At 55.7% G+C, this 134,804-nt stretch overlaps 11 protein-coding genes across 18 annotated transcripts in view; 5 read left to right on the top strand and 6 right to left on the bottom strand.

The window, feature by feature from the left end:
- Positions 1-3,208, bottom strand: part of STK35 (serine/threonine kinase 35) — a 15,486-nt gene extending 12,278 nt beyond the window's left edge. Inside the window, exon 1 of the mRNA XM_071572677.1 lies at positions 2,530-3,208. Within this exon, the coding sequence (XP_071428778.1) occupies positions 2,530-2,953 (424 nt within the window). The 5' untranslated portion in view covers positions 2,954-3,208. The remainder of the gene's footprint in view (positions 1-2,529) is intronic.
- A 4,303-nt stretch (positions 3,209-7,511) lies between these two features.
- Positions 7,512-11,826, top strand: PDYN (prodynorphin). Its single transcript, XM_071573017.1, is given in 4 exon segments — positions 7,512-7,764; positions 7,767-7,905; positions 10,813-10,960; positions 11,232-11,826. Coding segments are annotated over 4 exon segments (1,107 nt in total). The 3' UTR covers positions 11,799-11,826.
- Positions 11,827-13,294: 1,468 nt separating this feature from the next.
- Positions 13,295-36,531, bottom strand: LOC139680429 (tyrosine-protein phosphatase non-receptor type substrate 1-like). 4 transcript variants are annotated; one of them, XM_071573016.1, is made up of 9 exons: positions 36,484-36,531; positions 24,534-24,660; positions 17,662-18,015; positions 17,140-17,451; positions 16,613-16,966; positions 16,256-16,354; positions 15,874-15,895; positions 15,450-15,489; positions 13,295-14,767 (listed from the first exon to the last, which is right to left on the bottom strand). In XM_071573016.1, the coding sequence occupies exons 2-9, from the start codon at positions 24,604-24,606 to the stop codon at positions 14,513-14,515; spliced, it is 1,509 nt and encodes a 502-aa protein (XP_071429117.1). In that variant the 5' UTR covers positions 24,607-24,660; positions 36,484-36,531; the 3' UTR covers positions 13,295-14,512. The 4 variants fall into 4 exon arrangements, with proteins under 4 accessions (XP_071429117.1, XP_071429115.1, XP_071429114.1 ...); XM_071573014.1 differs by lacking the exon at positions 36,484-36,531 and adding an exon at positions 24,971-25,050; XM_071573013.1 differs by lacking the exon at positions 36,484-36,531 and adding an exon at positions 24,812-24,943.
- A 1,615-nt stretch (positions 36,532-38,146) lies between these two features.
- On the bottom strand, positions 38,147-41,070 carry LOC139680431 (signal-regulatory protein beta-1-like). The gene is made up of 5 exons (XM_071573018.1): positions 40,978-41,070; positions 39,680-40,033; positions 39,395-39,554; positions 39,014-39,053; positions 38,147-38,675 (listed from the first exon to the last, which is right to left on the bottom strand). The coding sequence occupies exons 1-5, from the start codon at positions 41,039-41,041 to the stop codon at positions 38,547-38,549; spliced, it is 747 nt and encodes a 248-aa protein (XP_071429119.1). The 5' UTR covers positions 41,042-41,070; the 3' UTR covers positions 38,147-38,546.
- A 9,251-nt stretch (positions 41,071-50,321) lies between these two features.
- On the top strand, positions 50,322-51,624 carry LOC139680539 (signal-regulatory protein beta-1-like). Its single transcript, XM_071573232.1, has 3 exons — positions 50,322-50,493; positions 50,806-51,159; positions 51,425-51,624. Exons 1-3 carry the CDS (start codon positions 50,427-50,429, stop codon positions 51,622-51,624), a joined length of 621 nt encoding a protein of 206 aa, XP_071429333.1. The 5' UTR covers positions 50,322-50,426.
- A 1,324-nt stretch (positions 51,625-52,948) lies between these two features.
- On the top strand, positions 52,949-59,526 carry NSFL1C (NSFL1 cofactor). Its single transcript, XM_071573169.1, has 9 exons — positions 52,949-53,076; positions 53,789-53,886; positions 54,469-54,543; positions 55,686-55,851; positions 56,182-56,274; positions 56,907-57,016; positions 57,440-57,577; positions 58,078-58,242; positions 59,182-59,526. Exons 1-9 carry the CDS (start codon positions 52,975-52,977, stop codon positions 59,342-59,344), a joined length of 1,110 nt encoding a protein of 369 aa, XP_071429270.1. The 5' UTR covers positions 52,949-52,974; the 3' UTR covers positions 59,345-59,526.
- Positions 59,527-73,726: 14,200 nt separating this feature from the next.
- FKBP1A (FKBP prolyl isomerase 1A) lies at positions 73,727-82,885 on the top strand. The gene is made up of 5 exons (XM_071572522.1): positions 73,727-73,858; positions 73,969-74,016; positions 79,918-80,030; positions 80,752-80,904; positions 81,876-82,885. The coding sequence occupies exons 1-4, from the start codon at positions 73,822-73,824 to the stop codon at positions 80,878-80,880; spliced, it is 327 nt and encodes a 108-aa protein (XP_071428623.1). The 5' UTR covers positions 73,727-73,821; the 3' UTR covers positions 80,881-80,904; positions 81,876-82,885.
- Positions 82,886-82,974: 89 nt separating this feature from the next.
- On the top strand, positions 82,975-88,378 carry SDCBP2 (syndecan binding protein 2). Its single transcript, XM_071572521.1, has 9 exons — positions 82,975-85,187; positions 86,058-86,123; positions 86,225-86,300; positions 86,505-86,605; positions 86,755-86,916; positions 87,180-87,355; positions 87,432-87,603; positions 87,726-87,817; positions 87,901-88,378. Exons 2-9 carry the CDS (start codon positions 86,070-86,072, stop codon positions 87,953-87,955), a joined length of 888 nt encoding a protein of 295 aa, XP_071428622.1. The 5' UTR covers positions 82,975-85,187; positions 86,058-86,069; the 3' UTR covers positions 87,956-88,378.
- On the bottom strand, positions 88,211-101,683 carry SNPH (syntaphilin). 4 transcript variants are annotated; one of them, XM_071572518.1, is made up of 6 exons: positions 101,478-101,683; positions 101,300-101,357; positions 94,160-94,499; positions 93,482-93,682; positions 91,662-91,811; positions 88,211-90,774 (listed from the first exon to the last, which is right to left on the bottom strand). In XM_071572518.1, the coding sequence occupies exons 3-6, from the start codon at positions 94,414-94,416 to the stop codon at positions 89,637-89,639; spliced, it is 1,746 nt and encodes a 581-aa protein (XP_071428619.1). In that variant the 5' UTR covers positions 94,417-94,499; positions 101,300-101,357; positions 101,478-101,683; the 3' UTR covers positions 88,211-89,636. The 4 variants fall into 4 exon arrangements, with proteins under 4 accessions (XP_071428619.1, XP_071428621.1, XP_071428620.1 ...); XM_071572520.1 differs by having other exon boundaries at positions 94,423-94,499; positions 101,478-101,590; XM_071572519.1 differs by lacking the exon at positions 101,478-101,683 and having other exon boundaries at positions 93,482-93,583; positions 94,423-94,499; positions 101,300-101,346.
- A 2,489-nt stretch (positions 101,684-104,172) lies between these two features.
- Positions 104,173-118,597, bottom strand: RAD21L1 (RAD21 cohesin complex component like 1). 2 transcript variants are annotated; one of them, XM_071572891.1, is made up of 13 exons: positions 118,529-118,597; positions 116,403-116,532; positions 114,673-114,772; positions 113,682-113,788; positions 113,070-113,255; positions 112,134-112,235; positions 111,099-111,209; positions 109,865-110,094; positions 108,413-108,518; positions 107,441-107,580; positions 106,664-106,744; positions 106,031-106,108; positions 104,173-104,786 (listed from the first exon to the last, which is right to left on the bottom strand). In XM_071572891.1, the coding sequence occupies exons 1-13, from the start codon at positions 118,535-118,537 to the stop codon at positions 104,598-104,600; spliced, it is 1,569 nt and encodes a 522-aa protein (XP_071428992.1). In that variant the 5' UTR covers positions 118,538-118,597; the 3' UTR covers positions 104,173-104,597. The 2 variants fall into 2 exon arrangements, with proteins under 2 accessions (XP_071428992.1, XP_071428991.1); XM_071572890.1 differs by lacking the exon at positions 118,529-118,597 and adding an exon at positions 116,688-116,831 and having other exon boundaries at positions 106,664-106,741; positions 113,070-113,246; positions 113,673-113,788.
- An 8,944-nt stretch (positions 118,598-127,541) lies between these two features.
- Positions 127,542-134,094, bottom strand: PSMF1 (proteasome inhibitor subunit 1). Its single transcript, XM_071572882.1, has 7 exons — positions 133,915-134,094; positions 132,684-132,836; positions 132,108-132,190; positions 131,342-131,518; positions 130,661-130,714; positions 128,724-128,882; positions 127,542-128,610 (listed from the first exon to the last, which is right to left on the bottom strand). Exons 1-7 carry the CDS (start codon positions 134,041-134,043, stop codon positions 128,559-128,561), a joined length of 807 nt encoding a protein of 268 aa, XP_071428983.1. The 5' UTR covers positions 134,044-134,094; the 3' UTR covers positions 127,542-128,558.
- Positions 134,095-134,804: the final 710 nt, after the last annotated feature.

Below are 134,804 nucleotides of genomic sequence, written 5' to 3'. Positions count from 1 at the left end.
GCTACACGTTAGAGGAGCAGGAGGGGCACATGGTGCCCTGGAGGGGCTCCTGTATCAGCACTCCAAGCACATTGCACTGGTTTGTGCCTCTCTCCCAGCTCAGCGCTGGGCTTTCAGCTTCCTTTCTACACTCTGCCCTTAAATTTAATTACTCCACACCTCGTTAAAATGATAAAGGTTCAGGCTCTGCGCTGTGGCTGAGACCCAACACCGCCCGGGTGTCCCGACAGTTGTGCTCCCGATTCAGAAAGTCTCGGATTAATCCTCCTCGTGCCCTGAGCCCCGGCACGTTGGCACAGCATCTGCTGGCCCGTAAATAGCCCAGCTGCGGTCGTGCAGAATGGCACGGCAGCACAGCTCCACTGCTGAGCACAGGGAAGGGGAGAGGGGGAGAAGGGCACCTGGGCCGGGGGAGCTCACCCAGCTCTGCCTTTTGCTTTCAAAAGTATTTGTCCTTGTCTATCAGAGCCAAAGCTTGGGAAGGCAGCGAGCACAGACTGCTCAGCACAGTGCAGCCCCCAGGGCAGGCAGGAGGAGGGCAGATGGAGGGGACAATGCACTCCTGTTTGGTTTGGGGAGTCAAACTGCTCCCCTTCAGCCTGGGGCTGGTAAAGCCCTCTCCATGGCTGGGAGGAGTTCAGGGGACTCAGCCCCTCCCTGGAGATGGGGGAATCTGTGGGACTCTCTCCCCACCTGGAGATGAGGCACCTACAGCTACCTGAGAGCTTTCCCCAAGCCAAGCTACCTCTGCTCAGGGTGTGCAACATGATAGGGGTGCAGGAACCACCTGCCAGAAAGAGCTTGACCTGCTGGAGCTGGACACACACGGAAAGGGAAGAGTGGGCTCCTCTCCCGTGGGCCCAGGATGCACAGGAATTTGGACACTGCCCTTCTTGGGGAGCCTCCCTTGGGTGGCTGTGTGAAGGGAGAACAGGAGTTGGGCTGCATGGGGAGAGCCAGGCAGGTCTGGACGTGTTCCCCCAGGGATACAGAAGGGACAGGGAAGACAGGGGCAGTTAGAGCCACAGGTTTGCTCACAGGATGGATCTCAGCAGCCTGACATGAACTGTGTGCCTGGCACAGGGTTTGAGGACTGCCTGTGCCAGGGGCTCAGCTGGGGGCACTCAGAGACTGAGCCCCCAGGGAGCAAACCTGGCACAAAGGTTTGGGGAAGGAAGGACTGGGGTGAGCTGGCTCTGCCCACAGCAGGCTGGGGGTCCTGGGGGGCATCAAGGGTACAGAGTTCCGGTATTTTTCCACATCTTCACGGCACGTTGGCAAAGCTGGGGCTGACAAGCAGCCAAGAGAGCAGAGGGAGGGAGTGTTTCAGAGATGTCACCATCACAGTCATCAGCTGTGACAGGAGAAGGTGACCTCTGACAGCCCTGTGATGCTGCTGAGGAACCCCAGGGGAAAATGGGGGTGTCAGCCCAGGCTACAGGCACTGACGCTGCTTCAGGGCTGTTCCCACAGAGCCAGCACTGGGGGGAAACAGGGACAGCCCCAAAGCTGTGAGAGTTGCAGGGAGCAGCCTCGGAGCACTCAGAGATGGGACAGTGCACCAGGCAGACAGGGAGAGATGTACCCTTGGTGTGACTGAGCTGTGGAAGTCCCCAAGGGATGTGTTTGGGCTGTGGTAGCAGGGGGAGCCCCAGGATTTGGGGTGTAAGGGAAGAGCAGGAGGTCAGTGCTGTCAGAGGGTGAGGGAAGGGCTGGGGGCACCACACAGGGTGGTCCTCCAGGGCTGGGTTTGAGCCTGGAGATGGCAAGAGGGTCCCCCAGGAGCAGGAGGATGGGACTGGAGAGCTGCAGGGCTCAGTGAGGGACTCCAGGGGCAGGACAGACACAGGTAGAAGCTTAGAGAGAGGTATCACTGAGAGCAGACAGAGGAAAGGGAGAGTGGAGGGGATGGCACAACATGGGGGGGAAACACTGTCCAGAACAGGCACCCCCAGGTGTGCTCAGGCTGGGTGAACAAAGAGGGGCAGCAGAGGGACCCTGTGAGGGAGCCCTACAAGGCCAGGACAGGGGTGGGTGACGGGCACAGCATGGAGCAATCCTAGAGCAAGTACCCCAGAGGGGACCCCAAGGCTGGCAGGGCTGATGGGGTGCCCAAGGGCAGAGTGTGGGGTGCCCAGGCTAATAATGGTGGAGAGAGGGGTGTTGTGGGAGCTTTGGATGCTCCTGAGCCAAGGAGGGATTTCAGCAAGGGGGTGATGGGGGAGCTCAAGGAAGGGCAGCAGCAGTGCCTGGGGCTGGGAGGGCACTGGGGAAAGATGTGCCAGGGGAAGGGGGAAAACACCAGGGTGTCTTGCACGGTGTATCCCAAGGGGTCACCTGCCCAGAGGGTGTGCAGGAGGACCTGGGGGGGTGTGTGTAGGACATTGATGCCAGCAGGGAGGAGGCCCGTGCAGGCGCTCAGGGGATGCGGTGGGTGACACGGGTGTCGGGGACCGGGCCCCTGGCGGCCCTGGGTGCCCCAGGAGGGCTGCGGGGGCCGAGCCGGGGATGCCCCGGCGGGGTCGGTACCTTTGAGGGAGGTCTCGACGAGGCGCAGGTAGAGCTGGCTGCGCTTGTTGCCGTGGCTCATGCGCTGCCCCAGGCCATGCCGCTGCAGGACGCACTCCTCGAACCGCACCACGTTCGGGTGCTGCCGCCGGAGGCTCGTCAGGGCCCAGAACTCGGCCAGCGCCAGCTCCACGTTCTCGGGGGCGTCGCAGCGGATCCGCTTCACCGCCAGCCGCGCGCCGCTGCGGCCCGACACCGCCTCGTACACCACGCCGTAGGCGCCGCGGCCGATCTCGGCCAGCAGGCTGTACCGCGGGCCGCCACCACCACCGCCGATGCCCGGCCCCACCACCGCTGCCGCCGCTGCCGCCGCCGCCATGGCCCCTCTCCGCGCCGCCCGCCGTCTCCGCGCCGCCCTTTCTGTCCCGCGCCGGCCGCCGTCCATGGCGCCCCCCCCCGCCCCGCGGGCCGGGCAGCGCCGGCGGGCGAGGGGGGAACGCGCCGGGGCCGCGGCCGCGCCGCGGGGCGCAAAAGCGCGCGCTGCCGGCGCCTTTAAGCGCCCGGCCAATCGCGGCCGCGCGGGCCGCACCACCGCCACAACGGGGGGGGACCGGCCGCAACCTCCGCCCCGCCGGCCACGGGCCGAGCCCCGCTGCCGCCGCCGCCGCTGTGGGGGTTCGAAGCGGAATGCGCGGGTTTGCCGCCCCGGGGAGCGGCGCCGCCAGCGCGGCTCGGTGAGGGTGGGAAGCTCAGCGCGGCGGTTGGCCCCCCCCGTCCGCCCGCCGCGGTGGTACGCGCCGCGCCGGTGTAAACAGGGCGGTCATGAGGGGCCGCCGCGGGTCCCCCCGCCCGTCCCCGTGCTCGGCCCCGTGCTCGGCCCGGCCGCCCCTCCGGGATCCGCGGGGCTCGGCCTGGTCCACGGGGCTCACCTGGCGAGCGGCGGCGGCGGGAGGGGCTCCGGGCCGGGCACTGCGCGGCGGCGGCGGCGGCGGCGTGTGAACGGGCGGGGCGGGGCAGCGGCGGCGGGATAAGAGCGGGGCTGCGCGCCCTGACGTAACCCCTTATGTAACGGCGGGGGGTGACCCGCCCCCGCTGCCCCCTCCCACCGCCCGGGAGGCGAGGGATGCCCAGGGAGGGGTCCGGTGCACCGGTAATGGCCGTGCGGTGTGAGGGGTCCGGTGCACCGGAAAGAGGTGTGTGATGCCCCGGGAGGGCCCCGTGCACCGGGACCCGGTGAAGTCCCGCGCCCAGGGCAGCAGCCGTGCGGTGCGGGGTGCTCGGTGCTCGGTGATGCCGTCAGGGAGGTGGTTCCCCGGGGAGCGAGTGATGCCCCGGCGCCCGGTGAATCCCCGGGACCGGGTGACTCCCCGGGACCGGGTGACTCCCCGGGACCGGGTGAATCCCCGGTGCGACAGCGGGAGCCGCGCGGTGCTGGTTGTTCGGCACCGGGAAGGGTCGGAGCGGAGCCCAAACGTGATTTCACAGCCCCGGGCGCCGCGCCCGCCCCGCCAGTGACGGTCCGACCGCGCTCCCGGGGATCACCCGGGGGATTCCACCTGGAAGTTCCCCGAAAAATCTCCACGATCCCAGGAGGCATCGCCCCGCTGTCCCGGAGGGGTTTGGGGACAGCCCGGACTGGCGTGGGGCCGCCCGACAGCCCCCGGCTGTCCGTGCATCGGTCACGCCGGGACCGCGAGGGGCGGCGGCGCTTGGGGGGAGACCCCAGGGCTGCAGAGTGTCCCCCCGGGATGGCCGGGTCCCCCCGGGATGGCCGGGTCCCCCCGGGATTGGGTCCTGGCTCCCCGCGGGGCTGCTTTGGCCGTATTTCTCCTGCGAGCAGGTGGTGTGGGATGGCCGCGTCCCCGCGCGGGGGTCCCTGTCCCCTCCTGATCTCCTCCTGGTCCTGGCACTGCAGCCCCCGGGCTCGGGGCTTTCCACGCCGCCGTCCCGCTCCCCGTCGATTTTGGGGGGAAAGAGGGCGGAGAATGGCGACCAAACCCCGTAGCAAATATTTTCCAGCCTCCTCCCCGCGTTTTCCTGCCCCCCGCGCGGTGCCGCTGGCCGCGGGTGCTGCGGCCGGTCAAGGAGATGGTCTGCAGAGCCTGTTCACGGAGGAACTCTCTAAATTCCCTGATTTTCGCCTCCCTGCTGAGCCATGTGCCGCTGCCATCACGCAGCGCCAGCAGCTCCGGGCTGCGTCACGTTGGTCCCCCCGGGGAGGGGACGCGACCCCCGGAGCCACCGATGGCTCCCCGCGCTGTGGCGGCGGCGGCTGCAACTCCTGCAAGTGGTTTGACCACAATCTGCTTTTAAATGGAGCCACTTCACCTCCCCGGGAGGTTGCGGGGGTCGTGCCGCAGCTCCGTGCCCCCGGTGCCGCCCGGAGCGGCGGGGCCGCGTCGCTCGCCGTGTTTGCGTGGGCGTCGCTTCTCGCATTGCCGTCGAGTGGCCCTTATACCTCCTGCCCACGCAGGGAGGTCACCGTGTGCCCGCTCCCTGCTCCGGTGGCCCCTTTGCCGGTGCAGTGGCCGGAGGTTCGCTCCGACGCTGTCCCGGTCGATGGGAGATCGCACGGCTCCCGGGGGCGCTTTGGAGCAGAAGCCCATCCCGCGTTTCTCCCATCCCGCGTTTCTCCCATCCCGCGTTTCTCCCATCCCGCATTTCTCCCATCCCACGTTTCTCCCATCCCGCGTTTCTCCCTGTATCCCTCAAAATGCGTCTGAGCACCTCCTGCAGGGCCAGGCAGGAGTGTGAACGTTTTAGGAGTTTCTGGAAAAGCCCTGTCCCACTGAATGGGATAAAGCTGACCGTGCTGGAGGATCCACAGCGTGTCCACTGCCTTCCTGCGGGTGCTCCCGCTGCTCCAGGACAGCCCCGGCGGCTGCAGAGCTTGTCCCAACATGCAGGGACGATTCACACCATCCCGGGATGGGGAGCCGAGCGCCCTGTCTGGTTCGGGGGAGGGTCCCCGTGGGGATACGGGGGGCACAGGGGCAGAGCGGCAGCGCCGTGTGACGTGAGCTGCCATTTCACTCCCACCTTCTGCCGCGGGTGCCTGGCACGCTCGGCCCCCTCCTCGCCGAATCTGCCTTTCACTCACGTAGTTACGAAAAGTTAACTTTTCTATTACCGCACATTCCTCTTACCCAGGTGTTTAATTACCATTGTCCCAGGGAAATGTCAGTGTGACTCAGAGACACTTTCCCATTAGGAAGAGACAGATGAATATCAATTAGAGTTGCTGGTGGGTGGGCTGGCTCCCAGCTTCTCTCCCGGGGGACCCAGCCACCCCCCACGCCTGCCTGGACCCTCTCACCCAGCTCAGCACACCCCTGGCACTTTGCTCTGGGGGCAGGAGTAACTTGACCTCCCACCTGGAGCAAAGGGAAGGAACCATATTTCAAACGCCTTTTCCCTCTGTGTCCTTGGGGTTTGCTGCATCTCTGCAATCACATCTCCCTCAATGCAATTACCCTGTGCGGGGAGGTGGCTGCACCCCAGCCCTCTGGGTGCACATATGCATACATATTTATTTATATAAAAATAATGGGCTTGGTGCAGAAATGCTCCTCCCCACCATGTTTGCAGTGCCTGCAGGACAGCCGGTCCCGACAGCAAGGATTAAACTGCCCGAGGGCTGCCCACAGCCCCTCGCCCAAGGTGTCAGGGGTGGTTCGCAGCTGCATTTTGTCCTCAACTCTGTTCTGTGCCTGCACAGCTCAGCACATCCCAACAGAGCGAAGAGAGACTGTGGCTGCTCTCTGCCGGTGTGCCCAGTGGGTCCTGAGCTCCACCCCCCTCACTGCACTACCCACGGTAGATCTCTCTGTTGGCCCTGGGGGGGTACAGGTTGCTTTGCCCTTGCCCCCCACGCCATGCCCTGCTCCCTTGGTCTCTGTACAGGCACAGCCCCGGCCCAGATGAGTTAAAATTCACCTCCAAACAAAAGCTGTGGAGTCCCATCTGCTTTTTGGGGAGCAAACATGGGTGCTAAGTGGAGGTGACCACCAGCCTTGGGGATGGAGGACCACGGGCACAGGCTGCCATGGCTGCTGGGTGCCCGGCAGAGAGTCCTAACCGTGCCAATTGCCTCCACATGCCTTGCCAGTGCTGGGAGGGCTGAGCAGGGGGCACCAGGTCCAGCAGCTGGTGTTCGAGCTGGGAGAACGGCAGGTTGCTGGGAAACGTCCCTCTTGAGCTCCGATAAAAATAGCTCCATCTTCAAGGCAAAAGGACGGGCTGCGCTGCCGGTGACACAGGGGATGTGTCTGCACCCACTGGGGTGTGGGGCCGTGGCAGGCTGGCCTGGCCCCACAGGGTTTGTGCCTTGGATGCCCATCCCACACCTCTGTTGTAATGTGGTGCAGTGGGACGGTGGTGCACGAGCTCAGGGGGTGCCTGTCATTGCCCAGTGCTGCCCTCCCTCACCACCGAGTCAGGCTTGGGAGTGTGTGAGAACAGGAATCAGGGCTGAGCAGGGAAAGTGGGGGTGTCTCTGTCCCCCCACCATGATCACCTGCCCCTTACAGCTCATCTCTGGGTTTACTCTCATGAGGAGGGGATGTGGGGTTCGGGAAAAGCTCAGTAGGTCTGAGCCCTGGCAGTGCAGAGGAGGGGGGTTTCCATGCAAAGGCTTTTTTGCCCAACAGCAGCCAGGCTGGGTGGGCTTGGGCATCCAGCTTTCCTTAGGGCATGAAGACCCTCTCTCCTTCCCCAGTAGCTTTGGTTGGGCTCACTCCCCTCCCTGGCATCTCCATGGAACAGTTCCTCCTCCCAGCCTGGGGAGTGGGGTGGGAGAAGGTCAGGGCTTCACTCCCTCACCCTTCTTGGGCAGGCTTTGAATTTGGTGTCCAGGGGGATTCACAACCCCAACAGCCAAATTCCTGTGGCACACAGCTATGGGAGGGGACAAACCCCACCCCAGTGCCCTGCCAGCTCCCTTGTTTGGGGCACAAGTTTTGGCCCTGAGGACCAAGCCTGGCCCTAACAGAGGCTCACGAGTGATGCAGCCACAGCGGTGGGACACACACCCAGGTCCCAGGGGCAGCCAGGCGGCTGCGGGGAGGCCTCGGCGGTGCGGACGAGCTCGCTCGGGAGGTGGTGGGGATGCTGCGGGGCTGATTATTCACAGCTTCCCTCGCCCCGATTGGCTCTGCTGCCGCGCACAGCCGGGCCCCGCCGCAGGAGGAGGCTCCGTGGCCATAAAAGCAGGATGGGAGCCAGCGGGCGGTGAGTCTGGTGGGCAACCCGGGCACACTGTGGGGCCACCTGCCAGTGTGGCCTTGCCACCGCCACCGATGACTGGCTCAGCCTGACACCCGCGGACGGACACCCATCACCCACAACCTGTCCTGACTTGGCAAAGTGGGTGCTCGACAGGACGAGGAGCAGCAACAGGTAGGTCTGTTGGGGTTGTCCTCCCACTCCCATTGCATGGGCACAGCCAGGGGGTTGCTCCTATTCCCCAAAAAGCGACTGTTTAAAAACACACCCTGAGCCGCAGTGCTGAGAGCAGCTCGTGATTGGGCTTGTGTTATTTTGAAGGGGCTCCCACCTGACTGCAGGTGCTTCTCTTGCCCCTCAGGTGGTTTTCATAGCCCATGAACCACTGTCAGATCTCTGCTGGGGTTAATTTCCAGGGGGATGTCATGTCTGCCATCCTGACACTGGGGTCACTCAGGGCTCAGAGGGGCAAAGGGAGTGGGGAGAGAGGATGGGGGGTTTCTTTCTCCCTCCCTGCTTGGCTTAAGCAGTAGTGGTGACCACAGCAGTTGTTTTTGAGTGATCCTGTTCCAAAAGTTACCAGCCTTTTTGAGAAATCCTGTCCTGAAGGCATTTCCATGTACATTTTAACAGTAAAGAAAGGAACTGCTGAAAGGTCGATTCTCCTTCTCCACCAGTAAAGTATCTGTGGAGTCCTAACCTGCATAGCTGGACCTGTGTGGGAGGAGGGATCTGGTCAGTCTGAAGAACTGTCCGTGACCCTCATTAGGAATAATCACAGGTTAATCAAGACGGGGTCAGTCTCTGCTAGCCGCACACACAATCCCAATTCCCCATCCCTCCTTGAGTCACCAGGTCTGAACTGGCCCCTGGGAGGTGCATGGGTGCAGCGTGTGGCTTTTCCAAACACAAGCAAAGCCTGGGATCTGAAGACTCAAGTGGAAATGAGTCAGGGGAGAAGGGGATCCTGGCAGGGACCTGGCACAGGTAGAAGGTACAGAGAGTGGCTGCAGTGACTGGGACCCAGTGCTGGCATTTCCAGACCCTGCCATGATCCTGCCAAGGTGTTCCTGTAGAGGGATGGCTCTGGAGCCTTGGGCTCCTCTGGGTAATGCAGGATTGAGCTCAAACTCTGCTTTTCTTCTTCCTCCCTTTGTGTCCTGTTCTCTTCTTTTCTGTCCGTTGCTTCTTTTCTCTTTTGTCCAAAGCCCTTGGTTTTCCTGCTCCCATTTTGCCAGTCCCCCCTCTCCCAGCCCCAGGAGCAGCCAGAGCACTGCTGGGACATTTGTGGCACCAGCTGGACACAGTGTGCTTGCTGGGGGGTGTCTCAGGTTGTCAGGAATGGGACACACTGTGTCCAGAATGCCGGGGGACTGAGCTGTGCAGTGCCAGTCTCGCTGGCAGCTTGTTCCCAGCACAAGGTGAACGTTCCTGGTGCAATCCCTGCACGCTACTCTGGCGGCACTCACGGGGATACCGGCAACATAGGAGCAGGGCAGGGACAAGGGAGGGGAAGCAGGTGGGAAAAGGGATAAAAGGTTCCCAGCAGGGCTGCTGGGAAGCAGCCGGTGGTTATTTTTGGAGCTTCGTTCCCCCCAGTGCTGCAGCTGGGACCTACCTGTGTGGCTGGCATGTCCTTGCTCCTCCGTGCGGTCTCGGTGGCTCTGAGGCGATAAGGGGCTGTCCCTGTGTGTCACTGGCGAGGGCTGGCTGAGGTCCCACCGTGCTTATCCTGGTCCCCACCGTGCTGCCAGGGCGCTGGGGGGATGCACGGAGCCCGAGGCAGTGCAGCCGAGGAATGCAGACAGCTCGACACAGGATGGTGCAGATAATTCAAATTAAATTTTAATCTAGCATGAATTAATACTGTGGCATTAACATTTCTTCATCAGTACCAATTACAGTACATTAGCAGCTAGTGCTGGAGAACACAATAGTCTCTAATATGCGTCATTAATGTGTAACAGATCCCTCTGGGTCATGCCTTCCCACCCCTGATAAAAGCAGGCATGGAGGCAGCAGGGACTTGCAGCCAGTGCACCCCTTTGGGGTTGGCTCTTACTCCCAGGGCCATCGTGGTCCTGGTGTCGCTGTGATCCTGGACCTGGCTCAGCACTGGCCCCTCCAGCCTCACCCAGAGTCCAGGTGAGCACTGCCCCTCTCTCAGCTGAGCACTGTGCTCAGCCCTCCCTGGCCAGAGGCTCTGTCACAGCTCCCACACAGCTGGAGGACAGTGATCACGGCTTGCAGGAAGGCTTGAACCTGAAATCCGGCATTTTCCCCCCATCCCTCCTGATGCACCAGCTCAGCAGAGCTGGTAGGTAGGAGGAAGGAGAGGTGAGGCTGCTCTGGTGCAGGATACGGCAGCCTGGGGTGAGTTCCTCCTGGGTGACAGCATCACCCTGACCCCTTCCCTCCATGGCTCCGACTGCAGTGGTTCTCTTCCCCAAGGTAAAGGGGAAGAGCTGGTGATTCATCCCTCCATGCCACACAGACGTGACAATCACAATATCACAGAGAAACCCAATGCTAGAGAAAAAGAGAGACTTTTCTTTCTAATGGTATGGAAAGAGGGATGGAGAGGATAGATGGGATCTTCCTCCTCTGCAGTGGGATGGGATGGGATGGGATGGGATGGGATGGGATGGGATGGGATGGGATGGGATGGCATGGGATGGCATGGGATGGCATGGGATGGGATGGCATGGGATGGCATGGGATGGGATGGGATGGCATGGGATGGGATGGTGGCAGCCCTGCCCCACAGTGACCTTAGTGGTCCTAAGGGCCTGGCTGTGGCTTCGGGCTTGTGCCAAGGACCAGGCTGCAGCAAAAGTAAGGGATCACATCCTGTGATGTCCTTGCCAGTCACTTCTGTCCCATCTCTCCTGGCTTGGCACCCAGGAGCAGTGTCTGGAGCTGACTCCCACATTATGGGCACAGGCACGGGTCTCTGTGTGTGTCCCCAAGAGCAGCTCACAGGTGGAAGTGGTGGGTGCCCGGTGCCCATGGAGCAATGATGGGTCCCCCAGAGCCAGATCTGGGAGAGTGATGTGCTCTGTGCTGTCTCCCTTTCCCCAGGCAGCAGCTGCAGAACAAGATGGCACGATGGGCACTGGCACTGGCACTCTGCCTGTCCCTGGCTGTGGTGACATCTGCTGACTGTGTCACCCAGTGTTCCCTCTGCATGGCCCAGACCCACGGCACCGAGAGCAGTGTCCGGCCCATGGTGAGTGCCAGCCCTGCCCAGATGTGAGCTGGGAGGTCCCAGCTGTGGGGTGTTGTGGGTGCACAGTAGCAGATCTGGGTGCCACCTGGGGCGGTGGTCATGGGCACACCAGGGTGCTGGGGATGTGCAAGTTTTGGCTCCTCACTGAGCTGTGCAGCATGGTGGGCACAGACCCCTGGGCTTGGGGTGGGGGCACTCCCAGGGTGGGCTGGAAGGAAGGCAGGGGGGTTCACCCAGAGTACCTGAGGCCACTGTGGCCACTGTCTTGCAGATGTGCCTGTGGGAATGCCAGGGCTCTTTGTCACCGGGCCCTGAGTGGGAGACATGCAGGAAGACACTGGCACTGCTGGCCCCGCTGGTGGCCCTGGCCGAAGGGACAGACACATCCCTGCCAGAGGTGGAAGAGGATGAGGCAGAGCTGGAGCAGGAGCTGGGTCCTGGGGAGCAGCCACTGGCACCAGCCAAGCGCTATGGGGGCTTCATGAAGAAGTTGTCCAAGGGGAAGCTGCTGTCCCTGCTCCGCGAGAACGCCCACAGCAAGGGCGGCCTCACCAAGAAGTTCAGGGGCTTCAGCCACAAGCCAGGGGAGCGGGCGGCCCCCGAGGACTACCCGGGGCCAGCAGGTGATGGGGGTGAGGAGCCCACGGGTGCCGCGCCCGAGGGGCAGGAGCTGGCACAGCTGCACAAGCGTTACGGCGGCTTCATGCGCCGCATCCGGCCCAAGCTCAAGTGGGACAATCAGAAGCGCTACGGGGGCTTCCTGCGGCGGCAGTTCAAGGTGATCACGCGGGCGGACGAGGACCCCAGCGCCTACTCAGGGGAGGTCTTGGACCTATAGAGGCAGGCGTGGGATGGCAGCACCACAGTCCCCATGCTGCCAGCCCCGACTGCACCATTGCCCCCAGCCCTGTCCCTGCCCAGCCCATTGTGGCTGACATCACCCCTGCCTGATTCCCCAGGGAACCACGGGTCCCATCCCCTGTTGTCCCTCTCTGGTTCCCCTGTCCATCCCTTAGGGAGCCCATGCATGGAGGGGCCAGTGCCACCCCTCTGGCTGCTGGTGGTCTGACTGTGGTCCAGCCCCAGGGCTCCTGGGGGCAAATCGCTGGGAATACGTATCCCTCCATCCTGCTGTGGCTGCCAAAGCACAGCAGCAGGGTCTGGAAACCATCACAGCTGATGGATAGGGCAGTGGCCCCTGAGCACCGGGAAGGATGAGCCAGGGCAGGAGCAGGGAGGTGGCTCTCAGGGTGAGGTGGCTGGTAACACCACAGCACTGTCACCAGGTGCTCAAGCAGTGCTGAGCCCAACCCTGACTCCCCTCCCCAAGCTGCTTACCGTGTCCCACCCATCCCAGCACCCTCCTGGTGCCCCTGGGCTCCCCCTCCCAGAACAACCCGAGAGGCAGGGTCAGCCCCCACCCCAACACCCAACTCCCCCTGCAGTCAATAAAAGGCAGATGCCAACAAAGCCAAAGCCATGCCGGGTGCTGAGCATTCTCCACGGAGCAGAGCAAGCCCTGGCCATGAAGGGACCATGCACCCCAAACTGGGGGCTGGGCTGGGTGCCAGTGGTGCCACCTGTGAGACCTGCAGGCAGCACACAGTGGTACCCCTGCCTGTGTCATGGATGCCAAAGGCAATGTGAGACCCCACACAACCCTGGGGGTGACAGGGCTACCCCAGCTGAGCAAGGGCAGGGCAGGGCAGGGCAGGGCTGCTCAGCCTGGTGCAGGAGCATGTGGGGTGCTGGCAGGGGACTTTCTGCAGCAGCACCCAGGGGAGGCTCATGTGTGATGCCACCAGCAGCAGCTCAGTGCTGAGGAAGCCCAGCCTGGGCAGCAACTCCCCTTTTGAACTTCTGCATAGCCTCACACTACAGTTCCTGACTCCAGTGAGACACAGAGTGAGTACCAGACACAGCGAGTACCAGACACAGCTGAGCCTCCAGCTCCAGGGTGGGAAAGAGGGGAGGTCACTGCAGAGCCAGAACCCAGCCTGCCTGCATTCCAGTTTGAGCATCCTGGCTCCAGCTCAGCACTCAAGGAACAAGGGCCATCTTAAGATGCAGCAGGGTCAGACCCTGATCAGTCCTTGCCCTTGTCCACTGCTCCCCTCTCTCATGCAGCCCAGGGGAACCAGCACCATAGCCCCCACCTCAGCCTCGACTTCCTGCCTTCCTCTTCCTCTCCTCTCTGTCCGTAGTACATTGCAGGACTGTGCAGGATAAACTCCCTCCCTCATCTTCACTGCAGGATGCACAGATTCCCACCTCCCCCTGCACCCCCAGTGCAGGTGACAAGGTGACCTCCCTGAGCACAGGGACATGCTGATGTGTGGGAGCAGCACAGGACTTTTCACTTTTATTATAAAAATATCTTGCAAGCAAAAAGAAAAAAAACCAAACCAAAAGAAGTCTGTACAAGCAGTCACATTGCTCCCAAAGCACCCCAAGGTAACCCCAGCCCCCTGTCAGCAGCCAGGGGGGCAGCCCCACACATTTCCTCTGCTGCAGGAGACTCTGCACGATGACTCAAGGGACACATGGAAGACATTTGTCCCCACGAGTGGCCTGGGGGGAGCCTGCCTGGCTGCCATGACAGAGCTGAGGGTGGGGCATGTAAGTCTCTTATAAACTCTGTAGGGATTGGACGGTCTTTACTGAGGCCTCGGTCTTAATTTTGCACATCTTATTCTAGTGTTAAGTACACAGCAGTACACCCACGTACAACACAAAACATTGGGGGGTTCAGCTCTAAAAATTAACAGTTACATGTCAAACAGTCAAAACATGTTACATTGTACCTGCGGGGAGCTCCCGGGGGGGAGCCAGGCTGGGGGGACCCCACAGCCAGGCTGGGGGAACCCCACATGCTTTGTACAAGCCTGGGGCAGCGCTGGTGGGTCCCAGTGCAGGGCAAGGCTGTGCAGAGGAAGATGAGGAGGAGGAGGATTCTTGGTGCTGGGGAGCCAGACCTAGAGCCCCCCAGATGGCAGGGAGGGGGCTCGGCTCGACGGCCTTCCAGCCTCTTGGCCTTGGGACGAGACCGAGGTCCCGCAGAAGGGACACTTGGGAAGAGAGGCGGACACTTCGGTCCTTCCTTTAAAGCCAGAGTTTGGTGTCCAGGCGTGGTGGCAGAGCCCCAGAAGGCAGTGTGGGGGCCCTGCTGGTCCCGGGGAGCCGTGGGCCAGGCAGTGGCATCCCCATGAGAGCTGGTGTGGAGGCACTGTACCTGTCCCCTCAGCCCAGCTGGAGCTTCCCAAGGAACTGCTGCTCCGCTGGCTGATCCCATTCACGGGCAAACCCGGCACACTGAGGCTGAGCAACCCCCAAGGGGGGTCCTGAAGGGATGGTCCTAGGACCAAGCTGCCCCCAAAAATCAGGTCTCTGTGGATGGGAGACAACCCCCACAGTATCACAGGCTCCATTTCCATCCTAGAACACCGATAGCTGCAGTGCATCTTCACGTCATTCCCAGTGCTTCCAAGAGAACCCTCCCGGGGAGAAGCAGAGCCTGCTCCCCATGGGACAGGGGATTCCAGCAGCCACTGCTCACTTCCTGGGGATCTGGACGCTGGCATACTCAGAGGTGGCCTCCTCGGGGCGTGGGGCCGGCCGCTTGGGCGCCTTGCTGAGGTGCACCATGTCCAGGTCGGCGTAGGTGAGGTTCTCGTCGCCGTTGGGTGCCTGGCTGGTCTGGATGCAGGCGTACTCCGACTGCTGGCTCATCTCCACCATCCGGCGGATGGTCTTCCTCTCCTTGTCAAAGTTGAGGTCTGCATAGGTCAGGTTGTTGGGGTCGGACTCCTGTGTGAGACACCAAGAGTTCCTCGTCTGGGTTTCCCCTGTACCCACCACCCACAGCCCCATGCTGGAGTCAATCCGACTGCAGCTCATCCCAGACAGCTCAATCCCTGCTTGCACAGAGGTAACAATGCCAGCAGCCACCATCCTGCAGCCATGCTCTGCTTCCAGTCATGAGCCACCCTGTCACCCTGTCCTGATAGGGATGAGATTCAGAGGCACTGCCACAATCCCACTGAAACTGCTCCATAACCCTGTCCCAGCAGGGCCAGCCTGCCCAGTGATGCCCACGTAGGAGCTGGCAGAGCCTGGGTGGGATGGACAGATTGCTGCTGATCATGATTTAACTCACAGCTGCGTCACCAAATGCAAATAACTCCACAAATAGCCTGGTTGGCTATCGCACAGCTGGTTCTCCAGGCAGCACAAACCCAGACTTTACTGGGAGGAGGAGAAGGAGGGAGGGTGAAGGCAGAAAAGATGCCATGAAGTGGCTACTCCATTCCTGGGGCAGCTTCTCTTCCATCTCCAGCCACAGTGTGGAGACAGCAAGACATTTCACTGGGGAACCACCACCCTCCACTGGAGACACCGAGATGTGTCACTCGAGAACCATCGCCCTTTGCTCCCACCTCCAGTGCCTCTTGGCCACTCTCCCTCCCCAGACCAGAGTGAATGGACCCACCTGGGTCGTGGCCTCGCTGCTCTTCTCTGGTTCATGTAACCTGGAAGAGGGAACAAAACCAGTCAGGCAGACTGAGTGCCCTGTTGCCTCTTCCCTCATGGCTGGGGAAGTCAGATGCACACCAAGGACTTTGCAGCTGCACCCAAAAGGATGGATCCTGAGCTTTTGCTCATGGGCTGGTCCAGCTGCTTCTCTGCTGGCCAGAGACCAGCTCCCACATGTCTGCTCAGCCTCACCACAAACCAAAAGTCACCATGGGGACAGATCCTCAGCCAGGGAGATGGGCAGAGCCCATGCTCCTGCCTTCCCTTTCACAAATTTTGGGAATTCAACTCTGTCCCAGTCCTTACAGACTCTGTGGCTGGAGGTGCCCAGCTTGGAGTGCCCACAGGTTACCCAGTAACTAGAGGGGAGCTCCACTCACCTGGCAGATGGCGAGCTCTTACCTGCCAGAAGAGAAGTAGTTTAGGAAAGAAATAATTCAGAAAGCAATTTCCCCAGGCAGAACACACACACAGAGATGCTGCAAGGGCAAGGACATCTTTTCCCAGAGGCGAGTGCCTCCATGTCCCTGGAGTTTCACCCTGTTTCCTGCAGGAGAGGGCAGGAGGTACAGGGCAGGGGTCGGTACAGGGCAGGGGTCAAACCAGGCAGAGCTTTATCTGCTGCCTGCAAACAGCCATGGCACCTCTATCCATCACCCCAGTGGGCAGGAGCCACCATGAATTGCCCAAGCACCTGAGAGCAAGAGAGGAAAAAGGGGCTTGGGAGCAGCTGCCTCCCTGCCATGCATTGGGCTCCCTTACCCTTGATCTGCTTCGTCCGGATGAGGTACAGAATTGCAGCCACCAGCAGGGCCAGTATCAAGCAGACCACGGCCACCACACTGTAGATGACCAAATTTTCTGAAACATCAATGAAAAGGTCACCATGGCCCAAGAACCTGAACCCCCCAGTCCTTGAAGTCTCACAGCTGGGGTTGGCCCAGTGACACATGAAGCCCCAAAGAGGACAGCTCATTGCCTGCTACCATGACACCCTCCATTCCCCCAGCACAGAGATTTGGACCTTCAACCAGATTTTGATGGGGCTTTGAACTTTCTCAGGGGGTTACATCACACAGCCACCCCACCAGGCACCCCATCCCAGCTGCTTTGACACACCATTATCCATCTGGAACTTCTTTCTCAATCCCTCCTCATCCGGGCTGGCAATCCACAGGGTGGTTGAGTAGTTGATGGGGGCCTGAGCATCGTGTACCACCAGGCAGGTGAACACAGAGCCATTCTTCTCCTCTGTTGCTTGCACTTCCACCCAGCTCCTCAGCTCCCACAAGCCCTTGCTGGACTCTGATAACCAGGAGTTGTTCTTCTCCACCTCCATCTTCATCCCGTTCTCCAGCCAGGAAATGGACAAATCTCGTGGGTAAAACCCCTTCACATGGCAGGTGAAGTTCACAGTCTTGTTCAACTGAATGGGGCTCCTCTGCTCAGCTCTGACATCCACCCTGGGGGAAACTGGGAAGAGAGACAGTGCCTGGTGTCTGCGTTCCTGGCTCTGCTGCTCGTGGGGTGCCCTGTCCCCACCCCATCACCCACCATACCCACACTGGGACCCCCCCAGCCCCACAGGAGCAGGACACCCCACCCCACAGGAGCAGGACACCCCAGCACAAGCCCCCAGCCCTCACCTCGCAGGACTTTGTTGAGCTGGTACGTCCCCTGCAGCAGGGTGGGTGACGCAGAGTGCTGCACCTCACAGGTGAGCCGTGAGAGGACGTCACCCTCCCCCAGCACCACTGTCACAGTGCTGGACATGTTGTAGGATTGCCTCTGCCATTCAGTGACCTGCGGCATCTGAGATGTGATGGGGTTCGTGTCCTTGAACCATTTCACGCCAATGTCTTTGGGGAAGAACCCTCCGGCCGTGCAGCTGAAAGTCACTGATTGCCCTGGAGCCACTCTCTGCGTGGGCCCAGACACGAGTGGTTGGGAGGGTTTGGCTGTGGGGAGAAGCACAGGGCTGTCAGACCAGCCTCTGTCCCCCTGCCCAGCCCCAGGTCTGCAAGGAGCAGGGGCTCCTACAAGGGCATGGGGATGGCCCCTTCCCCTGAGCCCCTTCCCCATCCCTGCTCACCCCGAGCAGAGCCCACTGGGCTGGGCTGGGCTGGTTCCCACCAGGAGCTGCTCTGGGAGCAGCACTGGGCACTCACCTTGCACAGACACCTCTGTGCCACTTCCATGCTTAAACACCCGAATCCCACCACCCAACAAATTTTGGAACTTCACACAGTAATAGGTGCCGATATCCTCGGGCTGAACATTCCTGATGTGGATGGTGAAGTCTGTGTTGGATTCATTCACTGCCCTTGCCACACGGGGGTAGGTGCCTGTGTCCCCATAGATGGTCTTGTTGTCACTGCCCCAGCCCTTCAGCCACTTCACAGGACCAGGATCAGAGTCTCCAGACACGGTGCAGTTCAGGGTGAGCGTCTCCCCAGCTCTCACTGACACCTTGTCCTGGGGCTGGTGCAGCTTGAAGTCCTGACCTGTCTGGGCACCTGCACCTGGGGAGAAGCAGAGCAAGTCTCACCTGGCACCACACATCCAGATGCCCCAATGTTCTCCCAGCCCTGGGACAGGCTGAGCACCCCACAGGTGACTGGGCTGTGCCCACGCCAGGGAGCCCAGGGCACACAGTGTGGGTATGGGCACAGCACTCTGCCTGCAGTGCTCAGCAGTGGAGCTGAATGGAGCTTTGCTCAGTGACAGCCTGCCATGCTCTGTACAGCTAAATCATGGAGCAAATCCCAGATGCCCACGCCTCAGGCTGCCTCCCACAGCCACCTGGCTTTGTCAGCCAGGAGAAACAAGGGCACAAAACTAGGTACTCCAAAGAGTGCCCTTCATAGAGGAGGCACCGTGTTTTCTGCCCTGAATCTGCCCTATTTCTGCATGGAATCACAGCCCTGGTGATTCCAGCAAAGAGAGCACAGCCACCCCCATCACCAATGCCAGCCAAGCAAGCCTCATTCCTGTTCAGCATCGACTGGAAGAGCCATCCCCTTCAGAGCATCTCCACAACAATAATCCCTAATCCAGCTGCCTGCACTGCACCCCTCTGCACAGACAGCAACATCCCACATGATCCCCACTACACATCCACGGGTTACCCAGGGGTTAACTTGGTCAGTGCTTCCCATGACAATCTAGTTATTGTGATGAAATTCAGTAAGATTTCAAGACTGGTCACATTATTTTTAGGCCACATGGGGAAAGAATGGGGAAACCACTCAGATCCACCTGTTGATAACAGGGCTCACCACTGCAACCCCAGAGCTGGCAGTGGCACCCAGAATCAGTGTCATGGTCACAAAGAGACTGTTGCCTTTGAGCAGATAACACTGAGCAGTGTGGAGAGCACATGGACCAGCAGCCCACATCTCTCACACCAGATTCATGGAATCACAGAATCCTTTACATTGGAAAAGCCTTCTAAGATAACTGAGTCCAAGCATTAATCCAGCACTACCAAGTCCACAACTAAACCATGTCCCCAGGTGCCACATCTACACATCTTTTAAATCCCTCCAGGGAGGGTGATCCCACCACTGCCCTGGGCACCCTGTGCCAGGGGCTCACAATCCTTTTTATGAAGAAATTTTCCCCAATAACCTAAACCTCCATTAGTGCAACTTGAAACCATTTCCTCTTGTCCTGTTACTTGTTATTCAGGAGAAGAGAATGACCCCAACTTGGCTACAACCTCCTTTCAGGGACCCCAGGGCAGTGACTCCTGCCAAAGCTGCCTTTGGGACACAATCTCTAGCTGGATGTTCCCAAGAGGACCCACTGTAGGACAAGCTGCTTTGAGCCCTCAGGCCACAGCTGGCTCCCACAGAGACCAGAGCTGACTTTTGGCAGCTGTTAATCCCTCCTGACTCTCAGCAGTATGTGCCGTACTCACAGATGTTCCTGCTGTTCCACAATGTGTGGGGTTACTTGATCTCAGCGGCAAGAATTGCCAGGAGCTGTTTCTCCAGACTCCTCCAGCTAAAGGCTTTTGCCCAGGGCATTAGTCTGCAGCAACCCCAGCCAAAACCTTCAGCCCCTGGTGTTTGCCTTCGAAGGTGCATCAGGGTTAACATGGCAGCAGAACTTGACACCAGGACAAGTTTTACTCGTAAGACAAACAAGGAAGGACAGAGCTGGTTTGTGTCACATGCAGATGTGTCATTCAGTCTGAGCCTTGGTCTTGCATCTGAGCAGTGGTGGTCTGGGCATCTGCAAGGTGACCCCAGGCTTCTCAAGTGACACCCAGATCTCTGGGAGCAGCCCTGGAGTGGAGGCCTCATGCATTCCTTGTGCTGAGCACGGCACTGACACACGGCACACACCACTGGATCTGCTGCTGTGGCATCCCCTAAACTTCTCCATCGCCCACTATCCCCAGACCTTTCACAAGAAGTGGTTGAGAAACACACAGGGGAAGTTTGAAAGCACAGAAGCATCATCACGCCATCCGCCTCTTGCTGAACCCCTGCACTAAGATTTGGCACAGACAGGGACTGGCACCCTCAGCCAACAACTACACAGACCCCCCAGCCCCTCCAGTACTCAGGGGAGTCACAATGCTAAGCATTCACTCCACCAAACTGGGCAAACAAAGCTCATTAGTGGGCAGCACTGCAGTATAACAAGGGCCATGTGCCCTGTGTGTGTCCACAGGAGCAGGGGACCAGGGGCCAGGCCCCCTCCCCACCACACAAGCTCTGTGCCCTGTGATGAATGTGCTGATCACTGCTCCCCTCTGCAATCCTCTGTAAAAGCAACTTCTGAGGGGTGGAGACCCTCCATGTCCCCTTGAGGGTCCCCTGCATGGGGGGAACTGCCTGTGCTGCCCCACATAACCCAACCAAGCAAGCTGAGTGTCTCCTCTTCATCCTCCATCTGTCCATCTCCCCACAAGGCACATGGCCTGCCAAAGGGTCAGCTGGGGAAGTGCCTCCTTTAGAGTCCCATAGCCAACCCCAACATCAGAGCGTGATCAAGGTGGGCATTGCTCAACCCCAAAGTCCATTTCTTGTTTGCAGTGATGGCTCTCAGAGAAACACCCACAGAAACACTGGGACACTGAGCTGAGCACGGCCAGGTGCCCCACCGGTGGCTGGCTGCCTTGCCTGGTGTGCAGCACCAGCTTCCCCCTGCCTTGGCAAAAGGCTCCTGCCTTCCTGGGACCACAGGGATTTATCCCTGCGGGCAGCAGGGCTGGCTCTCCCAGAGCCCAGCTTTGCAGCTGGGAATGTGGATGCTCTGTATGCATTCCACATCCCCTCCTCGCCGGGCAGCGGCGTGCGAGCACCCTGTCTGCCTTCTGTGCCCAGGGATTAGCAGGCACAGAGCATGCTGTTGTCCAGGGACGGGCTGTGAGGTGCTTTCCTGACTGCTGCTGCTCCCAGAGGAATCAGAACAAAGGGCACTGCCAGCATTGCTGCCTGCCTGAGGCTTCACTGGCAGCTCTTGGTCACAGAAGGAAACACCTCATGGCTCCAGGCAACCTCTCAGGTAGCACTAAAATGGGGCTTTGGGGTATTTTCCCATGTGTTCTGTTCTGAGCCATCGTGCTACTTCAGGGACTCTCACCCAGCTCTGCTCAGATCGTCCCGTGCAGGGTTTGCTGGTCCATGACACATGAACTCCAGCCATGACCCCCCACAGTAACAGCTCAGCGAGATCCGCTCGCACCTCCCAGCCCAGGAGCAGGAGGCTCAGTCTGACCTGGCTTCTCCACCTCCTGCCTGCACCCAACACCCTACACCAGAACCAACCTGACTCCCCACCTGCTCAGAACGACCTCAGCCCCCTGCAGCAGTGCCCAGCAATGGCCCCAGCCCCCAGCTGAGAAAACTCAAAGGGGAAGTTGACAGAAAACCCCAGAATATGCAAGTTAGAAAATGCAAAGTTTCTAGCAAAGCTCTTTTCCTCTTTTTCCCTGAACGCAGCTTCTCCTTGCATGCTGAAAATGCCTCCCCTCCTCCTTCTCTTTTCAGGGTGCTTCCCCAAGGGCAGTGGGACCATGAGCCAAGCCAAGCCCCTTCCCAGCAGCTCACAACATGCTTGTGCAGTAGGAGTAGGATACTGGGAGTCTCCATGCCACAAACACACGAGACACCACAATTTCTCACTGTTTCAGGGCAAACCTACTTCCCATCTGCCACCTGATGACACTATTTTCTTAGACTTGGATTTCAAACCACCTGGAATTGCAGCACGATCCTCCTGCCCCCAAGATCATGGGGAATTTAGGTGCTCTGACCCTGTAATCTGCTCTATCCTACACTCCAGAATTAGCCAAGGGTTTTAGAGCCCTGAAAAGCATCACCTGACAGTTCCCATGGTGGGAGCACCCTTGCAGTGCAGACCCAGAGTACTTCCCAGCCCAGAGCAGAGGCAGGAGCACGATCTGGCAGAGCCTGCCTCTCTCCCGTTATTCAGTTTAATTTGGGAGCCAAATAATCCTACTTCTCACTGCAGTGCAAGTTTTCCATGTCACTGACACATTTTTTTCTATATTCCACCTTTTGAAGTATTCGATACTGAACAGATTGCAAGAGGCCGGGGTTTAATTCAGGAGAGGCTGCTTAGATGCTTCTGATAAAAATAGATTTTTTTTCCTCCAAAGGAGCTGGATAAGGAGTTCCAGGATGGCTGTTGCTCCAGAAACAACGTGCAGCTGGTCAGCGGCATCCGAAGCCCCACGGTCACTCAGTGAAGGAACAGGCCACAGGGCAAGAGAACCCCAAAATAATCCTGCTGGAATTTCACCTGCAGCAGTGCTGCCAGTGGCGGAAACTAACAGGTGCTGCCTATAAAAGGCCTGGAATCTGCTGTTTAGGGAAGCCAAGGAGAGCCCCAGAGATACTTGTGGAGCCCTGAGCAGACCCCAGGGCGCTCTGGGAGGGTTGGAGTAGAGCCTGTGTTTTACATCCATGACATCAGAGGAAGCCTCGGCTCACACACAGCCACCATTTCCAAGCTCCCCTCCTCCAGCATCAGCAGAAATTTATCCCAAGAGCCAGACTCCCACAATCAAACTGAATTCCCCTTTGGAAGAGGCTTTGGGAGGCACAGCTGAAACCCTCTGCAGAGACACACCAGCACAGAAAGCCTCTGCAAGGCGCAAGTTTCAAAACAGGACTTTGCTGTTTGGCTTCCCAGGATCTCAATGCCTTTTCCCTACAGGAAGGTCTCCTGCAGGACCTTTCCCCTTCCCCTTTGCTTCTGCAGAAGCTGCTGGAGCAGCAGCAGCAGCAGCCTGGGCCAGCTCTGCTGGAGTTCAGCTCAGTTTGAGTCGTGGCCCAGGAGGGATCCACCGTACAGGAAAAAAAAAAGACCTGCATGCTTGTACCTGAAATCAGGGATGCAAACCACCTCCCAACCCAGGGCTTTCTGCCCCAGGGTGGTTCTTTTCCCATGGCTGGCTTGAAAAAACGGGGTTCTTACTCCAAGACTACATTTAATTAAGCTCAGGAGCTTTGCTGGAGCCTTTCTTTCATGCAGGAAATCGCAGCAGCTCACTGGGAAGCCGCACTCACCGCCAAAGCCTTCTTGGCTCTCAGCAGCCAGAGTTTTCTGTTTGGGGCCAGCACTTCTCAGTTGTGATCAGGCAACTCAAAGCAAGAAGTGTTGTGCTGAAAGCATTTGCTTTCTGCTCAAGTTTGCATCCAACTCTTTGCTCAAGTAAAGCTTTGATGGTAAATATTTCCAGTGGGCTTGGGAGAAGGTGGTTTTCCCCCATGGAGCCTGGGCTTGGCTGTTTGTAGTGGGATCTGGTTGGGAAGGGCGTGATTTGGACAGACCAGGCAAAAAGCCCAGCAGCAAAATGTTCCTGGAGGTCCATCACTATTGCCTCAAGTTTGCCCCAAAAACCTCGTCCCTCCATCGTCCAGAAGGAGAGCGATTCCTTTGCAATAATCACCCAAACCGAAACATCCTAGAAACAGAATATCCTTGAAAGCAGCCGCCACCACAGGGCTCCGTTCCTGGTGGGACCAGACACTTCCCACTGCCAGTAAGGGAAGGGAAACAGGTGGGGAGAGGCACACTCTGACTCGCTGCGTCCCCCAGCGCTTTTAAGGAGGTGGTGGAGACCCAGCAAGGACTGGGGCACCCCGAGCCCGGGGTAACCAAGGGCTGAGTGTTGCCTGTGGATGGTGCAATCCCACCACTTTGGTGGCCCAACAATTGGGTAGAGAAAGAGCCCACAGGGGGCTAGCAAGAAAAACAAGTTCCTGGCAGCGGAGACAGGCAGCCCTCGCCAAAGCCTCCCCATGCCTGCCCCACCACCATCTCCGAGAGGGAAATTGGGCTGCTTGCTGAGATTTGCCTCTCCCAGAGCTGGCAGGGGGTGCTCTCAAATGGGTGGGAACAACAAGCCTCTTCATGCCCCTGCCGAATTCCCTGTCTCGCTGGGAAGGGGAATGTCTGCCTGCCTTGAAGTTTGGTTTGAGAGGAGCCGCCGAGCGAGGGCCCCTCGGGAGCCCCTCGGCCATCGCCCGCTCTAGGTCATCCCAGGAAAGGTCAAACCAACCGTGCGCGGAGAGACGGCGTCACGTCGCGTACCGGAGGTGTGCGGGAGCGGAGAGAGGCGAGCGGGGGGGGAAGGAGGGGACAGGGCAGGGAGAGAAGGGGGGAACAGGACAGAGGAGCAGGGTGGGGAAAAAAGGGGGAAAACACGGCAAAGCAGAGGAGAGGAGCAGGATGGCAAAGGGGGAAATAGGACAGAGCAGGGCAGCAGGGTGGGAGAGAAAGGGGGAAACCAAGGAAAAGCAGAGCAGAGGAGCAGGGTGTGGAGAAAGGGGGAAAACAGGGCAAAGCAGGGAGAGAAGCTGCATGGGACGGAAAGGGGGAAAACAGGGCAGAGAAGAGAGAAGCAGAGTGGGAAAAAAAGAGGAAAACAGGGCAAAGCAGAGGAGAGGAGGGTGGGAAAAGGGGAACAGGATAGAGGAAGCAGAGCAGTGTGAGAAGGAAAAGGGAGAATAGGGCAAGGAGAGGAGCAGGGAGGCAAGCAGGAACCATGGCTTACCGGGCAGGACGAGCAGCAGCAGGCAGGGCAGTGCCCAGGCGGTGCGGCCGGGATCCCGGGGATGCAGCTCCATCGGTGCGGGGAGCGGAGCCCGCGGCTTCACAGCGCGCCCCCGCGCCCGGCTCGGCTTGATAGATAGGGAAAAAAATAATAAAAAAAATGAGCAGAACTGCAGCTGGCGAAGGAAATCGCCGTTCTCAGCCCCAAAATGAGGAAGGAGGCCGGGCTCCCCCTCGCCCCCCCGCGCCGCGGCGGGCGGGCAGCGCACACGCACGCACCGACACCGACACGGACCGCACCGTGGGCACCGCGCCGGGCTCGGGGCCGCTGTCGGGGCCGCCGCGGCGGGGCCCCGGGCGGGCGCGTGCCCCGGTGCCGCCGGAGCCGCCTCCCCTCCCCTCCCGCCGCGCCGCCTCCCGCCGCCGTTGCCGTGGTACCGGGGAGGGACGGGGCTGGCCCCCGAACCGAGAACCCCCCGCCCCCGGCTCTCGGCAGCCGCGGTTCGGCGCCGCGTACCCCGGTGAGGAGGGCGAAGCCAGCCCCGCCCGCCCCGGGGCTGAGTCCTCCGGTCACCCCGCTGTGCGGCTGCCTTAAGGTGGGCTGGGAGGGGACCCCCGGGACCGGCCGCCAGTAGCCCCGGAGTACCCCGTCCTCCACCGGGGCAGATGAAGGATGGTTCGATGGCCCCGGGGCTGCGGGCAGGGAGTTAGGGCTCCTCTCACCCGCCACAGGCTGCCAGTGTGGCCACTGCTTCTGCACGGCCACAACACACAGCCAGTGATCCTGCACTGGGGTGCAGGGACACAGCCTTGGGGGTCCCAAATACCCAGGGACCACCTTGGGCTGAGCCAGGATAGCCCGTGGCAGCGACACGGGTATCACACAGCTTTGGGAGTGCCAAGTGTCATGGGGCAACCCGAGGGACCACAGAGGGCTGAGCTGTGACAGCCCATGGCAGAGGCACTGGTGGTGGTTTGCAGGTGCCACAGGGACAGGTCAGCTTGGCCTGCAGTGGTCAGAGCAAGGAGGGGACACTGGTGCAGCACAGACAGTTGGAATGTGGATAAGGAGGGTGAGGAAATTCCTGCACAGCACGCTGGGAGCATGGGGACATCCCTGTGATGTCTCCTCAGCAGGAGCCCAAGGCAGGGAGAGACAAGAGCCTGAGGACAAGGCAGCTGCAATGGCAAACAAGGCTGAGGAGGAGGATGTTTTGGTGTCAGCATTCATGGGATGCATGTCCCTGCACTGCCCTGCTTCTCCCTGACAAAAAGTCCTTTCCCAGGGGAGGCACAAGGACACATTCTCCACTGCCTGCACCTGTCACAGCTTCTCCCACTGCCTGTGGGCACTTCAGCAAGGCCAGGACAGGTACCTGGGATGCAGATACAATGCTGGCAGCTCCCACTACCACCCCACTGTCCCCTCTGCTCTCCCAGGGGTGAGGGAGACACTGTAGAGCAGGATCTTCCAGCCCACCCAGCATCACCAGCAGCATCCCCAGCAGCTCAGGTCACACTGACCACTCTCCCCCTCCAGGCCAGGTGCTCGAGGGCAGCACTGGGTGCCGTGCTGGGGGACTGGGTGCTGGCTCCCCCCTCCCTCTCTGCCTCCCCAGGCAGCCGCCAGGGCTGTCGGCTTTATTTAGAGCCTCACACAAACACACAGCCGAGATATCTGAAGTGACTTGGCACCACCAGTCTGCGTGCGGAGTCCGCCCGCGCACCCCGGCCCCGCCAGCCTCCCCCTCAGCCCCAGCTACGCCCACGGGGCACATCCAGCCTTAACTTAGCCCTGCTGGGAGCCAGGACCAGCTCCCCAGGGCTCTGCACTCACCTGCCTCCAGAACCCCTTGGCAGGTGGAGGCTGCACTCAAGGGCTGCAGCCAGTGCCTCTCCCACTGGAGAATCATTAGTGGCCAGTGCTGCTCCTGAGAAGCCCAGTGCAACCATCATTTCCCTTCACACAGCTGGCCAGAGTGGGAGCAAGGAGCAGGGATCCAGGGGAGCCCTTGGATTTGGCCTTTTGCACATGGAGATAATCGCCTTGCAGGGGGATGGAACATGGGGACATGTCACCACAGTCCACAAGTTCCTCATGAGAGGAAGCAGAGGGGCATGTGTTGAGTTCTGCTTTCCAGTGACAGGATCCAAGAGAACAACATGAAGCTGTGTCAGGGGAGGTTTAGGCTGGATATCAGGGAAAGGTTCTTCATCCAGAGGGTGGTCAGGCATCAGAACAGGCTCCCCAAGGAAACGGTCACAGCTCCAAGCCTGACAGAGCTCGAGGAGCATTTGGACAATGATCTCAGGCACATAACGGGATTGTTGGAGCTGTCCTGTGCAGGGCCAGGACTTGGAGTTGATCCTCGTGGGTCCTTTCCAACTCAGGATATTCCATGAGATTAGCAGCGGTTTGTGGAAACCTTGCAGCCACCCCACGATGGGCAATGCATCCCACCCAGTCCGAGTCCAGAAGCAGAGACTCCCAGGGCCAGTGGGAGCCCAGCAGGAGGGAAGGTGCTGGGAACACCCATTCACAGCCACCATTCCTGGTTATTTTTACAGGGAAGCACAGTTCCTGGGGCCTGGCTGGCTTCAGCCTGTCTGGGCTGTTCTGCTCGGCGTTGAAGGTTCAGACAACCTGTTTTGAGGTGGTTTCAGAGCAGAACCAGCCTGCACACAGGCAGCAGCCACTGCACAGCACTCGGGAAGGGAAGTTAGAGCTTAAAAAAGCTCTGCAAGAGAAGGTACCGCGCAGAGCAGATGGTGCGGCGCGAGCTTCCCGGGAAGAGCTGCTATTGCTCCCCATTAGGAAGCATATGGGCAGGCTCAGCTGCCTCCTCTCCTGCCCACGGCCCTTCCACTCGGCATTGCAAGGCCCTGCTCCAGTACAGGGGGTTTGAAGGATGCACCCCAGTAGGGCAGCACCTGCCCCGTGGCAGTCAGGGAACCTGGGGCAGAGGAGCATTCAGCTCCTTGTGTGCCTGAGATGGAGGGAGAATGTAGAATTTTGGGAGTGCAGCACTGCCATCATCATCATCATCATCCTTCTGCACTGAACACCCACGGTGAGCAGGAGGCTGCAGCACTGCTTGGCAGGGCAGGCAGCACTGCCAGGCTCTCCCTGCTGCCAGTGGGCACATGGGCTGTGTTTGCTTTGCAGCATCTTCATGCTTCAGCTCAAAACCCCTGATCCCACAGTGGGAATTCCAGAGATCCCAGAGGATTCTGGAGTCCGTCTCTCCCTGGCCCTGTGAGCCAGGCAGCAGCCAGCATGGCATGGGGCAGCGTTCCAGGGGAGCTTTTCAAGAATAAGTTGATTTTCACAGCTTTGAGGCAGTGAGGAACACACATCATGCTGCCAGCACCTGTTGGGGAAGGCACATGATCTGTGTGGTGGGACTGGGCTGGACTGGGCTCAGCCACCCCCACAGGTTTGGGTGCTGGGAGGTGGCTGAGCAGGTAGGGCTCTGTTCCCCTTCCTGCTCCCAGCTGGGACTAGGGGCTCAGTGTGATTTTTCATTCCCACATTTCCAGCTGGGCAGCTCTGCATTGGCAGCAGAATCTGCCACTTCCCCAGAGAGGGGGTGAGAATCTTTCCCCACACAGCAACCCCCAGCCAGGTCAGCAGCACCCCATCTCTTGTGAGAGCCTGTTAGCATCCAACAGGGACAAGTAGAGCCTAGCCAGGGTGATCCCAGTGGAAAGTCTTGCAGCACTGGTTTTGCCCAGACTGTTCTTTCATCCCATAATCAGCTGCCTGTCTGATCCTCTCCCAGCCCCAATGGCCCCTGGGGACAGCGTTGGCTCACTCAGCTGGAGGGGATTCACAGGGGATGGAGATGGGAAAGGTTCCAGTTCCTGCCCTGCAGAGCCAAACCTGGGCCTGTTAATGAGCCACATTTCACTAACGATGGAGGTGACTGCAGGTCTTTCCCTGCCTGGGAATTTCTCCCTCAGGATCCCCACTCCAGCAAGGGATGGCACAGTGGGAAGGGTGGTAATATGGCTGGCCATATTACACCAGGACACAGCAGCTGTCCCAGAGGGCTCAGTCCAGAGTCAAAACCCAAACCAGCTTAGGGATCAACAGAAAAACCACCAATAATTTGGACCTCCTGGAAAACACCCTAAACTTGGCATCCAGCATTGCTGTTTCAGTGCTGTGGGCAAACAGCCATGACCAAGCACCACTGAGCAGGCAGCAACCATGGGAGCCCTCCACAATAATGACTCCATGATCTCAGAGGTATTTTCCAACCTCAGTGATTCCATGATAAGCACAAATAATGCAGTGCACTCCCCCACTGAGGCACGTGGGGCTGCAGGGACTCATTGCCCCAGGCAAGCTCAGGGCCACCCAGTTTTATCCTGGCCCATTCCCAGCCCAGCCTCAGCACCCAAGAGGTGTTGCTTTCACAGTTCACCACAACAAAACACCATGTGGGACCACATCAGAGCACTGAGCCCACACCAGGTCTGTTCTGGTGCCCACAAGACAGCACAGCCTCCCCAGCACATGCATAGGGCTGGGCACACTCACCCCATCCCTCCTGCAGCTCCAAACCCAAATTTAAAGACCCCTCCATCTTCAGAACTAAGTGGACACATCCTACAGCTCCCCTGCCTCTCCTCACCGCCCCTCAGGCTTCAGTCAGAATGCACAGAAAAACACACAAATGTCTCCTGAAGTGGGGAACACCAATTACACTGCTGATATTTAGGGCTTCCAGCACAACAAATGGAGCTTCAGCTTCATTAGGTACCATGCCAATTTAATCCAAGACATCCAGTACAGTGGGAGCTTAAATTAGTTTATCTGATGTTAACTTTTAACAAGCAATATGCTAATGTGGGGATGGAAAGAAGTGACCTGTGGGCTGTTTGCATGGACCATGACCCATGGAAGGAGCACCCACAGCCTTCCAAACACTGATTTAACAAGCAGGGGGATGTATCCTACCTGTCTCCTCATACTCCTGCCAATCCTGCAGCTGGGAAAGGGAGGCACCCAATCACCCTCTTATATGAGAGAGGCCCAGTGGAGGGTGATGAATTTCAGGAACTGCATTAATGCTATGATTGCCAGAAGAAAGGCATGACCAGCCCGTGCAGGGGTTTTGCCCCTCACCTTTTGGGGTGGGGGGCTCACATTAACTGCCTTTATTTGTTTTGGTCAAGATTTTATTGAGTGATTTAGGAGTTACAGCTGAGTTATTTCAGGTCTCTCAGGTCATTGTCAGAGCTCTCAGGCCCTGTTGGTGCAGATGGCGTGGGGGGTGAGTGGGGAGGAGGTGAAGTGCTCCCTGGCATGGGGGATTTTCCAAGGAGGGTCCCTCTGTGCACCTGGCCAGACAGACCCTCTGCTCATTTCTGCCTCCTCCTCAGGGAACAGGGCTCCAAATCACAGCCCACTTAATGTAAGTGTTCCTCTGCCACTGAATTAATCCCCAGCACTGCTGGGATCAGCTGGTTCCCTCAAAGCCCCTGAAATGACTTTCAGAGGAAGAGGGAGGGATGTGGCACTGCCTGCCCACACTAGGCATTGCTGGGGTGGAGTGATGCTCCAGGTACCCTCATGGCATTCACACGCTGTCACCCTGGGCTTGGGCAGTGGCAGCAGAGCTCAGACAGTGTTAGACCACCCACCACCATCAGATCATCTACCATCAGAATGTCCACCACTGTCAGACCACCCACCAGTGTCTAAACATCCACCCTCAGACCACCCACCACTGTCAGACCATCCACCACCGCCTACCAAACAAGCAAGGAAGCCCCTAGGTTACAGTGGAGGCTGTACCCCAGTGTGGCTTGCCCATGCCAGGGCCATGCTGTGCTCCCAGGCTGCTCCCACCTGGCAGCAATGCCCTGCAGGATGCTGCAAATTGGGTGACTGGGTCAGGCTTCCTTAATGCAGCCCAGCACGCTCTGGGGGAATTCCTCATGGTGTCAGAGCAGGAAAGGTGGCTTATATCCTGTGCCTGGCCTGGAAGTGGCCCTGGCTGACCTGTGATGAGGGGGTTTAGGGTGAAACTGCTGACAGACTGGGAAAACCCGTCTGCAGGGTCAGCTGGGAAGGACAGAGCTGGCAGTGCCGGTGCCCATGTCCAGTGACGTGCCGTGAGCACTGGCAGGGCTGTGCCAACCTTTGCTCACAGAGAGGATCCTGCCCTTTGTTTGCTGTGGATCTGCAACACGTGCACAGCCCTGAGACTGTGCTGCCCAGGAGGTGGTGGAGCCGCTGCCCCTGGAAGTGTTCAAAAAACATGTAGATGTGGCACCTGGGGACGTGGTTTAGTGCTGAGCTTGGCAGTGCTGGGGGAATAGTTGGACTCAGGGATCTTAGAGGCCTTTTCCAACCTTAACTGATGACAGAGATGAGGGCACAAGACAGCCCCCACACAGGGCAGCTCATCAGGGGTGCAGGGTGTCCCCAGCTCTGCTTCCCTTCTGCCAGTGGTTGCAAAACTCAGGGGTTGTGGGGGAAATCTGTGCTGTCTGGAGTGCAAGACTGAGCTCTCCTCAGCTCTGGGGGGCTCCAGAGCAACAGGCAACCCCAGTGCCATGGGGGCAGCCTTGGCAACCTTTCCCAGCCTTGGGAGCAGTGGTGCTGTGGAGGAGAAAGTGGCAGGCAGGGGAGGGGAAGGCAGGCAGGGGCAGGCAGAGAGCTCCAGCCATGCAGGGACATTTCAGAGCTGGGTGTTAATCATTGATGGGTTTCTGGGAGCTGTTTGAGCCAAAACCTCCCTCTCTGCACTGGAGGAGGAAGCTCTGCACTGCGCTGGTCCACGGGAATGTGGTGGCAATGCCAGGACCCAGATGACCCAGCACACAGACAGCCCCATGGGGTGATTCTGGAGAAGACCTTGGTCTCCCCTTGGTGGTACCACCAGGGCTTTGGTGGGCCGAGGGAGGTGTGATATCATCTCAGTTTTCTTCTGCCTGTTTGGTTTTTTCTGCATCCTCTCCAAGTTCTTTTTTGATCGCAAATCGTTATCATGAAAGCCCATCCGAGGCTGCAGCAGCAGATAATGCTGCACTGCCGGGCCAGCGGCTGGAGCTCATTGAGGCTGTGCTGCCTGAGAGTCCTGAGGCAGCTGTGGATGGAAATAAAACTGCTAACGTGGGGGATTGCTCATGTTCAGCCACCTCAGCCCATCGCTTCCTGCTTGGCAGAGTCCTCGCTGCGAGAGGCTGAGGTCCAGGCTCAGTGAGGGAATTTGTGCTGTGGCATCCTGGCACATGGACACTCACTCTAACAGCTCTGGGGAGATGCCCCGTGGAGAGCTGAGACACGGCACGTGGGGTGCAGGACACCCAGTCCAACCCCACGTCACCCTTTAGTGTTATTACTGAGGGTAATGGTGTGTTTGGCTGCAGGGGCTTCACTGGGATCATTTGTGCAAGTTCTGCATCTGATGCCCCATGGTGGAGATGGCAATTACACTGGGATGAAGGGGAGATGCATCCCCCAAAACAGCCAGACCCAGCCCTGGAGGCAGGTGCTGATCAGCCATCCCCAGCCCTCCTGCCAGGTGCTGGCTGTCCCCATATTGTCCCCAAAGCAGCACCAAGGCTCAGAGCTCTTGGCTCTTTATTTTGGCCCCACTGAGACCAGGCACATCCACTCTCTCTGACCCAGTGCTCCTGGCTCCGTGGGGCTGGGGCCATTCTGGTCTGGCTGCTGGGAGCTGGGTGGAGAAAAACGCTTCTCCAAGGGATTTGTGTTGGTTAGTCCTTTTTTTTTTTTTTTTCCCTAAGTTGAAAGGCAATAAAAAGCTGGAGGAGTAATTCTGTCTCTGCAGGATCTACCATGCTCCCAGTAACTGCTTTACTCCAAGGGGCCGGCCCTGATAAAGAGCTGCAAATCCGAGCTGCCAAGTGCTGCCATCCCGCCAGAGCCTTGGAGGGGGATCAGGGATTTAGAGGGTCTGTGTGATGTCTAACAGGTTTAGAAAATATTGCCTGGGATTATCCACTCACGGTGGTGACCAGAGACCGCTGAGCCCCGGCAGATGCCGACACCAGCTGATGTCTGCCGAGCGGGAGGATCTTACATGTGGGAAACCTGTTCTGCCTGTGTGTCCGTTTGCATTCATGTGCGTGTTCACACGCGTGGATGTGCAGCAGCAACGGCTCTGGGACAGGCTGTAGGTGCGAATGGGGCTGGTGGCCCAGTGACACCGCGGGGGCTGAGCCGTGCCCGGCTCCCCACGGCTGCCAGCCCCGTGCTGGGTCTGGGGTGCCAGGAGGGAACCACCGGAGAGATGCTGCAGCCTCCGGTGCGCTGCAGCCCCGTAACAGCAGCTCTGACCGCCGGCGTTAATGATATCCACCCAATTAGCCCAGCCTAGCCCCAAGGATTAGCGGATGGAATCATCATCCTAAAGCGTAAGCAGTTAACGCTGCTAATTAGTCATCGCGTGAATCCCAAACCAGCCGCTAACCGCAGCGGCCGCGGGAGCCGCGGGCAGGGGGTGATGCCCACCCGGCCGAGCTCCGGGAGACTGGAGCTGTTTACGGAGAATTTGCCGGGCTCGGGGATCCGTTATTTTTACGCGTTGCCATAGCTACTGATACCATTATAAAATTAAGCCTGAACCATGCGGAAGAAATGGATCTGTCAGAAGGAATTATTTTCGGGAGCGCGCTGTGGGTCCGGGCGCTGCCCACCCCAGGGCTGGCGGCGAGGGGCAGAGCCCAGCGGGGCGATGGGGGTCCCCTCTGGGGCAGCCGCATCCAGCCCACGGGCACGTCGCGGGGCTGAGGCGCCGGGCAGGCTGCGGAGCTCCGGGATCGCCTGGAGCCACCGGCGCCAGCACAGCCCCTCCGGGCTGGCAGCAGCGCTGGACACGTCCGGGGCGAACAAAAGCCCGCTGAGAGGGAGCTTTCAGCCCTCGCCGTGCTCCCTCCCGCAGCGCCTGCTTTCCCCCTTCTCCTGCCTCTCTCAATATTTTCCCCTTTCCCTGCACTTCTCTGCACAGGGACGCTTGTGCTGGGCTCGGGCGCTGCCAGCGCTGGGACCTCGGCCAAGCACGGCCACGCTTTAAGGTCACTCGGTGCTGGGAGCGATGGGATCTCCAGGGACCCCACAACGTCCTGCTCTTGGGATGGGGAGCTCCCCAAAGGGTTTCTGTATTCTGAGCACTCCTCACTGGACAGAACCATCAGGAACATCCCCAGGAGTGTGCAGGGCTCACTCTGGGTGCAAGGTCCATGTGGCTGTTGGGGGGATCAGGACCACTCCAGTGTGTCACCAACAGCTGCTCTAGCTTGAAGAGCCCTGGACCTGCAGGCCCCCCTCCTGCCCACCCTGAAACCCTCACTTGGGCACAGGCAGGACCCAGCACTGCAGCTGGATCTGCCCTCCCTGTGCTGGCTCAGGAGAGCGATTGTCCCTGACCAGTGTCCCGTCCAACACCGAAAGCACAAAGTGAGTCTTTCTTAAGCACTGGATGTCCCTGTTTGTTCCACGGCCTTGGAAACCCTCTTTAATCACTGCCAGAGTCTTGGCCTCATGGTGTCCCACAGTGAAGGACTGCACAGGCCAAAGAAGTGTTGGGTACAAAGGATGTGACACTTATTTTTGCTGCCTGGCCCCTCTGCCTGCAATAGAAGAGATGAGGAATGGTCAGAGGGCAGCCTCCCATCCACTCCACACCCCTTCAGCTCCATGAAAAATTATTCCAGGTTGGACAGAGACATTCCCACTAGCTATAACTGCAGTAGCACAACCTTCTGCCAGACACCAGAGAGTCCACAGGGACAAGCAACATCTTCCAAACACCTCCACCTCCTCTCAACTTAGAGACTACAGCAGTGCCCAAGATTCCACCTCCTCCCCAAACACCCCCGTGTCCCAGTGCTGTGGGGTGGCTGTCACTGAGACTGTGCCTGGGGGGCTGGAGAAACCCCTGCTGTGCTGGTGAGAGCCCTCACTCCATCAGGAACCCTGGAGGGGACTGTGAGGCTGGCAGTGAGGCTGTGGCACAGAAACAGTTCCTATGACAACCCCAAATCCCAGACCTGTTTATCCCCTTTGGTGAAAATCCACAACTGTGAAACCAGGGAATAAGATTCAATAGAAAGAAATCAGGACCAGTGTAAAGCATGTCACCGTTTTACTTTGGCTTCTTTCCTTTCCAAGGAAAAGCCTGAGAAACAGGGAGTTGCAAAGGGGTGAGCTAACAGGCTTGGAATTGGAGGGAGAAGATTCTGACCGTGCAACATTCCAGGACTTCTCCTTCCTGTTCCCTCTCCTGGCAGAAGCCCAGCCCAGGGAAGACAGTGGGCACAAGCAAGATCCATGGGACATTTTCTGGGGACAATCAAAGTGTCTCCAAGACCCTCTCCCTCTCTCCAATCCCCTCAAAGCACCCAGCGGCTCCTCCAGCACCTCCTGCTGCTCCCTGATGGTGTCCTGGCAAAGCATCCCCATGGCATTGCCTGGTCCCTTTGGTATCATGGGGTGCCCGTGGCATCGCAGGGTGCTTGTGGTGTTGTGGGGGCCATGTGGGGGCCCGGTGGCATCAGATGCCCTTGATCCTGTGGCTGTTTGGGTGATGCTGATGTGCAAAGGGACCAGCCTGCCTCTCCCTGGGGATGGGCTTGTGGCCACCATGATCTCATGGTGGAAAGGACAGGGATGGAATCAGGGATGGGGACAGAGCAGGGGCACAAGGGTGTCTTGGACAGAGACAGCCACAAACCAGGCCCTTGGCTGCAGCCACTGCCCTGTCAGCCACTGGATGGGACCAGTTGGAGCAACACTGACTCCAGGAGACACGGTGTCCCTTGGACACCTATCCCTGTGACAGACACTGTCACTGTGGAGGATCTCTGCTTCTCATCACAGAGCCAGAACATTCCGGGGCAGGGCATGAGGCATTTATCCATGTCTCTCCCATTTTCTTTTTGCCCAGCCCTGGCTCTCGCACAACTGAGCATTATCCCAGCCCCCAGGAGTGTACCCAGCCTTCTCCTGTTCCCCAGGACACCAGGGAGGTGCCTGCAGCCCCCTTTTCAGCCAGCCCACGTAGTAGCTGAGACCACGTTCTTCCTCAGTGTTAATTAAATCATTGCTCCCCTCCCCTTGCTGCCAGGGCCAGTCCCCTCCATCAGCCACGCTCTCCAGACTAATTGCTCTCTGTTTACTCTCTGAGGCTCATGCTCCCCCTTGGCTCCTGGCACAGCCCAAACCTCCCACGCTGGCTCCCTGGCACACCACAGCACACCATGGCACACACCACCACCCTGGCAGGCCCTGCCAGCCCTCTCTCCTTGGCACCTCCACAAGGCAATTCCCACCTCCCAGATCAGATGCTGGAGCAGCTCCCGAGCACCTCCTGGCCACGCAGACACCCACCATGGCACAGCACAACCCAGCTCAGCCTCCCTAGCCTCTTTTCTTGGCTTTGCCATCCCTGGCACTGGGTTCACACAGCATACAGAGGGAAAGCACAGCCAAACCTGGCATGGCACTGCCCCAGGGTGTCCATGCACAGGGTCTGGCAGCAGGACACAGCCCAAAACCTCTCTGGAGCCAGTGTGTCCTCTCCCTGCTGGAAAACCAAGCCTCTCCCACCACTCATCCAGGCACTACCTCTGCTCCACACTGAAGTGAAGGTTTTGCTGCCTTCACTTGGCCCTGGCTGCCCCAGGAGAAGCCTGGGGGGGGGGCCAGCCCCAACCTCAGCATTGCCCTGTGCCCCTTCAGCCATGGCAGCTCCCGACCTCCCACACACACCTGCCCCTCACGCTCAAGCACCCAGCAGGTGACTTAGTGGGAGGTGACAACACACCACGATTAGCAGCGAACCCACGACCCCAGTTCTGCCCCACAGTGCCCCCCAGTGTGAGGCGTTGCCCCCTGGGTGTGCTGTTGCCCCTTCAGGAAGGTGTTGCCCCCAGGTGAGGCTGTGCCCCCCCGAGCGAGGTGCTCCTACCTTGTGTCCGTGCCCGGGCGCTTGTTTGTGCTTTCACTGCCGGCACACCCTGGGCTGGTGGCTTAAAGGATTTTCCTTTAATAACCACCAAATCCCTCCCCTGGGCAGTAAGCTGCAGACCTGGGCTCTTTCCTAGGTGCAGAGCACTCCACCATGCTCCTGCTTTGCATATGGTCCCGGATTTCCCCACTCCTGATCCAGCCCAGTGCTTAAAAAGCTCTAAATCCTCCTAAATTTCATTTCCCCTGGTCCTCGAGGTCTATCCCCGGTTTCGGTCTCACCCACATATTTTACATATTCCTGTTCACAGCCTTGATGTGAGATTTCTGCCAGTTTTGGTGTCGTTCCCACACAGAGCCCAGGCAACCCTTGTCCTGCTCAGAGCAGCCACTGCCTCGGCTGGGAGATGATCCCTGGCATGTCATGGCCCCACTCAGGACCCAGCACTGGGGGAGGCTTCACTTGGCACCCCCACTCCACAGCCCACTGCTGAGGGGGTCAGGCTGAGAATGGGCACTGGATTCCTGCCCTGGAAGCTCCACACCACCACCATGCCCACAGGGTGCTGGCTGTCCCCAAGCTGTCTCTGAGAAAGAACTGCCCCCAAACTGCCCCCAGGACACATCCACAGAGCAGGGGACTCCTACACAGTTGTGCAAGCAAATTTCCATTGTGACTCTTCTCCCCCCTGTGATAATTCTGTCCCCGTGAGGATCTCCCTGCCAGCCCCACTCCCCTGGGCTGTCTCATCCTGTTTCACTTCTCTTTTCTGATTTCACAGATAAAAGTAGATAAAGCTGAAAACTGGTGACTGCAGCAGCTTTCAAGGTCACAGGTGGTGGCAGCAGCAGGTTCCTCTGCCTGCAAAGCCTGTGTTGGCCTCAGACCCTCCTGCCCAGGGGGCTGCTGGGGGCACACATGGTGTCAGGGGAGCTCAGCTGCCATGGGTGGGTGATGAGAGTGGTGGCAGAGTGTGGTGGGTGCCTGGCATGGAGAGTGCTCTGCAGATTCCTGCCATCACCACCTCTGCCCCCTGGCTTCCTGCCACTGGCCATCTTTCCCTGGAAATGGAAACCCAGCACATGGGCATGGAGCAGGGAATGTGCATGAGGCAGGGAATGTGCTTGGAGCAGGAGATGTGCTTGGAGCAGGAGATGTGCTTGGAGCAATGTTCGTGGGACAGGGGATGTGCACAAAGCAAATGTGCACACAACAGATGTGCATTAAGCAGATGTGCAGGAGCAGAAGACGTGCCCAAAGCAGATGTGCATGGATTGGCTGGAGCTGGAACTGGAGAAGTGCATGGACTGAGGGAAGGGACAGAAGGAATGGCTGCTGACAGATGCCCTGGCATTAAGGGGATCATGATAGTCTTCGGGAGTGCCAGGGAATGGTGGGCAAGGGCTGGACCTCAGCCTGGAGCTGCAGTGAAGTGGCACCAGGGGCCGCTCCTGAAAGCCTCCCTTTGCATTGCCAGGAAATGCAGGTTTAGGGGAACCAGGCAGGTCCCCTGGCCGGGGAGCAGCCCAGGGCAGCTGGAAGGTGGGAGCTGCCCAGGGGCCTCAGCACCAGCCCAGCAGCAGAGGGGGGCACGCATTCCCCAGGACCCTGCAGGCCTGGCACTATTGCTTCTGCTCTGAGAACAGTAGGAGTGGACAGCACAGCTATTTGATGGCTTTAATGAGGGTGGTGACAAGACAACACAAATTATAGACCTGCGAGCTGGGAAAGGGCCACTGGAGGCCTGTGCTGGTGGGCACAGGCACGTATGAGGCCCTCCTGGTGCCATCAGCACCAAACAGCTTGCACAAGGCAGAGGTGCTTGGCGTCAGGGTCCAATCTGGTGTTTGAGATGACTGCTGGGTCCTGGCAGAGCTGCTGCCCAGCCCTGGCATGGCAGGTCCAGCCCTGAGCTGGGAATGAACGAGGGGATCGTGGCTCTGAGAATGGCATGCCGAGCTGAGACCAGGGTGTGCCATGCAAACAGCTCCACTTCTCCTTTACTGTGCCCTGCAGAAACATCCCTGCTTTCTCCCCGCACGGCTTGGCCACGGTGCCACACGTCACTTGGCAGCCACCCTGAGACTGGCGTACTCGGTGCAGGCAGTGCCCGGGCTCCTGCCACGCCGTGGGGCCATGGGCAGGGGCTGCAGGTCCGCGTAGTGGATGTCGTTCTCCTCCTTGCTGCTCTGCTGCAGAAGGGCACACAAATGGGCAATGATGCCACAAGAAAAATCTCACAAAAATAACACCAAACCTAAATCATAGAATCGTAGGAATGGACCCACAAGGATCATCGAGTCCAAGTCCTGGCTGTGCACAGGGAAACCCCAGGAACCAGGTTCAAGCCAGGCTGGTGGTGCTATGGCTGCAGAGGTGGCCCTTTGCTGTAGTGCAGAGTGTGCCAGCATGACATGCAGGCAGCTGCTGCCCACTTGATGTCCTCCCTGACCCCAGAGACTTGCAGAGTTCCTGCGAGCTGGGGAATCGCTGTGGGATGCATTTCTCCCTATTCACAACTCACTCTTACCTGGCTGGGCAGGTGGGAGCTCTCTGCATCCAGAACTTCACTGTAGAGGGAAGGGTGATCGTTAGAAGCAAAGTAAACTGGGCCCCTCCCCACACAGCACAGTCCCCCTCAATGCCCATCCCAAATTCCAGCAGGATGCCCGTGCTGAAGGTAGAGGAGAAGGACAAGATGCTGTCTGTGTGCCTGGGCTGGGCTCAGACACCGCAGTGAGGGGCTGCAGGGAGCTCCCCAGTACTGGGTGCTCCCCACCAGGTGCTCCTGCGAATTAGAGAGGAGCAAGTAAAAGACATTTTCTGAGGCAAATTAGTGCTTCAGAGAGGAAAAGAAACCAGGATAAAGCAGATGGGTAAGACAGTTCGTTCAGTCATGGTGGGTACAAACCTGGGGGTCCCTGCACAGCACTGTAGAGGGGCAGGTGGGAAGCTGCCCATCCCACCTTGGCACTTCCTCCTGTACAGGTAAAGTGCGACGAAGAGGCCGAGGAGAAGGAGGAAGCAGAGCACCACAGCTGCAGCCACCATGCCAGGAACCACAGCTGCCTCTGTGGAGACAGAGGCAGGACAGGAGAGGGTGGTGGGTGCAGAGTAGTGCAGGATCTCCCCATGGGCAGGGTGGGGGCTGTGGGAGGGGGTCCCTGGGGGCAGCGTCTGGCTGGGCTGCACTCACCGTACACAGACACCTCTGTGCCGCTTCCATGCCGAAACACCTCATTTGTACCATTCGACAGCTTGTGGAACTTCACACAGTAATAGGTGCCGACATCCTCGGGCTGAAAGTTCCTGATGTGGATGGTGAAGTCTGTGTTGGATCCATTCACTGCCCTTGTCACACGGGGGTAGGTGCCTGTGTCCCCATAGATGGTCTTGTTGTCACTGCCCCAGCCCTTCAGCCACTGCACAGGACCAGGTTCGATGGATCCAGACACGGTGCAGCGCAGAGTGAGTGTCTTCCCCACTGTCACTGACACCTTGTCCTGGGGCTGGTGCAGCTCAAAGTCCTGACTCATCCGGGCACCCAGACCTGGGCACAGTGACAGGAGGGTTTGAGGGTGAGTGATGGGGTGAGACAAGGGCTGGCTCACAGACAGAACCACCCCAGCTTCCCCAGTGCTGCTGGGAGATATCCTGGGATGTGGCAGAGACAACAAGCAGGCACCAGGAGCAGGGAAGCCTCGTCCAAAATGAACAAGGGGCACATCTGAAAAATGAGCAGGCTGCCTAGGGCAGAGGCAGGGTCACCATCCCTGGAGAGATTTAAATGATAAGTAGATGTGGCACTTGGGGACAGGATTTAGTGGTGGCCTGGAGAGTGCTGGGGGAGTGGTTGGACTCAAGGATCTTAGAGGGCTTTTCCAACCCAAACTGTTCTGTGAGTCTATGATTTGATAAATCTGCACCCTGTTGTGTCATTTGCAGGAGGTGCTGCAGGTGCCCGGAGGGCAAAGAGGTACAGAGGGAGCCAAGGGGAATTCCTGCCAGGAAAAACTCCCGAGTGCTGTTAAACATTAACGCCCTGCTTTGTTCCACAGGAGTCAGGATCACTGGGGCTCTGCAAGGAATTGGGGTTCGCAGCCAGGAGCCAAGAGCCAGCTGCAGGGATGTGCAGACCTGGAGTCCAGTGCAGCTCCCAAACTCCTTGTCCCCAAATCCTTCCTGCCCCTCAAAACTTCTCCAGTCCCTAAACCTCTCCTTTCCCCCAAACCCTCCAATATGCACACCCCTCTGCCAGCAAACCCCTCCTGCCCAAATCCCCCGAGATGCTCGGCACCGGCTCGGCGGGGCTCGACTCGGCTCTGCCCATCCCCGGGGCTCGGCTCTGCAGCCCCGGCGGCGCATTGCCATCCAAAGGTGGCGGGGAAGCCAACCCCCCTCCCGATGCTTATCTTTGCCTCCTGCTCGCATTAATGACGGGTGTCGGACGGGGCAGACGAGCGGGAGGCTCCGGGGGCTCCACTCCCGACTCACCCGAGAGCTGCCGCTGGACGGGGCTGCGCTGCCCGGACAGGAGCGGAGCTGCCGTCGCGGCCATGGGCTCTGCCCAAACTTTGGGAAGGAAAAGGAGAAGCGGGACAGGAAATGGAGGCGACTGGATGGTTAACACTTTGATGCCTGCCCGTGGAGGGCAGAGGGCAACAGTGTTGCCCGTTCACAGAAACACAAACCGACAGAGTATCAGTTTATGCGGTGCTTTATTTGCTGGGCCCGGGAAACCTGGGGACTACTGTCCTAAGCCAGGATTCCCACGAGCCGTTCTCGAAGACAGCTTTTATACTTTTTCTACAGCATTGTACGTGCACAAAGACACACGGTCTCGTTCATAAATCAGTTACATAGGTTATATGTATACAATTGATGTCCGTCTCCAAGGGTTAAAAATCTACCACGCTCGTCTAACACAGGATTCTGGTTAATTAGGCCCCCATCACCAAACCCCTTACATATGTTGATTCTAATCTTATCTTTAAGCAACAGTTTGTTTTCTTCCTCAGGTTCTATTTACTTCACTAATCGCTTTAATTATTGTTCTGCTGTTCCTAGCAAGTTCCCAATAGTTTCTGGGCCCCCACTACTGTTTCAAGTTACCTCACCACAGGCCCAGTTAAACCCCGTAAACCTTAGCATAACTACTTCCACAGTTAGATTTACAAATATATTTGTAACAACTCCCCCCTTTTGAGCATCCTTCGAGCTTCTTTTTCGCAAGGATGCTCAATCATTCAAATAGTTGCCTCCGAATAGGGCGGAGGAGCTGACATATTAGGATTCAAAGCTCCCGGTATAATCATTTCTTTCCGAGTGACAGCCTTGATTACTTGGCGTGTGTGCTGACTTTCTTTTAGAATCATTCCTAAAAGACACTTATAAACAATTAAAACTGCCACAACAATTATTACGATTGATATTGCATACTGTATAATCGAGGAGAGCCAACCAGAGACCTGGATTCCTAGGGAACTAAAGATTTGTCCAATCCAGTTATGTTCTGCTTCTTCTTTTACCTCACGTACCTTATTTTCGATTTGTCCCAATTGACGAATGTCATTCTCGACATCTTGAGTAACATTAGGGATGTGTATACAGCAGTGCTCATTTCTACCATGCAAATACCCACAAACACCGTGTTCTTTGAGAAGTATCATGTCCAAAGCCATTCTATTCTGTAAAGTCATCCTAGAAGTAGCCTGCAATTGGATATTTATAGCTTTGAATCCTTTCCTGGTTACCGCTGCCAATCTTTCAGTTTGACCCATTAATTTATACAACATCTCCCTATTCCGATAGGAGGCAACTGGTGCAAACAAAGATTCTAGAGCCCACCCAAATTTAACTCCCCCTGAGGGTTCATGCCAACCTTCTTTATCTAATCCTAAATCCTGCAAATCCTGATCCACACTTCGTCTACTTCGTAGTTGTTTTTCTTCCTTAGTTAATTTTGATTCCTTCCAAAAAGGGCATAATGTAGGAATTCCTAAAGTAATTTGTGTAATCAGTCCATCTAAGGGCAAGTGAGTTGTCCACTGCCCGTGTCCTAGTACCCATACTAAATTTCCCGGGCTATGTACAGTTGAGTATTTACAATTAACAGCCTTCTCTTCCTGTTCTATAGTAATATAATGTTTATATCCTCTACACTCACATCCCCACTTCAATACCATTTTTACGGGAACAAGTCCTATCTGATCCTCTGGAGTGTCGCATGTAAATACTTGGGTACAATTCCATTCTTCTAGCTGCGTATGAAAATACCTGGAAGAGGTTTCAGTGGTAAAAACCTTTAGGTGTGACTGATCTTCTGTTCCTGTCCACTGTATGCACCACTGCACCTTGCCAATATAGCTATAATGCTCCGAAATACTAGAACCCCAAGTAGTTTTCCATTTTTTCCAGATATCAACATCATGAGTAACATTCCGGCATTCTATAGTATATTGTTGTTTTTCCCATTTTATATTTTGTCGTGGTGCCCCAGTACGGGCGTGATCACAGGGTTCATCAAAAGGGGGTTCGATATAACATCTACCTGTGTCCCTTTGCCATACATAATACGTAGGTTTCCTTTTGCACTCTGTTTCTGTCATTACCCGTTTAGTCAAACATATATCAGCCCCTTTCAATTCTGGTCGAGGTACTTTTCCAAATACTTTATGACATGTCCATGAAAAATTCTTGCCTGATAATGGCATAACAGTTACGGGGATTATCCCCCACGGAATAGGATCACTTGCAGTCCGGGGAATAGGTAAACAGGCGGTAATCTGAGATACATTTTGTATCAAACCAAAATCTCTAATTAGACCTATCACTAAGTTTTCACGATGTCCATATTCCTTTTCCCAACCTACCCCTGAATTCGGGGAGTCAGTGACAGGTTCCTGATCAGAGGAACCTATCACCCGTAACTCTACATTTCCCTGGTCCCTACTACTTTGAACTGTTATTGTACATGTATAGTGTCCCGTCCACATTTTTGTAGCTTTCGGTATATGCATGATAGAAGTGCCCCTTCGCATCCTTTCATCCCAAGTCAATTTTGAAGTCAATTCTTGATCGTCATCGGCCCCATCCCATCGAGCCTTCCATCTAGCTTTAATTTCTCGGAAACCAACTCTCTGATCGCAAATAAATAAACAAGTTAGATTGACAGCGTTCCCTTCACGTACAGTTACATAAGATCTTGGAACTTCAACCGTTACCACCCCTCCCACTGGAACAATCCACCACCACAATATTAGGACTGACTTCGCAATATTAATCGGGTGGGTGACAGTGGTTCTACTGTCCATTTCAGAGGAACCTTTTTCACCCTGGTGTAATGGATCCAGTTGTCGATCCCTTGAACCTTGACGGCGGTATATGTAGTCATAATCACTTGGTGAGGTCCGTCCCATCTCTCCTTCAACGGCTCCTCAGACCACTTTCGCACATACACCTGGTCACCCGGAAGAATATCGTGTGCTGGATTCTCCAGGGGTAAAGGCCGATTCCACTGCAACGTCCCTCTGATTGCTGTAAGAGTTTTATTCAGAGCCAAAACATAATTAAGCAACATTTGATCCCCAGTTAAATGAGGGTCCCCCTGATATGTAGCAGCATGATAGGGTTTCCCATACAAAATCTCATATGGGCTAACTCCCACCCTTTCCCTGGGTTTAATTCTGATTCTTAGCAGAGCTAAAGGCAATGCCTGCGGCCATTGGATTTCTGCTTCTTGGCAAATTTTTGTAATTTGATTTTTCAATGTTTGATTCATCCGTTCTACCTGTCCGCTAGACTGAGGCCTCCAAGGGGTATGTAAATCCCAGGAAATTCCCAAAACTCTGGAAAGATCCTGAACAATCCCAGCCACAAAGTGGGGTCCCCTATCTGATGAAATTCCTAAAGGCACTCCAAACCTCGGAATAATCTCCTTTAACAACGTTTTAACCACCTCCTTTGCCTGATTAGTTCTGCAGGGAAAAGCCTCTGGCCATCCTGAAAAGGTACACACATAAACCAACAAATGTTTAAAATGTTGGGCTTTAGGAAACTCAGAAAAATCCACCTGCCAATAATCCCCAGGCTGTGGCCCCACTTTAATTATACCCATTTTTACCTGTTTCCTTACCACTGGATTGTTTTTAATACATACCGCACACATGGCATTGATCCTCTTTGCTAATGTTAACATCTGGTTTGAGAATATTTCTTTCCTTAAAAATTTTACTAACGCCTCTGCACCCCAATGGCACTTATTGTGTTCCACTTCAAGCACCTGCTTCATGATTTTTACCGGCAGTATCACTTGACCAACAGGGGTTACATACCATCCTTTGATATTCTTCCGTGCACACATCATTTGTGCAAGTTTCTCGTCCTCTGGAGAATAATGAGGCACTGTCTCCATATAAGATGCAGCAGGGTTTTCCCGGGTTGGTAATAATGCCATCTGAGTCCATACTTCCCGGGCAACCTGGCGTGCCACCTGGTCTGCTTGTTGATTACCTTGAAATTCTTTCCCCGAATCGTTTTGATGCCCTTTAACATGCATGATTGCTACTGCGGTAGGCTTATAAATTGCTTCCAACAACTGGAGGATTTCTTCTCGATGTTTTATCGAAGACCCCTGTGAATTAAGCAGTCCACGCTCTTTCCACAGGGCTCCATGCACATGCACTACTCCAAAGGCATACTTAGAATCGGTCCAAATGTTCACCTTTTTTCCTTGGCTTAAAATTAGAGCTCGCACCAAAGCCCAAACTTCAGCTTTTTGCGCTGAGGTACCCGGTGGTAGTGCTTTTGCTTCCACTGTCTGTCGCAGGGTGACCACTGCATATCCAGCATACCTGGTGCCGTTTTCCACAAAGCTGGATCCGTCTGTGAATAGTTCCCAGTCAGGGTCCGGTAATGGTTCATCTTTTAAGTCCTTGCGACTGGCATAAACCTGTTCAATCACTTCGACACAGTCGTGCTCCAATTTCCCTTCCTCCTGAGTAGACAATAAAAATTCTGCCGGGTTAAGGTGGTTGGTTAGTTTTAATTCGATATCGTCCTGCTCCCTTAGCAGGGCCTGATATTGGAGCATACGACTTGAGGAGAGCCAATGTCCCCCCTTTTGTTCCAACACAGTAATCACCATGTGGGGCACATAGACTGTCATATGTTTTCCCAAAGTCAATTTGCGAGCTTCCTGTATCAGTATCACGGTAGCTGCTACCGCCCTCAAGCACCCCGGCCAACCACTACTCACTGCGTCCAGCTGTTTAGAGAAATACCCCACCGGCCTCTTCCACGACCCCAGTTTCTGGGTGAGGACTCCCAACGCCAGCTGCTGTTTCTCATGCACATATAATTGAAAATCCTTGGTCAGGTCGGGCAGTCCCAAGGCCGGCGCTTCCTTAAGGGCTTGTTTCAATTTTTGAAACGCTTTTTCTTCTGCTGGCTCCCAGGTAAACACCTGCTTCTTTACAGCCTCATACAATGGTTTAGCCATTAGTCCATAGTTAGGGATCCACAGCCGGCACCATCCAGTCATTCCTAGGAAGGATCTTAACTCATGGTGATTACGAGGCACTGGAATGTCACAGATTGCTTTTATGCGGGTCGTTCCCAATCTACGTATGCCTTGGGAAATTTCACAACCCAGGTAGATAACTTTCTGTTTTACCAACTGTGCCTTTTCCCTAGAAACTCGGTATCCCGCTTGCCCCAACATGTTCAATAGATCAATAGTCAGTTTACAACAGAGTTCTCGTTCTGTGGCTCCCAGGAAGATATCATCTACGTATTGTAGAATTACATATGAAAAAGGTGAATCTTTTACCTGAGTAGTTCTCCATTCTTCCAATTCTTTGGCTAGCTGATTACCAAATATAGTAGGTGACGATTTGAATCCTTGAGGCAGTCTGGTCCAAGTCAGTTGGCACTTCCGTCTCGTGTCTGGATTTTCCCATTCGAATGCAAAGATGTGCTGACTCTCAAGTGCCAGGGGTATGCAGAAAAAGGCGTCTTTCAAGTCAATTACCGTAAACCACTGAAATTTCTCAGAGACAGATGTTAACAGCGTATACGGATTAGCTACCACAGGATATATATCTTTAGTGATTGCATTAACTGCCCTTAAATCCTGCACCAGTCTGTATTTTCCATTTGGCTTCACTATTGGAAAAATAGGGGTATTATATTCTGATTCACATTCCCTTAATATTCCTAATTTCACAAACTGATCAATCATTGGAGCTATTCCCTTTCTTGCTTCAAGCCTTATTGGGTATTGTTTCACCCTTACCGGTTGCGCTCCTTCCTTCAGTTTTACTACTACCGGCTCAGCCGCTTTCGATTTACCAGGGATCCCCGTCTCCCAAACCCACGGAGTCACAGCCTGCTCTATCACCTCTGGTATCGTCTCTGGTTCTACTTCCTTAATCATAAACATTTTTGCTAAGTTTTCTTCTGGTATTTCCAATTTTACCCTATCCTTATCAAATATTATTCTTGCTTGTAAAACCGAAAGCAAATCTCTTCCAAGTAGTGACTCTGGGCTGTTCGGCATATATAAAAATTGATGATCAAATTCCTTCCCCCCAAATTTAATATCAAGCGGCCGCAGGAATGGCCTTTCTTCCACCTCCCCAGACACCCCAACAACCAGTACTTTCGATTCACTCAAAACTCCCCGTAATTCGTTTACTGCCGAATAACTAGCCCCAGTATCCACCCTAAATTCTACCGGCTCCCCCTCTATTTCCATGACCACCTTAAGATCCTGGTCTAGTCAGCTTTGAGTTTGAGTATTTCCCATCATCAGTGCCTGAGCGACACTTTGTGGATTATTTGCAAATGGATTCATTCCATTCCCCACAGCACTGACCAAGTTAACCCCGGGCAAAGAACTGCCACCCATTTGCATTCCTTGGCTGAGCGGGCATTCGTTCTTCCAATGTCCAAATCCCTTACAAAAGGCACATTGATTAGGTCCCAACATCCCGCGCATATTCATCCCTTGATTGCCGAAGCCACCCCTTCCAAGTCCGCCTCGCCCTCGGCTCCGGCCCCGACCCCTAAAATTTCCTGTATTTCCCCCTGTCGCTTGCTTCAATACTGCCAACATACCTGCCTGCTGCTTCTTTGTCGTCTCCTTTTCCCTATTATTATATACTTTCCATGCCACCTCTAACAGCTTTTCTAAGTTCCGCATTTCTTCTCCTTCTAATTTTTGCAGCTTTTTCCTAATATCCTCCTGAGACTGTCCCATAAATATTAAAGCCAACTGAAGTTTACCAGGTTCTGATTCTACATCCAAGTTAGTATATTTTCGAGCCGTATCCTTCAACCTCTCCAAAAATGCCGACGGAGATTCTCCCTTCTCCTGCCGAACCGAATACAATTTCGACCAATTCATTGTTTTAGGAATGCCATCTCGAATTCCTTCAACCAACAACTCCTGATATGCCTTAAGCGCCTCATATCCCCTGGCTGTATTAGGATTCCATCCTGGGTCATCCCTCGGCACTAACTCATTAACCGTACTATGGGTTACCTGAGCCCTTATCATGTCCCTAGCCCGGTCAGTCATAACTTTCATCACCATCTCCTTTTCAGTAGAATCCATAAGAGTATCTAACAGAACTTGGAGGTCATTCCAGTCTGGTGTTTGCGCCTTAATAACCATTTTTACTACCCGTGCAACCTTCTCCGGATTCTCCCGATAAGCTCCGGCTGACTGTTTCCAAATCATCAAATCGCTAGGTGAAAACGGGACCTTAACTATAACCCTTCCACCATCTGCCCCCACCGCCTCCCGTAGAGGTGCCATCAATTTAGGCCGCACGTCCCCCTCCTTCCCCTTTTGCCTTCCCCGGCGTGTGCGTCCAGCTAATGGGGTTCTTTGTACATCACCCCTATTATCTAGCTCCGACTCTTCGTCTGAAGAGGAGGGAGCAGAGGTCTTTTCTTTTCCTATTTTAAGGCTTTCAAGAGAGGGACACGGAGGTGCACTAGGGGAGACCAACAACGACACATCTTCCTCCGGGGGCTCAATAAAGCGCAACTTTCGCTCTTTACAACCCACACATTCATTATTAATAGTTTCCAAAACCAGCATACCACATTCTTTTAACCATTCAGTTTTTCCTTTTAAATGATAAAACAAATCTAAGTAAGGTATCTCATCCCATTTATCATTTTCCCTTAAGAAACCCATCAAAGGGGAGATAATCTCCGTAGTCATTGTACCATTCCGCGGCCATTGCATTCCCCCCGTTTCATATTCTGGCCAAACATGATTACAGTAATCAATCAAGTTCTTTTTCTTCATAGTTTGTTCAAAATTCCCCGTTTTCCAGTGCTTCAACAAACACCCGAGGGGGGAATCCTCGGGAATATCCTTATCGTTAGAAGACATTATCCCACAGCTCCCGAATGACAACATATATAACAGAAACACGTACGACGCTGCGACTAACCACCAACCTATATCCCCAACTTGCCAATTCTAGTCGCTATCGAATGGCAAGTACCGGACCTGCACGATTCCTATGTACGTGTCTTACGGCCGGTGCCTAGGCTTCCAATACCAACCAACCAATCTTACCACCCCCATTCAGAATAAAGCCACCCCCCTTTCAAAATAAAGCACCTTCGGGCTCACCTCTATGTAGTTGTCCGACGGGCGCGGGGCCGGGCACGAACTGATGACTCCCCGAGGAAAATTCTCGGTGCCGGCTTGGAGTGGATCAGGACGCGAACCGCCCCAGCAACCCTCGGAGCCCCACGTTGGGCGCCAGAAAACTGTTGCCCGTTCACAGAAACACAAACCGACAGAGTATCAGTTTATGCGGTGCTTTATTTGCTGGGCCCGGGAAACCTGGGGACTACTGTCCTAAGCCAGGATTCCCACGAGCCGTTCTCGAAGACAGCTTTTATACTTTTTCTACAGCATTGTACGTGCACAAAGACACACGGTCTCGTTCATAAATCAGTTACATAGGTTATATGTATACAATTGATGTCCGTCTCCAAGGGTTAAAAATCTACCACGCTCGTCTAACACAGGATTCTGGTTAATTAGGCCCCCATCACCAAACCCCTTACATATGTTGATTCTAATCTTATCTTTAAGCAACAGTTTGTTTTCTTCCTCAGGTTCTATTTACTTCACTAATCGCTTTAATTATTGTTCTGCTGTTCCTAGCAAGTTCCCAATAGTTTCTGGGCCCCCACTACTGTTTCAAGTTACCTCACCACAGGCCCAGTTAAACCCCGTAAACCTTAGCATAACTACTTCCACAGTTAGATTTACAAATATATTTGTAACAACAGAACCACCGGGCATCACCCCCGCCAGCACTCCGCCGCACATCACCCACGCTGAGGGTCATCCCCGAGGGGCATCACCCCTGAGGGGCATCACCCCCGAGGGGCATCACCCCTGAGGGGCATCACCCCCGAGGGGCCGCACTGGGCTCTGAGTCCTCCTCGGTTCGGTTCGGGGCCGGAGCACCGGGGGTCTCGGGGTGCGAGGCGCTCGGGTGAAGCCTTGGCACAGCTCTGCACCACCGACCCACGGGAGACACCAACCTGCATCCCGATCCTGCTGGCAAGGGCTGTGTGTTCCCCCGGCGTTCCGGGATGCTGAGCCACAGGCTCGGGCCAGGTGTGGGACAGCGTGCGGGATCAGGGTGCCCGTGGCTTTGGCACCTCTGAGAGGAAAGTGGGTGGACATTGCCATTATGGGCCAGTCCTGTGACAAGAACAATGGGGAACAACTGGGAGATAATGGCATGGAGGAACTGGACTGTTGGTGGCCCCTTTCCTTCCCCTTTGCTGGGTGAGATCAGCACCCAGCTGAGCTGAACTGAGCTGAGCTGAGCTAAGTCAGGCTAAGCCAAGTCAGGCTGAGCTGACAGAAGCCCAGTCCTAAGGGAGCAAGACACGGGATGGCTCCAGCAACACAGGCGCTGCCTCTCCCCTGCTTGATGCTGCTCCTACTCTGCAGAGCCCTGGGTAAGTGGGGCCAGCACAGCCCCAGCGCTTTTCCCCTATGTGCTTCCCCACACCACTGGCTGGGCAGTCCTTCCCTGTGCCTCTGGATATCTGGGGCTCTGCTCTCATTGCCTTCCTTTCAGTTTGCTTTCATCCCCGGACGAAGACTTTGGTTTACTCCAACCATGTTCTGGGAGCCCCCGGGCCTTGCCCGTCCCTCACTTCCCAGCACCCCCGGGGGACAAGGGACAGGAACATCTCTCTTGGTCCCGGCTCAGGGCTGTGTCCTGGCTCTGTCCCTCAACCCCAAACCCTTCTGCTGCTTTTCCCCAGGTGTAGTTGTCCAGACAGGTCAGGACTTCAAGCTGCACCAGCCCCAGGACAAGGTGTCAGTGAGAGCTGGGGAGACGCTCACCCTGAACTGCACCGTGTCTGGAGCCATCAAACCTGGTCCTGTGAAGTGGCTGAAGGGCTGGGGCAGTGACAACAAGACTTTCTATGACAACACAGACACCTACCCCCGTGTGACAAGGGCAGTGAAAGGATCCAACACAGACTTCACCATCCACATCAGGAACGTTCAGCCCGAGGATATCGGCACCTATTACTGTGTGAAGTTCCAACTTACGTTGAGAGGTGGGATTCAGGTGCTTCAGCGTGGAAGTGGCACAGAGGTGTCTGTGCAAGGTGAGTGCCCAGTGCTGCTCCCAGAGCAGCTCCTGGTGGGAACCAGCCCAGCCCAGCCCAGCCCAGCCCAGCCCAGTGGGCTCTGCTCGGGGTGAGCAGGGATGGGGAAGGGGCTCAGGGGCTGGTCCCAGGAGAGGATCCCATGGGCCATCCCCATGCCCTTGTAGGAGCCCCTGCTCCTTGCAGAGTCCCAGGAAATGCTCCTTGCAAGGGCCTGGAATGCCTGTCCACAAGCCATGGTCACTCATGTCCTTTGTCCCTACAGCAGGTGTGATCTTTCTGCCCAGCCTCCTGCTCCTGTTGTTTGGTATCCTACTGGAGAAGGTGCTCCTCAGTGGCCTCCTCTTCTTCCTCTTCAATCGCATGCAGTTGAACATGTCGGGGATGGTGCCCTGTCCTGCTCCGAGTCAGTCGCCAGTTCCTCCAGGCAGGTCCCAAGGCTTGGTCACCACCAGCCATTTGTGAACCTGGAAATAAATGGCCCAGAGGCTGCCTGGGCTGCTCCCACCGCTGGTCCTGAGTGTGTGGCCCTGCCTGTGGCCAGTGCACACACCCTGCCCCAGGGCTCGGTGCTGCCCATCCTGCTGCTCAGTGCTCAGTTTCCAGTGCCTGGTGCCCGATTCCTGATGCTCAGCACTGCACACACAGTTCCCAGTGCTCAGTTCTGCCCATCCCAGTGCCTGGTGCTCAGAGCCCAGTGCTCAGTGCTGCCCATCCCGGCTCCTGATTCCCAGTGCCCGCTGCCTGATTCCCAGTGCCTGCTGCTCGGTTCCTGGTGCCCAGGGCTTGGCACTGCCCATCCCATTTCCCAATATCTGGTGCCCAGTTCCCGGTGCCTGGTACTTTGTGTTCAGTGTTCACTACCCAGTGCTCAGTGCCTGGTGCCCGGTGCCCCGTTCCCGGTTCCCAGTGCCCAATGCTGCCCATCCCAGTGCCCCGTTCCCGGTTCGCGGTGCCCAGTGCTGCCCATCCCAGTGCCCAGTTCCGGTTCCCAGTGCCCAATGCTGCCCATCCCAGTTCTGGTTCCCAGTGCCCAGTGCTGCCCATCCCAGTGCCCAGTTCCTGGTTCCCAGTGCCCAATGCTGCCCACCCCAGTTCCCGGTTCCCAGTGCCCAATGCTGCCCATCTCAGTTCCCGGTTCCCAGTGCCCAATGCTGCCCATCCCAGTTCCCGGTTCCCAGTGCCCAGTGCTGCCCATCCCGATGCCTGGTTCCCAGTTCCCTGCTCCCGGTGCCCAGTGCTGCCCATCCCAGTGCCCAGTTCCCTGCTCCCGGTGCCCAGTTCCCTGCTTCCAGTGCCCAGTGCTGCCCATCCCAGTGCCCAGTTCCCTGCTCCCGGTGCCCAGTGCTGCCCATCCCAGTGCCCAGTTCCCGGCTCCCAGTGCCCAGTGCTGCCCATCCCGATGCCTGGTGCCCAGTTCCCTGCTCCCGGTGCCCAGTGCTGCCCATCCCGGTGCCCAGTTCCCTGCTCCTGGTTCCCAGTGCTGCCCATCCGGTGCCCAGTTCCCTGCTCCCAGTGCCCAGTTCCCTGCTCCCGGTGCCCAGTGCTGCCCATCCCGGTGCTCAGTTCCCTGCTCCCGGTGCCCAGTGCTGTCCACCCCGGTTCCCGGTTCCCGGTTCCCGGTTCCCGGTTCCCGGTTCCCGGTTCCCGGTTCCCGGTTCCCGGTTCCCGGTTCCCGGTTCCCGGCGCACCGGCACCTCCCGTCCGCCAGGGGCCGCTGTGCGCCGCTGTTGTTTCCGGCCGGGCGGGTTTGGCGGCGCACGCGGGGGCGGCGCGGGGCGGCCCGGCGGGCTTTGGGCGCTGCACCGCGGCAAGATGGCGGACAGGGAGGAGGCGCTGAGGGAGTTCGTGGCCGTGACCGGCGTTGAGGAGGAGCGAGCGCGGTTCTTCCTCGAGTCCGCGGGCTGGGACCTGCAGGTACCTCCGCCTATGCCTTGCGCCCTCCGCGTTCCGCCCCGCTGCGGGGCTCGGCGGAGCCGCGGCGCTGGCGGCGGGCAGCGCTGGGCCGGAGCTCGGTGTCCCGCAGGCTCAGGCCTCGCCCCCGCCCTGTCCCTTTTGGCGACACCCTGGCCTGGCAGCGGCCGAGGCTCGTCCTGGTTCTCTCGTTCAGTTTCTGTCGCGGGATGAGGTCTGGCGGGACTGGGCAGTGCCAGTTCCCCGCAGCTCTGGCGATGTGGTCGGTGCTGTGCGGTTGGTGCTGTCACAGCAGCGCCCCCAGACCGAGGGGGAGTCACCCACCATTCTGACCTGGCCCTGGCCCTCCTCGAAGGGTCCGACTGTGTTAAACTCCGAGTCTGCTCGCGGGTGGCACAATCGCGGCTGTTTCTGAGCGGTGATTTGGGCACAGCCCTCGTGTCCTGCAGGAGAAGCCCCGGCATTCCCTGCCAGGGGAGGTGCCGTCCCTGCGGCAGGGACTGTCCCGCTGTGACACAGCCCAACAGCAGGGCCTGCCAAGGCCTCCTCTGTGCCAGGACCTGCATCTTTGCCAGGGAAATGCACGAGGTGTCTTTAGTGAGAGGTGCCCTCAGAGGCCCCGTGTGGCAGGTGCTGGGTTGGTTGTTTGTGTTTCTGCTCTTTCTTTGCTGTGTTTTCTCTCACCCTGAGGAGCTCTGGTGGTTTTCCTTTCCAGATTGCCCTGGCCAGTTTCTACGAGGATGGGGGTGACGAGGACATCCTGACCCTTCCCCAGCCCACACCCAGCTCCATATCCAGAGGCACTGGAGCCAGGTGAGGAGGGAGCTTCAGCTCCAGCCTGAAAACCTCCCCCAGTGGAAACTGTGAGAACACAAACTCTCTCTAAAGCACTGATGTCTGTTAATTTTCAGAAGTAGCTCTGTGTTAGATTTGCTTCACCTCATCTGGCTCTCTGGAAATTGTGAAAGCCTGAGCATTTGTGCATCATAAGCAGGGGTGTTCTTGCACAACTAATCCAGAGGTCAGTTAAGAAAACGTGGCTCATTGCTCAGGAAAATCTTGATTTGTCTTTTGAGGTTAAAGACAGACAGCTGGTGACACTTTCATTTGAGGAGATCACGTCTCTGCAGGAAGAATATTTTCTTATTTTGTGTGGGACATGATCTGATCAAGTCAAGCATTTTATATAAAAAACCAACTGAATTTTGCCTTAGCAAATCCCTGGGAAGTGGGGAAATGCTGTCCAGTTTTAAGAGGAGTTGCTGGCTGTATCTTGAAGGAAAAAGGCATTGGTGAATCCTTGCTGAAGGAGCCTGTTTGTTTCAGTGTGGAATGTTTGAGTTGGGAATGTTTTAGTTTGGAATGTGTCCCGACCTTCTTGCTGGATCTTTGCAGTGACCATCGAGTAACCTCCTTCAGAGACCTCGTGCACGCTCAGGAGGAGGAGGAGGAGGAGGAGGAAGGACAGAGGTGAGTGCCCAGCTAAAGCCTCCAGCCCTGGGTGTGTCTCCCTGCCCTTTTGGGAGGACTTGCTGCTTGTGTACACTCTTATTAAATCAGGTTTATGGCTCTATCAAACCTGAGGTTTGACAGGGCAGGTTTGTCAGTGCCAGGCACCAGCACATGCTCAGCTGTGCAAGCACCAGCTCTCAGCACCCAGAGAAAGCCTAAAAAGCAGGATGTGGAATCCCTGGGTTAAGAACAGGAAGCAGCTGAGATCCTCATTTGTGTCCATAGAGAACAGAAATGTGGGAATAATGCAGGGATTGGTTTTCTTTCTGCTTGGGGGTTGCAGTTTTATTTTGGTTGGGGGTTTGGGTTTAGGTTTGTTTTTTTCCTTTTTGAAGTGCTGCTTAAGGGTAATATATTGTAGTGTGGAGGTAGAGAGAAAAACAGGAACATGGAATACTAGTGGGAAAGTCTTCTAGGATGTCAGCTGTAAGTAGTTAAATACCCTTAAGGTTGACAGGCAAGGTAAATGGAATGGAACTGATGTATCTGAAGGGGTGGCTCAGCCTGGGTGGACTGTGGTCTGCAGGCAGCTGGGAGCTTGCTCTGTGTGTTACAAGCCATCTGGAAGTTAATAAACCCAATCTTCCAGAAGTGCTTAATTGCACTTCACTGACTGTGCACCCATTGCTTCCAGCTGAGATCCGTCCTTTGTGTGGTGGGAACGTGTGTGCCTTCCCTCAGAATTCCAGCTGGATGTTTCTCTGACAGGTCAGAGAGGTTTGCTGGAAGCCTCACTCAGCTGGGTAATCTGGTACTGGTGTTTAAAACTGGGCTTGTCCCTCTGGGCTGTTCCTCTTGCTGGGTCTGAGGCTTTCTGTGACTTCATTGCTATTGATCCACAGGTAATTTTACAGTAACTGACATAAACAGAAATCTGTGCAGTCCAGGAGCTTGAAACAGAAAGTCTGTGCAGTCCAGGAGCTTGAAACAGAAAGTCCAGGGGCTTGCACGTGGCTGCAGTGGGAGACACACTGGTGGGAGCCAGTGATTGTAATCCCAAGGTGTTCCACTGAGCAGCACAAGTGAACCCTCACGTTAAACCGCTGCGTCCTGGAGAGTCAGCAGTCCAGCCTGAGCAGGCCCTGGGTGCTTCTGTGTAGGTTTTATGCTGGTGGCTCAGAGAGAAGTGGGCAGCAGATCGTGGGCCCTCCGAGGAAGAGGAGCCCTAACGAGCTGGTGGAGGATCTGTTCAAAGGAGCCAAGGAACACGGCGCGGTGGCCGTCGACCGGACGGCCAAGAGCAGTGGCGAGACAAACAAGCCGAAGGTGAGGAGGGATGAGTTCTTCTTCTGTTCCCTGGTTCGGTTAAGGCTTCACCTTGCCAGCTGTGTGGTACTGAGGAGTCCTGGAATTACCTCACCACCTAATTCTGGGCTCCTCTCTTCATGCAGCTCTGTTTTGTGTGTCACAGTGGCAAGAGAAGCCGCTCTCCTGTGCCATATTTATGAACTTGCTGAAGCTGTCACATTGCCCATGGGGCAACAGAGGTTGCTGATGCCTTGAAGCTCCTGTTCATCCACAGGGGTGGTGGGAAGGGAGAGCAGCTCCCTTGGCCTCGTGTGGTTCTGTAACCCTTTGCCTGCCTCTCTCTTCCAGCCTTTTGCAGGGGGAGGGTATCGCCTTGGGGCTACTCCTGAGGAGGAGTCGGCTTATGTGGCAGGAGAGAGGAGGCAGAACTCTGCCCAGGATGTGAGTATCTCTGTGCAGGTTTGTAGGTGTCACCTCTGGGGTTTCTTTCCTGTAGCTGCAGAGCTTGTCAGCCCTGAGAGTTATAAAGCTTGATAGAAATTCTCAAGGACAGAACTATGGTAAATCCTGCTTCCTGTGGGATTTCTGAGTAGAAAATAGTAGATGCTTGGGTAAGCAGTTTTCTGATTAACTTTTAATTAAGAATATGAGCATTTCATAGAAGTACAGGAAGAGTAGTGTGCAAAGATCACTGGGGAATTAACTGTTCTTTATCCATTGAAAATATTGGAGCTGAGAGCATCAGTGTGAGGTTCCCTCGTGCTTGGTTTATGACCAGCCATGTTTCTGGGCTGTGGTAAGACCCTGGTTTAGGCTCCTCACCCAGCACACTCCTGGCTCTTCAGCCACATTTACCAAAAGGGGGGCTTTAGTGCCACCTTCTAGGAATTGATGTCTGACAACCACATACATAGCCAGTGCTTTGGGTCTTTCCCTCAGCCCAGAGGAACCTGGCTGGAATGTTTCCCACATCTGGAAGCTCCTCTGCCCATCAGGAACTTTCCGTTTTGCATCAATTTTTGTTGTCACCAAGGTGCTCAGTGAGACTGACTGTTGTCTGGGGGCTGCTGCAGGTGCATGTTGTGCTGAAGCTCTGGAAGAGTGGATTCAGTCTGGATAGTGGAGAGCTGAGGAGTTACCAGGATCCATCCAATGCCCAGTTCCTCGATGATATCCGCAGAGGGTACGTAGTGAGGGGGGAGAAAAGGGGCAGCTGTTTCCTGAAACACAAGTGTTGCTGAAATCCAGGCTGCTGAATCCATGGCACATTTCACCTGAGCTTTCTTGTAAGAAATTAATTATCCTGCATATGGAACATTTGGTTCAGGTAAAATGGGAGTGGCTTTGGTTTGTGTGGAGCCTTGAGAGTTCAAAGTGAACAAACAGGTGTTCATGTTTGGCCTGAGGTTTCTGATGCATCACGTCACTCCAAGTGACAGGGAAAAGTAACCTTTAATTTGGTCTGTCAGTGGGGAGGTGTGCATCTGCCCTCTTGATTCAGCAAGGGCAGGCTGTGATTCCTGAAATTCCAAAGGTCTGGGGCTTTTTTCCCACCCTTTCCTGGCTTGCTGCTTGAGGCAGCTGCCTGAGGACTGTCCCTTTGCAGGGAGGTCCCGGCCGAGCTGCGCCGGTTAGCACGAGGTGGACAAGTGAACCTGGATATGGAGGATCACCGGGATGAGGAGTATGTGAAACCCAAAAGTGTCTTCAAAGCTTTTACTGGAGAAGGACAGAAGCTGGGCAGGTGAGAAGATGGTGGCACTGGTTTGCTCTCTGTGTGTGATGTGAGAGAGTCACTCAAGAGCCTTGGTGGGTGGAGCCTTTTGATTCATCTTTCTGAAGGAAAGGCACTGGGTGCCTGTGGGGTGGGAGGTGTTCCTTTAAGGAAATGAGGCTCACTGACGTGTCCTGGGAGAGGTGGTTCAGCCTCTACCTGGCAGGAGGTGGGTCCCTGGTTTGGAACCTCCATGGCATTTCATGGAGCTATTTTTCCAAGTCACACTGCCCCTGTTCTCATGGGGACATAAGGAGCCATGATGTGGTTCCCAAGGAGATGGTAGAGGTGAACTTACAGACAAGTTCTGCTGACTGGCTGACTTTCAAATTCTCGTGTCCAGCTTGGTTGGTGTTTCCTGTCTGAGAGCTCTGGTAGCTGGGCCTGGCAGGCAGTGAGCCTGATCCTGGCTCCCTGCAGCCAGGCAAGTGTGGTTTTCAACAGCTCACCTTGTGTCCCCCCATTGCCAGCACCGTGCCCCAGGTGATGGGCACCAGCTCACCAGCCCAGCAGGCAGAGAACGAAGCCAAAGCCAGTTCTGCCATCGCGATCGATGAGTCGGAGCCCGTCACCAACATCCAGATCCGGCTCGCCGACGGTGGGCGCCTGGTCCAGAAGTTCAACCACAGTCACAGGTATGAGCAGGAAACACTGGGAAGGCCTGAACGACACTTCAGACTGGGCACAGGTGGAGCAGGTGTTAAAATCCTGCCCAAGGGAGCTCTGGGGATCCTTCTGTATAGCTGAAGAGGAATGAAATTATTGTGGGGTTTTAAGACAGTTGTTATTTGTTGGATAGGATTTGCTTTCCAAATAGGGGTACATTATAACCAGTGATACCACACCTGGGGACAGTCAGTGTTATCAGTGACACTTTCCTTGATGTCACCTATAGAAAACTGAATCTCTTGTAAGGCTTTAGAAACTGTCAGATGATTAAGAATCTGTTTAAGTTACTCTGCCTCAGTTTAGACTTCTCTGTGGGGCTGTTCTCTGTGCTGAACGGGGCACCAGGGGACTCTTACCACAGTTCTGTTCCCTTGGATGAGCAAAGCTGGCTTAGATACCCCACTGCTTCATTAGACTGCTCTCCTAAAGTCCTTCTCACCTCCCTAGTCTGAGGTTGTTTATACTCATCACTCCAGTTTCTATAAGAGCCAAGCCCAGGGCAAAATATTACAAAAACCTTTGTCTGTGACTGAATTCAGGAAATGGATCCTGTGTGGCTGCTTAGGGGAGCCAAAATCCTCTGGGTTCTGCTGTGTGTGACAAGCTCAGTCACTCAGAGCAGCAAGTGTCAAACAGTTTGTTGAATCTGTTCATCACTAAGGGTTTGGAAGCTTTGAGTTTTAAATAACCCCCTGACAAGACAAAGAACACTGAGCTGAGTCTGTAGCCTGCAAAGCAGCTACTGTTATTTCACTAAGTGGGAGCCCAGAGAGGAGCAGGTTAAATCAGAATAGTTTGTCTGTGTCCTGTGTCCTGAGCTGGAAAACAAACGCAGCACAGGCTGCACATTGGTAGAGGCTGTTCAGTAACAGGATCACCCCTGTGTGTTTGATCCCCCTGCACAGGATCCGTGACATCCGGCTCTTCATAGTGGATGCTCGGCCAGCGATGGCTGCCACCAGCTTCGTCCTCATGACCACCTTCCCCAATAAAGAGCTGACTGATGAGGACCAGACCCTGAAGGAAGCCAACCTGCTCAACGCTGTCATCGTCCAGCGGTTGACATAGAGGAGGACCCGGCTCTGGCCACGCACCCGCCGCGGCGCCCGCGCGGTGCCACACAGGCCACTTCTGCTCATAGCTCTGGGTTCTTAGGTCTTGGTTGGACTTTTTTTCTCTTTAGTTGCATTTCCCATGGGGTTTTTTGTGATGATGGTCAGTGGACTTTAAAATAAAGAAATGAAAACGAATCCGTTTTGAAAGGAGCTGCAGCCTGTTGTGCCCCAGATTCTCTCAGGAGAGTTAAGTTACCTTTGTGGATTGAGTTACTGTACTCAGAGAGAGGTGGAAGGCGAGGGGGAAGGGAGATCCAGGGAGCAGTTTCTGTCCCTTCACTGCTCATCACAGTCCGTTTGCTCTTCCATCCGGGGACTGCTGCAAAGTACTTCCTTTTTTTCCCCCCACACATTAAATATAAACTATCTGAGAATGGATGATCTGATTGTTAGGATAATGGTTACACTCCTGTAGAAGCATTGTGGGGGAAGTTTTTGTGAAAGAGCTTAGTATGGGGAAAACTCCAGCATCTGAGTTGCAAGGTGTAACACTTGGCAAGCTTTTTGGAGAGAAAGCCCTGACTTCCCTTCCCTCAGCTGATCTCTCAGGGTGTTTGTTGCAGTCCCCACCTGATGTGTTTCCTCTCTGCTGAGGACTAACGTAGCTGAACACTTGGAATTCTCCATGTTTGGTCTGTTCTGTTTGTGTTTTGGGCTCAGGTCTCCATGTGTTTCTCTCCTTTGAACAGAATCCTGTGGGTCAGTTCCTTTTGCCCAGACACGAGGCACTGGTAGCGCTGGTGTAGTGTCACGTGTACAAGTTGCCATGGAATATTGTGCTGCTTCTGTCCTTGCCCTGGGCTTCCAGGCAGAGCCCAGAGCTGAGCCTTGGGCTCCAGCCAAGGAGCAGGGTGCCTGGGAGAGGCCAGGCTGCTGCCCTGCCAAGGGCTGGAGCATTCCTGCCCTATCCTGCCTTAGGCACCCCGGAGTCCTGCACTGTGAGTCCACTCCCCTCAGCACTAGGAAGGTTCCAGGTCCTGCCCTGGGTGCAGGTGGGGAGGGGCTGGCAGGTTGGGCAGGTTCAGTGCAAGGAACTCGCTCGGCTGCCTGTGGTAACACCAGTGGGAGCAGAGACCAGCCCTTGGCAAGGGCATTTTTACAGCAGTTTCTCAACTGAGAGCTGAATTAACTCACATTTTCATTACTAAATGGACATATAATGTGTGTAACAACCAATTTGTAAATAATTGTGAAAATTGCCATTAAAAGCCCACAAAATAGGGAAACAGCGTTTGATCCTTTCTAATAATGGGTTTCCATCTGATGTTGGATTTTGATGATGTTTGTGAGGGTGTCTCCTCTGGGTTGCTCTGCAGTCAGACTTTCTGTGCTGAGCTGTCTTCAGATAAATGAGGTTCAACACCTCAGCAGCATTTTTAAAATTATATTTTCAGGTGAGTTTGGGGTTCACCTGCCTGCATCCCTTGCTGGTTTATGTTATGACCAGTGAGTAATCTGTGTGAACCAGTACAGAGAGAATTGAGAAAGGGAATTTCCCTTGAAGCTTAATGGTCACAGCTACTTTGTGGGAAGTTACTGAGGAGTTCTTGTATCCTGATCTTCACACGTGCCCTTTTGGGGACTTGGGACAACATCTTTTGGAGTGTTGGATAAGATGCACCCCTAGACCCAGAGAGAAAGTTTATCTAATAGAAAGGATACAAGTTATTTTTCTTCTGCTTCTGCCTTTGTTAGCCAGTGGCATCAGAGCACAGGTGGTGGCCAGCTCGTGTTCCTGGTCTTTGGGTGAACTGGCCACGTTGGTGCCCCCAAATTCAGAGAGTGTTGGCAGCCAGACAGCAACTCCTCCAGCTGCTGATCCCAGGGTTTTGCTGTGCAGGTTCTGCTCACCGTCGGGACTTTGGCATCCAGGTTTGCTGCCAGCTCTCTCCTTGCAGGTGGGAGGGCAAGGGGACAAACCCAGGGGCTCAGGGACGTGTCTTTGCCAGGAAGAGGGAATTCTCCCTGGAGCCAGAGGGTGGCAGTGCTGCAGAGAAGCCGCTCTCCACCTCGAAGGCTCCTCTGAGTCGCTCTGGCAGATCCTGCACTTTGTGCTCCGGTGTGTCCCTGAGCACCCCTGGGACACGCTGCTGGCTCCTCCCGCCTCTGGTTCTCTCCTTGTTTCTGTAAGGAATGAGCAGTGCTCGTGTCCTGGTTGAGCAGGTCAGCTCTGCCCCTCTGCCCAGGGGACTGCAGGAGCAGTGACCAGGAGAGACCTGGCTCCTTCCAAAGCTGACAAAAGGGCCTGTGGAACCAACTGGAAACAATGTATGAGCAATCTCCTGTATTAATCTGTCTCCTCCTGTGAGCTGGTGGAGTATTTCACTATAAAATAAGCTATAAAGCAACAATGACAGTCAGACTAATTAATGGGGAAGGGGTAATACACCAGGATGGGAGAAAAGGTGTGGTGGAAAGAGACACCTTGATTTTGTTAAGAAAATCACCATCCTTGTCACTTGTGCAGGCCCATCCCTGGAAATGTTCACGGCCAGGTTGGACAGGGCTTGGAGCACCCTGGTCTATGGAAGGTGTCCCTGCCCATGGCAGGGGACTGGAACAAGATGAGCTTTAATATCCCTTTCATCCCAAACCACTCCTTGATTCCATGATTCTATTTGGTGTTGTGCCTCTGCAGTACATAAACCCTTATTTCTGACACTCCTGTAGCTTTTGATCATTGTTGGTGAGTATATTTGACTTTCTCTCTAGTAAAACCTTACTCCTTTGTCATTCCATTTCTGTGTTCTAACAGTTATAGGCTGAGACTGGGCTTTTCTAAAACTGGCATTTATGCACACAAAAAAGTGTCTTTTTTTCTCCTTTGCCTCCAGAGGTGTTTCCCTGCAAAATTTTCCTTTTTATCTCTGATCATTCCCACACAAGGAAGTTGTGCCTGTGTTCCTGGCCTTTCACACCCTGATGTTAAGACAGTGCTCATGTCTCATGTGAAAACTCACTTCTTTTTTGTTTCTGGATGATAAGATACAGCCCAGTTTCAGGACTGCACTGTCCTATCTAGAGCTGATGTCTTTCACTGTATCTGACTTTCTACAACTGCTGTATTTTAACAGTTTTCTCTTCCTCAGATGAGGAATTGTAGGACTTCCTGGGATTCTTTTCCTTCACATGCAGTTCCTTTTTTCCTCTTTTTTCACGTCCTCATTGCAAAGGTTTAGTTCCTGTGTTTTCTGATAGCATTCTCACCATTTCCTGGGAACTTCACCTCCCTCTCTGATGCTGCTTTTGGTGTGGGATGTTTCCTGGTCCATGTTTCTGGTATGCTCAGGGCTCTGTTTACCTCAGGAGATTCTGCTATCACAAGGCCACGTAGTTTTTTAGTACTCCTGGTATAGGAACACCCATTTCGAGGTGTAGCTGCACCTTCAGCTGCCTGTTTGGGTAAAACAACATTAACAGCAAGAAGGAGCAAGTTTTGGTTGGATTTTTTGGGACCAAAACTCATGTGGCTCAGCTGGCAGATGAATGGAAGCAGCAACAAGATATAGGGAGCAAGAAATCCCAGTGGGCACAGCAGCAGCTGCAAGGGGATGACTGGAAATTGTAGCTTTTGGTTATAATCACTTAATTTAGGCTTTGCTCCTCATTGCTGGACAAGCCTACATCTTTCCAGAAGGAGAAAGTGACCTTCATGCCGTGGCTGCTTCTTGGGTGGGTCTTCAGCTCCTTATGTCTTACCTAGAGGAGTGTTTAAAAGGATGTCAGTCAGCTCCTGGGATGTTCTCTGAAGCTCAGTCAGGAGGGTTTTCTTTTGAAAGCAGCTCTGCTTTACAGATCCTTTGTTACCAAGAAAAAGGACTTGAGTTGATGTTTCTTGTGCCTCTGTAGTTACAGTGAAAAATGTGCTCAGGGGATTGGTGCCATAGTCATGTAAAACAAGATGCTGTGGGGTTCTTCAAAGCCCACCACCACGGGGGGAGGACCTGTGAGACCTGTGCTAATCCTTGGGCAGGAGCTGGTGCCTGTGCAGGAGTTTGCTGTTCGAGGCAGCTGCAGGAAGGATTGCTGGATTGTGAAAGCACGAGCGAGCCAGTTTCTTACTGTTTCTGAATGGCCTTGTTGGTGAGCCAGATGGAGACTGGTACTTTTAAGTGACAGATTTAACTAAGCAATGAAGTTGTTTTTCTTACCAGGTTGTGGGTTTCTATTGGTGCTTGCATGGTAAACCCCCAGCACCCTCCAAGGCAGGGTGTCTGACAGCTGCTCCAGGCTGTGCCTGCTGCCAGGAGTGCGTTCCTGGCAGCTCAGCTGCATCCCCAGGAAAGAAAAGGCTCCTCTCACACTGCAATACTCAGACCAGACTTCTCAGAGCTGTGTTTCTTCACCTGTCCCTCAGGCACAGGTACATGAATGCACATGTGGGTGCTCTGCCTGGCACGAGGGGCATCAGCCATTGCACACCGTCACCTTTTGAGTCATGGGTGGATCTCTCCTCACCCCCATCCTTGTGAACTGTCGTGAACTGTTTGTGGTGTGGTTTGGGCAGTTTCACTTTACCTCAGGAAGAAATAAACCCTAAAGGCAGTTGATGTGTGCTGAGAGTTCAGCTGCAAATCTCCTCCTGGCTCACAAAAGTGGTGCCTGTGCTGTTCTACATGGCCCAGGGAGCTGGTGGAGTGTGGCACTGCAGATCCCTTGGGGTGGCTGCTGCCAGAGTGCTGAGTGGGCTCCTATGGCAGCAAACTTGCACCATCAAACCAAGGGAGTCCTCACCAGGTGCTCAGGCTGCCAGAATCCTGCAGGATTCCACAGAAAAGGGAGGTGAAATCCTCACTAGTTACCTCTGAGAAGTTTTTCCAAATGAGTCCCTTGTTTCCCAGTTACACAATTCTACAGAGAGTGGCACAGCACTAATGATGCCACAGGCCCACATCTTTAACAGTTGAACAGTTCTGGTGTTAAGCACTTCTCAATTTATTAATTTATCATTTTGTGACATATTTACTGCATTCCTTAAGGCTTATCTTATCTGCTGTTCTGTCTTGCCTGCATTGAGCCTGTCTATCCCAGCACTGGGAGTTCCTGAATAGATTCCAGATGTTCTTATTTACTCAGGTACATGTCAGGACTCCTTAAATGAACTCTTTAATGGCTGTGGTGGCAACAGCTCCTCTTCTGTTACATCCATGGTGGTTGAAGTCCTGGCTCCTGTTCCACCAAGAGAAGGCAATTCTGCTAAGGGGAACCTCAGAGCCTCAGGCCATGCCTGGAGCTGTCAAGGAGAGGTAAACCTTTGGAAGGTTTGCTGGTGGAACACATCCAAATGCTGCCACTTGCTTCTGTGCCAAAAAGAATCTCATTTGCTGGTTTTAGACTTCTTTTTACTTTACTTTTTTTTCAACAGGGCTCCCTTGCCTGAGCAGCCCATCTCTAGGTCACAGTGCCCTGAGGAAGCTGTTCAGCCAGCATGGCTTGGGTTGGAGCTGTTGGCCTCACACATTCCCAGGCTCTGAGCAGGTAAGATGTCATAGTTCTGCTGTGGAGAAGAGGGTTCTGGGGAACAGACCTTTCCTTCATAGTGAGTAACTCCAATATGACCTTGTTTCTTAAGCTGCAGAGCCTTTTGCTGAGTATTTGCAACAGAACAAAGGATGTAACTGCTGTGTTTGCTGAATACTTTCCCTTTCTTTTCAAAACCTACTTTTAAGCAACTGATGGCAAAAGATGAGTTAGTGATGGAAGAGGCATCATCCTTTTGCTCCAGCCCCTTGGTCAGATTTCAGGCCTTGGCACGTGGTGTCACTGGAAAGCTCATTCTTTGCAGCAAGTCACCCAGTGGACAGCAGTGAATAACAGTGGAATTGGTGCCTTTCACCAAAATCTGCCTTTCCAGCACCGAGCTGAGCCCTGCTGTCATGCAGAGGCGAGCTGTGAGCTCCCCATGCTGCTCCAGCAATCGTGACATCCTGTCGAGCCCCAGCGGGTGACGCTGCCCCCTGTGAGGCACTGAGAGCACGACAGAGGCTTTGGGAGGAGCCGAGCAGGGCAGATATAAAGCTTCCCTGTGTCAGAAATAATTGTGCACTGAATGAGCCAGGGAGTGAGAGCTACTCAGCTACTCCAGGAGGTGACTGCTGGTCAGCTCTTGGCTTTCTAGTCTGTGAGCAGAAAATGCAGCTCTGTGCACCTGGAGAGTAAATGAGTGCCAAAGAGCTGGAGGATTAAGTGCTGAGTACAATTTCCAAAGTGCCTTGTGTCTGTCCAAATGCAATTGTGTGGTGAGTGGGTATAAAAGAGCCTAGGGAAAAAACCAGGATTTGCTATTTCCTTTTGAGTTTCCCCTTGGATGGGGAGAGATGTATTTTGCTTTCTTATAGAGATACGTGCCTGGATATGCTGGTGGGAGATGGGGATTTGGATCCCACTGCACTGGCTGTGGTCCAGCGTGAGTGATATTTGGTATCTGGGATGTCATTAAAACCACAGTGAGAAGAGATGCCACTGACTCAGTTGCACTGTGGCTTATTAACCAAGTTCTGACTCAACTGGGAAAATTTGGGTGGTTTAGATTAACTCCCACTGGACAAGGAGAGGCTGAGCTGACAACGACACATTGTGATGAACTTTGCAGAAAGGGTGCAGAGTTCTCTGTGGGTGCAGGGCTGGTACAGAGACACTAACACAGAGTTAATGCTCCCAGTGGGGGCAGGGGGAGGGTTTTGCCTCTCCTGCCATGGTTGCTGCAGATAAGTGAGAGATCAAGGCAGGATATGCTTTAAAGAGCTGCCCGATGGGACCAGACATGCCAAACAGACAATTAGCAGGCAGAGTGGTGGTGCCATCCCTCCCTGCCAGCCTTTTCCTGTACCTTCTGTTCTCTGAAGCCAATTTCTCCCTGTGCTTTGCCTTGCCCAGTGTTCATAGCAGTGCTGGCTGCAAGCTGTGAGTGCTGCTGCCTTGGGAACTGCTGCTCCCACACTGCCATTGCCAAGGAACTGGGCTCCCACTGCTCCCCAGGCAGCAGTAATTCTTGGTTTGTGATGCTGAGCCTGCTGGTGCTCTGGGCTGTGAAGGGTCTGTGAAAGGGAACTGAAAAGCACATTTCTTGTCACCAGGCTAAAACATACCATGTGGGATCTGCATTGTTGAGATCTATCAGGCTGAGTGAGGCTGGTAATGGCAGATCTGGCTTAATCAAGGAAAATGTATCAATATATCCACACCTCCTGTGCTCACTGATGCTGTCCTGGGCACGGACAGTGCCAACACCTCGCACTTCCTAAGGACAGGGAAAAGGAAAGGGCAGAGGGTTGTTCAGCCTGGACAAGAGAAGGCTCCAGGGAGACCTTAGAGCCCCTTCCAGTGCCTAAAGGGCCTCCAAGAGAACTGGAGAGGGACTTTGGACAAGGGCCTGGAGTGACAGGGTGAAGGAGAATGGCTTCACACTGACAGAGTACAGGGTTAGATGGGATATTGGGAAGAAATTTTTGCCTGTGAGGGTGGTGAGACCCTGGCACAGGTTGCCCAATGAAGCTGTGGCTGCCCCATCTCTGGAAGTGTTCAAGGCCAGGTTGGAGAGGGCTTGGAGCAACCTCATTTAGTGGAAGGTGTCCCTGCCCATGGCAGGTCTTTACAGTCTCTTCCACCCCACACCATTCTGTGATTCTATGAATAAGGAGCCAGAGGAGGGGTCTGTGTCTTCCTGAACTGCTTCCCTGGCACGTGCTGCTGCAGGACACGGTCGTGTTGATGCCTAAGGATTTAATGTATTTTGGTAGACTTAGAATCACATCAGTTCTTCTGGCCTGCTCAAATCCTAAGTGCAGTTATTAACTGTCTTTCTCACAAGATTGGATGCTTTCTCAGGCTTTGCCAAGGCCATGGTGTTTGTGAGAAGCCACCTGCAGATAACAGAAGACAAAACATAAGAAAAAGGCCTAACAGCCCCCTCCATGGAAGGGGGCAGTTTGGAAGGCCCCTATGGGGAAATGAGAATGATGATTGGATGTCAATATCTGGTATAAAAGTTGTAAGTTTCCTGATCACAGGGTCAGACCTCTTTGGTTTGCACCCTAGAAGCTTCTAATAAAGGTCACCTCTATATCTTTCTCCATTAACTTGTCTCCAAAGTGTCTGTGCTCACAGGGGCACAGGCATCAGTGTCACCATCACGTTTTGGGGTGGTCACAAAGATGCTGAAGCTGCACAGGTCAACCCAAGGAGCTCTCCCCCAGAGCAGAGTGGCCTGCAGAGAGGTGAGCTCAGTGTGCCAGGGTGCTGCTTTCTCACATGCAGCAGCACATTTCACACGTGCAGCTCACCCTCCCCTCGCCCACGCAGAGCCGGCCCGGCTCGAGCCGCGGGCTGTGGGGGTGGTTTGAAGTGTTTATGACTCAGGCTCGAGAACACATTGTTAAAGCAAGGCTGCTCTGCGTTGTGGGGATGTTGCTGACTTTGAAGTGAAATGGGCAGAGCCGTGCAGAGCGCCGTCCTACCTGCTGAGAGCATCAAGGGAACAAAAGCTACCACAAAACCGTACAGCCCAGAGAAATGCCTTTGTAATTTTAGAAACAGAACTGCTGTGGAAATAAGATGTTATGTGAGTAAGTGCTTCTCAGTGGTGCAAGCCTAATGCCTCAGCCATCCCCGCAGGACAGAGTCTTTCAGATTGCATGCCTGCAATTTGGAATACAAGGGATCTGACCCTGACTGTGCTGTAAAAGGCAGAAAGTAAACTGGGACTAGAAGCTGAGAGGCAGGAACAGGCTGCTGAGCTTACCTGGCAAGGGGAAAGCTTGTGGTTTGTTCCCCTGGGTGAGCAGGGTGAAGCTGAGCCCTCCAGCCTGGTGGGCATGGCAGCATCAGTGCTTTTTACGTGGCATGGGCTGTGGAGGAGTTATTGCTAATTGCTGCATGAGGGAAACTCACTCAGTGCCTTCTGGAATGCTGCTCTTTGGGACTGTGCCCATGATTTTGTACAGTGCTCCCTCGTACCATTACAATGAAGGTCTGTCATCCCTCAAGGGTAACTGTCACCTCAACTGATGTTGACCTCACAGTGAGCTGTTCCCAGCCCCAAAAGGCCAGGGAACTGGCCAGCTGCCCCCTCACCCCACCAGAGATGAGGGCAAGTGGGAATTTGAGGCATTCCTTGACTCAGTTTCCTGGTTCCCCAGCTGTCCATGTGACGCTGCAGCCTGTCCCTCCCTCCAGCCTCTTGTGCAGCTGCCCTGTGCCAAGTGTTCATCCCTCCTTGCTCTCTGCAGGGCTCTTCTGGAAGAGCTCACAGTCCTTTACAGCCCTGTTTGGACCAGGTGCCTGGGATATCCATCTGCCCTTCTGGGCAAGGGAGCCTTCCATGTTCTTCTAGAAGGGGCTGTGCATTTTTCAGGTGCAGGACAGAGCCCACCTGCTGCACTCTGAGCTGTGCTGGAGCTGCTCGGGAATCAGCAAAGATGAAACATAATGTGACTGGGAACCCAGGGTAGAGTTTGGAGGGTGGTCCAAACCCCTTGGAATGCTCATCAGAAATAGACATTCAAACTGGATCAAAATCACATGATGTAAACATTGGTAGTATAGCTGTTTCTCACCGGGTTTCACAAATGCTTGTGTTCCTTTTAACCCACATCAGACAGAGTGGGGCAGCCAGGAACAAACCCAGGCTGGAGAGGGTGAGTTCATCAGGCAGGACGTGGATTTGCTACACTGTCAGGATGTGCTGCTGTCGGGGAAAGTCGTTGCTTCCTGCTGTTTCCTGTTCCCTGCCCCACAGCCCTGGTTTGTATCCTGACCCCCTCCCTCTCCTGGCTGGCAGGCACAGGGAGGGGGTCCTGCTGCAACCCCAGCCCTGCCACTTCACCAGAGCTTTTTCCAGGGCTTAGCCTGGCAGGTCCTGACAGATCTGGGCAAGGCAGATCCCTGCTTTCCTTCTGGGAGAGTCTGCAGTGCTGGGAGGAAGGGCCCCCACCAGCCCCTGAGCAGCACTGACAGACCAGGGTGTGGAGGTGTCACTTAAGCTGGTGGGAACACATGCACAGCAAACACAACAGTTGTTTTTGAGAGGAAACTATTTTTGACCAGTTTTTAGGGAAAATACTGCAGAGAGAGTGGATGTCTTTGTGCCCAAACTCCCCTTTCATGGGGAAAGGTTTAGAATTTCTTTAAACAAGGCTGAAGGTGAAGCCAGCAGCAGTTTAGAGCATGAGCAAGAACAACACCTGGTAGCAGGGGGGTGAGAGTAGCTCTGTCCACCTGCCTGGGCCATGTCACCTGAGTCACTCCTGGGAAAACAGGAGCTTCTCCTACAAGAATGGGCTGCACTGCCTCCAGTCAGGCAGCTGAGGGTGTTCTGGCAGCTTGTCCTGGCTTTTGCCAGGTTGGGAGGTTATGGCAGAAGAGTCGAATGTCCAAGAAGCACTGACCTGCTTTTAAACTGTAGCCCGTGGCTAAATCTCCTGCAGCAGCATCTTCAAGAGATGCTGGCACCCCCACATCTCTCCTGGCAACAGTGAGGGGGCAGTGAGGGGAGAGGGAGAAATCAGCCACCCCGGGGCTGTACTGCTGGGCTGGGAGGGAGGCTGGTTATTTTTAGGGTTGGTGCAGGATTTGACCGTAGGCTGACCTTGCAGCTCTCCAGTCTGGTGCACACCAGCAGGATTTGAGCAAATTGCTCCCCAGTTGTGCGATGAATTAATGCAAAGCTTTGAGTCTCGTGGTGCAACGCTGCAATCAACAGAGAGGGGGTGTGTTAGAAGGGTGTAAGGATGGTCACAGCAGCGTGGGTTCAGAACCATTTCTCAGATGCACAAAGAAACTCATTCCCCCCTTTTTTTGTTGTTGTTTTGTTTTCTGGAGTGTGAAGTGTCTTCTTGACACTGAGCTGGTGAGGTGTTGGGATGCCCTGCCCTCTGTCCCTGCCTCACTTCCAGCCTGGCTGCCTGTGGATTTAGGAACAGAACAGGGACACGGTCACTGCCCTGGTCCTGCTGGCCACGCTATTCCTGATCCAAGCCAGGTGCCATCAGCCTTCCTGCCCACCTGGGCATGTGCTGGCTCATGTTCAACTGCTGTTAACCAGCACCCTCAGGTCCTTTTCTGTCAAGCAGATTTCCAGCCACTCTGCCCAAGCCTGGAGTGCTCTATGGTGTTGTTGTGATCCAAGGGCAGGACCAGACACCTGGCCTTGTTGAACCTCATGCAATTGGCCTTGGCCCATTGATCCAGCCTGCTCAGATGCCTCTGTGGAGCCATCCTGCCCTCCAGCAGATCTGGAGCTGCTGGTGTGCATGGTGCCTGCCAGCCCACTGCTGCCTGGGTTGGTGCTTCTGTAGCTCAAATAATGTCCCTTTTATTTTTTACAGTATTGAATCTGAATGGCCACACTTGTCCCTCTTGGCATTTCTTACTTTATGAGTTCTGCCAGTGGATGATCCAGAGGGCAGGGAGTGGTTTGGACAGAATTCACTAGTTTTCAAGTCTTTGTGCTTCCTCCAAAGTTCAGGCACCAGAATCTGACCTGAACCTGTGCTGGGTCTGACCAGCTGGACCCTGAGCAGTGAGGAGTGGTGAAAACTGGCTGGGCTCCTTGCCCCTGTAGAAGCACTGCTTGTTGCAGTGCCCTTGTTGCTGGTAAGATGAGCGGGTTATGCCAGGGAGTCAAAAAAAATCCCAAAATACCCCACCCAGAGCAGGAGCTGAGTGTCTGACGTGTGCAAGCGTGCCTGTGCCAGCGAGGTGAGGGCTCCAGCGTGGGCTTACAGCCAGCAGCATTTTCCCCTTTCAGATCTTTGTTTATCTCTGGTTCTTGTAGGGAGAACAGGCCCAGCTCTCTCCAGAGACAGCATTAATCAGGATGGATAAGAACGTGCCCCTTTCTCTACCCTGTTGTTTTTCACCTTGACTCATCTGCCCTGCTGATGTGGAAAGTCAGAGACTGCAAGAACCATCAATGTGTTGGAGCTTTAACGTAAAAAATAATCCTATAGATCAAACAAGAAAAAAAAAACCCTTGGTATTTCAGTATTTAAAAGCTGCAAGCAAGGAACAGAAGCAATTATAACTTGCTTCATGCTATTATCTGTTATTTTAAGAGTCTCCTCCTCCTGTGTCCCATTTTAATGCACTTGCTGAGAATCCTGGCTTTTCATTAGTCTCTTGGCTGTCCTTGGAACTTCTCTGTTCCCTTGTGGAGGCTCAAGTTCACCTCCTTGAAGTAAAGAAATAGAACACTTTGAGGCAAAAATCCTGTGCCTGGAGTGATTCTTTTTTTGACCAAAAAAGAAAATAGTTGCTGCTATTCCAAGGGAAAAAAAAAGTGCTTTTGAGTGTGGGATTGTTCAAACCCGTGTGTCTTTTGCTGAGCCTGCCCCTGCCCTGTCTGCACTGTGGGGAGCAGCACAGGGAGCAGCATTAATCACAGAATCATTTTGATTAGAAAAGACATTTAAGATCATTGAGTCCAACTGTACCCCCAGCACAGCCAAGGCCACCACTAAACCGTGTCCCCAGGTGCCATCTCTACACATGTTTTAAATCCCTCCAGGAATGGTGACTCCTGGCCAGCCTGTTCCAATTCCTGTTCATCCTGTTTGGTGAACAAATTTTGCCCAAAATCCAGCCTAAACCTCCCCTGGTGCAACTTGAGGCATTTTCTCTTGCTCTGTCACTTGTTGCCTGGGAGAAGAGCCTGATGCTCAGCTCACTACAACCTCTTGTCAGGGACTTGTAGAGAGTTTGATGGTCCCTCCTGCGCCTTTTCTCCAGGCTCAGCCCCTCCAGCTCCCTCAGCCACTCCCTGTGCTCCATTGCCTTTCTCTGGACTTGTCCCAGCACCTCAATGTCCTTCTAGTTGTGAGTGAGCCAGAACTGCCCCCAGGATTTGAGGTGTCTCAGCAATGCCCAGCACAGGGGACGGTCCCTGTCCTGGTCCTGCTGTGGTGGGCACAGCCAGGGTGCTGCTGGCCATGGCCATGGGGGCTCCTGAGCAGCCCCGGGGCTGCACTGCGGCCGTGGCTGTGTCCAGTTCTGGGCTCCAAGAGGAACACCGAGGTGCTAAATGAGTCCAGAGATGGGCAATGGAGATGGAGAAGGGGCTGGAGCACCAGGAGAGGCTGAGGAAGCTGGAGAAAAGGAGGCTCAGGGGGCAGCTTCTCGCCCTCTACAACTCCCTGCCAGGAGGGAGCATCCAGGTGGGCATTGGGCTCTTCTCACAGAATCATGGAATTGACTGGGTTGGAAAAGACCTCCGAGATCATCAAGTCCAACCCTTGGTCCAACTCCAGCCCCTTTACCAGATCATGGCACTCAGTGCCATGGCCAAGCTCAGCTGAAAAACCTCCAGGGATGGGGAATCCACCCCCTCTCTGGGCAGCCCATTCCAATGCCTGAGCACTCTCTATGGAAAGAATTCTTTTCTGATCTCCAACTTCAATTTCCCCTGGCAGAGCTTGAGCCCATCGTGCCCCCTTGTCCTATTGCTGAATGCCTGGGAGGTAACAGCGACAGGGCGAGAAGACACAGCCTTAGGATGCACCAGGGCAGGTTTAGGTTGGACATCAGCTGTAATTCCGTCACGGAAGGGGTGACCAAACACTGCAAAGTGCTGCCCATGGAGGCGGTGGAGTCACCGGCCCTGCAGTGCCCGAGGAAAGACAGGACGCGGCACTCAGCGCCATGGGCTGGGTAACAGCTTGGCCCCGATGGCCTCGGAGGTCTTTTCCAACCGAGCTGATTCCCCGATCCCGTGCTGGGACACCACGGCGGGGCTGGGAATGCCCGCAGGGCACGGGCACGGCCCGGGCGCGTCTCCCCGGCAACAGCGCGGCCGACATGGCGGCGGGACGGGCGGGAGATGGCGGCGGCGGGCGGGGCGGGATGGCGGGGCGGGAGGGGGGCGGTGACGGGTGGGCTCTGTGGATGCGATCGGTGGGCTCTGTGGATGCGATGGCTGGGCTCTATAGATGGGATGATGGATGCGCTCTGTGACAGTGCTGGGTGCGCTCTGAGGCACTGACGGGCGGGGTCTATGGTGGTGGTGGGTGGGCTTTATGGATGCTATGGGTGGGCGGGATGGTGATGATGGGTGGGCTCTATGGATGCGATGGGTGGGCTCTATGGATGCAAGGCGTGGCTCTGTGGATGCGATGGGTGGGATGGATGGCACTGACGGGCGGGCGGGATGGCAGGGCGGGCGGGATCTATGGTGGTGATGGGTGGGCTCTGTGGATGCGATGGGTGGGCGGGATGGTGATGATGGGCGGGCTCTGTGGATGCGATGGGTGGGCTCTGTGCCGGTGATGGAAGGGCTCCCGTGGATGCGATGGGTGGGCTCTATGGATACGATGGGTGGGCGGGATGGTGATGGTGGGTGGGCTCTCTGGCCCTGCCGGCCGCGGCTGCGCACACGCGGTCCCTCCTCCCTCGGCTGCGGGCGCTGCGGGTGCGAGCGGCACCGGCACCGGCACCGGCATGGGCGTGCATGTGGAGACCATCGCCCCCGGCGACGGTGAGCCGCGGCCGTGCCCGCTCCCCTCCTTCCCGCACACCCCTTGTCCCTGTCCCGCCCGCGGGTCCCGGTGCCGGTGCCGGGGGCTGACGGGTCGTGTCTCCCCGCAGGGCGGACGTTCCCCAAGCGCGGCCAGACCTGCGTGGTGCACTACACGGGTGAGTGCGGGGCGGAGGGAGGGTCTGCCCGGCCCGGGCTCCGGGGGAGCGGGTTCTGCCGCCCTCTCCGGCCCGATGGGCCGCGACGCTCCCCGGGACAGCCGAGCGGGCCGGGCCGCCACGCGGGGCTCTGCCGGGGGGCGCAGGGACGGGATGGGGGTCCCGTCGGTGCCCCGTGGCCGTGGGGACTCCCCGCTGTCCGCCCCCCTGTCCGCCCCGTTGTCCCCGTGTCTCCCGCAGCCTCATCGATGGAGGGGCCTTTCCCGCACGCATCTCGCCTTATTTTTGGGGGTGCACCGGGGGACGGCTCGGAGGGGCTCCAGAGGATGGGCAGGGGCACCTATGGCAGAGCCCGGCGGGGCTCGAGGTGTCCCAGGGCAGCCGAGGCCTGCGGGCTGTGTAGCGCTGATCCCCCACGAGTCATCCCCGAGCGGTTTCGGGGGCCGCTGCCTCGGAGCGGGGCCCCTCTGCCAGCGCTCCCTGCAGGGCTGCAGCCCCCTCCCCAGTACTGCCCCAGCCCCCTCCCCATCCTGCCCCAGCCCCCGCTGCCTTGGGGGGCCACACCAAGGCTGCCTGTGCTGCACCCTCGGACCCACATCCCAGGATTTTTTTGGGGCACCCCGATGTGGGTAACCAGGGCGCTGTTTGGGGGTCGGGGTAGTGCCTCGATGAGGGTCTTCCCCAAAGCCAGGGAGGGTCATGTTCCACTCGGTGTCCTCCAGCAACCTTCTGCGAGCTCGGGGCTGGGGGAAAGAAAACAACCTTGAGACCCCCAGAAATGCTTTGGGGGGTCACCCTTGGGGGCTGCTGTCCCTCCTGGGCTGCCTCTTGTACAGCTCTAGCTCATAAGGATGGTAAAAACGAGTCAGCGACTCATTTGTGACTGGTTTTGCTAACAACCAATTCCCCTTCCTGCCCCAGCACCTTCCGCCTCCCTCGCTGTGGTGGGGGGACTGGGGGAGCCCCTCTCAGCGGAGCCCAGCCTGCCTGGTGGGCTCGGGCGGGCATCCAGCCCATCTGCTGCTCCTGTGCCTCCCCCGTCCTTCCCGTTCCCTCGTCAGCAGGGAGAGGAAGCAGCTTGGTCTGCCCGGCCGCCCCGTTTCCTCCGCCGGTGGAAGAACAAAGAGAGGCTGGCAGGCAGTCAAGTGGCTCCCGGTGGGCCAGTCCTGCCGCCTGCCAGCCCTCCCAGCTCCCAACCCTCCGGCTCCCTGCGCTGACTCTCCCCTCCTGCGGCGCTGCCGGAGCTCGGCCCTGTCCCCAGCTCCGCTCCCCACCCTGGCAGGGCTGCCTGGGGTCACCAGCGTCCCGTCCCCACGTCATGGTGCTTCAGGCAAAGCGCTACGTGGTGATTTGCTCCCGACAGGCGCTCCCCACAGCAGCGATCCGCTGCACCCCTGGGAGCGGTTCTCTAATTTCCTTTATTTTGTTTGTTTGTTATTATTGTGTCTTTTTGTCCTTTATTCCCCCCCTCCTTCCCCCCCTCCGCCCCTTCCGTCCGCCGCAGCTCCTGCCCCCCCTCCGCCTCGGCAGGCAGCAGGAATCAAACACCTCCAGGCCCTGATGCCATTTCCCTGTGTCGGCAGCGTGGCTCCCGCAGCCAGCCCTGCCAGAGGCTGGAGTGGGGCTTGGCTCTCGGCAGCCCTTCCAAACATTCCCGGCTCGGTTGCGGTGCTCGCCGAACCCGGAGCAGCATCGAGGATGGCGGCAGAGCGCCCTGCTGGAGGTGCTGAGCTCCCAGGCTCCTTCCAGAGCCCTGTGTTGGCTCCATCCCCGACTGCCCTTTGCTCCAGTGCTGGGGAGATCCAGCCTCTGGTGTGTGGGAGGCAGCTCCCCCCTGCTCTGGGTTAGGGATGCACAGTGATTTGGGTAAAAACCATTTGGGGGAAAAAACAGCGATGCAAAGTGAGAGGCTGTGGGGAGCTGGCTTGGTCAGCCAGAGGCTGGTGCTGCTTCTGCCTGTGCCCACACTCCTGCTCTAAGAGCATCGCAGGGATGAGGGATGGACAGACAGACAGCCCTGGGGTGGGAGGGCAGTGTTGAGGAAGGAGGTGGAGAGCTAAGCATCTTCTAGGCCTCCTGCTTGAGAGATGCCAGTTGCTTATGCTGGTATTGCAGAGATGGAGATGTATGAGGGGAACTGAGGCAATTAGATCCTTTCCTGCTCCAGTGTCCCGAATCCTGGGTCTTTTTGTGGAGAGCTCACACCATGGGGCATCTGAAATAGCCTTTGATGTGAAATTGGCTACATAGGGCCAAAATCAAGGGCGAAGTTCACCAGTGTGTTCAGGACTGCTCACAGCAACTGGCGTGGGACAGGAGGGCGACGTGGGAATGAGTTGGAGGGGAGGGGATGTTGGTTTGGGGGCCAACAGAGCTGAACCCCCTCAGTCAGAGTGGTGGGCAGAGTGGAGTGCTGTTCATTTGGGGGTCCTGCAGTGCTGGTGCCAGGGAGACTTGCTGTCTGAGCACAGAGATGCTGCAGAGAGTGTGGGGAGACTGTGGACACCCCACGTGCTTCTGGATGGGACACAGGGAGCCGTGGTTGTGCTGGGGAGTGGCAGGATGGGAGCAAGTCTGACATGGCTTGGCCAAACAGCTTTGTCTGAGTGGCAAAGCGTACCTAGCTTGTGTGATCTTGGAGGGAGATGGATTTGGAGCAGGGGGGATACTGGAGAAAACTGTGTTTCTCCAGCAAGGTAGTGCTGAGGGGACTGCCATCCTCTCCAGCACCTGTGCACAGCCTCTGGGTGATGGTGCTCTCCCGCTGCTCTGGGTACTGCTGCCCAGTGCTCTCCTGCTGCTCAGCAAATGCCCTGTGGTTGTGAGACATTTCTTACCAAGGCGTGTGACTGTCAGTCAGTGGGTTGTGGCAGTTGTGGGAGCTCAGCACCGTCTCCTCCACGTCCTTCCCTGCCTGCAGTGGGATCATCTATCCTGCCAGGCCGCAAGAACAGTGGACAAAGCTCCCCTCTGCATCCAGCTGTGTGTGGCAGTGGGGTGGGCTATGTGATGGGAAGCACTGGTGGAGGCAGGGTTGAACCTCAGCTGTGCATCCTGGTCCTGAGCAGGGGGTTGGAGCATGCTGGCTATCCTAGGGCTTTTGGGAAGGGTTTGCCATCCTATCCCAGCAGGAGCAGAGGTGCCTGCACCACTGCTTTGGTCTCTCCCTGCCTCTTCTCAGGAAGTTGCTCCACGTGGGAGCCCCTGGGCAATGGCTGTGCCAAGGATTGGCACCCCGGAGGGGATGGAGGGTGTGCAGGTGGGGCTCCACACCCCCAGCAAAACCAGACCTGGCAGGTTTGTCCCAGGGCTGACTCTGCCTGCTCCAGAGCCGCCTCTGCCCGCCCAGGGGGCCTGGAGCCAAGTCGCACGTTGCAGCTGGCGTCTCCCAGCTCCTGCCTGCCAAGTGTGGCAGAGACCTGGCACGGCCACGGTGCCCGTCTGGGACCGGTGCTGTGCTCCAGAGCCCCTGCTCCAACCCACAGCTGCTGTGGCCCTGACTGCAGGGCTCCGTGCTCTTCCTCACCGTGGTTCCCTGAACCCATCCAGGGTCTGTGTAGCCCAGGTGAGATCTCCAGGGGCTCAAAGCCTTTCAGGGTAGGAGCCAAGGCAGGTGGGTCTCTGCAACCCACCTCTGTGGGCTCTGCCCTCCTCACAGGGCTGGTGATGGCAAGCACAGAGCCATGCCAGTGGCTGTCTGCTGCTCCTGTGGCTCTGCCAGGGTGGCTGCTTTTGCCAGAGGATGCTTTGCCTCCATAATAGCTTTAAGATCTTGTTATCTCCGTGCTCGTGGATGGCACAGATGAGGAAATGGTTGCTCATACTTGTCCAGGGCTGGAGAAATCTCCCAGGGGGCTTGTGGGCAGAGGAAGTGCCTGAGATGAGGATGCTGTCTCTGAAGCATTGGAGCCTCTTTGTTTTCCCTGCTGGCTTGGTGGGGGAGCACGGCAGCCCCGTGCTGGGGAGCGGGGATGGGGTCCTGTGTGTGACCTCTGTCCTGGGCCAGGGGCAGCTGAGTGATCAGCCCCTTGGGTTACTGCAACCAGCTCAGTCCATCAATCCCTCTCTTCTGCAGCCAGGGTGCTGCCGGCTCCAGAACAGTTCCCAAGGCTGGACTGGGACAGATGAGCTTGGCAGCAGGGTTGGGCTGTGCCTCTCTCCAGCACAAATTTGGCAGGATCTTCTGCACTGCTGATAGTGCCTCTGTGTTGCTCTGCTCAGGACATCAGACTGGGATGTGCTTCTGCAGGCAGTGGATGCTTTGGAAGCATCCCGGAGGTCCCTGCCTGCCATGAAGAGCAGGGCATTGTGCTGCATGGCCCCTGGGGCTTTCCTGGGTGGGTTCCTGCTCCATCCTGCCTCAGCCACCCTGGCTTGTGGCAGCGCCAAAGGGCTCAGAGCTGAGCCAGGGTCAGCTCGGGGCACAGCCGGGCAGCGCTGCCGGTGCCAGTCGGCACAGCCGGTCCCGTGTCCCTGCTGCCAGCGGCCCTGCCGGGAGGGAGGAAGGCCAGTGGACAGGAGCAGCAAGCAGTGCCAGACGGGGCTGGAAGCAGGTTCAGCGACAAGAGGTTTATCCTGGAAGGAGGAGGAAATGAGAGAACTCCAGACTTAATATTCCAAAGTCCAGGACTGCAGCGTGACTGGCTGAGCTGATGCTTGACACCTTGGAGAGAGGATTTTTGCTGTCTGTGAAATTAAATGCTTAATTCTACTCCTTGAGAGAAAGCTTCCTACAGCCCAGAGGTCTCAGTGCTTGTTGCCCTTGCAAAGGTGGTGTATTTTTTCCCATTCTCTTCTTTCCAATCAGCATCTCCCATCACCGTGGCCGCTGGTCCCTGTGTGCCATTTGCTGTGGTCATAGTGCAAGCAGGGGCTGAGATCCCCCATCCCATCTTTGTCACAGACACATTGTCCCTTACCCATGTGCTTTGGCAAAGGGAAATCATTCTGCCCCAGGCCTTGCTGGGAAAGCTTGGCTTTTCAAGACTGCAGAGCAGTTTCAAGCCAGGAAAACAGGTTTTTTGGGCTCTTTTGGGAAGTGAAGAAGTTAAAAGCATTTAGAGTTTAGTATTGCTCTTATCATACAGAGTTTGTTGTACAGGGCACTGGCTGTGTTAATACAGAGCTGGAGCTGCCTTATAGGAGCTGGCTAGTGGAGTTACTGCTCCTATAAGGCAGCACCAGCTCCAAGATTCCCCAAGAAGGTCAGGCAGGGAGCAAGGGAGGAGAGGAAATTCCTCCTTAGCTCATGTTGGGGAGTTATATTTAGCCCTGCCCTTGCTGGGGAACAAGGGCTGCCCCAGGCACACACATCCAGCACTTGGTGCTGCCTCTCCCCATTTTCATTCCTGGGTCTGGGAGGGGTTTGGCTCAGATCAGTGGGACACAGCTGGGTATGAGGAGGGCTAGAGGCCAGTGAAAGCCTCCAGATGGGGCACCAGAGCATCATCAGTGTTTCGGATGCCTGAAGGTGGAAGCCTGGCAAGGAGTGAGAGGTGTGTGCTGGTGGGATAGGAAGCACCAGGTGGGATCCTGCTGCCTGAGAAATGGCTGGCAGCAGTGCTGTGAGGTGGGCAAGGTTTTCTTCCCCCCTTCATCTTCTTCCCTCATCAGTCCTTGGTCCTAGTCCAGAGGACCACTTCTCTTTGGGCCAAGAGAGCCAAGAGCCATCCTACCCTGCCCCTGGCAGGGGATGCCCTGGGGATTTTCCCCTCCAGGCCCCCTGTGCAGGTGTTTCCCAGGGAAAAGGAGGCTGACCTGAGACACATCTCTGACTCAGAGCCACGTGAGCTGTCCCAGGGGTGACTGTCACCCGCTCGGGCTGCCAGGTCACAGCAGCTCCATACTGGCGCGCGTGGCTCTGTCCCTGTGTCACCAACACCTCCCTCCCTCTCTCCCCAGGTATGCTGGAGGATGGGAAGAAGTTTGATTCCTCCCGTGACAGGAACAAGCCGTTCAAGTTCGTGATGGGCAAGCAGGAGGTGATCCGCGGCTGGGAGGAAGGAGTCGCTCAGGTGCTCCTCCGATCGCGGTCCCTGCGCTGGGCTGTGCCGAGGAGCTGCAGCGTGGGCAGCAAGCACTGTGTGCAGCTCATTCCCGACTTTATTGTTTTTTTATTCTATTCCCCTGTGATTTCTACCCCTCCACCCCCTCAGCACTGGGGGATGTGGGCGTGAATATCACCTTCTGCATTGCCACCTGCCAGCTGGCAGGGATGGAGCCGGGCCAGGCCCCAGCAACACCTACAGCACGTTGGTGACTCAGACGTGACATTTCCCCACTGAGTCAGCTCTGAACAAGCACGGCGGGAGCGCTTTGGCCTCCTGGGCTGTGGAGCCCACGCAGAGGGAGGGCTGGTGGGCACAGCACAGCTCCAGGCTGTGAGCCCACACCAGGGAGGGCTGGTGGGCACAGCACAGCTTTGGCTCCTGCCCCCATGACTGCAGCCACTCTGTGCCACACTGGGGACATAAGCACAAGGGTGGCAGTGGCTGGAGGGAATTGCCTGGCATTGCCTGCTTTCAGCTGTCTGAAGGACATCTCAAGCTCTGCTCATTTTCCAGCCTGTGCTTGCTTGCCTTTCCCTTCTGATGTTCCTCTGATTTGTTCAGCCTGGGTCCTTGCTCTTGCCCTGGGTAGGGATGGCAGTGGGGACAGGACAGGTCTGCCTCTCTGGCACTCACCTGGAGGTTGTGCCCATCTCCTGACATCCCTGTGTTTCTGTCCCTGCCCCAGATGAGCGTTGGTCAGCGGGCAAAGATGACCATCTCCCCAGATTACGCCTACGGCTCCACTGGCCACCCAGGGATCATCCCACCAAACGCCACTCTAATTTTTGACGTGGAGCTCATGAAATTGGAATGACCCACCCCAGCACCCTGTCCTCGGGTAAGGAGGGACAGCTGCTGGCAGGGATTGTGTGGACTGGAGGAACCTAAAGGCCCCTGTCTTTGGTTTTGGGGCAGTGTGGGAAGGTGGGATGGGTGTGAGTGGCAGGGAGAGTGGTGGCAGTGGGGAGTATGAGAAGGAGGGAGCAAGTTTCTGGCTGTGGATAGAAGTTGCTCGTGGTAGTCTGGTGAGCTGGGGATCAGATCACTGCTGTGGTAAAAGCAAAGTTCCCAGCCTGGCAGAGAGGGTTCATGGCCATGGAGGTGTTGTGGTGCTTGTTGTCTGTGCCTTGGGTTCAATGTGTTGTGTTTCTGCACTGTGGAGCTTGCCTACTGCTCCCCCTCCTGCCTCTCGTGCTGGTGGTGCATGAGTCTGATAGTGTGGACAGGAGGCTTTGATTATGACCCAAGAACTGGAGCACCTCTGCTATGGAAACAGCATGGGAAAGCTGGGTGAGGCTCTGGGGAGACCTTAGAGCACTTTCCAGTACCTAAAGGGGCTCCAAGAAAGCTGGAGAGGGACTTAGGCCTATAGTGACAGGACAAGGAGAAATGACTTCACACTGACAAAGGGCAAGATCAGATTGGATATTAAAAAAAAAATCTTGCCTATGAGTGTGGTGAGCATGGGCTGCCCAGAGAAGCTGTGGATGCCTCATCTCTGGAAGTGTCCAGGGCTAGGTTGGATGGGACTTGGAGCAACCTGGTCCCCCATGGCAGGGGGTCGGAATGAGATGAGCTTTAAGGTCCCTTCCAACCCAGCCCATTCTGTGATTCTCTGGGGCTGTTGTCTGGGGTGCAGAGTCCCAGTGGTGGGGGCAGGATGGGGCTGTGCTCCATCCTGTAATGGGGGCTTGACTCCTGCTGTGAGGGTCTGGTGTGGCATGTGCTGAGGCCGCTGTGCCCTGCACACTCCATCCTTGGCTGGCTGGTGGGCAGCTCTGTCACGCTGCTTCTCCTCTCTCCCCACAGGTTTGGCACATGGAGGAATCCAGAATCTCAGCTTCAAGAAGAGTGCACATGACTTTGTACGGAGCTTTTCCTGATAGTCCACTACACTCATTGTATAACCTTACACCTTGATTGAATGCCTTTGGTCACTAAGCTTTGCGTCTGACTCTTCCTCCTCGTATCGTGTTTTTATGTCTTTTTAAACTATACGCCGTAAACCTCAACTCTTTTTGGGTCAAGTTCTTAATCTTATTTTTGTTCCAGGTGTAGACTGTGTTTTCCCAGTAGCACACAGATGGGCTGACCTTAGATAGGAGTCAATTGAACAAAAGGAATCCTGTTAGTTACTTGTTTTGGTGTAGATTTATGGTGTTTTCAAACCAGAAATTGCTGCTGCTGCAAAAGCCATAGCAGAGTGAGCCTGTCGAGGCTAAAGGGATGCAGAGAGCAAGGTAGCACTAGGATTGTTTATAGGAATTCTGCCTGGAATGGGACAGCAAGGGAGCAGCCTGGCCTTTCCCTATTCTCCATGCAGGGAGCGGCATCAGGAAAGGGGGGCTGCTCTGCCCCAGCTTCACCCTGCCATTGGATAGGCCTGCCTTCCCCCTGGCCCACGTTTGGATTTAGGGAGTTGGGTTTCCATCAGAGCTCCACCACACCCTGAAAATCCCATAGCGTGGAGCATTCTTTAAAGAGAAAGGAAAACAGTGGACAGAGGGAAGGTGCTGTTTGCAGGGGAGGTGATGGGAGCTCAGCTCAACAAAACCACCCCAGTCCTCCTCTCCCCTCGGGAAAGGAACCATCAGCCTCCTGTCCCCGCTCTGAGCACACCTGCCCGTTTTCTCCTGCCACCTGATGCTGGTCATCGCCGCTTGCCTGGTCTCACAGGACGCATTGCTGCCCCCCCGTGTCCCTCCCTCTGCCCTGCCCGGTCCGTTGATAACAAATTCCTGCCGGTCACTTCCTTCTCCGCCGCACAAAGGTATCCAGTTTATTATTGCAATAAAAACGCTTTATGCTGGCTTTTCTCAGCCCTGTGTCCTGGAGGTTTTTCCCTTGCCCGTCTGTCACTCAGCACAGCAGGGGCTGGGCTGGGCTTTGGGGGTGCTGTGGGTGCTGTGCCCGGCTTGTGGGGTGCTGTGTGGGGTGCTGTGGGTGCTGTTCCTGGCTCACAGGATGCTATGGGTGCTGCTCTGCACTCTCGGGTGCTGTGCCAGGTTCTTGGAGTGCTGTGGGTGCTGCTCTGCGGTCTCAGGGTGCTGTGCCAGGTTCATGGGGTGCTGTGGGTGCTGCTCTGCGGTCTCAGGGTGCTGTGCCAGGTTCATGGGGTGCTGTGGGTGCTGTGCCAGGGTTGTGGTGCTGTGCTGGCGTGCCGTGGTGTGAGGCTCAGGTGCTCAGCTCTGGGAGCACAGCGGGAGGCCTGGGGCTCCTGGGCTCTGTGGGGAGCTGATGGCGGCCTGTGGAATTTGCATAATTATTTCCTCACCATAACCTATTAAGCATTGCTCTCACAGCCTCGTGCCCTTGCAGTTGTGATTCAGCCCAGGCTGGGAGCATGGGGGGCAGACTGATGCATGTTCCCAAGGTGCCTGTAGGTTTGGGGAAGCCTGTCCATACACCTCCCTGATTTATCTTGGTCCTTTTCAGAAGCTGCACGTGGCACATGGGACACGACACATCCCCTGCTTTGGGCTTGGCTGTTCCAGCTGTGGATGTTGTGTGTGTAGGAGCTGCTTGGGCACCACTGTGGGTCAGTGCCCGGCTCCTCTGCTGGCAGCTTTTGATGTGTGTGCCAGGATGGAAAACAGCCACGACTGATAACACAGCCCTGATCAATAACACAGCCAGTCGCGGCTCCTGAGCAAAGTTTGTGTGTAACTGGGCCTGGAGGGAACAGCTCTGGGGCAGGGGCAGCTCAGCTACTGGGATGCATCCAGGAACACGGGGCTGTGCAGGATTGGGGCCAGGCTGTGCAGGAATTAGCACTGCCCTTAATTGCTGCTCAAGGAAGCAGAATGGGAGCTGTTAGGGCACCAGCAGCCCACTCTGCCCTCTGCTGTGGCTGTTTCTGGGTGGAAACTCGAGGCTAGTTTTGGTTTATCTTCCTGCAAAGCTTTTTGCTTTAATTATTAACCAGTGCCAGGCAGTGCCATGGCTTCTGGCTGGGGATAAGCCAGGGCTGGGAAGAGGCTTGGGGGACCCTGCTGACCTCAGCCCCACAGCCCCTGCATAGCTCACACAGCAGCCATAAGTGCAAGTGGGGTGTAGGTCCTTCCAGCTCGGGTTTTGGGGGACATGAGGGTTTTGGGGAAGGGACAGACTCCTGGGAACCATCTGTCTGTATAGGACATTCCCTGCTGCTGGCACTCAGGCTGTTCTTGTCCCGGGCTGGCTAAGGCAGCCGGGCACCATCCAGCTAAAAATAACACCAGTAAATAAAACGCTTCCTCCTGGTCTGGCACGCAGGAGTGGAGGCACAGGGAGCTGGGACGTGTCTGGCCGTGGCTCCACAGCAGGACTGGCCCCGTGCCGGAGAGCTCTGGGCTGGTGCCACTGACTCCAGGCCTGGATGAGTGCCCTCAGCACCCCACTGCCCAGCCCCTGAGGACATGGTGGCCCGTGGCATCCCCAGTGCTGACAGTACAATGTCACCGGTGGGTGCTGGAGGGCTGGATCCCAGGGTGACACGGTGCTGTCCCATGGCAATGGGATGCCACATCCACCCCGTGCTGAACTCCACGCTGCTTCAGGTTTTCCACCTGTGGTGTGGGACTCCCACGGGGCTGTCACACCTGGCACGTGTCCCAGGTGACAGCTGGAAGGGTGCGGGACACGACGTCCCTGTCACGGCTGTGTCAGCCCCACGCGCCTGGGCAGGGAGGTGTCAGCAGGAGCCACCGCCCACACAGGGGCTCACGGGGGGGCATCCCCTTCATCCCCCTGGCACGGCCCATGGAGCCCAGGATGGGGAGTGAAGGGGGCCCCCACTTGGGGGGAGCAAGGCATGTACAGGGGCTGACAGGAGGGGTGATGCAGTGGGGGAGTGGGGGGCTACAGACCCATCCCTGCTCCCCCAGGATGCCCAAACCCACAGAAAGCCATCCCTGTCCTCATCCCAATCCCTGTCCTCATCCTAATCCCTGTCCCCATCCTTGCAGTGCCACGGGCCTGCGCAGTGTTGCCTTCACCTTCCTCTTCCTCTTCCTCACCTATGCCCTATCTGGCCAGAGTGCAATCAGCTGAGGCTGCCTGGCCCCTCCCTGGGCTGGGCACGGCTATAAAAAATCCAGGGGCTGGGCAAAGGGTTTCACAAGGATCCGGAGCTGTTGGCAGGTAAGTCCAGGGGTATCAGTACTGGGCTTGGATGGGCTTGGACAGTCTTGTCTGTTGGATTCTGCTGCCATCCGTGAACTGTGGGTGGGATCCTGCCTGGTTTCCCTAGGGCTGAGTTGGGTCTGGATTTTGCCCCTACCCCCTGAGTTTGGGATGGTATTTACAAGGGAATGTAATGCTGTGGGACAGAGCTGGGGGGCCACAGCCTTGTCCTGAGCACAACATGAGGTGCACAGGGGGAGAGGGAACTGTTGGGGGGCACAGGGGCTGTTCCCACAGGATATCCCCCTCATCTTGGTGCTGCTGGGATAGCCTCGCTGGGCAGGTGGACATGGGGAGCAGAGGGGTCTGATGAGGGACACAGGGGCTGTTCCCATGGGATATCCTACTCCCTTGTCTGGGTGATGCTGGGATAGCCTCACTGGGCAGGTGGACATGGGGAGCAGAGGGGTCTGATGAGGGACACAGGGGCTGTTCCCATGGGATATCCTACTCCCTTGTCTGGGTGATGCTGGGATAGCCTCGCTGGGCAGGTGGACATGGGGAGCAGAGGGGTCTGATGAGGGACACAGGGGCTGTTCCCATGGGATATCCTACTCCCTTGTCTGGGTTATGCTGGGATAGCCTCACTGGGCAGGTGGACATGGGGAGCAGGACCTGCCAGCAGCTGAGCAATGCCCAGTTGCCTGTGCCCAGCACACAGCCACCCATGTCCCAGCCTCTGGGAAGTGCCAGAAGTGATGGCCCTGGTGACACAGCCTTGAGTCACACTGAAGGCTCCGGGTGACAGCCTGTCTTGAGCATGCCAGCCAGAAGGGATGCTTGTGGAGAGGCATCCCAGTCCCTGACCTACCTCATCCCTGTCCCCAGGCACCTGCAGCGATGGCGACACTCTATCCCTCCCTGGAGGACATGAAGGGCCATCAGGTCCTGCAGGTCAGTGCCAGTGCAGCAGCACTGCTGGGGGGTGAGCAGACCCTGATGGAGGGTCCATGGGAAGGGGGGCACAGCACTGAGCAGACCCCCTCTCTTGGCAGGCACAGGCAGCTGCCGGGGTGAGGACCCCTCCCACCACAGTGGTCACAGAGAAGCCAAAGCTCACCTCAGGCACAGGTAACATGAGGCACAACCAGCTCACCTGAGTCCTGGGGGACTGAGCTGAGACTCCCCACAACTCAGTACATGGGTGGGGGGTGGGATTTGGGGGTTTCTTTCTGCTGGCCCATGGTCCCAGGGGGTTCATGGAACTCCTGGAGGCGGCAATGGCTGTGGGTTGGGGATCCCAGGAGCTGAGGCCACCCTCGGTATGTCCCACAGAGCCACCTGTGCTGTACCCCAACCTGGCCGAGCTGGAGAACTACATGGGGCTTGCACTCTCCAGCGAGGAGATCCAGAAGAACCTGCACCCTGAGAACACCGTAGGTGTCTGGGCTGGTGGTTCTCCATGCCCTGCGTGGGGTCCCCACACTATGATTGGGGTCCCTTTGGGTCTATATCCTACCCGGGGACTGAGGTGCCCAGGGCCCCGTGTCTCCTCCATCCCAACTGACCCCTGGCTCCACCACAGGCCCTGACTCCTGTGGGCCCCACCCCGGGCCAGCTGGTCGCCCCCCTGAGCGGGAACAGCGCAGGGCTGCGGCGGGCAGAGATCAAGCCGGGCGTGCGGGAGATCCACCTGTGCAAGGACGAGCGGGGCAAGACGGGGCTGCACCTGAAGAACGTCGACCAGGTGAGGGGCTGGGCTGGCACAGAGCTGGGCACGGCACAGGACAGTGTGGCATGACATGACATGGTGCACCGTGGCACAGCACAGTGTGCTCAGGGCATATGCATGACAGTGTATCATGGCACGGTGTATCATGGCACGGTGTATCATGGCGTGGCAATGCATGGCACTAAATGTCACAGCATGTCACGCCGCAGCACAGCAGGGTGCAGATGGCATGGCATGGCATACCATGGCACCGTGCCACCACTCCCTTGTGTCCCCAGGGCATCTTTGTGCAGCTGGTGAAGGCCAACTCGCCGGCGGCACTGGTGGGGCTGCGCTTCGGGGACCAGGTGCTGCAGATCGACGGCAAGAACTGCGCGGGCTGGAGCAGCGACAAGGCACAGCGGGCACTGAAGAAGGCGAACCCCGAAAAAATCGTCATGGTGGTGCGGGACAGGTGAGATGGTGGTGGTGCCCAGGGCAGTGGTGGTGGTGGCAGTGGTGGTGCCGGCACTGACTGTGCTCTCCCACAGGCCTTTCCAGCGCACCGTCACCGTGCACAAGGACAGCACCGGGCACATTGGCATTGTGGTGAAGAAGGGGAAGATCGTGTCACTGGCCAAGGACAGCTCAGCTGCCCGCAACGGGCTCCTCACCCACCACTGCATCTGCGAGGTGAACGGCCAGAATGTCATCGGCATGAAGGTAGGGCTGTGCCCTGCTGGCGGCACAGGATGTGCCTGGGGAGTTCAGGATGTGGCCAGAGAAGCCATGGGGGTTCTGAGCAAAGCTGGGCACCCCACAACCCACCCTGCTCTCTCCTGCAGGACAAGCAGCTCACAGAGGTGCTGGCTGGGGCTGGGAACGTGGTGACACTGACCATCATCCCCACTGTGATCTATGAGCACATGGTCAAACGGTGAGAATGTGGGGCTGCAGGGACCCCCAGACCCCACAGGGGCCTCCAGGTTCCCCCCACTGACCTTCACTCCCTCTGCCCAGGCTCTCATCTGGGCTGGTAAAGTCAGCCATGGACCACTCCATCCCTGACCTGTGACATCATCCCTGCTTTCCTGGGGAGCTGATGCTGGAAGCCTGGAGGAGCTGCTGAGGGGACCACACAATAACTCCAAAGAAGCTTTTTTAGCAAGAATTCGCTCATCCCTCCAGAGGCTGGTGGCTGCTGGGCAGTTCCTCCTCTTCTCAGCAGGGACGGGACAGATGTCCTGTCCCAGGATCCCCATGTTCCCTTGTCCCTGCTCGGGCCAGCCCCCCTTGTGGTGGACGCCAAGGGCTGGCTCCAGCCAAAGCAGACACAGACCCAGCGACATTTATTACATCTACCACAGAGAGTGAGTACAGGACAGGGGAAACAAGAAAAGGGGGGTTACAGCTTTTTCAGTTCTGTATTTAAAAAATATATTATATAGATTTGTCTTTCAAATATAATTGTTACATTTATTTCTTGGCAAAGCTTTGGATAGTCTAACAGACGTGTACACAGACCCACAAATACATTGCACGAGAGGCGAACAGCCCAGCTCCACTTACACCTGCCCCAGCTGCCTGGACACTGCTGCTCCCCAAATCTTTCCCCTGGCACCTGGTGCAGTGCTGGTGGAAGAGCTCCTGCCCCCCCTGCCCCCCAGCACGGGCAGAGCCAGCAGATGGGAGGCTGCAGGGAAGCGTGGGGCACACAGGATGTGGCTCATGCCCCTCTTGGGACCACTGGATGATGGTGTGTGGAGCATCACCAGCTCCCAGGGCACCCTTCCAGTGGCACCCATGGGTGGGGGAGTGGGCTTGGGTTGGGGTGGGGGGAAACACTGTTAGTTCAAGTCACAAAGAAACCACAGACATTCGTGGGGTGGGAGCGCGGCACACCCGGGGGAGCCCCAAGTCCCGCGCCCCGACAGCCCCGCTGAGCAATCCTTGCTGTCTTTGCGTCTCAGCAACAAAAAAAAGGCATTTTTCTGGAGGCCACCAGCAAAGCAGGGATTTGGGTGGGCCAGGGGGGCAAGTGGCTTGGCTCTGCCTGCACGGCACTGCCCACACCCCAGCAAAGGCATCCAAGTTCCAGCACATGGTGGGATAACCAGCATCACTGCTGCCAAAACTGCGAGAGCCCTCGGTCCTGCTGCCTGGCCAGAGTCCCAACAACGGGCTTCAGTCTGTGCCCAAAAAAAAGTGAATATAGTGCAAAGCAAAGGGAGGCAGAGCCCGCGGCTTCCTCGGAGCGCTCCGTGCATGAGCCGAAGCAGTTCCATCCCGGAGTGGGGAGGCATCTCCTGGGGAATGGGTGGCTGGACCAAACCGCTCCGGAGCTGGCTCTTGTGTCTGGGCAGGATCCCCTCATCCCCCTGCCTACAGACAGACTCTTCACCCCCAGTGCTCCCCACTACCAGCAGCCCCATGCCATGACCCACCCCTGGCAGGGCTGGCCCTGGGGACAATCTGGGGATAACCAAAAAGCAAGTGCGATGGAGGGAGAGCCCACCCAGTGGGTGCAGCCCCCGACAGCCCTCAGAGGCACGGGCTGAGGTGTCCATCGGCAGGGGGTGGCGCTTGTCGCCCCTCTTCCAACAATAGTCCTTTCCCTCCTGCAGGACAGAGGGGCTGGAGGGAGCAGCACACCCCGATGCACCCACAGACCCCTCCACCCCTTCCCACCCGCCAGTGCCAAGGGTTTTACAATCAGCAGTCGCGTCCGTGGGGGCGGGCGGGGGGCGCCGGGGGGGTCAGGGCTGGGCGCTGCCCCCAGGGCCGGGGCTGGCAACAGGGCGACAGCCCATCCTGCGGATGGAGTGGAGGGCGACGGTGCAGCAGCCCCGCAGCAGGGAGCTGATGTTGTAGATGGGCTGGCCCTGCCGCCGCTGCGAGCGGCACAGCCAGGCCACCGTGGGCACCGCCGGCACCACCACTGCCAGCAGATCCACGATGAAGTGGCGGCTCCAGTAGCTCTTGGAAGGGTTGTTCTCGCAGCCTGTTGCCTCCGTCAGCTCCTCCTCTGCCACGCAGGCGATGGCCACCGAGGGGCTGGCACTGGGGGGCTGCCGCACCGCTGGGTTGCAGGGGACACCCCCCTCGGCACTGGCACCCGCCGTCGTGGCATCAGGCTCGGCCACCAGCATGTCCGTGGCCCCGGTGGGGTTGGCAAGCTCGGGGACGGGCATCGTGTCTTCCATTTCAGAGACCCAGGCAGAGGTGGGGCTGCCCAAGCTGCAAGCCTGGGACTTCATCACCTTCTCCAGGATGGTGTCCAGGTCGGGCTGGCAGGGCACAAAGTCCGTCTGGATGGCACGCTCCTGCATGCAGCTGGCCTGCACCCCGGCCTCCACGCTGCCCCGCAGTCCCAGCACCTTCTCGTAGGTGTTACTGGGGGGCAGGCGAGTGCCGGGCTCACCCCCCATCTCCAGCGGGTCCGTGTGGCCCGGAGCCTCCTCCATCCCTACGAAGCCGCTGTCGGCTCCCTCGTCCAGCGAGATGGTCTGTGAGCCCCCCACGTTGCGGTCCCCGGCCCCCTGGTCGCTCAGTTTGGTGTAGGTGGAGCTGCGGGTGAGGGATCGGGCTGGGGACCCCCCGGCCGACTCGCCGGCCCCCTCCTCCTTCAGCGCCCCGTTCTGCGCCACCTCCATGCTGTGCAGCAGCGTCTCCAGCTTCTTGTTCTGGATGTTGATGTCCACAAAATACTTCTGTAGGCCCTTGTCCTTCTCCAGCAGGTTGTTCTTCACTGTGTCGATGACCTGCTTCAGCTGCTTGATCTCCTTGCGGGCCTCCTTCAGCGCCAGCTGTGCCTCCACGCGGTGGCACTCCTCCTCAATCCAGTCCTCCTGCATCCGAGACAGCTGCGTCTTCAGGTCTTCGATCTCAGCGTCCCTGCGGAGAGGGGAGGGCACCGCCACAGCGCTGAGCGGGCTGCGGGGACAGCCCTGTCCTTGTGTGCCCAGCAGCGACTGAGTGGGAACCACATCACCCAGTAACACTCATTACTGGATCCAGTGGCCTTGGGGACCCTCAGGAGTGATGCTCAGGACCCCGGGGGGTGACATTCAGGGACCCCAAGGAGCGATGCACAAGGACACTCAGAAGCAATGCCCAGGGACCCCTAAGAGTGATGCTCAGGGACCCCTGGGTGTGATGCTCAGGGACCCCTAAGAGTGATGCTCAGGAACCCCTAAGAGTGATGCTCAGGGACCCTCCGGAGTGATACCCAGGGGCTCTCAGGATTGATGCTCATGGATCCCCTGGGAGTGATGCTTGAGGACCCCCAGAAGTGATGCTCAGTCTTCCCCTGGAGGGGCTGCAGCCCCCAGGGCTCCTGAGGGCTGTGTGGGGGTGGGCAGGTGCCCTGGGCAGGCGTGTGGCAGCTGGCATGCCAATGAGGACATGCCTAAGCCTGAGAGGAGCAGATGGGGGATTAGCCACCCTCTGACGCTGAAATTCAGCAAAAGCACGGCAGGGACATAACCAGGGTGAGGGGAGAGCACAGCCACCACAGGTGGGATATGGGGCTCCACAGCCCCTGAATCTGTGGCTCCTGGGTCAGATGGGTGGCAGTGCCAGATCCCTGCAATGCCACAGTACAGCTGTGATCCCAGTGCCTGGGCATGAGCCTAAGGACAAGATGCTGTGCTGGGAACCAAGACCCCCAGAAGAACCAGTCCCAGACAGGAGCTGCCATGCCGGGTGGTGACGGCTGGTGCCAGGACCCTTCCTGGGGGCTCCCATGCCAGGGGGTCTTTGCCTGCTGCTCCTGGGCTCACCTGTCCTGCAGCCGCTCCTGTGTGTCCTTCAGGCGAGCCTTCAGGTGCCGGATGCAGACCTCCTTCTGCTGCAGGGGGGTCAGGTACTGCTCCGGCGTCGGCGGCTTTATCCCATGGTTGTCACTGCACAGGTTGTACTTGGACGAGCGCCTGCAGGGACATGCATGTCACCCAGTGCCAGTGCTGGCACAGGCTTGGCCCAGGGGTGCCCGCTCCCAGGGTGCTGCCCACAGCACATCCCAAAGGAGCCCTGACAGCAGAAGGGGCAGGGTGGGTGCCTGAGGGTGGGTGTCGCTGGCAGGAGGGGCAGGGTGGGTGTCTCAGGGTGCTCTGTTGGTGGCAGAAAGGGCAGAGTGGTTGTCTCAGGTGCTGTGCTGCTGGCAGGAGGGGCAGAGTGGGTGTCTCAGGTGCTGTGCTGCTGGCAGGAGGGGCAGGGTGGGTGTCTCAGGTGATGTGCTGCTGGCAGGAGGGTGGGTGCAGCTCCTGAACCCATTGGTGCAGCTGGCAGGCACTGAGCCCTCTGTGGAGCTGGGGATTTTGATGGGGTATGAGCAGAGCTGGGAGTAGGTGGGTACCAAGGTCTTTGTGTGCCCAGAGAGAGCTTCCCAGGAATTGCTGATGTGGATGGAGACCCCAGGGTGGGATCAGCCCCATCAGGGATGGAGGCAGAAGATGGGAAATAGAAGGGTTTGGGAGGGAACAGGTCTAGAGATGGTGGCTGTCCTGCCCCTGGAGAACAATCCAGGGCATCCAGCATTTTCTCTGGGCTGGGCCAGAAGCACGTCCAGACTCTCCTTGTGCCAGCCACTGGCACTGGGGTGGATGAAGTGACATCTCTGGCCCAAAGCCTCGAGCAGTGCAGAGAGCAGGGTATGGCCAGGGACAGGGCTACACAGCTGGGCTGGGAGGCCCACGGAGAGCTGGGAGCAGCAGGAGTGGCTCCTGCATGGCAGAGGGGAACCAAATTCCCCATGTGTGGCAGCAGGGTGGTGGGAATTCCCTGGGCATAGCAGGGGGACATCCCAAAGTCCCCATACACAGTGGCCAGCAGCCCAGCAACCTTCAGCCAGGGACAAAAGCATTGTGTTGGAAGCAACCAGGCAGGACTGTGGCCTTGGAACATACCATGGCAGCAGGACAGCCACCACCCCCAGCTGCAGCACTCAGACCCTGATCACCACACCACCCTAGGCCTGCCAGGTCCTCCCAGATTGATTCCACCTCTGGAGGTAGCTGGGGACAGCCAGGAGCTGAGCCTCATTCCCTGGAGCAGGGTACCATGGGTTGCTGTCCCTAAGGGCCCGGGGCTGGTGCCTGTCCCACAACCCAGTGCTGTTTGTGCCCCAAACACACCAGGAGATCCCCACTGAGAAGCCAGAGTGCCAACAGCTCTTGCCAAACCTTTGCCAGGCAACACAAGGGGATGGAAGCAAAGTTCTTGCTGTCGTGCCTTTGGTGTGGAAGGATCCACGTGCTCCTCGGAGTGCAGGAGCGGCAGGAGGGAGCGTGCAGCGTGCAAGCCACAGCCACAGAGGACAGAGAGAAGGGGACAGGGGTCTCTCAGTGGCAGGCAGGGGGACAGGGAGAGAGACAACACAACAGTAGCGGTGCAGAGGTTTGGAGGAGGATAGTGAGGGTCTTTGGAGACACACTGGCAGCTCTGCCAGCTCCAGCTCCCCCAGCCACCAAGTGCACAGCCTCGCTCCACTGGCCCCTGCACTCCTGTCCCTGCCAGGCACCGGCACCGGCAGCACTGGGGGGCTGCTCCTCCTGCCTGGGGGCACCTGGCAGCCACCCTGGGGCCACGGGTGATGGGTTACCTTGGGGTGGGGCTGCTGTCGCTGCCCTTGCAGGAGCCAGAATTGCTGCTGCTGCTCAGCGAGGAGGTGCCGTAGGTGTCCCTCCCGGGGGGCGAGGGGCGCCTGGAGGCAGGGAGAAGAGGCTGTGTCTCAGGCCGAGTGGCTGAGGGCGCTGAAGACTTAAAGAAGGAGGCAAAGCCACTCCGTCCATAAACCCCGCGACTGCCAACCACCACACCGAGAACACACAAGACAAAAGGACAAAACAAACAGCAGGGATCAAAATGGCACGGACATGGCGACGGGCACAAAGGGAGGGCTGGGGGGGATGCCCACCCACTCCCCCCTCCCTGGCATGGCAGCCCCTGGATGCTGGCACAGCATCCTTGCACCCTGAGGACCCTGGGAGCCCCTGGGAACCCCCTGGAGCCCCCTGAGAATCCCCTGGGAGTGCGGTCCTGGCAGAGCTGAGCCACATCTGCCAGAGCATCACCTACACATGGGCAGCTCTGCTTCTTCTCCCTGCCCATGCTGAGCCCGTACCTCCACAACAGCAGTCCAGGTCATGGAGACACTGGAGAGGAATAAATGCTTTTTTCCTCTTTTTTGCCTCTACCACTCAGCTTGAGGAGAGACTTTCCAAGGGCTAACACACCTCCCAGTTTCACTGCCCCAACCCCAGTGCTCTCCACCACTCACTGCCTGCCTTCGCCCAGATGGACGGTGGGGTCGATCCTGGCTGTGGCACAGACGGACAGAGGGACGGGCAGTGCAGCACTCAGGGGGCCACATGCACGGACAGGGCAGTGCTGTGCAGTGGGCAGCGCCATGCAACCCCCCGAAAGCTGGGCTGGGGGGTCGTGCTGCGGAGTGGCAGCTGGTGGTGGAGGTGTGGGGATCATCCCCTCCCGGCTGCAGGCGCTGGTGCCCGGTCCTGGGGCCAGAGGCTGAAGCATATTCACCTTCGGGATCCAGTGGAGGCGCGTCTGCTCCCCGGCAGGGACATGGCCGCGGTGCCACGGGTCCTGGGCACGGGGAACTGCGGGGAAAGGCAACAGAGAGAGGAGGTGAAGGCAGGAAAATGGCCCCCATGACACAGAGACCCTGCAAAATGGGAGGTGAGCACCACGGGCAGGTGTGGACAGCATCCCCTGCACATCCAGGCTGTGCTTCCTGCCTGCTTCCCATAGCCCAGGAATACAGGGATGCTGCATTCATTGCGCCCATCGGGGTGCTGTGGCCACAGGGTGAGTGTGGTGGTCTTCATTGAGAACAGAAGCAGAGCACGTGCCTGCCCATGGTCTGGAGCTCCTCTCCCACAAGGCTTGACACAGGGCAGGATTCTCCCTGCCCCCAGGTCCCCTTCCATGCCAGAAGGAGGATATGCCATAGAGACACACAGAGCCTGCAGCAGTGACATTACTCAGGGCAGAGGTGGGACAAGGGCTCTGACACCCATCCCTGGACCTCCCTGGGCAGGCAGCTGCAGTGGGTGGGCACCTGCTGTTCCATAATTAAGTCCAAATCATGCACTGAGCATGGAAATCAGGTGAGAAAGAACAGATCCCTGCATGATGAGGCAGCAGCAGCTAATCCCTCAGGAAACACAGAGCCTGCTTTCCTGTAAATAAATAGGCCAGATCCAGAGGTTTGCAACACCTCAGGCACACACAGGATGTCAGGGAGCAAAGGAAGCATCTGCTCAGCACCCACATCCTGCCAAACATCCCATGGCACCGCTGGGTTCCCCACTGTGCTCCGTCTGCCAGACGAGGATGGGCTCGGGGCACTGTGTGGGCCCCCCCAACCCTAATCCCATTCACAATGCCAGTGTTTATCCCAGATTTTGGCAGAGCAATGTGAGCGATGGGACCAGCCAGCACATAATCGATGGGTGACAGGAAACACTCCGTGCTGCTGGCCCTGCTCCAGGGAGCGGGACAGGAGCGAAGGCAGGAGAGGAGCGGGGTCATGGCCAGCTCACCCCAGTGCAGACCTTTGCATTTGCCACCCCAGGGTGTTTTTTATCAGGCTACCTCAAAGCCCACTCTGGCCAGTCCAGATCTCTCCTCTGCCCAGGATTTGCTGCTCCTTAATCCCCACACCAGAGCACAGAAGATGCCAGAGCACTGAGGATGTGCAGCCACAGGGTACCTCCAGACCCAGCCCCACACCCAGGGGGTACCAGCCCCCCTGGGACACTGCAAGGAGTTGGGGGTCCTGCTGCACCTGGGGTGGATTTGCCAGGAGATGCCCTGGGCAGGGGGAGGCAGTGGTCTGTCCTGCTGGATCACAGCTCCCTGGGTGGCTGTGAGCTCTACTGCAGCAGCGTGAATCAGCATCCATGAAGAGCCAAGCGTGGCCTCGCACCGGCAGGAGAATCCTCCAGGATTCTCCATCATCCTCCAGCAGCGCCACGCAGGGCTGCGGCACAGCCCGGCTCCAACAGCTCTCTGCTAGGGATTTAGGGAGATTTGAGGCCACAGGGGTTGACTCCTCACCCTCTCACAGCCCCAAGCCCTGCATTCTGGGCCCTGCAGCCCAGTGGTATCTGTTATCAGTCCAGTGGTGCCCAGCATCAGCCCAGTGGTGCCCAGGATCCACCCAGTGGTGCTCAGGATCCACCCAGTGGTGCCCAGGATCCACCAGTGGTATCCCAGCAGTACCCAGATCTTCCCCACACACAGCAGAGTCACCCTCATGCCAAACTGCTCTGCACAGGGGTCCCTCTGCCCCCACTAACACAACACCAGCAACTGCCAGCACCACAGATGGCACATGGGTATCCAGAAAACCCCAAGCTGCACCCCAGGTACCCCCCACCAGCATCCACAGCCAGGAATGGCTCTGTGAGGAAGTCTGGATATGGCCTTATGTCTGAGGAGCTCATTTCATCCTCTTCCTCCTCCCACTGCTGCAGACTTGCCTCGTGCCCACGCTGAGGCTCGATGCTTCCCACAGCACGCAGAGTGTCTGGAATTTAATCACCAGTAATAAATTGTCACTGTCTTTATTCCCCAAAAATCAAGGGGGCACTTCAGTCTTCCCAGAAGCCTCACTGTGCCCAAGGGCTGCCCAGGACAGGCAAGGTAGGCAGACTCAGCATCAAGACACACCTTCCCATGTGGTATGTGGCTACTGAAGGCTGAGGAAATCATTGATCTGCACTCAGAATTACACCTGTCACACGGACCAGGATGAGGAGCTGCAGCACCAATGGAGCTTCACCAGGAAAGCAAGAGGAAATCCAAGATTAACCCTGGTCTAGTAGATGGTATCCCTGACCATGGAGGGGTGTTAGAATCACAGAATGGTTTGGTTTGCAAGGGACCTTAAAGCTCATCTCTTTCCAACCCCCTGTCATGGGCAGGGACATCTTGCTCCAAGCCCATCCAACCTGGCCTTGGACACTTCCAGGGATGGGGCAGCCACAGCTTCTCTGGGCAACCTCTGCCAGGGTCTCATCACCCTCATAGGGCAGAATTTCTTCCCAGTGTCTCATCTAACCCTCTACTCTGTCAGTGTGAAGCAATTCCTCCTTGTCCTGTTACTCCAGACCCTTGTCCAAAGTCCCTCTCCAGCTCTCTTGGAACCCCTTTAGGCACTGGAAGGCACTCCAAGGTCTCCCTGGAGACCTCTCTTCTCCAGACTGAACAATCCCAGCTCTCAGCCTGTCTCCATAGCAGAGGTGGTCAGGGCAATTCATGGAGCAAGATTTGGGGGGCTCTGGTTTGTCCCCATCCTGGAGGGACCCTGCTCAGCACAGCACTTCTGTGCCTGCCCTCCTTCCTGGGAATGTCAGCACAGGCCAGGATCCAACATTCCAACTCACACCAGATCCAGAGACTGTGCTGCAAACCACCATGTGCTCCAGCATCCTGCAAATCCCCCAAAATGCAGCTTGGGGGCCAGGTGGGGTGAACACTGCCCATTGCAAGGACCAACATGTTCCTGGAGACTCCAACAGCAAAACTCCCTGTGAGTCCCCTGGCATGTGGAACAGGAGGGCGTCACTTTTGGAAACGACAGCACAAAGCAGGGCTTGATCCATGCAGTGGAATTAGCCTGAGGAATTCCTGATAAATAAAAGCAATGGGCCTTAATAAGGAAATAACTGGAGCTACAGCATGAAAAGTAGATCTCTCACGATGAGCTGGGATACAAAACTGGCACAAGACCCCCACACTGCCACTGTCCTGGCATGGGTGACCATGGGGCACAACTCCTGGTGGGTTCTGCCAGATGCAAAGGGGACCTGGGGCTCTGCCGACCTGCTGATCACACCATGATGGTGATGCAAAGGATGACAGGGCAGGGGCAGAGCAGCGACAGGGCAGGGCCAGAGCAGTGACAGAGGGGGGGCAGTGCACTCTGAGGCTCAGCCTGGTGCCCCAGAGGAGGATTTTCCCAGGAAGAGCAGCTCAGCTATTCTTTTTGGGATCACTGCCTCACAGAGATGCCTCTTCCCCTCCAATCCTGCTACTTCCCCACTCGATGATGGATCTGCCAGACTGGGTTGGGCACATACTACCCTTCCTAGATGCTTCTCACATGGGAAACAGGGCCATGAGTAGACCCTCACCATCGGCTTGATGAAGTGTCCGATGGTTCCTCAGCTTGCTCCTCTGAGGGTTTCATGGCCACAGGCTCACGAGCTTCCAAAGCTCAGCTCCTGTGGGATTCAAAAGGATTCAGCTGCTGTGCTGGCCTGAAGACACCCCTGCAGCTCGTGCCATCCCCACAAGGAACACGAGAGAAGGTGAGAGCTCACGGCTCACTGCCAGTGCCAGCCTGGGCACAACTCCACCGTGCCAGCAGCCGCCACATTTTCCCAGATTTCTTGCTCACTGCCTCCTTTGTCGAGGCTCCCAATACCCTGCCCGCTGCCGGATTCCCATGTTTCCCTTGGCACATCCAGTGTGAGGAGCATTTTGCAATGGTGGCACTGAGCCCAAGCGTCTGAGAGCAGCTTCACCCACTGCAGAGACCTGGGAGAGGAATCGTGGTGTCCCCTGGGTCCCCTGGGAGACCTCCAGCCTCCCAGGATGAACAACATTAAAAGCAGAGGGAATACGGGGAGGGAAATCACAGCTTTGTTTTTCTACAGGGCAAAAAGGGCTCCACAGAGGCCTCCCTGCCTTCCTGACACTGGCTCTGTTTTCCTTCACAAGCAAAGCATTGGATGTGGCCAACTCCCAGCAGCTGATGTGGGGCAGAGCCCTGTGTTTCCCAACAGTGGCAATGCCAGGGGTGGCTTGTGATGGAAAAGCAACTGGGATATGGCTGGGCTGTAGTGGGAAAGAGCAGCCAGGCTGGCAGCAGTCCTGGCAGACAGGGGGGGTCAGCACTGGGGGCATCACCCAAACAGCTGGGGGCAAACACTGGTGACCATGTCTGCACTCCTTCTCCTGCCATGGGGGAATTTTGGGATACTGGGGTTGCATTGCTCCTGCTCAGGAGATCCCAAGGATGTGCTGAGGTCTCCAGGAGCTGGGAGCCTCTGCTTCAGTGGAAATGGCTCATCCCAAAGCAGACAGGTCTTCACCTGCATCCCGGGCAGAGGGAGATGATAGAACCACAGAACCATTTAGGCTGGAAAAGACCTTTAATATCGTCAAATCCAACTGCTAACCCAGCATTGCCAAGGCCACTGCTAAATCCAGCTCAGGGCAGAGCTGAGTGCTCAGGGCACGAACAGGGACAAACCCCACAGGGTGTTTATGCAACACCACCAGAAAAATCAATGCTGCTGAAAGTGGTTGTATCCCATTCCAAAACCCAGGAGCATCTCCTTTTATCCTTCTGTTTGTTATAAAGTGCTGAGTTGACACCCAGAGATTACAGGAAAACAGAGACCATTCGTAAAGCTCGGGTTATGCAGCTCATCACTTTTCCAGCTGACCTGGCTGCAGCTCCAAATGGGGAGGTGGCAGTTCCCAAACCTCATTAGCTAAAAATAAGGTGCCTGACCAGAGGGCACAGGCTGGGCTCTGTCTGGGCTCCCTGGACTCAAGGGGAAATGGGAAAAGAGCTCCATGACAAATGCTGTAGCAGCATGAGAGCAGGAGCAGGACACTCAGTATACAGAATCCATGTCTCACCCCATGCTGGGAAGGTCAGCAGGATGGGATGGAGGTGACATCCCACTGCAGAGCCCATCCTGCACAGGTGCTCTGCCAGGAGCTGAGCTGAGGACTGGGAAGCAGAAGGAAGAGCCCACTCCTTCAGGATACAAAGGCAAAAACATGGAAGACAAACCCAGCTTTCAGTGCAACAGCTACTCCTCCCCTCTGTGCCTCAGCGCAGCGGAAACAGGTCTCCCCTAACCACCATCCACCTTGAGGGAGGGCTGGGAATGACGGCGGTGCCAGGGAATTAGCCCTGGGAATGGCCTACTTTAACCACACAGCACATCTCCTGCCTCAGCCCTCCGCAGCGCTGCCCAGGGGGGAGAAGGGGCACTGCCCCTCTGACCCCCACCCTGCAGCCCAGGGTTGGCACCTTCTGGAACAAGGTCACAGCACATCGTGCCCATTGCTCAGGAAGGGTGGGAACATCAGGATTTTATAATCAGAACAGGCACCCAGCAGTGGTTTCTGTGCGGCAGCCACAACGCTGACCTTGCGGGAAGGAGAGAACAGAGCACCCGCTCAGGGTGTTTCTCTGTCTCTCTGGAGATGGAGCACAAAGCCATTAAGTAATAAAATGTCCATTGCACAGAAGCTCCGTTTTCTGCAATGCCCCACAGTGCTGGAGACACACTGGGATGCTGCACAAACAGATGCAGGGCTGGTGCTTGCAGGGAGAGTCTGGTGCATAAGATCAGGGTCTGATCCCTCTGACGTGGGACTGGTGTATGCAAGAGGGTCTGGTGCATGAGATGTGGGTTTGGGGTGTGCAGGGAGGGTCTGGGGTATGCAGGGAGGGTCTGGGGTGTGCAGGGAGGGTCTGGGGTATGCAGGGAGGGTCTGGGGTATGCAGGGAGGGTCTGGTGCATGAGATGTGGGTCTGATCCATGTGACATGGGACTGGTGTAAGCAGGGAGGTTCTGGTGGATGAGATGTGGGCTCGGGCTGTGCAGAGAGGGTCTGGTGCTTTCAGGGAAGGGTCTAATGCATGTGATGGGGTCTGATGCATGTGACAAGGGTCTGATACATGAGATATGGGTCTGGTGCATGTGATGTGGGACTGGGGCACGCAGTGAAAATGGTGGATGTGATATGGGTCTGATGCATGTGATGCAGGTCTGGGGTGCGCTGGGAGGGTCTGGTGCATAAGATGTGGATCTGGTGCATAAGATGTGGATCTGGTGCATAAGATGTGGGTCTGGTGCACAAGATGTGGGTCTGGTGCATGTGAAGTGGATCAGGTGCATAAGATGTGGGTCTGGCAAGTTCAGTGCAGCTCTGGGCAGTGTGATGCGTGGCCAATGCTGCTGTGTGGGTCTAATGCCTGTAATACGGGTGTGGGGCTCTGAAGCAGGACCGGTGGGTGTGGTGGGGGTCCAGGTGGATGCAGTGCGGGTCTCGGTAAGCCACGGGGATCTGGTGCATGCTGTGGGCTTCGGTGCACGCAGTACGGTTCTGCCGTGTGTGCCGCGGGGGTCTGGCACACGCAATGCGGGTGTGCTGCGGGCCCGATGCGTGACCCGCCCCGAGCACCCTGTGCCCCGGGAAGCGCCCCCCTCCCGCCCCCTCCCCGATGCGGAACGGCGCTGGCAGACCCGCGCTGCGCCCCCCGCCTCCCCTCCCCGAATCTGCAGCCAGAAAGGGATGAGTCACGGCGGCCGCGGGGCCCCGCACCGCGCCCCCCGCCCGCACTGCGCCCCGCACCGCTCACCTGCGCGGGGCCCCGCCGATGTCGGGGGCGGCAGCGCCGGCGGAGGGGGCTCAGCGACCTGCCAGGGAAGGGAGAGAGCGGGCGGTGAGCGACGGCGGCGGCGCGGAGCCCGGTGCGGTGCCCGGTGCCGTGCCCGGTGCCCCGCGCCACCCCTCGCGCCCTCCCCCGCCTCCATCACCTGCGCCGGCCTCCATGGGTGCGGCGGGGCGGCCGGGAGCGCTGGAGGGATGAGGGATGGAGGGAGGGATAAGGGATGAGGGAGGGATGAAGATGGGAGGGAGGGATGGAGCGGGGAGGGATGGAGCGGGGAGGGAGGGAGGGATGAAGAAGGGAGGGTGGGATGAGCTCGCAGCTGCGTAATTTGCTCCCTCCTCTGCGATCTTAAAGCGACGGCGCCGCGGGTGCCCCCTCCCACCCCCCGCCGGGTTTCCCCTCGTTTCTATAGCAACTCCCCTCTGCCGGGGCGTAACCCCTTCAAGAAAAAAAAAAACAGGCTGATTTTGGGGTCCCTCCCCGTCGGCGGAGCCCCGAGGGCCGGGTGCGTCCTGCGCCCCGGGGCGCTGCGCTTCTCGCCCCGCGTAACCCCGGCGAAGGAGGAGGAGGAGGAGGAGGAGGAGGAGGAGGAGGAGGAGGAGGAGGAGGAGGAGGAGGAGGAGGAGGAGGAGGAGGAGGAGGAGGAGGAGGAGGAGGAGGAGGTGGTGCCGGAGCAACCCCGAGATGCGGCCACCGGGCCCTTGGAGTCCCACCGGCGTCGTAATTTTCATTTAACCAGTCCAGCTGTGAGGAGATCCCTGCCCCAAATTAGTGACGCATTTTCATAAAGTAAAATCAATAATTAACCGGAATTCTCTGCCCTATTTCCATCCGCCCTGGGTGAGCGCGAGTTGCCGGGGCTGGGCTGGAGAAGCGGCATCAGCCACACGGGGTGTTGGTGGAGTCCGGGGAATTTGGGAGATGAGGCTGGCACGGCACGGCACGGCACAGCACGGCACGGCACATCCTTCAGCACAGCCCGGTTAGTCACGGCATTGCCCACACGCTCCCTGCTGTAGTTGTCGAGATTAACCTTCCCAAATATTTTTATGAGGAAACGCCTCGGGAGCCCCCGCGCCAGGTCCCGCAACCTGTGCGGGAGCAACAACACATCGGTCCTGCCTCTGCTCCGGTGCCCGCGGCCGGGAACGCCCAAGGTCGGCTGCGGACACCCCCGTGGGGACCAGGAGCACGAGATGCACGTGTTAAATACACCCAGGTAACACCCGACCTGTGCGTGTCCACACACGGACTCGTGGAGGAAAATGTTCGCACGTCGGCACAGTCAGAGCAGGATTTGCTCCTGCTTTGGGTCTGGACCTGCAGCCCATTGTGCTTCCCAGCCATTCCCACCAGCTCCCTTTGTGACTCCCTCATGGTTATTCCAGAGTTCTGACAAACCTGTTTGGTAAATACATTCCCGACTTTCTTCCAGCACTATTTCCTGCATGGTTTGTACCTCATTAATCCTGACATACAGACTGTTTTCAGTGTATATAAATATCTATATCCAACCTCCCCTTTATTCCTGCCCACCTCCAGCTGCCTTTTGTTTCCCTCTTTCCCGGTGAATCCAGTGCACAGCCTCTATCCTTGAAAGGAAAATTAATGAGTTATCACATCTGCTGCCACTGGAGCAGCTCTGACCATGTGGCACAGGCAGCAGCTCTGCTGTGAGATGCAGAGTCATTCCTGATGGCTTTTGGGGGAGAAAAATAGTTTCTCCTTCCCTCTGCAGTTCTTGGTTTCCTGGGATGCTCAGACCCTCAGAGCAGGAGTAGAGCTCCAAAGGGACTGGGCCTGCTGTGGGGAGACAGGGAGAGGTTTTCACCAAAACCAAACCCTTTTCCCACCTGGATCAGCACTTGGCTCTGGAACTGCCAGGCCCAGCCCAAGGAGAGGAAAATCCACCCTCAGTTCCATCTTGGCCTGGGCCTTGCTGCTGTTTCCCACCCAAGAAGGGAAACCTTTTTCTTTTGCAGAAAAGGGAAAGGTTTTTTTACCAAACAGGGATGTTTTTTTTCCTTCCTTACACCCAGAAAAGGAACCCCTCAGAGAACAGCAGCAAAGTTTTATTGCTTAATCAAATGTTCCCATGTGGAAAGAAAAGGACACCAGCTGGAACACCCTCACAGCCAGTGGCCACCCCACACCATCCTCCTGCCCCACCCTGGGGCTTCACACCCTTTTTACTTGATTAAACAGACCCCAAACCCCAAACCCCGTGTGACAGGAACCACATGGATTAGAGGGCCTGGAGACACAGGGGGTCACAGAGCTGAGTGAACACCCAAAATTCAGGTGACAATATCACCCATCCTTTCCAATTTTAAGTAAAATCACAAAATCCCTGATTGAGGCAAACCCACAGGATTTGATCCTTCAGAAAAAACACCAACAAGTGAAGGAAACATCTTCTAATTTTTATTGGTTCCACATCAAGGGACAGGAGTGTTCCCAGAGCACTGGAGCACCTGAGTGGGGGCACAGCCATCCCTGTGGTGCATGTTGGAAGCAACTGGAAACCAAGAACTTCAGAAAATGACAGTAAAAAGGGTAAAATTTATCTTTAATAAATTGGACAAAAATACAAGCAACAAATAATATTTCAGTTAACATCCATTTTGAAATAGATCTATGCATAAATAAAGGTGCTAGTAAGTAAACAAGCTCTGTGAGATATGAAACTGTAGGACTTCTAGGAAATAGAATTTTTTTCTAGGGCCAGTGCCTGAACACACAAAAACAACCCTGGAGACAGGCCCTTGATAGATCCTAAAATATCAAATACTGAACATTCTTTGAAAAGAATAATTTAACTAATTTTTTTGCTAAGGAGAGTTAACAGATGTCTCTTACTGATGGTGTGAGAGGATTAACAGACACAAGACTCAATAAAATTAATTTAAGTTCCAAAGGTGGTCTCTGAGAAAGGTTCTGATGAACTATAAAAACCCTTCAAGGCCTTCTATAAAATTCCTTTAAGGACTTGCATAAAATCCCTGACAATGTAAATCTTCTATGTGGAATATATATTTTAGTGGTATTTTATTAACATATCATATAACCATCCTATAACTCATAACCATAAATAATAAGTCCAGCAGTGAACACCTGGGGCAGCACATCTGCACAAGGATTCCTGCCTGGTGTAAATGACAGGGAGCTCTGCTCAACTCCCACGGTTTGACAAGACATTCAATCCTTTTCCCAGGAAAACTACTTGCTGAAAAAGTGTAACTTCAGCTGTGTTTTGATCAGCTGATCAGACCGTGTCAAACAGGGGCCCAGCTGTGGCTGTGAGGTCGGCGAAGGGCACGCGCTGGTGCAGCAACAGAACCAGCTGCTTCTTCAGGACCAGAAAGACATAAAACTTGGCTGCAGCTTCTTTGCGGTTGTTGTTCCGACAGAGCTCCCGAAAACTGAAGGAACACACTCCTGATCTCTTCAGGTGCTGTGTGAGGGAAATGAGAAATCAGTCAGGGCAGGTCCCCCACCAGTCAAACTGGATCTCATCCAGCCCAAACAGAGAGCGCTGCCCAGAGGGAAAATCCCTGCTCGAACAGCTCAAGTGGGATCCAGTCTCCAAAGAGTCATGGAAGCACAGAATGGTTTGGGTTGGAAGGGACCTTAAAGATGATCACCTCATTCCCCACCCTAGGCAGGGACACCTTCCACTCGACCAACAACAGTGTGCCCAGGTGGCCAAGAAGGCCAATGGGATCCTGTCCTGTATCAAAAATAGCGTGACCAGCAGGCCCAGGGCAGTGACCCTTCCCCTGTACTCTGCCTTGGGGAGGCCACACCTTGAGTGTTGTGTTCAGTTCTGGGCCCTTCAGTTCAGAAAGGATATTGAGATGCTGGAGCGGGGCCAGAGAAGAGCAACAAGGCTGGTGAAGGGACTGGAGCACAAGTCCTATGGGGAGAGGCTGAGGGAGCTGGGGTTGTTTAGCCTGGAGAAGAGGAGGCTCAGAGGTGACCTCAGCACTGTCTGGAACTGCCTGAAGGGAAGTTGTGGCCAGGTGGGGGCTGGTCTCTTCTCCCAGGCACTCAGCAATAGGACAAGGGGGCACGGGCTTAAGCTCTGCCAGGGGAAATTTAAGTTGGATATCAGAAAAAAATTCTTTCCAGAGAGAGTGCTCAGGCATTGGAATGGGCTGCCCAGAGAGGTGGTGGATTCCCCATCCCTAGAGATTTTTAAACACAGATTGGACGTGGCGCTGGGTGCCATGATCTGGTAAATGGACTAGAGTTGGACCAAGGGTTGGACTTGATGATCTTGGAGGTCTTTTCCAACCCAATCGATTCTATGATTCTATGATTCTATGACCAGGTTGCTCCAAGCCCTGTCCAACTGGCCTTGAACATTTCCAGGGATGGGGCAGCCACAGCCTCTCTGGGTCTCTTGGCATCCATGTCTGCAGAAGTGGCTCTTAATGTTTTGTTGCCACAATATCTCTGGTACCTTCATGTGTTAACTAAAAATCTACAATTCCACTGAATTCCAGGATGCCAACAGAGCACTTCCATTGGGGTTGGTGACTGAAAACAGTAAATATCCTTGTGCAGCCTGTGCTCTGGTTAGAGCCCAGTGACATCACAACCAAGAACTAAGTGGTATTATGTCATTTTTAAAAGGCTACACTCAAGTGTAAGTGTTTATTATTTGCACAGAATAACAAGATCCAGCACTGGTACCTGTAAAGTTTTGTGTAACTGAAGAGTTCTTTTGCTCCATCTTATTTCTTCACTATCTTTCTTGATCCTCTTTTGCTCCTTGAGAGGAAGTAAACAGAAGGTCAGTGTTTATAAAAGTCACACTCCATGGTGAAAAAGCACAGGAGTTCCAGCTTGCCTGAGAACCCAACCAGAGCTGGGCATTTGGATGGCCAAGCCCAGGGAATCAGGTGCCTCTGACACCCCTGTGCTCACCTGAGGTCTTGTGAACAGAGACAAGAATGGTACCTGTGTGCTCTGTGCTCAGGTGCAACAGGCCAGGCACCATGGGAGGGTCCCAGTGAGGCAGCTCCACAGTGAGGGACTGCTCTGTGGGACTGGGATCCTCACAGTATTTGTGCTGGCCAGGGGATTAAAAGGATGTTCAAATATTTGGCTTGGGATTTTGGGCTTAAACTCTGAAGTTGGCAGCTGACTGTCCTGGTTTCAGAGTGCCTGAGTGTCCTCAGAGCCAGAAAGTTCAGAAACTGTTTCCTTCTTACAGGAAGAAAAACTCACTGTAAATTCATTATGCCATTTTTTTAAAATATTTCTGAGAGGGATCAAGGATCTCTTCTGAGACAACCCAGGGCCATCAGCTCAGAGGACACACACCTTTGGCACCTTCACCTGCTGTGCTTCAGCCTCCTGGTCCAAGGAATTTTTGGAGCTCTCAGAGAAAGCTGCTCCATCCTGCTGTAAGCATGGAAAGGACAATCAGCAGGTCTGACCATTTCTCCACACAATGAGATTCTCATCACACAGTTCTGCTCAGAGAATTAATTACAGTGAAGTTTTCCAAAATGAGTTAATAGTTGCTGTTTCTACCATGTCTTTCCTGACACAGGGAAGGGCCTTGCTGTAGGATTTATCCCACAGCCAAATCTGTGGGCACAGTTTGGGCACAGTTTGGGCACAGAGAACACATTTTCTGCTGCCATTATGTCCAATTTTGTCACTTTTCAACTTAATTGGGTCACATAGTCTGTAAAGAATGTCCTTCAGCCTAAGTGAAGACAGCAGAGATAGATCATTTGTTATTGCTTAAGTATTTCCTCAATATGAGACACAAAATGTTTTATCCTTTATAGAGATTATTATATTTACCTTTTCAGTATAATATTTCATATTTAATATTAAGCTTTCACTTAGTGATTAGACTGTAATCTATGCTGATTAATGGACATTTTAATTAATTGTTCCTTCATTGTAAGAGTTTACCAAAGTAATTATAAATAAGTTTTTGTGACACAAGCTATTTAACACTCTTTGGTCTGGGTTTAGCCTCTTTTTTGAACATTAATAATTTCTTAAAGTGTTTTAGTGGAACCTTGGCACAAAGTGGAACTAATAAACACACTTAGGTCTCTAAAATTGAGGAAAACTGCTCACTGTAGTTTTATCACAGTTCTCTTTGGTTTCATTTCTGGTGTTCTGTGTTGTCAACATCAAGGGATCATTTCCAGTGTTGGTCTCAGCCTCGGAAGGAGCTGATTCCTGCAGGTAACTTGGCTCTTCTATGGGCAGCATCCCTGTGGTAACAGAAAACCAGAGTTTAAGAGGCAATTCCTGTGAATCACTGTCCTTAAAAACCCTGAAAACCAAAACCACACCCCAGTTTGCAAACTCTGAGAGTAAGAGCCAGAATGAGCAACTCTTAATGAAACATCCTTCCCAACAGGAGCATGGAAGAAGAACCTTTAAGGGAGTTTTTCCTTTTCTAAAAGTTGATCTTTGTGGACTTGCAGGAGGTGGGTTTGTTGAGTAATTTCTGAGGCAGACAGACAGGCTGGGTTCCTAGCAGAGCAAAGCAGTGGAAGTGGATACATCCTCCTCAGAATATCTAAAATATCACATTTCTTCTTACCTGGTATTAACCAAAACCTTCCAGAATTATTTACATGAATTATTATTTATTTATTTACAAATTATTGTTTACAAATAGAATTATTTACATGAATTTGGGAAGCTGGAGAGCAGTTTGATTAAGCTCAGAATAAGTGGGAAGGTATTTTTTTATTATATTAAAAGGCCCCCCCAAATAACACCACCCAAATCTGCAGTTTCAGAGACAATTACAGAAACCAAAGGTAAAACTAAAAATGTCTCCTTATGCCACAGGGAAGGAAAAGATTTGCATTTCATTTAATTCCTAATGAACAAACAAACAGAAAAGTACTAATAAACAAATACATAAACCCACCTTTATTTTTAAAAACAATTAAGTCTCTTAACTCCCTTAACTTTTTTGGCCCTTGATTTGTAGAATATTGCACACAAACTCCATGCACGTGTCTCAAATATTATGTGGAATAGAAAACACTTTCTAACAGCTAATTCTGCACAACAGAATTAAAACATTACCTGTGGTATCTTGCTCTTTTTGCATTTCTTCCATTTCAGGCACCCTCCTCTGTACTCCATGTCCTCTCATCTTAATTCTGCCACTACTGAAGCATTTTTCAAACAACTGAAAATAATTATTTTTTCTTTGTTTGCTTTCAGAGTGTCATGTCAGATTGTTTGCAAACAGCAACACAAAGGTATGAATATGAGCTGTATGTGAACTGCTGATACCCAGAATTTCAATATTTAAATTAGATCACTCTGAAAATCTGCAGTTTTGATTTTTTTTTTTAAACTAACAGCCTTCTGCAGCTTCAACATTGTCCATGAAAGAAAGATCTTAGGAGCAGCTTGGATCACTTTTCCTTGAAGCCAGGAAGGATGAAAGAAAGAAACATCTGCAGTTTTCATTCTCTTAGAGAGCAAGTTGTAGTTCTGCAGCTGGACTCTAAGTGGTGAAGCTGCTCTGCTGCAGTGAACCCTCCCAAATCCATCAGCAATAGTCTAATAATAATAATATTTAAGTCTGATGTAAAAATAGGATCATAGAATGGACTGGGTTGGAAAAGACCTCAGAGATCATCAAATCCAACCCTTGATCCAACCCCACTGTGATCACCAGCCCAGGGCACAGAGTGCCCTGGGCTGGTGATCACAGTGGGGTTGGATCAAGATGTGGATTCTCACTCAGTGCCACATCCACAGAATCACAGAATCATAGAATGGATTGGGTTGGAAAAGCCCTCCAAGATCATCAAGTCCAACCCTTGGTCCAACTCCAGTCCCTTTACCAGATCATGGCACTCAGTGCCACGGCCAATCTCAGGTTAAAAACCTCCAGGGATGGGGAATCCACCCCCTCTCTGGGCAGCCCATTCCAATCCCTGAGCACTCTCTCTGCAAAGAATTTTTTTCTGATCTCCAACTTCAATTTCCCCTGGCAGAGCTTGAGCCCATCGTGCCCCCTTGTCCTGTTGCTGAGTGCCTGGGAGAAGAGACCAACCCCCACCTGGCCAGAAATTTCCTTCAGGGAGTTCTAGAGAGTGATCACTATATAGATGAGAGATGTCACAAATTGATCACAAAGAGGAAACAAAACAGAAAACACAAAGGAGAAAGTAGAAAAGAAATGGACAGAAACACAAAAAGTTGTGTCAGTGTAAGGTCAGTCAGTGTGTGAAATGAAACATCAGCTCTCATGTCCCTTTGGGATTTTTCACTTGTGGTTGGAGTGCAGGAGGTTCAGGCTGTGACTCCAGAGATGATGAAGCAATTAGTGGTGAGTGTTTAAGTAATTATCAGTTGTCCAGCTGAGTTGCACTGCAGAGCAGTGGTGCCAGTGACACTGCCCACCTGCAGCCTGCTCTGAATTCAAACTGAGTCTGCAAACCCTCCCTCAGTCAGACCCCAGCCCTGCAGCAGTCCCAGAACCCACACAGTGCCACAACCCCCCAAGGAACTGATCTTTACCTTTTGCAGATCTGCATGAACCCCAGGCTGTATGAAGTGGGACAGGAATTGCTCCACACCCCCCAGCTCCTTCCACATCATGGTTTTCCTGCTTGGGGGAGCGAGGTCCAGCACAGCCAGGGTGTCTGTGTAGGTGGTGAGCTGGTTGTAAATGGTGCTGCCGTTGAGCTCCTTCGGTGCATCCACCAGCAACCTCCTCTTCCTTTTGGTTTTTCTCCTCGACGTGACAGCTGCACAGAGCAAACATTAAAAACAAGTCTTAGGGTCTATTCCCAGGGCATTAAGCACAAAAATAAAAAGAAACATGTAAATCAAACCAGCTGTTGACCTCCCAAACACCACCCAGACTTGAAAATCAAAGTACAAGTGCACAGGGCATTTCTTCAAAAGATTTCGTAAAGTTTTCACTCTTTGTGCTCTTGTACAGGAAATTCTCATCTATTTAATTATGGGAGACATATGGCTATTGTACTAAAGAACCAGGAACAGAAGGACTTAATGAGAACACATGATATGGCAGCAAGACTGAATAAGCCACCTTTAATCCATCAGGAAGTTAAGTGTTCCAAAAGCTGCTGATGAACTCAACAGGTTTTATTACCCCACAGTAAATATCTATATTTGTCAGTTTAATCCTTTGGCAATTTAACCAAGATGTAAACACAAAAGACAGACACACCTTATATAGCCATAACTTCCTGAATGCTATTTTGGAAGACTGAAAATTCCAATATTGTAAATATTGCTGTCAACATGAGCTTGTTTATTTGCAAACAGCCACCAACTTTATAGGTGACATTTAGATTTACTCACAGAGGAAACCTAATAATTTACTTTTTTTGATCTTATTAAAGTTAAAAGTTGACAAACCAACATTTCCCAAGGGCTTGAAAGTATTAAGATTGTTATTTTAAACATAAAAATCACTGGTAAGAAAAATTTTTTGGGTGAAACTTCAGTACCACTCCTGAGCAGGCCAGACTTGCAGTGCAAACAGAGCTACAAAGAAACAAAACTTGATTTGGTGCATGGAAGAAACTGCAAGAAGAGATTTGGGTAGATCAGATGAATAAGCAGACTGGTTTTGTATAATAGTTACAATAAAATAGAACTCTGGCAGAAAGAGCAGATGGAAACTAAAGTGGGAATAATCTATTTTGCAAATATTTTGACTACAAAGAAAACAAAACCTGGTTAATGCAGACACTGAGCAAGAAACTGATCAGGTTCTCACCTGTGTCATCCACTGGCTCCAGCACAAATCCTTCTTCTTGGAATGAAAGGAATGTCTCATTCATGGCATGACTTATGTCCTTCACGGTGGTGTTTGCACAGTTGGACTCAACTGCAGGAAAACCCAATGAGAAAACGTTTACAATTGTCCTACAGAGAACAATATCAGACAAAAATGGTGAGAATTAGAGAACTGTGGGTGTGTTTATACTCTCATAATTACATTCACCAGTAATCACTGGCACTGCTGCTGCTCATACCCTGCCCTGCATCTCTCCTTTTGCTGACCCCAGAACAAGCAGGTGGTGGAAGAGACAGAAGTGATTGGAGGAAAACCCACACAACAAAAGGTATTTAGAGGGAAAGCTTCAATCTGTGTCTATTTCCAGTTCCAGGCAAGTGCAGAGCAGTGTGGACATTTCCATCAGCAGGAAAGGAACAGGGAGCACCAGCATCAGTGCAAGGAGAGGCAAAGGCCACTGTATCCCTTTAAAGCTGTTCCAGAATTCTCAGTTTTAAAGTGACACTCTGATGGGGGAATAAGGATTTAAGATAAAAATCTCCCAGAAACACTTTTCAAAGCCTCATTTATTTCATCAACATCAAACCAAAAGAAGATTAACAACATCTTTAGGAACTACCTAATCGTCATTTGTTGTGGAAACATGAAACCAGAAATAGAACCATAGAACTTTTTTGTGTTGGAAAAGAGGTTTTAATCTCTCACAGGGAAAGTTCACAGTTACAGGAGGCACTTATTGGGTTTCCTTCCTCCTCAAAAGGGACATCCCACTGTGAGCAGCAGGGAGGACCAACAGCATATCCAACAGGATGCCACATAAAGGCAATGTCAGGTTACAAATTTGGAATCCCTAAATCAAATGAAATTTCCCTAAAATGGTGGATGAAGCAGTTTGGGGGGGGGGGTGGGGGAAGGGGAAAATAAATTAAGAGTGTACAAAGGCACAGGATAATGCACCAAGCTGAATGGGCATGACCTTAGGCATTAACACAGGAACAGACTCTGCAAACTCACTGGCTGTGCTGTTCTCTGGCAGACCTGGGGACACAGGACGTGCTTCCTCTGCAGCCAGAATGTCTTTATCTAGGCCATTTTGCTCATCCCTCAACAGGATTTCTTAAACACAAAACACATAGTTTAGTCATCCTAAGCCCTGGCAGTCATGAAATAGCTTGAGATACAGCCTGATGTTACTTAAGGTTAATTCTCTGCAAAGAAAGCAAGCTCAGCTTCCCCAGATGGCTGGCAGGGGGATGGCTGTCTGCAACAAAGAGGAGAGGGTTAGGGCTAAGTCTGAAATTTCCACCTTTTCTTTGAAAAATATGGTCTCAATAGTGTTAAATAGTATAAATGTATAAGGTTTCCATAAATATTGTAAGCCATAACAATGTAGAAGCTACTTTGCTGCCTTTGTTATTACAAGATAGAATCATAGAATTGAGTGGGTTGGAAAAGACCTCCCAGATCATCCAGTCCAACCCTTGGTCCAACTCCAGTCCCTTTACCAGATCATGGCACTCAGTGCCACGGCCAAGCTCAGTTTAAAAACCTCCAGGGATGGGGAATCCACCCCCTCTCTGGGCAGCCCATTCCAATCCCTGAGCACTCTCTATGGAAAGAATTTTTTCTGATCTCCAACTTAAATTTCCCCTGGCAGAGCTTGCAGCTCTATTTCACCTTTGAAAATAGAAATTAAATTGTTAAACATTAAGCATTAACTTAATGCCTTTAATTCTAAAATAATGAAGAAATACAGCCTTTAAACCAATTTGACTTGGCAATGTCTAGGTGATCACAGATTTAGTAGGAAAAAAAATGAAGCATGAAAACAACAAACAACACAGAATTCATGTTGGGAAACAACCACCTTGGTGCTGTCTTGTTTGCTTTCCTGTAAGAATAAAAATATTTGGAAAGGAACTGATTCTGTTTGGCTGTGACAAACCCTACCAATCCTGTCTGCAGCATCCTCCTCATCCCCAAAACAGTCGTGCTGGAAGCAGAACTCATCCTCCTGCAGCACAAACTTGTCTCCACTGGCACTGGCCGAGTTGTGTTCGGCCACCAGGCTGTTGCTGCTCATCAGGAAACTGCCCTCAAAGAAGCTTTGTCTTCTCAGGGCATCTGCTGCTTCATCTGAGGAAACACACAATTCCTGATGCCTCATCTGCAGGAGTTTTGGGAAACCAGATCCATCCATTTCCTAATTTTCCAAATAATATTTAAAAGATCACAAGACATCCCATACCTCAAATGGAACAAACAACACCCCATACCTCAAATGGAACAAACAACACCCCATACCTCAAATGGAACAAACAACACACAACTCTGCTAGTTCAGTAAAAGCAGAGAATGTTCAGTTTGATTCTGTCTCTGATATCAGATTATGTTGCTTACATTAAGTGCAAGATGCTATGACAGACCAATCAGCACAAGCATGAAACCAATGCAGTATCAATCACAGCTTTTTCAAACATGGAAAGGGCTCAGACTGTACAGAGTTTTGCATAAAACACACTTTCCCTTATGGAATATTTCTAATTTCTCAACTTCTCTCACCAAAGTTCCCATCACAGAGAAGTATATTGGCTTCATAATCCTCTGTAAGTGTGATGTCTTCAGCTCTGCTCTGATTCAAGGTAAAATGTTCAGCAACATCAATGGCACTGATGAGAAAAACATTATAAAAATACAGAGTGAACTAAAACCCACTGAGCATTCAGCTGGAATGTGAAAATTGTTTCTAAATAGCCTTTTATCACAAACCCCCATATTTCTCCACTCTCTTTTATTTGGACTCAGGATTTTGTTCCTGAAGTATCTTTTACACAGAATGACACAAGTTTTTGGGCTGGCAGAAAAGGCACCTTTACAGATCACACTCAGCACATTGAGGCACTTGAATAAATGGAATGACATTGCAGCTGTACTTACAAAATAATAAACCCTTACTGGTCCCATCAAACTGTATTTATGAGGAGGCACAGAGGAAGCCTTGGTGGAAATATGTCCCCCTGGACCTTCAGGGCATCAGAGCCATCAGAAACATAACTTGGCCTCCTGCCTTTTTATCAGTTTTCTACAGTAATGGTGATGTGTGTCAGAAAAACCAAAGAAATATGCTGGCCTTTCCTCAGGAGCCAGGCTGACTCCTGCTGATAAAACATGCCAGCCCTGGAGAGCAGTGGAGCAGAAAGGAGATGAAGTTGCACAGTGGAACAGCACACCAGTGGGGTTACCAGCATGGACCCCAACTCTTATCTCTCCTCTTGAGGTCAGGAAGTTGTTTGCATCCTTCATTCAGACAAATTTAAAATCCTGAAGTCCAAGTTCAAGACATTATTTCATTGTAAAGGTCTGTTGATTAAAGGGCTGAGGAAAAGCACCAAAGCACAAAGCCTGTGCCTGTGGCCTTGGAAAGCTCAGGATTTGGGAGAACTCGGTTATGAAAGCAAAACAACCCCATCTGAGTCACGCTGAGATAACAGCAAGGATGGCTTTTACTTCTGAAAATATTAAAAGAAGGAATAAAAACTAGGGAAGCATTTACTTGACATCTGGTAGTGGAGTTTCAAAGTCATGAAATTCTTCAGGTAATGTAATGGACTGATAAGCAGCCTCAAAGTTGTCTTCTGGAAGGTCAAGAAGGCCTGAAAGAAACAGACAAAATAACAAAATAAGTATCAATAAACTAAAAGTAGTGTTGTCCCAAGTAGTATAACAAGCCTATAAACCTGTCAGGAGGGGCTGCTGCCATTCTAAATCACAGCAAGGTAAAGCTTAGGCACTCCAAAGTGGAATTTTATTTTCCACATCCTTTAAAAGATCCATTTTTTACAGACAGATACAGAAGAGTCTGCTGCAACAGGACCTGAAATATGCAAGTCCTTGTGCTTCTGAACAGTTGCTTTAAGTCCCTGGAAGGTTCTCCCAGCTGACATTTAGCCTGGAGTCTTTCACAGCACTGCAAATGAATCACTGTGGTTTCCTATTCTCTCCTGTGTCTCCAAAATGCTGTTCTCCAGCATCAGATAATTATGCACTGAGACTGCAAGGACTTGGGACTCAGAGAATCCTGGAACAATACGGGTGAGAGGGGATTTCTGACAGTCATCTAACCCAACCTTTTGCTCAGAGCAGGGTTCATTTCAAAGTCAGATCACTTTGGACTATTTCTGCTGATGGAGGTCCCAGAGCATCCCTGCACTTTCAGCATTTTATCACTTCACTGAGATTTCCTCCCCCCTTCTGTCTAGTCTGAGTCTCTGTTTCTGCAGTGACTGTTGTCTTGTTCTGCTCTGTGGTGCCCTCCAAGCTGCTTTAGTATCTGTCCAAAATAGCCTCAAGTTGTGCCAGTGGGGTTTCAGTTGGATATTAAGGAAAACTTCTTCACTGAAGAGGTTGTCAAGCCCTGACACAGGCATTGGAATCAGGCATTGGAATGGGCTGCCCAGAGAGGGGGTGGATTCCCCATCCCTGGAGGTTTTTCAACTGAGCTTGGCCGTGGCACTGAGTGCCATGATCTGGTAAAGGGACTGGAGTTGGACCAAGGGTTGGACTTGATGATCTCAGAGGGCTTTTCCAACCCAATAAATTCTGTGATTCTGTGATTCCCAGGGCAGTGGTGAAGTCCCCATCCCTGGAGGGATTTAAAACACCTGTAGATGTGGCACTTGGGGACAGGGTTTAGTGGTGGCCTTAGCAGTGCTGGGGAAATGACTGGACTCCATCTCAGAGGGCTTTTCCAGCCAAAACAGTTCTGTGATTCTGTGTCCATACCCTTGAAAATAATACAAATTATTCACTATTCTGCAAACAGACCAGGTCACAAAGCACATTAGAGCTGGCAACAGACACTGGTGTCCCATTCTCATTTGTTGCCTCCCATTTGTTGCCTAAGTGTGACAAACACAGAGCCCCTTGGAAAAGGATCCAGTCACCTCGGCTCCCTCCTCCCTGCCTGCATGGCTGGAGCTCCAAACACTCTGTCAGCTCTGGCACTGACACTGTGGGTGTCACCAGAAATTAAAATTAATTATCCAGCAACAGAGGCTGAATTCAAGCACCTCCTTGTAAGCCCCCTTCAGAAGCTGCTTCTATTTAGGGAGTCAAAGACCTGAAATGGCATTAAATTAAGCCAGACTAAATACCAGCAACAGGCACAAGTATGTTCAGTTTCCTTTGGGATCAATAACGTGTATTTAACAATATCCAAAAATTAACTTCTAAAATAAGAGCTGTGAAGGACAGAGCTGAGGAAATGCTGATTTTTGAACACACCTGGACGAAATGCTGTCTTCATCTTGGTGAGAGCTTCAGTGCAGTCTGCCAGGAGGTACTTTGCTTTCCTGTGGTAAATCCTCACCACTCCCAGCAGCAAATGCCCCGAGGTCCGCAGAGCTATAGCAGACTGTGAGGGTTCAAAAGCAACAAAAAAGTTGGTCAGGAGTTAGTATTTCTGGCAAAACCAGTAAGATATTACACAACAGGAACAGAGTCCCTGTGACAGACCAACACCTGCACCCCAGGCCTCTCCAGGAGCCCCCTCCCCACGGCACAGCCTACCTTTGGGGAGATGATTTTTTGCACAGTGGTCTCCAAATTGCACTCAAAGATGTGTGCCTTGGTCAGCTTCTTCTCCCAGTGGGCAGCCAGCCAGATCTTGGCCAGCGGCCCCCGCTTGTTGATGAGCAGATGGACGTAGAACATGGTGCCTGCAGCCCTGCTGGAATTCCTCGTGGGAAATTCCACCTTCCAGAGGGAAATGGGGCACCAAGAGGGACTGGGGATTTAGTGGGATCTGAGGGGATGGGGGACCCAGCTGGGTGCTTGGGGAGAGGGGGATTTAGTGGGGTTTGACTGGACGGGGAACGACCCAGGCAGGTATTGAGGGGATGGAGGAATTTAGTGGGATCATGAGGGGATGAGGGGATTTAGTGGGATCATGAGGGGATGGGGACACCCAGCTGGGTGCTGAGGGGATGGGGGAACCCTGAGGGTACTGAGGGAATGAAAGGATTTAGCGGGACCCTCAGTGGACAGGGCAGGGATTTGGTGGGATCCTGAGGGGAAGAATCCAGCAGGACACTGAGGGGACAGGGCAGGGATTTGGTGGGATCCTGAGGGGAAGAATCCAGCAGGACACTGAGGGGACAGGGTAGGGATTTGGTGGGATCCTGAGGGGACAGGGCAGGGATTTGGTGGGATCCTGAGGGGAAGAATCCAGCAGGACACTGAGGGGACAGGGTAGGGATTCGGTGGGATCCTGAGGGGTTGGGGAGGGGGGGGATCCAGCCGGACCCTGAGGGGATTGGAAGGATTTAGCAGGCCCTGAGGAAATGGGGTGACCCAGACAGGCGCTGAGGGGACAAGATTTAGGAGGATTTGAGGGAACAGGGAGCCCAGATGGAATGCGGGGAAACGGGGGTTGGATTTAGCGGGATCCTGAGGGATGGAGAAGCCCAGCCGGGCGCTGAGGGGACCGGGCGGGACGGGCGGGACCGGCGGCACTGAGGGGGCCCAGCCCGGCACTGCGGGACCGGCGGGACGGGCGGGACCGGCGGCACTGAGGGGGCCCAGCCCGGCACTGCGGGACCGGCGGGACGGGCGGGACCGGCGGCACTGAGGGGGCCCAGCCCGGCACTGCGGGACTGGCGGGACCGGCGGCACTGAGGGGGCCCAGCCCGGCACTGCGGGACCGGCGGGACGGGCGGGACCGGCGGCACTGAGGGGGCCCAGCCCGGCACTGCGGGACCGGCGGGACGGGCGGGACCGGCGGCACTGAGGGGGCCCAGCCCGGCACTGCGGGACTGGCGGCGCTGAGCGGGCTCTGCAGGGCGGGCGGACCCTCCCCAGGCCCCAGCCGAGAAGGCGCTGCCGGGTGATGCCGCTGCTCCAGCTGGGCACGTGTCCGCTGGGCACGGCTGGGACAGCTCCACAACCTCCGGCAGGTCCTGCCGCTGGAAACAGCTCCACGCTCCTTCCTGCGGCCCACCGGGAGCGCCCCCGCATCCCTCGCAGAGCCCCCGCATCTTGAGTGCCTACGAGCGGGTAACCACAACCCTCCTTCTCCTCCTTTCTGTCCTCCTCTCTCCTTCTTCTTCCCCTCCTTCTCTCCTTCCCTTCCCCTCCTTCTCCTGCCCTTCCCCTCCTTCTCCTTCACTTCCCCTCCTTCCCTTCCTTCTCCTTCCCTTCCCCTTCCCTTTCTCTCCTTTTCCCTCCCCTTCCCCTCCTCTCCTTCTCCTTCCCTTCCCCTCCCCTCCTTCCCCTTCCCTTCCTTCCCCTTCCTCTCTTCTCCTTCTCCTTCCACTCCTCCCCTCCTTCCCCTTCCTCTCTTCTCTTCCTTCCCATTCCTCTCCCCTCCTCCTTGCCCTCCCCTTCCCCTCCCTCCTCCCAACCCCTCTCACCCTTGGCATTCCAAGATCCTGCTTGCAGGCACCACCCCATCGCTTTCTCTGCAGGTGAGCAGCGACTCCATGACTCCAGGCACGTTTGATAAAACTCTTTTGTGAAGGAAATTTGCAGAAGAAAAAGGAAGGAAAAAATAAAATAACAGAGCTTCAGATGGGACCTCTGTGCAGAGAGAGAAGGGGAAAGGTGCACCAGCCACCCACCTGCAGCAGCCCCAGCCAAGAGCAGAAGGTGGCATGTTTGCACACTGATGTGTCACCAACCAGGAAAGAATTAGTTTGTCACCCTCTACTTCGTGCTTTCCATGCTTTATATTCAGGCAGTGCACAGTAAGGCTCCCGCTGCTCCCAGGCACGACCCAGTGCATCAGCTGTTGCCAAATCACAAGGCATCTGTGGTTTTCCCTGTCTCCCTGGTGTTAGCTGAAGATAACGAGATCTTAATTATCACCAGGAAAGTGCTGAGCCTCTTCCCAGTGTGGCTCTGCAGTTGGTCATAGTGGGAAGCAGGGCTCTGTCCCTCCAGCTGCCTTTGGGCAGAGCTGGAGCTCAGATTTCTGGAGAAGGAGAGGGATTTTTGCTATAAACCACCGTTGGAATGATGTATTCCTAATAGGGACATGGAGGAACCTCCCATGAGCCCCAAAACAGATGTCCACTGGTCCTGCCCGGGCACTCCACACCCTGTGAGGTGGAAATGGCCTGCACTGGTGGCCTCTGTGCAGCTCCAGCCCTCCCCAGTGCTGCCCCTGATGTCCAGCCCTGCCTCGCCAGGGGCAAGAGCTCCAGGGCACATTTTGCTGGGTCAGAAATGCCCCCACCCACCCCTGGGGTGCTGTGTCTGTGTCACACAGACCAGCAGTGACAGGCAGAGAGGCTGTGATATGCCATGGAACTGGTCCCCCCAAGCTGCTGGATCTCCAGACGGTGTGGAGCCCGCTCCCAAATTGCCCAGCTGCTTTTTCCCTGACCTCCGAGTCACCTTGAGCCGTGCTGGCTGCGGGTGCTCACTCTGCCATGGGATGCTGGGAATGCTAAGGAGGCAGGAATGAAACTTCACTTTGATGGTGGGGCTGCATCAGGGTCAGCACTGCCAGCGGGCACCAGGCAGCTGTGCACATCCCAAAATTGGGCTGTGCTGCATGGCAGTGTGTTGGAGGACAGAGCCAGGTCCACACCCCATCCAGCTTCATCACATTCCTGCTCCTGCTGTCCTCCTCTGCCTGCCTGAGGCTCCCATTTGTTGTCATTCTCATCCACTTTAAATCATTTCTTCTGAGCAGTGATATGTGCCCATCCCTGGCAGCCCCGTCTGGCTCCCTCACCCTGCTCCATGTCCCAGACTCCCCACTCCCACCTCCTCTTTCTTTCCAAGCTCTCTGTCTCTCTCCTCCGGCACTCCTGCAGTTTCATTGTGAATTTTGGCAGTGCTCTCTCTGACCTTGGCTGTCTCCCTCCTCTCTTTGCTCCTGTGCCAGCAGCATAAATCTTGTCTGTCTCCATCTCCTCCTCTTCCCTCAGTGCCAGTGCCTTGGGGACAGAGTGGCCTTTGCCAGCCCCCAGCCTCTTGCTCAGCCATTCAGGATCAGGCTGGGGAAGGTTTTTGGGCTGCCCTGAGGCCCTTGGAAGACGTGGGGTCACCTCCCCGCTCCCATCCAGCAATGGCAGTGGGACCCCAGTGCCAGCAGGTGATGCTGGCAGGATGTGTCCCTCCACTCATCCGTCCCAGGGGGGCTCCAGAGCACTGCTGTGGGATTGGGGTGCAGGAGCAGCCCCGCAGGCAGCACAGAGCCCTGACCCCATGGCAGGCTCAGGCCTGTCCCTGCATGAAGGCAGGTGGGGCCATGGCATGAGTGGCTCTGCTTCTGCCCCCCAAATCCCCATCCTGGCAGGTCTCCCAGCCTCTGCACCTTTGGGTGCATCATCGGCTGCAGGGCTTGGGTGCTCCAGAATGGAGGGCTTGACCACTGCTCTGCTCAAGAGCAGACTGGTGGTGGTTCTGTCTTCCCAGGGAATTTGGCAATGGTGAGACAGCAGATCTCCTCCTGCCCGTCTGTTCACAATGATGTGCCCGCCTGCTCCAGATCCATCTTTTCCTGCTGATTCGGGACAATCTGTGTCCCGTGACCTACTTGTCTCCAAGCATCTCCTGCCTTCCTGCGGAGTGGGTTGATACTAAAGCCTCTCTAAATGTGGTTAACGTGTTAGGATGCACTTACATTTATTTTTAATTCTGCTTTTTTCTCAGCCCACTTTTGGCTGAGTCCCCAGGGACACTCTGCTGGAAAGCTTCTGTGTTTCATAGAGTCACAGAGTCACGGAATGGTTTGGGTTGGAAAAGACCTTACAGATCATCTTATTCCAAGCCCCCTGCCCCGGGCAAGGGCTCCTTTCACTAGACCAGGCTGCTCCAAATTCCATCCAGCCTGGCCTTCAACACTTCCAGGGGTGGGGCATCCACACTGAGGAGACAGGAGCAGAGACCAGGTGGGTCACAGAACACAAAACTTCCACTGCAAACTTAAAATCATAAAATCATGTGTATCCCTGCCCCTGAGATGGGAAAAAGTGATGATATAAACCACCCTTGGATTGATGTTTTCCTAACCCACTCCTGGCTGGGTGCTGAGCCTGTCCAGCCCTCAGAAGACACAAATGCACTTTTCTATTTGTGTGGCACTCCCTGAATCTCTGACCCTTTTTGATTCCTTTTAGCTGTATCTGACAGAGACTTCAGAGAAAATCCCTGCCCTTGTCGTGACACAGGTGGCAGGAGATTCCCATCTGACATCCCCACGCAGGGCAATGCTCTGGCACTGTGGGTAGCCCAGTGTGGGTGCAGAAGAACACACTGTGTGTGGGGATACAGTTCAGGACATGGGCAGGACAGGGCACAAGGGGCTCAGGGCACCAGCCATGGATCTCTGCGGCACCAGCCCTGCGAGCTCACCCAGCACCGGCAGCATCAGGTGAGCCTGTGGGAGATGCAGGTGAAGGTGTTGAAGGGAATGGCAATGTGATGGACAAACCTTCCCAGCAGCTGTCAGCAGCCCACCCGCTGTCGCCTGGGATTTACATCCACATCTCCAGGCACTGCTCCAAATGTGGAAATAAACCACGTCTTATTAACAAACGAGAGAAAGCATGTGGCTGCCAGCAGGTCACTGCTGGGGCACAGACATGGGTCCGGTGCCAGGTCACAGAGAAGCAGAGTGTGGGCACTAACATGAGTGCTCTGTGAGAAATTGAGTAAATAGCGTGTGTGTGTGTGTGTGTGTGTGTGTGTGTGTGTGTGTGTGTGTGTGTGTTAAGGGAGCTCTGTGCCACGGGACGGCACTGGGACTGTGGTGGGACGGTGGGGGCCAGGGGCTCCTCTGTCCCAGGCTGAAGCATCTCGTGCCTGGCACAAACCCAGGTCAACCCCAGTTTGCTCCGGGGATTTGGGAATAGGCTGTACCTTTGTGGGGACTCACAGTGGGCAAAAGCCGGGTGGGAGTTGTTCTTTATGCCTTCAGGACTTGAGGGGGTCTCAGGTTGCAGCCCCAGTGTCCGCAGCCCATCTCTGCCCCATGTTTCCACTGGGGACAGCTGGGTGAGGGGAACAGGTCCCCCAGGCACACCCCACGCAAACCGTGCAGTGCTTCTCTGTCCTCTCCAATGCCCCTCCCCACACGCAGCCCCCCGGGGTGCCCGCGGAGGGCTCCTTCTTGCAAGGGGTACGTTCACAGGAGGTGCCGGTGTGCAAGCGGGTGTGTGCCTGTGTGTGCCCCCCGTACGCGGGTGTGTGTGCGTGTGCGTGCGGCTGCCGCGCGCGACCGCAGCTCGGGGCACCCACCGCCCGCCCCGCGGCACCGGCACCTGCCCGGGGAGGCGGCCGGGGTAGGAATCCTGGCGCGGGGACCGGGAGGGGAAGGGGGGCAGCTCGGTGCGGGCACTGGCGGGGCGGGCAGAAGGAGCGGAGAAGCGCGAGCGGAGCCCAGTGCACGGAGCGGGGCCACAGCCCGGTGCGGGAGCGGGGAACCGGCGGGCAGAGCCCGGCGGGAGGAGAAATCCGGAACGGGGCAGCTCGGTGGGGTCACAGGGACACGGGGTCCCTCGAGGGGTGTCAGTCCGGTTCGGGGAAGTGAGTAGCGCGGTGGGAAGAGGGAAGAACCAGGACGACGACTCGGTTGGGGGAGGCAGGTGCGGGTTCAGGGAAGGGGAGCAGCCCGGTGCGAGGACCCAGGGAAGGGGAGCATCTCGGTCTGGGGCGTCTGCTCCGGGAAAGAGGGACAACCCAGGCGGGGACTCAGCTCCAAGGGTAGCCCGGTTCGGCTAAGCGGGATCCCAGGAGGAGGAGCAGCCCAGTTCGCGGACCTGCGGGGTGGGGTTGGCAACGCGGTTCAGGGAAGCGGCTCTGGCAGCGGGGGGCGCATCCCGCTGGGGATTTGGACGAGCATCCCAGTTTGTGGCCCCATCTTCTGTCCGGGGGAGTATCCCGCTCCGTTTCGGCCGCTCACCTCTGGCCGCGCAGGCCGGCGGCGGTTCCATGGCGTCCCCGCGGGCGGCAGAGCTGCGGAGCCCGGGCGAGGCGGCGGCGGGTGCGGGCGCCGGTGCGGGCGCGGGGGGGCCGGTGCCGGCGGGCCCGGGGCTGGCACTGGCGCTGGGCTGCGCCCTGGGCGGTGCGGCGCTGGTGGTGCTGGCGGGGGCCGTTCCGCGGGCGGCGCGGCCCGACCCCGCCGTGCCGGCGCGGCAGATGGAGCGGCTGGAGGCGCGGGCAGCCCGGCTCCGCGCCCGCCTCGACCGCTGCACCGTGGCCGGGCTGGCGCTGCTGGCCCTCGGGGGGCTCCTGCTCGCCGCCCTGCTGCTGGCCGCCGCCGCCGCCCGCCGCCGCGCCCGGGCCGCCCGCCGCACCGGGGGCACCTACGGCTCGGTGCGGCTGCGGCTGCGAAGAGTGTCAGCTGAAGGGACGCGGGCACTGCTGGAGAGCCAGCTGAGCCCCCCGCCCCAGCCCCTCGAGGGGCCTAGCTCCTAGCTGGGCACGCCCCGGGGACCCCCTGCTGTCGGCAGAAGTGGAGGTCTCTGTGCCGCACCCCAACACCAATACCATCTGGTAAGACGTGGCCGGTGCCAGCCTTCAGCCACCATCCTCGCTTCCTTGAACCCTTCTCGGATGGGGCTCCCACCTGGCAGCACCTGAGTGATGCGGCTTTGGGATTCTCCACTGGATTGCACGGCCCTGGCCTGAGCTGTTCCCCACCAGCAGCACTGGGTCAGTGCAGTCTTCAGACCCCTCATCGCCTCCCCAGCACTTCCCTGGACAACGTCCTGGCACCAGCATCGCGGCAGCGGCACCGTCAAGGCACCCATGGCATTTCCACACTGTGGCTGGTTGCAGCCTGGACTGGATGTGAAGCCGAGCTCCTTCCCACAGCCAGGACCTGGCTGCTCCTCTTCCCGACGGATCTCTTCAGTTTCTGCCATCAGTGACCTTTTTTAGCAATAGTTTCCTGTCAAACTCTGTGGCACAGAGCTGGTGCTTGCACTGCTCCGGGCAGAAGGGGAGGCAGCAGCGAGCGTGCCCACCCCACCGCCCGTGCAGTGGGGTCCAGCCCCCCACCACCCCCTGCCCACACACCCCACCAGCCCCATTCCACAGAGCAGGCTGAAGGCCAAGACACACTTGCACTGTGCTGAGCATCCCACTACTACCAGCAACCCCGGAACAGGCTCCTCAAAAATCATGGTGCTCTGTACAGAGAAGAGCAGACGTTTCCCAGTGCCTCGAGGCGATGTGGTGGCCCGGCAGTGCTGCCACCAGGGTGTCCCCGCGCCGACCTTTGTGCTGATCCAAGGGCACAAAGTGAAAATTGCATCTCGGGAATTAAACATGAAGCGTCATTAAAGCACAATGTTGTGTGGAAAGAGAAATGGGGATGGGCAGGGTGCTGGGAAAGGGAAATAATTATCCTTTTGGAAAATGCAGACCCACAAAGGTGCTGTTTGTCATGAACTGCCACCACTTTTCAATCCATCCTGTAAATTGCCCACTTCAAACATTCCCAGATGGGGACAAATCCCTCCAGACAACCCAACACAGAGGAAAGTCACTTTCACACCCAGTACGGTTGCCTGAATTGGGTTTTATTCCAGGGCTTCCAGTGTCCCTTTGGATGCTGGGGACAGTGTCCTCTGCCCTATGTTTCCATTTCTAATTCTTCACAGCTAATTCTTCCCACTGCTGTGAAGGGTCATGAGTCTGTCTCCCTGTCACCACATCACCTGGCCACGCTCTGTATTTATTGTAGGATCCCAGGAAACAACCTCAGATGGCCTCATGAAGGGCCCAAGGAGGGCAAAGGGACAAATGGCCTTGTGGCTGTCACTGTTGGGCTGATCCTGGGGTGAAAGGGGGGCTGATGCTGTGGGAGGGAGGGAAGGGAGAAAGGGAAAGAAGGGGAGAAAGGGGGAGCTCTGGGTCTTCCCAAGGCACTGCCCTAGGGAAGGCAGATGTCCCTCCCACAACTCAGTGCTGGCCCTGTATGTCTGGATTAGAAAATAAACCTGTTAGATGGAGAAATCATCCTCATCCCTTTTTGTTGCTTTAAATAAGCTAGAAGGAGTGTTTCCAGGAGGAAAGGCTGAGCCTGGTGGAGGTTACAGCTGCTGAGCACCTGCTGTATGTGAGACAAGAAATGCTCCTGTGGATTAGGGCATGAGACTGCTCAAGAGTCTGCAGGAAGGGGCTGTTGTTGCTTTGTCAGCACATTACTGGGCTGTGCCTCGAGTCCCTGCAGGACTGGGGGGAAGCCTCTATATGGAGAGAGATGTATTTACGGTGAACAAGCTGTGTCAAGGAAGGAGTGCCATTAAAGACAATTTACCACTGAGAGCTCCAGGGCTGGGAAATTATTTTGTACCGAGATGCCCCCTGGGGCTGAGGCAGAGAGTGGCTGTGGCAGGGGACATGGAGCTGTCTGACCTGGCCATCCCCTCATTGCTCTGCCAGGTGCTGGAGACAAGGCACTGGTCCATGGTGGTCAGTGCAGAGGGGTATTAGGAAGCAATCTAAAATATTCCAGAGTGGTAGGGAAAGTCTGGCTGGGAAAGGCTGATGCTGTGCAGCCAGGGTGGGATGAGGGTCACTGGCTCTCCAGTCCCCAGCACCAGTGTTTTGAGGATCTCTGCTTGTGCCAGGGAAGAGAAAGCAGGCAGGGTCTGCTTTGTTCTCCTGCTGGGCCACACACGTGGCTTTCCTGTACCCAGGACTCAGGGATGGAGCACCAGCTGCAGGGGGGTAATTAGCAGCACTGGGGGCTCTGCCATCCCATCAGGAGTGTGTGGGCAGGTGCCACGGGCTGGGCGGGCTGGCAGATGGCCTGAAGGACTCTCTGGGGATCACAAGCTATTACCAATAATCCAGTGCCTCTCTTTAAATGTGTGGTGGAGGTGCCTCGCTGGTGCTGCTGGAGGAGGGAGGCTGTGCCTGTGCCAAGACCGCACACCCGGCCAGCCGCTCCTCGCAGACTCCCCATAAAATTAACACGGGGTGTGTTGCTGTGCTCCTGTGCATGTTAATGTTCTCTGCCACTCAGGGTAGCACCACCAGTGCTGGCGACAGGGACACAAGGCTGAGGGCCTGGGCTGTCGCTTCTGCTGGAGGGAGACCTGGCCCTTGCAAGCCACTACGGCACAAGCCTGCAATGGGGCAGCTGCCTCCAAACCATGCCCAGGGAATGGGGTCTGGGTTGACCATCAGCCCTACAGATGGAACAAGGAACGTGCTTGGGATCACTGGCCCCCAGGAGCCACCTCTGCCGTGCTGTCTCCTTTGGTGTGAGCCAAGCCAGCTGCAGGGACAGTCTCCTGTCCCCACCATCCTGTGACCCAGGGAAAAGGATCTTTGCCTATCCTTTCCAGAGAGCGGATGGCTCAGCCCTGGGAGCCTCGAGGCTCAGGCACAGGCCTGCAGTGGACACTTGTCCCCTTTGGCACCCACGCCCTCCTCTGCCACCTGTTTCCCAGCTGCACAACACCACGGACTCGCCGGGGCCGGGCGCTGCAGACAAAAGCCGGTTCACCGGCCCCGCCGCAGCCTCTCCCGGCGCAGACTCGCTTTAATTAGCCCCATCAAAGCCGGCTGCGTCTCTCCCTCCTGGAAGGTTGCAGCATATGATTAATTCAGGCACAGAACACAGTCGCCCCCCGCAGAGAGGGGCCCCTTGATGAGGCCAAAGCTGTTTCCTCTCCCCCAGCATCCCATGCAGCCAGGTTGGGGTCTGCAGTCTCTCAACCCCAGCAGCAAGGCTGGGGGCTTTGTTCTTCTGGGACAAAGCTGTGGATGGGTTCAGGCTGTCCCAGGAGCCAGAGGGGACAAGCAGGAGCAATGGCCTCACCGAGCCCTGGGCCTCTCTCCCCATGGCTCCCACACTGCTCTGATCACAGGCACTGCCCACAGCCCACCTGTGGGTCTCCATCTGGGATTGCCCATGAAACCCCCCCCGGGATGTGCAGCTGGGATGGCATATCCAGATCTGGGCTTAGAACCAGCCCCTTTGCACATGGGGGTACACACACAAGCCCATGGGATATGCAGGGGTTGCTCCAGCTGCCCTGAGCACTGGATTTCTCCAGTTGGTCTTCCCTGCTCCCACTTGTGCCCAGCTCAGGGTGGCACACACCGTAACACAGCTTTATTAGCTGCACGTGGAGACAAAGAGCTTTTAAAAGGAAAAGGTCTTTGGGGGAAAGAGGTAGATGGGGGGGATCCCTTCCCTCTTTTCATTTCTGCCAGTGCAGCTGCATGTGTTCTGATGGCACTCAATGCCCTGGAGAGGCAATTACTGCAGGAGCCAGGCTGGGCTGTTCTCCACTTCATTTTCCAAATACAGCTACAACGTCTTGGAAAAGCACTGCTGCTCAGGGGAAGGTATAAAGCGGGTTCCCAGCGTGGATCCTCTGCCTTGGGAAGGGCTCTGGGGGCTTCCCATCAGGGAGCAGGGGGCTGCCCCAGCAAACAGCAACACAACACTGTTGTCAGGGTTTTATTTCGGTCTCATGAACATCCTTCCAAGAGAACAAACCATGAGAAGAAAAACAGTGTGAGCCCCTGACACACAAGCTGAGCTGCAGCCCCAAAATCAACTGAGCTGGGGGATCTGTGTGGAAGGGAGGAGGTTTCCAGAGAGAGCTCAGGAGCCCGAGCCATGTAGATCTCACCCATCCTCCCAAAGCCAGCCAGGCAGAGCCACACACAGCAAGGCTGACAGTAGCAAAACATGTTCTACAAATCTCTTTTGCAAAGCTCCCTCCCTCCCAGCCCCACGCAGTGCCTGGTGGGCAACCCTTGCCAAGCTGCCTGCGGCTCTTCACGGACACCCCAGGAATGAAAAACACCACAGCTGCAGGGAAGAGAGGGCAAGGTGGGCCAGGAATTCAATCTATCTCTTCTCATGGACATCAAATGCTTTGCTGCTTGGTGCTCTTCAAAGCAAGTGGGCACAGCCCCGTGGAAGCTGATCCCAGCTGCTGCTGGGGGTCTGCCCATGGAGACCCCATGGGTCGGGCTTTTCAGCCCTTCAATCAGTGCCTTGCTCAGATACAGAGCAAGAGAGAAATCACCTCCATACAGGGAGCCCACTTCAACTGTCCCCTTCAGCGAGGCTGCTGTGGCTGCCCTGCAATGAGCCAGCTCCCTCCTTGCACCCACTGCTTGTGGGACCCCAGAGCAAGCTCTGCCACCCCAGAGAAGCAGAGGAGAAATCCCACAGCACCCAGGCTGTTCTGGAGTGTTGCACCCCATGCTGCCACCTTGCTGGGTGCAAACACCCAGGCACCCTCAGAGGAGCAGGGAAAGAAATGGACCTACTGCCTCCTCCTCCATTCTGCAAACAGGGAAGCCTTTATAGCTGATGGGACACACGGGAATGTGACCCCAAACAGAGAGAAGGAAAACACTGCTGGAAAGATCTAAATCCACTGGATGTGGAGACAGGAAGTGCACCTGCTTCCCAGGAGATTCATCTGTGAGGAGCCACCTGGTGACTCCTTACATGAACATGTCATCGTAGCCTGGAGGAGGAAGGTGGTCAGGATCTGGCCTGGAAAGAAATTCAGAGCAGAGTCAAACAGGAGTGAGATCTCAGGCCTGCAGCAACAGGGATGAGCTGGGATCCAGCAGCAGGCTGGAAGACCAGCATGGTTAAGGACCTACCCGGGTCGTGCAGCTCCTAAAGGGCTAAAGGGGTCGAATCTGGCACCTGGTGGAACAGCTCCTGGGGGAAGCCGGCCCGGGATGCCCGACGAGGGGTCAATGCCGGGCTGCCGGAAGCCAGACCGGAGAGGATCCACAATCATTCCCCCACTCCGACCTCTGGGGAGAGGAAAGGCAGAGAAGGTGAGCTTGGCACTGGTGAAAGAGGAGCAAAGCACATCCCTGTGCCAACTGCCTACTGCAGGAATGCCAAGCATGGGATCATGGGGCTAACCTGACACACAGCACATGGGAAGGAAAGTTCCCAGGACAAGCTAGTGAGGCAGCACATGGCAAAAAGACAGAGCCCTGCACAGAATCCCAGAATGATTTGAGTAGGAAGGGACCTGAAAGCTCATCTCGTTCCACCCCCTACCATGGGCAAGGACACCTTCCACTAAACCAGATTGCTCCAAGCCCTGTCCAACCTGGCCTTGAACACTTGCAGGGACTGGCCATCCACAGCTTCTCTGGGAAAACTGTGCCAGGGTCTCACCACTCTCACAGAAGAATTTCTTCCCAATATCCCATCTAACCCTTCCCTGTCAGTGTGAAACCATTCCCTCTTGTCCTGTCACTCCAGGCCCTTGTCCAAAGTCCCTCTCCAGCTTCCCTGCAGCCCCTTTAGGCACTGGAAGGGGCTCAAAGGTCTCCATCAGAGCCTTCTTTCCTCCAGGCTGACCACCCCCAGCTCTCTCAGCCTGTCTGCACAGCAGAGGTTCTGGCTGTCCCCTCAGGAAGCATTAGACCCACTGGCCCTTGGTGCCAGCCCAGGCTCCAGCCCTGCTCCCCGTCCTGCCCTGTGCAGTGTTGCAAGAACTGGCAGCCCCAGCTGGGCTCCCACAACCCTTTCCAAAGAGCTGCCTGGAAGTCATTTGCTGACCACGGTGGCTCCTTGGAGCTGCCCCACACTGCGAGCACAATTCGTCATGGTTGGCTTTGTGCAAACACAGCTGGAGCCTCTGGACACCACTGCCATCATACAAGTCATTAACAACCGTATTAATGAGTTCCATTAGGCCAGAACGGCTGCCCAAAGTGCCCCCGGACAGCCAGGTCCCATGAGCATATTCCTGGGAGTCTGAGTCTGCAGCCCCAGCACTGGCAGGTGACAGCACACAAATCTGCTTCCATTTACCATCTTTTTTTTGTCATTTACAGAGAAATCTCTGATGAAGGGCTGGAGGCAGTGACAGTTTTAGCTGTCCCTTTTCTAGCCAAACATGTGGAGAACCAAGTCTTGCAGGAGGGGAGAAAATTTCATCCCCACAAGAAAGGTTCCAGAGAGGAGACTCCCCTGAGCTGCAGGACACTCCACAACAACCCCAAGAGCTGTTTTGTGTCTGTGTGCTTTTATCAGGATTGGAGGATGACAGGTTCTCCTTGCCTGACCAAACCAAAGATCGAGGATGTATCTGTGAAACTCAGTCCCCCAGACAGCCCAGCCTCTGCCCAGGCTTCCTATGAGTGCCTCAGACAGCTGGGAGGCTTGCAACAGGACTTGGGAATCTGTGAACTCGGCTTTCAGCCTTCCCTTCTGCAGACTGCTGGGCTGGAGACACAGCAGCTGGTAACAGTTTAAATTAGAGGCTTATATTCACTTAACGATGTATTCAGCTTTGATTTACTGCAGGAATTACTGCATGTTAAATGAATACAAGCTGATTATTAAACAGACACAGATTGCAACCTATCATCTATACAAGAGATGGGATCTTATTATGATATTAGAACCATATTGAGCAACTGTCAATTGGTCCCTCACATTTTGCACTGAGGAACTGTCCCATTGCCATCCCCACTCAGAGACACTTGTTTGGGTGCTGTTCCAGTGGTCTCCAGCCACCCCCAGATCCCCCCAAAGGCAGAGCAGGGGGTGCTTCAACAGCCATACTCACCCAAAAGGGTCCAGGTCATCCCCACCAACAGCAAAGGGGTTTGTGGGGGAAGGCCTGAAACAGAACAGAGTGAGATGCCACTGCAGCATCTCTGACTTACAGCCAAAGGAGATCACAGTGGGAGAGGGGGGAGCCCGCCTGCCATGTACAAGGGATGACTGGGGAGGGAGGGGTCTGGTAGGGATGGTGAAGCAGGTGCCACGTGGCCCCTCTCACCAGCATTGCCAGCAACAGTTTCAAGGCAAAAGCAGTGCCAGGAAAGCAGGAAGAGGAGGCCTTGCCCCCGACACTGGCTGGGTGCACCTCTGGTGTCCCTCAGGAAGGCTGCTCGGACACACAATGGCACCATCCTTCCTACTGGTGCCTGCTCTGCCACCCATGAGCCATGACAATCCCTCAGCCAGCACAGAGCAGGGTCACCCTTCCTCAACCCACAGCCCCCCCAGCCCTGCACCCTCCCTGCTCCCTCCCGGGTCTGTCAGTACAACACTCACCTCCAGAACAGCCCATCCCTCAGCCAGCAACCAAATCAAACCCAAGTGTCCAGGCTGAAACCAGCTGCAGGAGGTTTGTATGCTCTTTACTCCCCATCCCATGTGTGCAAGAGGGGGATCTGATGTGTAGTCTGGGGAGCTGTGCAAGGACCACATCCCCTCTAACAGTCACCCACTCCTGACTCACCAGGACGGGGCCCTTGTGCCCGCTGGCTGCCGGGGAGGGATCCGGAGAGGGTCCTCATCCTGCTGCAAGTCCTTTTTGGACTCAGGTTCCTTTTTGGCCTTTTCTGCAGGGGCACCAAGGGGAGCAATGATGCCTGAAGAGATCCTTGTCCCCAGCTCCTCAGTGTTCTTGTACACCCTGCAGTGAGGAGAGGGAAGGCAGAGGGATAGGGAGACCCTGGCACCAGGACCAGAGGCGCTAAACAGGCTGCAAGAGGTACAAGGAGGGGACAGACAAGCCCAAAGTGTCGCTGGCACAAAACATGTCCCCCACTGGCAGCACAGAGAGGACAGAAGGGCACAAAGCCCTCACCCCATTTCAGATGGCTGAGGTGTCACCCAGGACCAGTTTGCACTGAAGGAAAGCACAGCACATGGCACTGGTCTTTAGCAAGGCCACGGGGTGTCTGGGATGTGGCTGAAGCTGTGGCACCCTGGGCATTGTCCACCCAGCACAGTCCTCTGGAAATAAACATGCTGGCCTGGCCTGTTCCCAGGTTGTGCCCTCCACTGGGCTCCAACCCACAGTCCCATTGTTCCCTAAATCTCTCCTGCCTGCCAGCAGCACACAGGGAGGCAGGGAAGGGAGCTCTGGCTGCATTTCAGGGCTGGCCTGGGTTTGTACTGGGAAGCAAAGTCCTCCAGCTCCTCTCAGCCTGGTTTCCACCCCACTCCCCATGCCAGTGGGACATTTTTTCCTGCAGAAAATACCAGGGAACTAAGATTACTTGTGGAAATCATCCAGGTGCTCTGGATTGATGTAATCTGCCACAGCCAAGGTCACATCTGCCACCTTCTGAGAGCCACGATCCTGGAAAAGCACAGGGAAAGCACAGAGTGAGCAGCCTGGCAGAGCTGGGCATGAGGGACAGAGCAGGTACAACCACAGCTGGGACACAGTGGGGCTCCCCTGCTGCCCCCCACATCCCTGTGCTGTGCCCACATCCCCAGGAGCAAACCCCAGTGTACAGCAAGGTTCTTCCTGCTCCATTTCCCAATTTGGTCTGCAAAAGGTGAAACACTGAGTCAAACCAGCCTGGGCAGGGGCTTGGTGGGGGCTGCAGAAAAGTCCTGAGCTGGGAAAGGGATAGAACAGGACCATTCCTGAGCTGGGTGGTACAAGGCAAACTGTCCCACTGCCCTGACACAGCCAGTGTTTGACCAGCTTCATGCTGGGGCACATCTTCTGCCACACAAACACCTCCCAGGTCTGCCCCATCCTGAGGGACAAACAGGCCCTCCTGTTCTTGCAGCCGCTGATCCCAAAGGATCCCAAACCCACAGAGGTCAGCATGGGTGCTCACCATGACATTGAGGATCATGCTGTCCTCCACCATGATGGCCTTCAGCAGCAGCTCACGGGCATCATCCGTGGACTTGTAGCGCAGTGTATACACCTCCTTGTTGGCTTCCCAGCCAGTGGGCAGCAGCTCTGACTTCCTTTCATCAGGACCTGGCTGCAGAGGAACAGACAGGCTGCCAACACCCTGCCTAGGAGCCCAGCACCACTTCCCAGGGCTGGGGGAACCCATCCTGGCTGCAACAGGAGATCCAGAAGGGGACTGAGGTCTCTGGGAGAGGATCTCTCCATCTGCCCCTGCCTGCTTGCCTGGAACAGCAGACATGACCACCCTTTGCTAAGCTTCAGGAGGAAGCAACAAAACCCCAGAAGCCCAAGACAGGAGATGGTGCTCTTCCCTGCCAGGCACCTCTCACCTCCCCAGTGTGACACAAAACTGTCTGGGCTGGGGGGAAGGCTGTCATCATGCTTCTTCCAGCACCACAGCAGTGCAGCTGGAGGGCACTGCCCTACACTGACCCTTCCTCTGGTACTGCGGGTTTCTCTGCCATAACAGTGCCTTGCACTGCCCCACTGCCCCCCAGAACCACATCAGGCACCCTGCCAATGCCTCCAGCAGCACACCAGCCTCCCAACCCACCAGATCCCCACCTTAGTACTGGGTCCAGAACTAGACTGGCCTCCCTGGTATTGCCCCCAGCACTGGCACCCCCCAGCAGCACATCTCCTCCTTCCCAGCACTGCACTGGACACCCCCGTTTTGGTGCAAGGTTTCCCTTCAGCACCAACCTCCTCCCAGTGCTATATTAATCCCTGTCTTGGAATCACACTGATCCACTAGAACCATCCTGAGACACCACTCTGACCACCCCCAGCACCCCCAGAACCTCCAGCACCGTGATCCCCTCAACACTGGCACCTCCTCACCCTCGTCTAGCACTAGGACTCCCCCCAGCACCGGGAAACCCCAGCACCGAGATCCTCCCAAACCGGGCCCCCACCAAGCACAGGGGGCCCCGCAGCCCCCAGCACCGCAGCCGCTCTCTCCGACACCCCCCAGCAGCACTGCGGACCCTCGGACCCCGCCCCGCTTGGGGTGCTCCCGACACCGCGCGGTTCCCCCGGAGCGGCCGCCGGGCTCGGCCGAGCGGCGCCGGCGAGCGGCGCTACGCAAGGCCGGGGCTTCACCGCGGCCTACTCGGCCTCCGAGCGGGGCAGCGCGGCCCGGGCCGTACCTGGTCGCCGGTGCCCAGGCAGCGGTAGCCGTGTCGGACCAGCTCCCAGTGCACGGCGCAGACCAGCGCGTCCTGCGGGCGGGAGACAGCGGGTCTGGCCCAGGCGTACAGCGGTTCCAGCCCCGCCATGGCCGCGCCGCACCGGGCCGGGCCGGGGAGGGGCCGCGCCCGCACCGCCCTCACTAGAGGGCCCCCGTCGGCTGCGCAGGGCCCGGGCTGGGCAGGGATCGTCCCGCCGTGCCCCTCGAGCTCTGGGGTCACCTCAAACAGGAGGGACATTGAGAGGCTGGGGAGTGTGCAGGGAAAGGGCTGGAACACAGGAAGCGGCTGGGGGGGCTCAGCCTGGGGAAATGGAGGTTCAGGGGGGACCTTCAGACTCTCTGCAACTCCCTGACAGGAGGGGTGAGCCAGGGGAGGATCGGGCTGTGCTCACAGGGAAAAAGTGACAGGACAAGAGCAAACAACCCCAAGTTGCACCAGGGGAGGTGGAGGTTGTAAATTGGGGGAGATTTCCTCACAGAAAGGGTTATCCAGGTGGGGTTTGGTTACTTCTCCCAGGCACTCAGCAACAGGACAAGGGGGCACAATGGGCTCAAGCTCTGCCAGGGGAAATTGAAGTTGGAGAGCAGAAAAAAGTTCTTTGCAGAGAGAGGGCTCAGGCATTGGAATGGGCTGCCCAGAGAGGGAGTGGATTCCCCATCCCTGGAGGTTTTTAACCTGAGCTTGGCCGTGGCACTGAGTGCCATGATCTGGTAAAGGGACTGGAGTTGGACCAAGGGTTGGACTTGATGATCTCAGAGGGCTTTTCCAACCCAATCCATTCTATGAGTCTGTGATTCTGTGGATGTGGCACTGAGTGAGAATCCACCACATTTGATCCAACCCCACTG

This window comes from Pithys albifrons, chromosome 18 (assembly GCF_047495875.1).
Source record: "Pithys albifrons albifrons isolate INPA30051 chromosome 18, PitAlb_v1, whole genome shotgun sequence".
In the NCBI taxonomy this organism is placed as follows: domain Eukaryota; kingdom Metazoa; phylum Chordata; class Aves; order Passeriformes; family Thamnophilidae; genus Pithys; species Pithys albifrons.
This window is presented reverse-complemented; position numbering and strand designations above follow the sequence as displayed.

Excerpts from the sequence above, each read along its gene's own strand:
- LOC139680539 (XM_071573232.1), top strand. The coding sequence starts at position 50,427 with ATGGCTCCAGCAACACAGGCGCTGCCTCTCCCCTGCTTGATGCTGCTC. Across the intron at positions 50,494-50,805 it reads CCTACTCTGCAGAGCCCTGG|GTGTAGTTGTCCAGACAGGT; the intron begins GTAAGTGGGGCC and ends GCTTTTCCCCAG. Across the intron at positions 51,160-51,424 it reads CACAGAGGTGTCTGTGCAAG|CAGGTGTGATCTTTCTGCCC; the intron begins GTGAGTGCCCAG and ends TTGTCCCTACAG.
- FKBP1A (XM_071572522.1), top strand. The coding sequence starts at position 73,822 with ATGGGCGTGCATGTGGAGACCATCGCCCCCGGCGACG. Across the intron at positions 74,017-79,917 it reads CTGCGTGGTGCACTACACGG|GTATGCTGGAGGATGGGAAG; the intron begins GTGAGTGCGGGG and ends CTCTCTCCCCAG. Across the intron at positions 80,031-80,751 it reads GGGAGGAAGGAGTCGCTCAG|ATGAGCGTTGGTCAGCGGGC; the intron begins GTGCTCCTCCGA and ends TCCCTGCCCCAG.
- PSMF1 (XM_071572882.1), bottom strand. The coding sequence starts at position 134,043 with ATGGCGGGGCTGGAACCGCTGTACGCCTGGGCCAGACCCGCTGTCTCC. Across the intron at positions 132,837-133,914 it reads GCCTGGGCACCGGCGACCAG|CCAGGTCCTGATGAAAGGAA; the intron begins GTACGGCCCGGG and ends GTTCCTCTGCAG. Across the intron at positions 132,191-132,683 it reads GCATGATCCTCAATGTCATG|GATCGTGGCTCTCAGAAGGT; the intron begins GTGAGCACCCAT and ends GTGCTTTTCCAG.
- LOC139680429 (XM_071573016.1), bottom strand. The coding sequence starts at position 24,606 with ATGGAGCTGCATCCCCGGGATCCCGGCCGCACCGCCTGGGCACTGCCC. Across the intron at positions 16,355-16,612 it reads GAAGTTCCAGATGGATAATG|AAAATTTGGTCATCTACAGT; the intron begins GTGTGTCAAAGC and ends TTGATGTTTCAG. Across the intron at positions 15,490-15,873 it reads AAGAGCTCGCCATCTGCCAG|GTTACATGAACCAGAGAAGA; the intron begins GTGAGTGGAGCT and ends TCCCTCTTCCAG.
- RAD21L1 (XM_071572890.1), bottom strand. The coding sequence starts at position 116,831 with ATGTTCTACGTCCATCTGCTCATCAACAAGCGGGGGCCGCTGGCCAAG. Across the intron at positions 114,773-116,402 it reads GAAGACAGCATTTCGTCCAG|GCCTTCTTGACCTTCCAGAA; the intron begins GTGTGTTCAAAA and ends TGTTTCTTTCAG. Across the intron at positions 106,742-107,440 it reads AGAACTGTGATAAAACTACA|GATGGAGCAGCTTTCTCTGA; the intron begins GTGAGCAGTTTT and ends TGCTTACAGCAG.
- LOC139680431 (XM_071573018.1), bottom strand. The coding sequence starts at position 41,041 with ATGGCCGCGACGGCAGCTCCGCTCCTGTCCGGGCAGCGCAGCCCCGTC. Across the intron at positions 39,054-39,394 it reads TGCTGTGCAGGGACCCCCAG|TGAAGTTCTGGATGCAGAGA; the intron begins GTTTGTACCCAC and ends TTCCCTCTACAG. Across the intron at positions 38,676-39,013 it reads GCTCCCACCTGCCCAGCCAG|CAGAGCAGCAAGGAGGAGAA; the intron begins GTAAGAGTGAGT and ends GCCCTTCTGCAG.
- SNPH (XM_071572518.1), bottom strand. The coding sequence starts at position 94,416 with ATGCTTCAGCCTCTGGCCCCAGGACCGGGCACCAGCGCCTGCAGCCGG. Across the intron at positions 93,683-94,159 it reads CATCTGGGCGAAGGCAGGCA|TCGCGGGGTTTATGGACGGA; the intron begins GTGAGTGGTGGA and ends GGTGGTTGGCAG. Across the intron at positions 91,812-93,481 it reads GACAGCAGCCCCACCCCAAG|GCGCTCGTCCAAGTACAACC; the intron begins GTAACCCATCAC and ends ATGTCCCTGCAG.
- NSFL1C (XM_071573169.1), top strand. The coding sequence starts at position 52,975 with ATGGCGGACAGGGAGGAGGCGCTGAGGGAGTTCGTGGCCGTGACCGGC. Across the intron at positions 57,017-57,439 it reads CTCGATGATATCCGCAGAGG|GGAGGTCCCGGCCGAGCTGC; the intron begins GTACGTAGTGAG and ends GTCCCTTTGCAG. Across the intron at positions 57,578-58,077 it reads GAAGGACAGAAGCTGGGCAG|CACCGTGCCCCAGGTGATGG; the intron begins GTGAGAAGATGG and ends CCCCATTGCCAG.
- SDCBP2 (XM_071572521.1), top strand. The coding sequence starts at position 86,070 with ATGGCGACACTCTATCCCTCCCTGGAGGACATGAAGGGCCATCAGGTC. Across the intron at positions 86,124-86,224 it reads AGGGCCATCAGGTCCTGCAG|GCACAGGCAGCTGCCGGGGT; the intron begins GTCAGTGCCAGT and ends CTCTCTTGGCAG. Across the intron at positions 87,818-87,900 it reads TATGAGCACATGGTCAAACG|GCTCTCATCTGGGCTGGTAA; the intron begins GTGAGAATGTGG and ends CCCTCTGCCCAG.